The sequence below is a fragment of the Rhipicephalus sanguineus genome, chromosome 10 (genome assembly GCF_013339695.2).
Source record: "Rhipicephalus sanguineus isolate Rsan-2018 chromosome 10, BIME_Rsan_1.4, whole genome shotgun sequence".
NCBI lineage: Eukaryota > Metazoa > Arthropoda > Arachnida > Ixodida > Ixodidae > Rhipicephalus > Rhipicephalus sanguineus.
In genome coordinates, this window is record NC_051185.1 from 46,885,212 (window position 1) to 47,005,772 (window position 120,561).

At 47.7% G+C, this 120,561-nt stretch overlaps 3 protein-coding genes and 1 pseudogene across 6 annotated transcripts; 3 read left to right on the plus strand and 1 right to left on the minus strand.

Moving 5' to 3' along the window:
* The first annotated feature begins 21,302 nt into the window (after positions 1-21,302).
* Positions 21,303-50,867, plus strand: LOC119371814 (uncharacterized). The gene is made up of 4 exons (XM_037642276.2): positions 21,303-21,669; positions 40,099-40,361; positions 45,886-45,974; positions 50,710-50,867. Exons 1-4 carry the CDS (start codon positions 21,361-21,363, stop codon positions 50,865-50,867), a joined length of 819 nt encoding a protein of 272 aa, XP_037498204.1. The 5' UTR covers positions 21,303-21,360.
* Positions 49,523-72,608, minus strand: LOC119371811 (carbonyl reductase family member 4). 4 transcript variants are annotated; one of them, XM_037642273.2, is made up of 5 exons: positions 72,259-72,608; positions 71,110-71,255; positions 66,497-66,745; positions 64,955-65,108; positions 49,523-51,067 (listed from the first exon to the last, which is right to left on the minus strand). In XM_037642273.2, the coding sequence occupies exons 2-5, from the start codon at positions 71,251-71,253 to the stop codon at positions 50,889-50,891; spliced, it is 726 nt and encodes a 241-aa protein (XP_037498201.1). In that variant the 5' UTR covers positions 71,254-71,255; positions 72,259-72,608; the 3' UTR covers positions 49,523-50,888. The 4 variants fall into 4 exon arrangements, with proteins under 4 accessions (XP_037498201.1, XP_037498198.1, XP_037498200.1 ...); XM_037642270.2 differs by lacking the exon at positions 72,259-72,608 and adding an exon at positions 72,060-72,193; XM_037642272.2 differs by lacking the exon at positions 72,259-72,608 and adding an exon at positions 72,055-72,075.
* Positions 72,609-72,618: 10 nt separating this feature from the next.
* Positions 72,619-100,319, plus strand: LOC119371810 (zinc finger protein 579). Its single transcript, XM_037642267.2, has 4 exons — positions 72,619-72,856; positions 84,306-84,563; positions 86,464-86,992; positions 90,402-100,319. The coding sequence occupies exons 1-4, from the start codon at positions 72,794-72,796 to the stop codon at positions 91,205-91,207; spliced, it is 1,656 nt and encodes a 551-aa protein (XP_037498195.1). The 5' UTR covers positions 72,619-72,793; the 3' UTR covers positions 91,208-100,319.
* LOC119372808 (5S ribosomal RNA) lies at positions 80,733-80,851 on the plus strand (annotated as a pseudogene).
* Positions 100,320-120,561: the final 20,242 nt, after the last annotated feature.

Genomic DNA, 120,561 nt, shown 5'->3' on the forward strand with positions numbered 1-120,561 from the left:
GAATTGTTTCGCACTTTTCTTACACGACAAGCGTAGCTGCAGTGAAATAATATAACGACGCAACGCGCATAAGTGCGACGACTATGCTAACCCTGTGACGCTCGGCGATAGCTTTATCGGCGTCTTATCGTCGTCGTTGCGAAGCAGCAAAGTGTTTAGAGAATACGTCGACTCCGTAGTAGGAAGCGTTGTACCATACTGACGCACTAGATAGCCGATACATAAACTCCGGTAAAACATCTACAAAACATCTGCGAATCCCTGGAAAGCTTGACGATGACTATATATCGACGTCCTACCTTCGTCGCTGCAATGCGGCGAGGTGAAGTGCTTATTGAATGCGTCTACTCCGTAGTCGGAGGCATCGGACAGTACTGTCGCTCTAGACAGTCTACACATAGGTCACGGTAAAATATCTACGAATCACTGTGAAGCTTGGCGGTAACTATATCGACGTCCTATCCTCGTGTTTGCGACGCGGCACTGTAAGGTGCTTAGAATGTCTACTCCGTAGCTGGTGACGTCAGGATTCACTGGCACACTAGACAATCCACATATAGGCCACATGAGACATCCACAAAGCACCTGCGAAACCCACGGAAGCTTGGTGATAACTATATCGACGTCCTACCGTCGGTCGTTGCGATGCGGCAAGGTAAAGTGATTATAGAATGCATCCACTCCAGAGTAGGAGGCGTTGCACTACACTAACCATTAGAAGGTACACACATACATCAAGGTAAAACATACATGAAGAGTCGTACAATTACGTCGTAGAAGCCATTGTACGAGTATCGTAGGAATGACGCGCGCATGTCACTCGCTCAGGATAACGAAAGTAACGAAAGAAAGTTATCAAACGATCATTCCGCACTCACTGCTCTCCTCTCGCTTATAATCTAACGTTACATCGAATCCCCTGACACGCACTGCCATCACTGGTTTGTTTCCACTAAGGATTGCTGAGAGTACACGAGCACATGCAACGCAAGGAATAGAACGCCAATGAAGTGTGCCAAGTTGACGCCAGTACGGAAGGAACCGAAGCGCCCGTTAACGAGGCCTCAGAGACTGCGCGTGCGCGCCGTTGGTGTAATATAGGCGGCTACGCCCCGAGTGTAAGCTCCCTAGCCCTAAGATCATCGGTATTTTCTCAGAGAGGAGTCCTACACGTGCGTTTTGCATGGCGACGGGAATAACATTTTACAAAGCGAGGAAATTTTTGCGTCAGGTCATTGTTTATGAATGTGCCTGGTGAAGGCGAACCTCTCCGTCGTGTGTTCAAATGTGCTTTCGCGTACGTAGCTGTGACCTTGAATGGTCACAGGCCCATTCTCAGTATTATGGAAACGGGAATGAATAGGATACGGTATACCTGTTGCTAATGTCTAGAGCAATACAGCAAAGCAGTTGTAAATGACCCATATTCTTGTAATTATTTTGCGTGGCTTCTGACATGCCCTAAACACCGTATTCGGCATCATATATCATGCTTTTCTTCCAGTTCTCGCAAAACCAGTATTGATTCTTTGCTTTTGTCGGTTTGTTTATCTATTCTATTCTTATTGTGTGGGTCAAATACGTAGCCACAGCGATGTACTGCAAACACACAAGTTCCGGAACTCCGCCTCGGCATGGTGTCTCCTCTGCATGGATCTTCAACGCGGACGACGATCGACAGCCAAGGTGAAAACACCACAGAACAAGACGTTTATCCCGGCTCTCTGAACATGGCTTACGTATGCACAGACCCTCCGCATCATCTTCCTGTAGCCCGAGTCGACGTTCCTCAGCGATACTGCCATTCAGCTTTGTGCTAAACAACAAAGAAACAGCCCTTTATTACTTTTTGTTACGCGGTGTCAAGGGCCAAATATGTGTGTGCTTGTTATGTTCGAGGTTTTTTTTAATAAACAGATGGAAATCAGCGAAGAGGGCCTTGCGAGCTCAAATAAGGCTCATCGCTGCAACCTTTCCAGTGGCGCCATCAAAGTGTCTCCATTTTTGTTCTTTTGCACGTGTCACTGCGCGCCTGTAGTCGGTTACAACATAGGAATGAGAACAAGCTCCACCCCCAAAACGACGTCGCTTGTCAATCATTTGTGCGAGAGAGTCGTGCAAGCTGGTTTCCTTTCGAACCGTAAGTAGTTTTTCTGTGCTAATGTAAATACCACGCATGTCGACAACTAAAAGTTCGTCGTTCCTACCTAAAATATGACCTTTGACTAAGAGTGATGTCAGAATCTCTGATCAAACTTGTCAAGACGTTCATGTTTTTTACATAAAACCAGCGACACGAGCATGTGTCTGCATGCGAACACCAACCATCCGAAACACGCGAAGATTGCTTGACGTCACGGAAAACAGCGAATGTGATTGGATGAAACGTCTATGCAAGTTCTCTCTGGGTGGGATGGTGATGGCTGTGGGTGAGGCTTGTATTTATTATTAGGCTGTAAACGCCTATAGCCGCTAGTGACACTCCTTAGTTCTTGCATGCTGGTTTTGAACTCACGCGCGACAGATGACGGCGCCGCAAGCAGCGTTCCGGTGACGTCAGCAAGGGGACCCGCTTCTGTCGTCTGCACTGCGGGCGTACTCGTGCGCTTTTTCGTTCCTTCACTCCGAACTCTCAATGCGTGCGCTTTTGGCACGGTGCGCGCCACTGCTGATGTCAGAGGGCCGTACTGAAAGTCCTAAACGCTAACTCGCGGCAGAAAGAACATATTGTTCAGGAAGGACGGTCGTGATCATGTTGCCAGCCGCCCGGAAAGGTAAGTTCTGCCAAAGTGAGGGGACGCCATGCAAAGAAGACCAATCATATTGATTGGAAGAAGCTCAAGCTATATTTATGGTATAGGAAGCTAATGCAGTAGCTTTAGCTTTAACAAGTTGGTAAACGTGTATAAACAAAGTTAGCATACAGCTGCCAGCCTTTTCCAAATCTATCACCACATTATCGGCCAGCGCACAAGCTGATCTGATTATACTAAAACATTTCGCATCTTTATTGTCTTATCTTGTCCTATACCATTGTCACCGGACCTGCATGCACCTGCTCATTAATTATATAGCGCTGAGCAATTTCCTGTCAGGAACTCACCACGCCGTGGAGTTGTTGGTATCACATGTCAGCAAGAAATGTGGAGCTCACTCAGACTCACTCAAGAAACACATTTTGCGCTTAGGGCTCACTCGGACTCAGACTCACCAAAATTTCTCTCAACCGGACTCATTCGGACTCAGATTCACTCAAATTTTTTTCCACGGAACTCACTCGGACTCGGACACACCAAAATATTACTCATCCATAATCACTCACACTCAGACTCACGGCTCGATCTGAGTCTGAGTGAGTCGACTCATGAGTGAGTTTGCCGACCTATGGTTGGCATGAATGTAGCAAGTGTGGCGTGTTGGAGCGTGGAGCATGTCACGAATATAGTGAGCGCGGGGCAAGTAAACTACACCGTTCTGCTTCGCGGCAATCACTATTTTGCCAGCATCACTACAGCCAGAACCCAGAGGGTACCAGAGTCCAGTGGTTAAGACACTCGGCTTCTGAACGTGGGCTTGTATGTTCCAGGCTTACCGTTGCCAACGCTTTGACAGCGAAGCTATTTAAGCCGGCCGTAAAACTTTGCTGTGCGCGAAATGGTGTGTACAAAATAGCCCTCGGAGCACCTCGCGTCGCCTAGCAGCCGCTAATCTCACAGCTACGCCGCACCTGCTCCGCGAAACCGGCACGCGTCTTCTTCATCTTCACTGTCAAAACACGTGCGCCGATTGCTCCAGCGCGTGATGCAATAACTCTGGTGCGTGAGACAACGAGTACAGAGAGGGATAAACAAAGAACGCAGTGATTATTCTGTGGTCCAGACCACAGAATAGAGTGCAGCTTTATTCTGTGGGCCAGACCACAGAATAGAGTGCAGCTTTATTTTGTGGACCACTCAATAAAGTGAAGCAAAACACTCAATAAACTTGCGCGCTGTGGGCTGTACAGAAATGTTCTGTAGCCCAAGCAGCCCACCTCTTTTGACGAGGGTTTTCTGTCACAAATTGCGAGGGTTCATTCTGTGGTCTGGTCCACAGAACAGGCACTGTTAATGCCCTCAGAAGGAACTGAACCCACCCCATAAAGACTTCGATTTGCCAACGCTCGAGCTCCCTTGACGACAGCTTGTCTCGCGAATCTCAATATGTGCTCGCCGTTTTGTGAATCGCTATTGAAGACGCGTATGCGTGAAAGATCCCAATGTTTTGACATATGCCAGTATGGATATCAGCCACAGATAAACTTGTTAGCAGCAAAACGAAGGCGTATAATGATAACAAATGACAGCGGTTCTAAAATTTCGTGAACCTGATCTATCGCATGCGAAACACTAAAGTCTCTTTCACCACAGTACGTTTGTGTCATGTGAAAAAGTGCACTAACATTTGCATGGGAGACTCGAATTTTGAGCAATCCTTCTGAATGGGCGCGACCATAAATCACCCGTAAAAGAACGCTAACGCCACCGCGAAAAGAAAACAATAATAACAAACGACAGCGTGCATAAAATTTTCTGGCCTTGATCCATCGAGTACGCAACGCTTAAGCCACTTTCGCCGCAGTACACCTGTGTCAAGCAAAAAAAAAAGCGCAATAAGATTGGCGAGAACCTACTAGTTGTCAATGGACACAGCACACTTTGTCACTTAATTAGATACACTTGCACGCGCCGTATAATTACGAGTACTTGTATGATCACCAACGTCTGAAAACTTTACAGAAACAGCTAAAGTAGCCCCTCGCCAATCTCAGTGCTTTTTTTTTTTTGCACGACAATAATGCACTGCGGTGAAAGTGACTGAAGTGTGTCCTGACGCGAGAGATCAGGGCCAGAGTAGTTTAGTAGTGTCGCCCTTTGTCGTTATATGTATGATTCCCTTCTCGCGGTGGAGTTGACTGGAGATCTGTGGCTGTGTTCGCACAATCGGCGGGATCGCTCAAAATTTGAGTCTCCCGTGCAGATCTTAGTGCACATTTTCTTTTTGCATGACACAAATGTACTATAGTGTTCCGCACTTGATAGATCAGGTCCAGAAATTTTTAGAACCGCTGTCATTTGTTATTATACGCCTTCTTTTTGCTGCTTCAATTAACGACAAGTTTACCTGCTTTGGCATGTCAGACCAGCAAGCATGCCAAAGGTGGGCTTCGCCTTCGTATTTTGAACCTTTCACGCATAAGCGTCTTTCATCGCGTTCGCAAAGCTGCGAGCGAATATTGCGATTCGCGAGAGAAGCTGTCGTCAAGAGAGGAGGGTGCAGCATTTATTCTGTGAATTAGACCGCAGAATAAACCCTGCCAATTTGTGAGAGAAACTCGTCGTCAAGAGAGGTTGGCTGTTTGGGCTACAGCGATGTCTGGTGCGCACGGTCCACAGCACAAGTCTCTTTGGTGGTGTGGTCCACAAAATAAAGCTGCACTTTATTTTGTGGTCTAGTTCAGAGAACAAAGCTGCAGTTTACCCTGTGGTCTGGTCCACAGAATAGATTGGGACTCTATTCCGTGGTCTGGTGCGCACAAACCGTCGTCAAGAGAGGTGGGCTACTTGGGCTACAGAACATTTCTGCACAGCACACAGCGTGCAAGTTTATTGTGTGGTCAGTGCCTCCTCTACAAGTTATAGAGGAGGCACTGGTGTGGTCCACAGAATAAAGCTGCACTCTATTCTGTGGTCTGGTCCACAGAATAAAGCTGCACTCTATTCTGTGGTCTGGACCACAGAATAGTCACTGCGAACAAAGAACGAGAGAGAGAGAGAGAGAAATAAAGATAGAGAAAGAAAGAAATTCTAGGGGAAGAAATTCTGCGCGAGGCGAGATTCGAACCCGCCTACCCACAATCCGAAGGCGAGCGTCTTAATCACTCGGCTTTCCAGACACGCTAGCAGAGCATATCATAGCCTTGTATAGTATAGTATAGTATAGTATAGTATAGTATAGTATAGTATAGTATAGTATAGTATAGTATAGTATAGTGTAGTGTAGTGTAGTGTAGTGTAGTGTAGTGTAGTGTAGTGTAGTATAGTATAGTATAGTATAGTATAGCAAGAGTGTAGGAAAGGTTAGTGAGGGTGAGGACGAGGGGAGAGGGTAAATCACAGCATAGGACGAAACAGAAGGAGAAAAAGAGAGAGAACGAAAGACAGAAAGAAAGAAAAGGGAGAGAAAGAGAGAGAAGGAAACGGAAGATAGAGAAACAAAGATAGAAAGACCGAGAAAGAGAAAGAAATGGAGATAGAGAAAAAGAAGGAAACAGAACTAAACAGAGGCAAAAAAAGATATACACAAGGAAAAACAGAGGAAAGAGAGAAAAAACATGGCTGATCTCCCTTGCATAGGAATCGGTATTACACGAAAGTGAAGCGTGTCTTCACATGGGTAGTGGAGCATGTGAAACACGTGAAAGGGAGTGAAAGAAAGAGTTAGAAAGAAAGAAAATAGTGAGCGAGAGAGAGAAAAAAGAGAAAGAAAGAAAGAGAGAGAAATAGATAGAAAAAACAGAGAGCAAGACAGAAATAGAAAGAAATAAATCAAGAGAAACAAAGAAAGAGACCGAACGAAGCAGACAGAGAGAGGAGAAAGAGAATATAGAAAGAACGAGAAAGAGAAAGAAATAGATAGAGAGAGAGAAAGAGAAAGAAAGAACAAAAAAAGAGATACAAGAAACAAAGAGAAGAAAAAAATAAAGGCCAACAAGGAAGGCCACCCATCACCGCTCTTCCTTCAGGTTTGGCACCATTAGTGCGGAGTTGCCATATTTTTAGGGGCGAAGCTCCTTAAGGCGGCACCCGTTCGTCCCTCGTAGTAGTAGTAGTAGTAGTCCGTAACAAGTCTTACGCTTTGACCTCCAAGGTGGTGCCGGTGGGAGATTTTTCCTGTGCGTTGTTGAACAATAAAAAAATCGCAGCGTGCGCGTTAACTAAAAGCCGAATTCTTCTGTGTCTCATTCCCCATTAGCAGCCATTGGCATGTTCCAGTAGGAAACGTTAGTAGAAGTAGAAGTGTAAGTGTTAGCCACAAGCCGACTTCTTCTGTCTCTCATTCCCATTAGCAGCCATTGTTTACCTCCAAGGTAGTGCCTGGTGAGATTTCTCCTGTGCGTGATTAAACAATAAAAATTTTGTTCAAAACGCCGTTGATTGATGAAATAAACCAACGAAAGACGCCAGATGCTTTGTAAAAGCAAAACGAAAGAACGCCAGATGTTTCTAAAGCAAAACGAAAAGACGCCAGCTGCTTAACGAAAGACGCCAGATTTTTCTAAAGCAATGGTTTTCGAAACAATGAAAATTCACAGCGTACATGTAAAATTAAAGTGAGCTGCAAGTCGTCATAACTCATCGAACCTTTAGTATAAACGCGCCCGATCTCACGTCGGTGATGATGTACTGGGCAGAATTCACGGAAGATTCACGGTTTACCGATGAACCTCCGCAGCTTCGCCCACTCATCATCATTCACTCCGTGGATATGCTGTGATTTTTTTTTTCGAGTTTATTTCGTTTTATCCAATAATTTGTCGATGGCAATTCGTCTTACGTCACTGACGAACAGGCGCGCGATCTTTATATTATATTATATATTTATGTATGCTACTGTACAACGCGTACAAGATCGCGCCCCAGTTTTTATCGTTGGGTAGGAGTACAAATGCTTCGGCAATTAATGTGGGAACAATATAGAGTACCTATGCAATCCACTATGGTATAGCGCTAAACTGTCCCAAAAAAGCCATATGGTCCCCCATGCATTCGCCTAAAACGACTCGCAGGCAAAAGCCACCTTCTTGTTGTTTTCCCCGCAGTTTATTGCACCGATGCTCCCACCACCCTCCCCCCTAAGCTTTTTTCACCTCACGTGGTTTTGCACTGCTTCCGGGATCGGCCCACCTTCGACCGATCCACGATGTCGCGCAATGACGCCATCGTGTGTTGGCGATCTTTGACGTCATGACGACGTCTCATTATGACGTCATCTCCGATCACGTGACTTTTTGTAATGCGTGTTGACGCCGACGACGGTCACTTTTCGCGTTCCATAAGGCATATAAGACATTCGCCTTCATAAATAACACCGTGGATGAAGGTGGAAACACACGCCTGAAAACACACGAGAGAAAGTGCAGACTATGTAACCCATATGTGCCCAAACTCTGAAAAAATCACAAAACAAATATTTTTCTCACAAAAAGTGTACTTCTACCCTCAAAAGAAAGCACAAGTTCTTTATTTACTGCCAGGTCAACGCAACACTGTTTTTCAAGCCGTCCTACACATATAGGACACTGTGCATTAGGGGTGTTATGTGCGGGTGTGGTAAGCCTTGAAGCATTTCACGTGCACATCAACATTGCACTTCTTCCTCTCCATGACGTCTTTCATACAAAGCACGCGTTTTCCCGGAGAAAGCGATCAGCATTTCATGTGCACTTCTTTCTCTCCATGACGTGCCCGGAGAAAGCGGTCGGCACGTAGCAGCATGAAAAGCAAGCAATGTTTAGGCTTGCACACGTTGAGAATGAGGCCTGCTTGATGTGCTGTAGGTGGCGCTAGTCATCAGCTAAAGAAATAGCGATGTTAGAGTGCATCAAAGAAGTGTCTGATATGTAAGACACTGGGCATATATGGGGTAAGGCGCTATGTGCTCTACTACGGCCGCTCTGTAACAAAAAAAATTTAAAAGATGCGGCCCGTTGGGCGCCCAGAAAACAGCGAGAGCTGCCTAGTTGAATTTATTGCCGCTGTGGCGCCACAAGACGGGTCGCACCAACTTGGTTTAAAGAACGCTCGAGTGTCTCTGTGTTGCGGGTTTTCTTGAGGAGCCTCGAACTCTCGCTAAATATTTTTTGGTATCATGTCGTCAAAACTCCTCTGGATGCACTATTTTTCTGCGCAAACAACGATATCTTATTTGATCACCAGGAGTTTTGGCGCCATTCAGTGTCACACGGAAATTCGTGGTAGCCGATGTTGACCTCCTTTATTGTCGTTCAAAGACACCATGAAACACAGCGGCTCCTCGGCATGCCCATATATGGCGGGATACAACGTCTCGCGCACGCCACAACCCTGTTTTTTAACGGCGAAGCTGTTCAAGCCGGCCGTAAAAGCTTTGGTGTGCACAAGTGCGTACAAAAAAATCACAGCATATCCACGGGGTGAATGATGATGAGTGGGGCGAAGCTACGGAGGGAATCATCTGTAAACCGTGAAACTCTTCCGTGAAATGCGCCCAGTACGTAATATAAAGAGTGTGAAACATCGTGTATATATTAAACATCAAACTTTTATTGTACTGTTGGTTTACGTGGTCCCTTCATTATCACTTGTGATCGGTGAAATGCAAGAAAGAAGTCCGCTCCCGAGCGAAAGAGCGCCAAGAGCGACCGCATTCCCCGCTCGCCCTGTGCGAAATAAAGGCAAGGCTAGAGGGAAGACAGGACGCGCGTTCCACGACGCGAGGTCGGTAGCATGCCCAACGAAAGCCAACGGAACGCGATCGTGCAAGTGCTCCGGCTTCGCATCGCCTCACGGTTCCATTTAGCGTCCCAAAACCAAACATATTGCTCAAGGTGTGCCTTGCGTTTTTCGTAGAAATAATTTCTTTATCATGTACACTAAGACGAAAAGTTGAAAGCTCACTAGAGTGTATCGCCCGCAAAGTATGTCTTTTAGTGTGATTTAACTCTCGTACGGCAGGGTCCTCGCGCCGTTGCCGGTCCACCTCGCCCGTTGACGATCGGGCGAGGTGGCTACATAGAACTACTACTACTACACTTTAAGAAAAACATCTGGCGTTCTTTCGTTCTGCTTTTACAAAACATCTGGCGTCTTTCGTTGGTTTATTTCATCAATCAACGGCGTTTTGAACAAAATTTTTATTGTTTAATCACGCACAGGAGAAATCTCACCAGGCACTACCTTGGAGGTAAACAATGGCTGCTAATGGCAACGAGAGACAGAAGAAGTCGGCTTTTAGCTAACACTTACACTTCTACTTCTACTAACGTTTCCTACTGGAACATGCCAATGGCTGCTAATGGGGAATGAGAGACAGAAGAATTCGGCTTTTAGTTAACGCGCACGCTGCGAATTTTTTATTGTTCAACAACGCACAGGAGAAATCTCCCACCGGCACCACCTTGGAGGTCAAAGCGTAAGACTTGTTACTCACTACTACGACCACGACGACTACGAGGGACGAACCGGTGCCGCCTTAAGGAGCTTCGCCCCTAAAAATTGCAGTGGCTTAGCTCGGCTATGCCAGGATATACGTAGCGTTAGCAAAGGTTCCGCTCAATATTCTTAGCTTTCCAGATTGTCTAGGATTATTAGCCTTCTTCTGTTCATTCTTCGTACGCTGAACCGCTAATTGCCAGGCAGCTACTTCGCTATCCGATGAGATAAGCTTCTCGGCTCTTCTGCGCCGTCGAGCAGCATTTGCGCTCTCCTTCTCCATGGCGTTACCCACCTGCAAACGCCAGTCAGAGGCGCTATCACGCGGCTCCAGCGCAGTTCAGACGGCGACTGCACAGCGAAGGAGAAAAGCCGCGCGCGCGCCGGCGCCAGCGTGTCTGCCGCGCATACGACGCCACTCCTCGCGAACGCACAGACCAGCAGCGGCGAGCCGCGCGCGGCAGTGTCGGAGAGCGCGTGAGATGCCAGCTCCGGTGACCCAGCTGTGTGACATCACTGATCCTCGCGCATCCGCAGCACGGCTCAGACCATCGTCGCGAAATCGGCTCCGGCTAAGCAAGTGTAGCTAACGCTACAAAAATATCATCACCATGAACATGTTTGTGCCACAGAAATTGGGCACCACCCACTACTCACCGTTGGTCCACTAAAAATGAAGAAGCCAGTAGATGGGCGGCAAACACCAATTAACATTTCTAGACAGACGTAACCAGTAATTGAGAAAAGCTTTAATATACCGTCGGGATTAACCCAGTGACAAACACCGTGGCCGCACGGAGCAGCTTCGCTGAACCATCTGTAAGGAGTACTTCAGCGTTACGTACAACGAGAGAATACTTGCGAATGGGAAAGGCAACGGCGGCTGCGACACGACCCCGAAGCGATGGAAGACCTACGCGAATGACGAAGTACCCGTAGATCTATGACAGGTGCGAACGCTCGGTTTCAGCGTAAGTTTCTGTCTCTGGAGTTTGGACATCCGTGTCGTGTCTGTGACTGTATGTGGTTTAACTCGAACTTCTCCGCGCTGAGAAGCAACCTAGAAACAACGTAGCATCACCTAACTAAAGCCTAGCAACAACCTAGAAGCAACCGAGAAACAACCTAGCATCCTAGCTAAAGCTTAGCAACAACCTAGAAGCAACCAGATTAGACTTCAAAGTCGTCCAGCTTCGCTGTTTGAAGCCTTGCGCGGCTTAGTGCAAACTTCGCCATTTTTTCTCTTCTTATTTTTTTCTAAATGCGCATGGCTATACGTCTAATAGCGCCAACGCGGACGGAGCTGTCAACGCAGCGTTCACGCTTGTGACGCAAAAGCAGCACCTTCTGTTTTTTTTAACACGAAAGTGAATTATGCCGGCGTCCACCAAGATTTCATTGACGTATTTCCGTCACGGAAATGATGTCGACAAAATGCACACAATATGATGGCAAATAAAAACAAAAAAAAAGTTCCGTCAACGGGAGTCCAAACCACGACCTCTCGATCTGCGACAACATATGCCGGGCACGCTGTCCACTGCGCCACGGTCACTCGCTCTGGAGGCTTTACAAACGCGCTTCTTATATCACATACTTTCATCTCATAGTGCTCCTAGTCGGCGGGGTGGTGTCGCCGTCTGGGGGCGGTAAAGTGCAATAATGCATTATGAACAAATAACGAGCCAATATCACAACGGCGAACACGCTGCAATAAAACTATCCGACGGAACCGTCTTCATGACAGCTAGTGTACTTGGCCCCGAATCTCTCCTGAGGCAACGTAGAAAAGTATATCGATCTAGCCATGCGCGATTACGAAACAAAGTACACAAGCACAACCCATTCGTACTTGTCGGAGACTTCAACGCAGACATCACGGACGGACGACTGGCTCGTGCAGTATATGACGTCTCGATACGCTCTACGATGCATTTCGTATAACTGGAAACAACCAACAACAACCAGGGCAACGTGCGCAGAACTTGTCTTTGCCTACTTCAGGCTAGATCCGATCGAAGAAGCATTGGGTCTACATTTCATGGACCACAAAGCAGTAATAATGAAGGCAAAACGAAACGCAGAACTCAACGCGACATATGAGTTATGACCAATAAAACATTGTATATACTGTACACACGCGTTGTCACTCATTTACATGCGCAAGTGAGCAATGTCACGGGTGATTTAAGGTAACACCGAACAACCCCCAGTGCTTCGCCCACTCGTCATGATTCACTTCGTGGAGATGCTTGGATTTTTTTTATTCACATGCACACATATGTTTCGACTATAGCAACGATTTTATATATACCGCGACAGCCGACAGAGAGAGTCGACGACATAGGTCCTAAGGTCCATAATGTGTACGTTGAAGTCGCCGACTAGTATAAAGGGTCTGTGCTTGCAGTGTTTTATATTGTTCTGTCGCAATTATGATTGGTATTAGTCTATTGGTAAACCTGACGTTTCAATTTTACACGATGCTGTGCCGTGAGCACGGACCCCAAACGGACACGGACGCCAAACGTACGGACAGGCCTCGGCCTTAAGGTGCTTCGCCCCTAAAATAGCTCTGCGACGCGCGCCTGCCTTGCCTGCCTGTAACAATGCGTTCCACTCTTGCGCTCGCCCACAGAAAAATCGCGGCCGGGCTGGAGGGTAGACAGGACGCGCGTTGCGTTTCCCTCTAGTCTCGCCGTGGTGTTCAATAACTCTTAACATGCGGCGGGATGGCGACCTTAGCCCACGTTCTGCGTCCAGTCAGCGACGCTCTTCTGGCTGTCACACCGCTTTCTCTGATTGCGCTCTCACCGTGAACTACTACGGCTACCACAAAGGTTTGTTGAATCATTGATCATGGCTGTTAGTCATCGGGAGTGAGACGTGCCAGCAAGGGTCAACGTGGGTACATCCATGTTAAATGGTGCTACAGCTGCCAAACACCAATATACATTGTGCAGGCTCTTTATATCAATGTACAGTAAACATTTAGCTACTTCTGTAAAGACACGTTTTACTTTCATGTTGTACTGATTCCTATGACGGAGGGATCACCCATGTTTCTTTATCGAGCGACCGCGGCTCCACTACGGGAGAGCGCTAAGCTGTCCTTACATGACAACCCGGGACAAAGGTGCACACAGCACAGTTGGAGCCAGCATGCACGCTCTCCAATCTGAAGTATTTCCTTTTTTTTTCAGCCCCCAAGTGGCGCAAGTTTTCTCTAAACTCTTCGTCGGAACCAGTAATCTGCATCAAAACTGCTAGCCGGCCTAGTTGGAACGAATTCATCGTAGTACTTGCGCGAGAACAAACGGGGACGAAGAATGCGTCCTTTCTTCGTCCCCGTTTGTTCTCGCGCAAGTACTACAATGAACAGTAATCTGCACTGGGAGCATATTTATTTTTTTTTTATATCGAGCGTCTACAATACTCAACTAGCAGCGTACCTTTTATTGAGAAAGTCGCTATAACTGGTCATGAGGATTACTTGCCTGGAATTGCGGCGGTGTGCTCGCCTGGCTGTCACACCGCTTTCTCTGATTACGCTCTCGTGCGAAGGGAAGGGCCTGAGAAACACGGCGCGTTGCCCGAGCCAATCTCAAAGGCCACGAGTAATGCATCATGACATTAAAGGCTCTGTTATACTCCGACGTCCGACGCGAGCACCCGCGAGGACGTTGCGTTTCGTCACGCCGAGCCGGCGACGCTACGCCAGGCGCAAATCTGTCTCCGCTACAGTCGAGCCGGCCCGAACGCGCCGATGCGATCGCATCTAGAGGAGCGCATGCGCAGTAAAGCGAAGAACGCCCGCGCCACCTGTCAGGAACCGACGAAACAGCTCGCGAAGCACGTTCCTGTACATGCGAGTTCGGCGCGTCCGGCGCGAAATGCAGCAGGATCTATTCGGAGCCGAGCGACGCCCGAGCGCGCCAGCAGCCGTCGGCCGCGTCGGCCGCGTCGGCGGTCAGCCGACGCCGGACTATAGAGGGCTGTTTTTTGCTGACGTAACGTCGCCGTGACGCGCGCACGCGCGCGTCGAAGTTACGCTGGAGTATATCAGAGCCTTAACGAGTACCAACCGCGAGCGCTTCGGTAGTCTCCGCCAAGGAGGTCCTTGATCTCCGTGCGGCGGAGGCTTTCGCTGCAGTATTGTAGGAAAATCTATGGTCGGCGAAATGAGGCATCCACGGTGATTCGATTCGATGACGACGCAATTACGCAACTCGCCTCTCGCGTCAGCATGTGACGCCTCCTCGCCAGCGTTGGACCGCTTTCAAATGGACTAAAGGCCCGAACACACGTACGCGTTGACGCGCTGCAACGCGTACGTGTGTTCAGGCCTTAACGGTGTTTCTCCGCCGCCTGCTGCTTCGCGTGCACTGGCACCGACTACTAGGGAGCGCACACCTTGATGCTTCTCTCCTCAAATGACGACGCTTTGAAAGAGTGCACGTCGAGTTAGTGCTTATCATGTGAATGTTGAAGCCATCTTTGCCAGAGATTCACCGTACGCTGTGTCCAGCGTTTTTGCCGGCGTCTTCTGACGTTGCGCCCCTCGGTGTCGTCGCATCAACGCCGCCAGAGGGGGCGGCAAACCATATGAGGAGCTTTAACGCCAGCGTCAACACAGCGTCGCACAGTGTGACCAGAGGGAATGAACCTGACACCTCGTAAAGCAGTTTACAATTTCCGTCAATAGACCAACAAGATATATTCCTGATTATAGCCAGGGCTGGGCAAAGATACTTTGACAAAGGTTTAATCATGTTCATGGACCTAAGTCGTCGGGATGGAAATGTACCACCAGGCGTCAACGTGGGCGCGTCCACATCAAGCGGTGCTATAGCTGCCAAACACCAAGAGACATTGACAAGCTCTCGTATATAAACGTATAATAAACATTCAATTACCTGCGAGGACACGCTTCACTTTCGTGGTAAACCGATTCCTATGACGAAGAATAAACCACGTTTCTTTATTATGGGTGGATGCTATGAGCGAGGCTTGGGCTAAAGCCGCCACCTCACGGTGTAAGGCGTTGACAAAATTACACCTCTTTTGGAAACGAGCCGAATGGAAAGGCCGTAGCAGCGGTGCAACGACGCGTTGCCGAAGCTAATCGCGGAGGCCATGCATTACTTCACTCTACCGCTCCCAGACAGCGATAGCACCCCGCGAGCTAAGAGCACCGTGAAATGAAAGTGTGAGAGATAAAAAGCGCGTTCGTGAAGCCTCCTGCATGTGTGACCGTGGTGCAGTGGTTAGAGCGTCCGTTATCTATTGTCGCGGACCGAAAGATCGTAAGTTCAGGCACGTTCACACCGAGCGCGGATCCGGAAAGCGGACATGGATTATCCGCAAAAGCGGAAAACCCGCGGCCCCTTGCCCGGATCGCTCCCGGACCGATTTTCTCCGCGCAGAAAAGTTGGCAGCTTTGGCCGCAGCCAATCAGGGCCTGAGAAGCGCACGCGCAGTATTGCGTAGTGCCGCAAGATGGCGACACGTCCACCGTGGATTGGTGGATCGTTCCATTGCCGCGGCGGAGCGGGCAGAAGGCAACGCGGTCGGTCTGAACAGCCGCGCGGCCTCACTCCTTCTCCGCTTTGAAAACCCGCTTGCCCTCTTGCGCGCCCCGCGTTCGGTGTGAACGTGCCTTTCGATTCCCGTTTACGGAAGTTTTTTTTTTTCTTATTATTTTTTTCTTTGCCATCTGATCGCGTCCATTTTGCCGACATACTTCCGTCACGGAAATACGTCATGAAAGTCTTGGTGGACCCCGGCATAAAACACTTTCGTGTTAAAAGACCTAGGAGTTCTTGTCCTATTGGGAAAATGGGGTCAAACGTAGTTTGGCGTGCGCGTGCCTGACGTACTGCTTTTACAGCGAATACTGTGAAGAGGTCACAGCAGCCGATTTTGGTGCCGTAGTTGTCCGCTGCCGCCACCGCCGCCGGTGTCCGTAACCGCTATCGCGCGAAATAACAAAAAATGAAATGAGAAAAATTCGGCAGATCCCACGCTTTGTGGGAAAGGGTTTCACGCGAAGCAGTCAGCAAGTAGTTCTATGCTGCATTTTTATTCTTTTGCATTCGTCGGGTCAACGGTGCTGATGTCGGTTTTTCTTAAGGCTCTCGCATTTAAATTCCCAGTCTGTTATCGCCGTTCCTGGATAGATATAAACTGTCAGTCACTTGTGGCGCATATCCGTATACCGCGGCCCGTGGTTGCGGGTATGTGCCCCACGTGATGTGTCTGGAGGGAAGGGTTTGACGACGCACACGACAGGATTTTCACGTTATTCATGTCATGACCAGGCAGTCATATTCGTCAAACCCTTTTACCCTCCCAGGCCAATTTTGGTCTACACCAAGTTAAGGAGGCGATCACGAGAGAGCACCCAGACGAAGGCGACTAGATAGATAGATAGATAGATAGATAGATAGATAGATAGATAGATAGATAGATAGATAGATAGATAGATAGATAGATAGATAGATAGATAGATAGATAGATAGATAGACAGACAGACAGACAGACAGACAGACAGACAGACAGACAGACAGATAGATAGATAGATAGATAGATAGATAGATAGATAGATAGATAGATAGATAGATAGATAGATAGATAGATAGATAGATAGATAGATAGATAGATAGATAGATAGATAGATAGATAGATAGATAGATAGATAGATTCCAAGACCGCGCCACGCCGGTGCTTGAAACTCCTTCGCAAAAAGACCCTACACAGGCGTCATTTCGGGCAAGGAATCGTGTTAGCATATAGGATGTAGCGTGGTAAAATAGTAAAATAACAACCAGGCGGTCGCACAATGCGAACTGCGCAGCGAGTGGGTCGTTGAACGCTTTAGGGCTCAGCCGTAATTCTTCATCGTCATCAGCCACAGCACAAAGTGCACATAATGCCTTGCAGATGTGTAGCGGGTACCACGCTTCTCCGACTAATAACGGCATAGTGGGTGCTTCCCTACTTCATAAAAATAACGATGATTTATGGCGTAGTGGGTGCCTTGCATGCAGGGGCGTAGCCACGTTAGGGCACACCGGGCCCGTGCCCCCCCCCCCCCCGAAATTTTTTTTTGCCATAGCATACAGAGCAGAAAATGACACTCGACCACATCTGCCTGCTCGTCCCCACTACAGATCAAGGAGGTGCCCCCCCCCCCCCCCCGAAAAAAAATTTCTGCCTACGCCCCTGCTTGCATGTGTATTTGTATTAGTTGCTCCAAGGGAGTCTACAACAGGCTCTAGAGAGGCCGAATTTCCAGCTTTCGCGGTCACTGTGCTGCGTGTTCCACGCAGGCCTGGCGATTTTCTCTCTTTCTTTCTTTCTTTCCTTCTTTCTTTCTTTCTTTCTTTCTTTCTTTCTTTCTTTCTTTCTTTCTTTCTTTCACATTGCACAATGCTCCCTCCTAACTGTTTCATTCCTCCATTCCGGTAATGAGACCTTCATCCACGTGGTTAGCAGCGCAGCACTTCACTTGCTAGTGGCAACAACGATGGTCATGCGTTCATATCCAGGCAGCAACGGAATGTGGCGACGCGAAATGAAAAGTGGCCTCCATGAAAGATCAGGTTGCCATATCAGAAACGGCTGATTGCCGACAAGCCCAAGGCCGAGAGAGTATCAATTATGGAAAATGGCGCATACGTCAGCGTTTGCAATGGCTGCCTCATAAGGAGCATCACGCGGCCACCGAAATGCGAGTTTGGCATTAAGTATTGGCAATCTTCCTGATGTGTGCAATCCCCCGGCTCTGTACATTTGCCTGCACTGCAGAAAGATTCTATTCCACTACCGCGAAATTCAACGGAGCTATCGTAGAAAGCGTTCTTCTTTTGAATTTGCTTTGCACCGCAGGTGCAACGCATTCGTGTCGTTCCAATACGTTCATATTCAGCAAGCACTGACGTGTAGCCTAGGGGGTGGGGTGGGGGGGGGGGGAATCTAGGAAATCATCAACATCAGGATCTAGGACGTCCTCATCATCAGTGCCAAGTATCCTTCACGATAAAGTGGCGGCGGAAACAACGCGGATACGAAATCTTTGTAAAGACGCAAAGGAACTCATCACCCTAGTGGTATACCCGCCACGGTGATCTAGTGGTTATGGTGCTCGACTGCTGACCGGAAGGTCGCGGGATCAAATCCCGACCACGGCGGCTGCATTTTCTACGTACGCGAAAATGTTTGAGGCCCGTGTACTTATATTTAGGTGCACGTTAAAGAACCCCAAGTGGTAGAAATTTCCGGAGCCCTCAACTACGGCGTCCGTCATAATTATATCGTGGTTTTTGGACGTTAAACCCCGACAATTATTATTACCCTAGTGGTACGTAGGCTAGATATTATAATACGGGTAAAAGAGTTGTTTCGAGCGAGGATTTTTTGATGCCCTCCTTTTTTACAGCGAAAGCTGTTATGAGATCATTTCACCGGCCGTTTTTGGTGCCGTAGTTGTCCGCCGCCGCCGCCGCCGCCGGTGTCCGTAACCAGTATCGCTCGAAATAAGAAAAAAAACTAAATAAGAAAAAAATTCCAGGATGGAACGAGGTTCGAACCTGGGCCCTCTGCGTGGGAGCCCAGTATTCAACCTCTGAGCCATGCCGGTGCTTGAAACTGCTTTGCAAAAAGGTCCTATACAGGCTTCATGTCGGGAAGGAACCACATTAGCATATGCAATATAGCGTGGTAAAAGAGTAGAATAAGCACCAAGCGTCGCACAACGCGAATTCTGTAACCAGGCGTCACACAATGCGAATTGCGCAACGAGTAGGTTGTTGAATGCTTCCAACCCATTACAAAGAGCTCTGCCATAATTCTTCATCGTCATCACGCACAGCATCAACAAAGTGCGCATAATGCCTTACATGCGTTTAGCAGGTACCACGGCTGTCTGTAGAATGACGAAAAATGGCACACTGCCTACTGCCCTACTTCTAAAAAATTACAATGATTTATAGCGTAGTGGGTTCCTCGCAAGTGCACTTCTGTTGGTTGCCAAGGAAGCCCATAAGGCTCCCATGATCCATTTCCTCAGGGTCTCAATAAAGTCAATTCTCTCTCTCTCTCTCTCGCTCTACGTTTCTCCGGTTAAAGTGTGTTATAAAGCGTGGTGGGACAGTTAAATAACGACCGGGCGTCACACAATATGTATTACGTAACTAGTGGGTCGTTTAAAGCTTCCAACCCATTACAAAGGGCGCAACCATAATTCTTTATCGTCATCAACCGCCGCATCAACAAACTGCACATAATCGCTTGCATATGGTACCTCGCTTCTCCGCAGAACATCGAATAATGTCGTGCTGGGTGCTTCCCAACTTCCCAAAAATTACGTTTTGTGGCGTAGTGGGTACGTTGCTAATGTACCTGTATTAGTAGCCACAGGAGAGTTTATAACGGGCTCTAGAAATGCCGCTCTTCCAGCTTTCGCTGTGACTGTGCTGCGCTTTCCGCGCAGGCCTGGCGTTTTTTTTTTGTATTAACTTAACAATTCAGAGGAGTTAATTTCAGTCGACAAAAGCCACTATTATGCCTCTTTGATGCGCGCATGCTGTCACGCGCGAGCTTAGGGATGTGTTAAGGATAAGATCCTGTGGTGGAGCTGATCAGGGAAGCATATCTGTCATTTTCTACCAGCGCCCTCTACAACTGCCCACCAGGCAAGTCACGCAGTTGAAGGCAATACATATACTGACCAATTGACACGTGCAAACACGACAATATATAAGGGGGGGAGCCTCCCCCCACAGGGGCGCAGCAAGAAATTTTTTTCGGGGGGGGGGGGTTCAACCATACGTTATGTATGTTCGTGCGTGCGTTTTTATGTGCGCGTGCATATATACTCAAGCAAAACTGAGAAATTTCGGGGGGGGGGGGGGTTGAACCCCCCAACCCCACCCCTTGGCTACGGCCCTGCTCCTCCCCCCCCCCCTCCTTGCAATGAATTTCTGGCTACACACCTGAATAACGGCTCTGGTCCCTAGAGAATTACACAGTGAACCAATTATTCATCAGCATTACTCTCTCCGCTTTCAAGTGCATGGTCCATTTAACACAAGGAATAGCTTTAACGAAGCTTTCGGCAATTTGCTCATCCTCGTTCACCTATGAACTGTGGCTCAGGCCCACTGTGGGGGACTGGTCAAGAATTAAGTGGTTTTATAGGTTTACATGCAACTTACGAATAGGGTAATTTGTAGAGTAGAAAATTTACGAAACTATAGAGGAAATTTTCGTGCGCGATAAAACTATCACAAAAAACTAAGGTTTTATTACAAATAATGGTAATAAATAATGAAAACTCTGATTTTTGTAGATATGTATATATAGAAAAATGATGACGTTAACGATGGGATGTCTATGGCGCCTACCCATTCAGGGGGATTGGCCAAGAGTCGGGCGGATCATACGGTATTAAATTTTTCAAGTCCTACTAGAGGTTACGGCGTCAATTAGAAAGAAGAGATTCTTTGAGAATGTCAATTTAGGCTACTAAATAAACCATATTGCGTAACCTTTCGAACAGTAACTGTTCGGGTTTTACGTCCCAAAACCACGATATTATCATGATAGACGCCGTAGTGGAGGGCTCCAGAAACTTTGTCGACCTGGGGTTCTTTAACGTGCAATCTAAGCACACGGGCCTCTTGCATTTTGCCTCCACCGAAACGCGGCCGGAATTCGATCCCGCGTGCTTTGGGTCAGCAGTCGAGCACCACAACCAGTAGACTAGCGTGGCACGTCTACCGCAGCAGAACTGGCCAGCATGGCCTCCCACTTTTGCGAGCCTACAGCATCTGGCGTTCTCTGGGAGGAGGGTGTGCCGAGAATCCCAACAAACTACTAAATAAACCATTTCGCGTAACATTTAAAACAAATAAAAAATCACTATGAGAAGAGGCCATAAGCTGAAAATTACTAGTGATTGATGTACCTATTAGATGGAATTTACCCATATATGAATCGGCTTACCGATCCTCGATGTCATCGTCGTCTTCATCGGCGTGGCCAGCGGCATCGGTGACAGGCGAGGCTCGTGGCTGTGGCGACCACCTTGTGCCCCGAACGGCCGCTCGACTGTCGGCTCTCCCCAATGGGCGGAGGAGCGAAGCAGCTCGAAGACGCCGCGGCGAGCAGCCGTCGCCAGCCTTCAGCCGGGCCGCCGACGTCGGCAGCGGCTGACCTGACGGTCGACGCGAGGGGACCAGAGGACGTCGACGACGGCTGCGACGCGCCAGCAGCGGCGAACGGTGACGGCCATCACCCCCTGGTCTGGCTGGCCATCCTCAAGGTGGGCCTCATGGCGGACCCGGCCTGGTGCTCGGGCGCCATCCACGAAAGGGCACGCCGCCTATGGCTCGCCTTTCACCGACTGGAACCGCCGGACGGACATCTCAGACAGGTGAGAGAGGATGTCAGCGGGGTGAGGTACCAGGCTGGTTGGTTTTGCGTAACTGGCTGATACACATTAGCGCAAGAGAAAGATCACAGGGTGGCTCACGCATCCGCCTCAGTCGACTCGAAGGCGAAAGCCATCTTCTTTTTCTTCCCAGTCCATGTATTGGACCTCCCATGCCCCACTCCGATAGCTTTCTGCAACTTAGGTGGTTTCGATGCCTCCAGGATCGGGGGCATTGTAAGCTTCCTGCACCTCACCTGCTTTTGGCACTGCCTCCGTGATCGGCCCACATTTAACCAAGCGACGCCATGTGACGTCGTGATGACGCCACAAATTTTGGCAATCGTCATCACGTGATTACGTCACATATGACGTCATCACGTGATGACGATTTTTCGCGTCACTCGTCGCGGAGCCTAGACGCCGGTCAATCCTCGCCTGTGATGAGGCATCCAAGGCTTAATAAAACGACAAACACGAGAAAGAAGACGAAGACAAGCGCTACTCTCGACTGCTTAGTAGCAGGTCAGGGTTCCATATAAATATTTCGTCACGCTTGCGCATACAGGAATAATGTGACACTTGTACATACAGGCGACTTTGCATAAATTCAAGACCGCGGTCCAGCTTTCCCCGGATCTTTTTTACTCGTATTCGTCGTTATATTCCTTGCGCTAATATGTATCAGGCAGTTATGCACGACCAACTAGCCCAACAATTAGTTCTTTTTGGTTTTGCATGTTCGTTAAACTGCGCTACAGTCGTTCCTAACGTAGTGTGTCTTGTAACTGTAGCGCTGTTTAATTAACATGAGTGCAAAGGACCACGAGCACAGGCGTGCCCACAGGGGGCAGGCAGGGAGCGGGCGGCTGACGATAAAACTCCCCCCCCCCCCCCCCCCCCGTCGCCTCCCCCTCCTAGTGGACGACCCTGCGCACGCCTATGACCGCGAGCTGCATTGCGTGATGGCCGAGCTCCGAAACGTGTGTTTTATACCTGAGCTGTTAAGCTTTTCGTTATGCCGTTAGTTGTCGACAGAAAGCATCATCATGAACCAACGCGCGCTCTCTTTGTCTTCTTCCTCTTCTTTTATCTCCTGCTTGGCGCCCAGAACACGTGCGCCAATCTCTCCGGCATGGGATGCAATAACACTTACGGGCGATAGAACGAGTACACAGAGAGAGAGAGAGAGGGACAGAAGGATTAAAATAACAGAGAGCTGAGCTATAGTTGGTAAGCATTCGCGTTAAAGAGAGAGGGCGTGCAAACACGGACACAAGAGAGAAGTCAGGAGACCACAAACGGCGTTTGTGGTGTCTGGCTTCTCTCTTGTGTCCTTGTTTGCACGCCCTCTCTCTTTAACAGAGAGAAAAAGATAGAAATAAGTAAGAAGAGATAAATAGAGAGAAAGAAAGAGAAAGAGAGAAATTCTTGGCGAAAAAAAGTTTCTCGGCGAGGCGGGATTCCAACCCGCGTACCCGCGATCCGACGGCGAGCGTCGTAACCACTCGGCTATCCAAGCAAGCTATAGCAGAGCACAGCATAGCATTGTTGCAAAATAATATGAATTAAGGGTGAGGAGGAGAAATCTGAGGGGGAAGGGAGGCAAAGGAGCAAGGGAGAGAGTAAAGCACAGCATAGAAAGAAAGAGAAGGAGACAAATAGAGAGAAAGAAAGGGGAGAAAGAGAGAATCAAAGAAAGAGAAATATATATATATATATATATATATATATATATATATATATATATATATATATATATATATATATATATATATTGTCACGTGGTCGTGACGTCGACGAAGACAGCAGACGGCGTTTGCAGATTGAAACTGTTTATTTGGCCGAACTTGTGGCCGGGAAAATGAGAACTAGAACTACAGCAATACACGCTGTACAATGAGAGCGGCGAACAGGGCGTCGTCCGTCGATCAACTGACAAGCAGTCAAGCGCGTCGGCTTCTATACAGGCGCTATCGAACTTTCCAGCGATATCACTGGTGGCGGCGTTATCTCTCGACAAAGCTGGAACATTCTCGTGCGGCGCGCAATCTTAACAGATTGTTCCAAAACAATCGCGAAGCTTCCTACACATCACGGCGAGGCCTGCGCAGCGCGTTGCCCACAGTATTTGTGGGTGAAGCTTACACTCATGAAATATAAGACTCGCGGCAATGCCCCCCTCTGAAAAAGCATCGTCCCGATGCTTAAAAACAGAACATGGATACATGCAATACTAAAGAAAACTAATAAAGAAAGCAAACATTAGAGTCCTCAGGTGCGCTAACGAGCATAGTACGGTTTAAGGCGCACCACATGCACGACCTCGGGTCGAGCTCGGCGCCTCTGGGAGTTCGTGATGCCGTCGGGGACAACCTCGTAGTCGAGTACGCCGAGACGTCGAAGTACCCTATACGGTCCGAAGTATCGTCGAAGAAGCTTCTCGCTCAGTCCGCGTCGTCGTATTGGCGTCCAGACCCAGACACGGTCGCCGGGCTGGTACTCGACGAAGCGTCGTCGAAGATTGTAGCGGCGGCTGTCGGTGTGCTGCTGGGTCTTGATGCGCAGGCGGGCCAGCTGTCGAGCTTCTTCGGCACGTTGTAAGTAAGCGGCGGCGTCGACATTTTCTTCGTCGGTGACGTTGGGTAACATGGCGTCGAGCGTCGTCGCCGGGCTCCTTCCGTAGACCAACTTGTACGGCGTCATCTGCGTCGTTTCTTGGACGGCCGTGTTGTAAGCGAAGGTCACATACGGAAGGACGGCGTCCCACGTCTTGTGCTCAACGTCGACGTACATGGCGAGCATGTCGGCGATGGTCTTATTTAGACGCTCGGTGAGGCCATTGGTCTGCGGGTGGTAGGCGGTGGTGCGGCGGTGGCTCGTCTCGCTGTACTTCAAGATCGCCTGAGTTAAGTCCGCAGTAAAGGCGGTACCTCTGTCTGTGATGAGGACCTCTGGGGCACCATGACGCAAGACGATGTTCTCCACGAAGAACTTGGCTACCTCGGCGGCACTCCTTTTGCGCAAGGCCTTTGTCTCGGCGTAGCGGGTCAGGTAGTCAGTCGCTACGACGATCCACTTGTTGCCGGAAGTCGACGTCGGGAACGGCCCCAGTAGGTCCATCCCGATTTGCTGGAACGGCCGGTGAGGTGGATCGATTGGCTGCAGAAGTCCCGCTGGCCTAGTCGGCGGTGTCTTCCGTCGCTGGCAATCTCGGCAAGTCCTAACGTAGTGGGCGACGTCGGCAGCAAGGCGTGGCCAGTAGTATTTTTCCTGTACTCTGGCGAGCGTTCGGGAAACACCGAGGTGTCCAGCCGTCGGGTCGTCGTGTAGGGCCTGAAGGACTTCTGGTCGCATTGATGAGGGCACGACGAGAAGTAGTCGGTTCGAAGTGGCGAGAAGTTCTTCTTCAGGAGAACGCCGTTCCATAAGAAAAACGACGGCAGTCCTCGCTTGAATACCTTCGGAACCACGGCGGTCTTGCACTCGAGGTACTCAATAAGGCCCCCCAGTTCCGCGTCGGCCCGTTGCCTTTCGGCGAAGTCGTCGGCACTTATAGTTCCGAGGAAGCAGTCATCGTCGTCGTCTTGCGGTGGCGCGTCGACAGGGGCACGAGACAGGCAGTCGGCGTCAGAGTGTTTTCGTCCAGACTTGTACACGACGGTAATATCGAATTCTTGAAGCCTCAGACTCCATCGTGCGAGACGACCTGAAGGGTCCTTCAAGTTAGCTAGCCAACATAAGGCGTGATGATCACTGACAACTTTGAAGGGCCTGCCATAGAGGTAGGGGCGAAACTTTGACGTAGCCCAGAGAATGGCAAGGCATTCCTTTTCTGTTGTGGAATAGTTTGCTTCTGCCTTGGATAGTGACCGGCTAGCATAACTGATAACCCTTTCAAGCCCGTCAGTCTTTTGCACAAGGACGGCACCGAGTCCTACGCTGCTTGCGTCGGTGTGTATTTCCGTATCGGCGCAATCGTCGAAATGCGCAAGTATGGGTGGCGTCTGCAGGCGTCGTTTAAGTTCTTGAAAGGCTTGCACTTGCGCCGTTTCCCACCTGAATTCCACGTTATTCTTCGTGAGAAGCGTCAGTGGTTCGGCGATCCGTGAAAAGTTTTTGACGAAGCGTCGGTAATAGGCACATAAGCCGAGAAATCGGCGCACGGCCTTCTTGTCGGTGGGTGGCGCGAAGTCGGCGATGGCAGCTGTTTTCCGCGGGTCTGGGCGCACTCCAGACTTGCTGATCACATGACCCAGAAACAAGAGCTCGTCATACGCGAATCTGCACTTTTCTGGCTTCAGGGTCAGTCCAGAGGCCTTGATTGCTTGAAGTACTGCCTCAAGCCGCCGGAGATGCTCGTCGAAGGTCGAGGAAAACACGACGACGTCGTCCAAATACACAAGGCACGTCTGCCACTTCAATCCGGCCAGTACGGTGTCCATGACACGCTGGAACGTCGCAGGTGCCGAGCAAAGACCAAAAGGCATGACCTTGAACTCAAAGAGGCCGTCGGGTGTTATAAAGGCAGTCTTTTCTCGGTCTCTTTCGTCGACTTCGATTTGCCAGTAGCCGGTCTTGAGGTCCATCGACGAAAAGTGCGTCGCGTTGTGAAGTCGATCCAGGGTGTCGTCTATTCGTGGGAGGGGGTACACGTCCTTCTTCGTGATTTTGTTCAGGCGCCGGTAATCAACGCAGAAGCGCAGTGTCCCGTCCTTCTTCTTCACTAACACCACGGGTGACGCCCACGGACTCTTGGACGGCTGGATGATGTTGTCGCATAGCATCTCGTCGACTTGTTTCTTTATCGCGTCGCGCTCTCGAGTAGAAACTCTGTAGGGGCTCTGACGGAGTGGTCGAGAATTTTCTTCTGTTATAATGCGGTGCTTCGCAAGGGGCGTTTGTCGGACCCGCGATGACGACGAGAAACAGTCCTTGTATTGCAAGAGCAGGGTTTTGAGCTGATCTTGTTTGGCCTTCGGAAGGCTCGGGTTGACGTCAAAATCCGGTTCGGGACCTCTATTCGTCGAAGCAGGTTCGGCAGCATCGAAGAGGGCGAAAGCATCGCTGGCGGCTACACATTCGTCGATGTAGGCAACCGTCGTACCGAAGTTGAGGTGCCTATATTCGTGGCTGAAGTTTGTCAGCACTACTTTTGCTTTACCGTCACGCAGCTCGGCTATACCTCGTGCGACGCAAATTTGACGGTTCAGGAGTAGGTGCTGATCGCCCTCTATGACGCCTTCAAGGTTCGCAGGTTTTTCGGTGCCGACGGAAATAATGACGCTGGAGCGCGGCGGAATGGTCACCTGCTCTTCTATCACATTCAATGCATGGTTGCCTGGCATCGCGTGGGGCGGGAGCGCTTTGTCTGAGTTCAGTGTTATCGACTGAGACCTCAGGTCGATGACGGCGCCGTGGTCACTTAGGAAGTCCATTCCCAGTATCACATCCCTGGAGCAGTTTTGTAGAATTACAAAGCTCGCAGGATAAGTCCGGTTATTGATGGTGACTCATGCCGTGCAGACACCAATCGGCGTTATCAGGTGGCCTCCAGCGGTCCGGATCTCGGGGCCTTCCCAAGCAGTCTTAACTTTCTTCAACTGTGCTGCGAACGGCCCACTGATGACGGAATAGTCGGCTCCAGTATCGACGAGAGCGGTGACGTTGTGGCCGTCGATCAGAACGTCGAGGTCGCTAGTCCGCCGTCTTGCGTTGCGGTTACGTCGCGGCGTCGGGTCACGGCTGCGTCGGTTTGCACCGCTGCTTCCGCGTTGCGTCGTCAGGTCTGCTTCCGGTCGCAAAGTTTCGTCTTCAGGACGTCGTTCGGCGTGCGGCGGGGGCTCGGAACTTCGTCGCGGCGTCGTCGTCGACGGCGGAGGATCTTCAGCATTTCGTCGTTCAGCAACCGCACCTCCATCGGTTGCTGCCCTTAGTTTTCCGGATACGGGCTAGGCGACCGGCCCCGGTTTGGGCCAGTGTACGGCCGGCGGTGCGGTGACATGTAGCGGCCGGGCGACGGCGAGCGGGAAGGTCGTCGTTCTTGCCACTGTGTTCCGGTGAGGTAGTCGTTGATGTCGCGCGGCCGTTCACCTGGCTGCGGGCGCGGCGCATTGATAGCGAATCCGCGTAGTCCCATCTGTCGGTACTGGCAGCGGCGGTACGTGTGGCCGGCCTCTCCGCAGTGGTAGCAGAGCGGGTGGTTGTCGGGGGCACGCCAGACATCCGTCTTCCTCGGTGTGTTTCGCTGGCCGACAGCTGGTCGGTAGGGCGTCGGTGGCGGCGGCGGCGTCTGGCGACGGTACTGCGGCGGTGTGGCGTCTTGGCGAGGGCGTGGAGGAGGAGCATGACGGCGGGCTGCAGCAGCATAGCTAATAGCTGGCGGCTGCGGCTCTGCTAGCTGAGGCGCGCCGAGTGAATGCTGGATCTCCTGGCGCACGACGTCGGCGATGGACTCTACTTGAGGTTGCGACGGAGGTAGAATTTTTCGCAACTCCTCTTGCACGATTGCTCGAATCGTCTCACGCAGGTCGGCGGGTCCTAGGGCTTGAACGTCGGCGTAGCTTGTAGCCGAGAAGCTGCGGTTGTATTGCCGCGTTCGCATCTCAAGCGTTTTCTCGATCGTGGAAGCCTCCGATGCGAATTCAGCGACCGTCTTCGGCGGGTTCCTTATCAATCCAGCGAAGAGTTCCTGTTTGACACCCCGCATGAGGAACCTCACTTTCTTCTCTTCGGGCATACTTGGGTCGGCGTGTCGAAACAGGCGATTCATCTCTTCCGTGTAGATGGCAATATTTTCATTGGGCAGCTGCACACGGGTCTCCAGCATAGCCGCGGCCCGTTCCTTGCGGACCACGCTCGTGAACGTGCTTAGGAACGTCGTCCGAAAGAGATACCATGTTTGTAGGGCGGATTCTCGGTTCTCGAACCACGTCCTCGCGGCGTCTTCTAGGTAGAAGTATACGTGGCGCAGCTTGTCCTCGCAGTTCCAGTTATTAAATGTTGAGACCCTTTCAAAGGTCTCGAGCCAAGTCTCGGGGTCTTCACATGGCGAACCACGGAACGTCGGCGGCTCCCTGGGTGGCTGCATCACGATCGCCGTAGGGGGCACTGCGTCAGTCATCGTCTCGGCGGTCGATGTGACGGTCTTCGGCTGCCTGGCGTTTTCGGGAAGGAGCCCGTACTCTGGCTGTAGTCCCTTCTGCCGGCGGCTGGTTCGAGGATTCGGGTTGTCCTTAGAGTCGTCTTCTTCGCGGCTTGGGCTTGGGTCTGCGCTCCGCGGTGGTGTCCGGATCATGAAGCAGCACCTCCACCAGATGTCACGTGGTCGTGACGTCGACGAAGACAGCAGACGGCGTTTGCAGATTGAAACTGTTTATTTGGCCGAACTTGTGGCCGGGAAAATGAGAACTAGAACTACAGCAATACACGCTGTACAATGAGAGCGGCGAACAGGGCGTCGTCCGTCGATCAACTGACAAGCAGTCAAGCGCGTCGGCTTTTATACAGGCGCTATCGAACTTTCCAGCGATATCGCTAGTGGCGGCGTTATCTCTCGACAAAGCTGGAACATTCTCGTGCGGCGCGCAATCTTAACAGATTGTTCCAAAACAATCGCGAAGCTTCCTACACATCACGGCGAGGCCTGCGCAGCGCGTTGCCCACAGTATTTGTGGGTGAAGCTTACACTCATGAAATATAAGACTCGCGGCAATATATATATATATATATATATATATATATATATATATATATATATATATATATATATATATATATATATATATATATATATATATATATATTGTAACGGTCATGCGAAAGACAGAGAAGAGAAAGAGAGAAGAAGAGGAGAACGAAGGGTTTTTGCAAGGCCGCAGCGAGCTACCACCATCATCCATCTCCTGTAAATAAAACCCTCTCATCACAACTCGTTGTAACAGTTGTGGTGGAAGGTGCTGGGTACTCGACACCCGAAAACGGAGGCTGAACCGCAAGTTCTTCGACGGAGCCGTCGCCTTGCTGGACTCCCACCGAACTCATCTGGGCTGGACATGTTTCACAACACCGACGGACCACAGCCCCCCTCAACTTCTACGCCGAGCAGTTCTGCTCCACAGCTACGAGATGCCCGTCCCTTCGCCGGAAGGCCGGATGAAGACGTCGAGGCTTGGCTCATCCATTACAAGCGGGTGAGTGCCGCCAACAAGTGGGATGTCGCTTCCCAGCTTTCGAACGTCGTGTTCTTCCTAACAGACACCGCGTTAGTATGGTATGAGAACCACGAGGAAAAGTTAACGACGTGGGACAGATTTGTTTCTGAAATCAAAGAGCGTTTCGGTGACTCCACGACGAAAAAGAAGAGAGCAGAACAGACGCTCATGCAACGCGCACAAGTGCCAGGCGAAACCTGCACGACTTACATTGAGGAAGTCATAAAACTGTGTAGGATGGTGGACTCTGGAATGAGTGAAGAAGACAAAGTTGGACACATTCTAAAAGGAATCGCCGAGGACGTTTACAGTTTCCTCATCGCGAAAGACACCCTGACTTCCGTCGCCGATGTCATTCGGCACTGTCGCACTTTCGAACAACTCAAGACGAGGCGCATCACGCCGAAGTTTGGCAGGCTAGCCAATGTGACGACAGTTGCAAGCATAGAGAGCAACCAGCCGCTCGATCTCGCATCAACGATCCGGCAAATAGTCCGTGAGGAACTCAGCCTGTACGCGCAAGTGGCACAACCAAGTAGTCATCACTCCCACCTGCCACTAGAGTTCGAGCCACACGTGGCGTCCTTCTCCTCGCATCAAGCGGCGAAGGGCATTGAGGAGTACGATCTCACGCCTCGACAACAGCCACGTCTCTACGATAGAGGCCCTTCCTATCAGGCTCGAGCACAACGAGAACAGCCGCGTTTTTATCCTCGAGACCCTGTGCCTGACTACGTCCCGCTGACACAAGGACAGCACCGACCCTATTACCATGATGCGGCTTACGACCGATATGACGGATTCCAGCGAGCTGCAGAGACCCGTTACCCGCACGATAACGAACTTGCTCGTCGTCCGCAGCGGCCTAGGATTCGTTTCGACGAGCACAGCATGAGCCGCGACCCTCCCGTGTGCTACAACTGCGGTTCTACAGGACACATAGCTCGGTATTGTCGTCAACGCCGCCCATCACGAAGGACACCACCCATGTTCTCGCCACCAGGAACCGGTACATCATATGACCTGCGGACGGCCGACTTGTTTCCGAGGGACCGTTTTTCGCACGAGACCAGACGCAGCGATTCCCCCAGCCTCTGAGCGGAGTTTGACACCACCATCTAACCGACCCCGTCGCTCGCCGTCCCCTCGGCGTCGTACGTCCCCTCCGCCGCCGGGAAACTAGCATCCGCGGCCGATGGAGGTGAGGTCGCCGGACGGTCTTTGCAAGATATACCTCTGCCTGTTGTGATGTTAAAAAACAAAGTGAATGTGTTGATTGACGGAATACCGACGATGGCTTTAGTTGATACTGGGGCGACTGTGTCTGTGATGAGCCTCGCCTTCAAAAATCGGCTAGGCCACAAAGTTATGTTTTCTTGGACCGACGCCATTACCTTTCGTGGAGTAGGCGGCGAGTGGCTTCATCCCCTCGGTGTTTGTGCTGTGAGTGTTTTGTTGGCTGGAAAAGTGTTTGCGTCGGAATTCCTGGTTCTTCCTCGTTGTTCGCACGATGTGATTCTTGGTATCGATTTTCTTGAGCAATGCGGCGCTTCCGTCGACTGTGGCAGTGGTGAAATATCGTTAAACCAGTTATTTATACCGGCACTTTCTGAACAAAGTTCACGTGGCGAAGACAGGAACACACTCAGTGTGATCGATGAAGTGATAGCACCATCTTGGTGCCTGACACCCGTTCGTGTCTCTTCAAGTGCCGTTGATGCTGCTTGTGTTGACCTTGTAGTTGGGCCTCTCAGCATAAACTGTGCTAAAAAGAATATACTTGTGCCCTGTTCTGTCGTGTGCATGGCGAAAGGAGTCGCAACATTGTGGGCGCTGAACTGTTCTGCCACGCCGGTTGTGCTTCCTCGCGGTATGAAGATCGCTTTCTTCGATGAAGCCTCATGCAGCTCAATAGCAGCACTAACTGCGGACCCCGCCACAGCTTCCTCTCCTTGCGATAATCGTCATCACGATCTAATGCTCGGTATGATCAGTAAGGCTCTCAGTACAACGGAACGGCAAGCGCTGGTACAGGTCCTTTCCCGGCATATTGCTGCATTCGACTTTGAACATGGAGATGCGCCACTTCAGCTACCGTCATCCCGCACTCGCCATAGAATAGACACCGGCTCAGCACACCCCATCCGCCAGAAGCCCTACCGAGTGTCATCCTCTGAGCGCAAAGTTATTGCCGAACAAGTAAAGGACATGATGAACAAAGGTGTCGTTCAAGAGTCGTCCAGCCCGTGGGCAGCCCCGGTGATCCTTGTCCGGAAAAAAGATGGTTCCTGGCGATTCTGCGTGGATTACAGGCGTCTAAACGCAGTGACAAAGAAGGATGTCTATCCCCTACCACGAATTGACGACGTCATTGATTGCTTGCACGCCGCTTCTTATTTTTCAACACTTGATTTGCGATCGGGTTATTGGCAAATACCTATGGAACCTGAAGACAAGGAGAAGACTGCATTCGTGACTCCAGATGGCCTGTTCGAATTTAATGTTATGCCTTTTGGCCTTTGCAATGCTCCTGCCACTTTTGAAAGATTTATGGACACAGTATTGCGCGGTCTAAAATGGGAGATATGCATGTGTTACCTTGACGACGCTGTAATCTTTGGCCGCACGTTTGAAGAACATAACAACCGTCTCAGCCTTGTCCTCGACTGCATCGAAAAAGCCGGGCTGGTTCTGAATTCCAAGAAATGCCGGTTTGGCGAACGTCAAACACTGGTTCTAGGACACTTAGTGGACAAGAATGGCGTCAGACCCGATCCTCGTAAGATTGAAGCAGTGAGCTCCTTCAAACCACCGCAGTCTGCACGAGAACTTCGTTCATTCATCGGCCTATGTTCGTATTTTCGTCGTTTTGTTCCCCGGTTTGCCGAGATCGTCTACCCACTCACAAGTATCCTGCGACAGGACGCAGCCTTCAACTGGACACCAGACTGCGACGCCTCATTCTCCCAACTTAAGTTTATACTAACGTCAGCACCCCTCTTACGTCACTTCGATCCATCTTGCCCGCCCGAGGTTCACACTGACGCTAGTGGTATCGGCATAGGAGCAGTGCTTGTACAACGTCACAGTGGTGCAGAGCATGTCGTCGCATACGCCAGCCGTTGCCTGAGCAAATCTGAACGCAATTATACGGTTACGGAACAGGAATGCCTGGCAGCTGTTTTCGCCGTCCAGAAGTTCCGCTGTTATCTTTACGGGCGACCATTCAAGATAATTACCGACCACCATTCCTTATGCTGACTGATCGGTTTGCGTGATCCCTCTGGTCGCCTCGCACGTTGGGCGCTGCGCCTTCAGGAATACGACTTTACGGTGTCATACAAGAGTGGCCGTCGTCACGCTGACGCGGACTGCCTCTCTCGAATTCCTCTCGCCACTACCGACTGCGATGCTGATAATTTTGACGACTGTCTCGCTGCAGTTACTAGCACGTTTCCCGACGCGGCCGACTTTCAGCGAGAACAACGCAACGATCTCACCCTCGATCCGCTTTTTGTCGCCGCCCGTACTTCCCACGGCAGCGGTCGCTTTACTGTTCGGGACAAGTTGCTCTACAAGACTAACTATTCTAAGCCTGGAGCGCGTTTTCTGCTAGTTGTCCCCGAGAGCCTCCGCTCCGATGTTTTACGTGCCATGCATGACGATGCCACATCCGGCCATTTCGGCTTCGTGCGAACGCTGCACCGCACGCGGGAACGCTTTTATTGGCCGAAGATGTACGAAACAACCAAGCGCTACGTCGCTAGTTGCGAAACGTGCCAACGTCACAAGCGACCTGCCACCGCAGCGCCAGGCCCCCTTCAGCCATTGACACCACCCAGTACGCCTTTCGAACAAGTAGGAATTGACCTTTTGGGTCCATTTCCTTTATCTAACCATAGGAACCGCTGGATAATCGTCTGCGTGGACCATCTTACACGGTATGCGGAAACAGCAGCCATACCCTCTTCCACTGCTGCTTCCGTGGCGGTCTTCTTGCTGCACTCCGTGGTCCTTCGCCATGGCCCACCGCGTGTCATTATCAGCGACCGTGGCCGCCAGTTCACTGCTGATGCTGTTGAAGAATTACTTCGTATGTGCACTACACAGTTCCGTCATTCAACACCGTACCATCCGCAGACAAATGGTCTCGTTGAACGGACAAACAGAACGCTGACCAACATGCTTGCCATGTACGTTTCCGCCAATCACAAGAACTGGGATGACGTGCTGCCTTTTATCACTTATGCGTACAACACGGCGAAACACGAAACAACGGACTTTAGCCCATTTTATCTCCTGTACGCCAGGTTACCGCGAAGCCCTCTGGACACTTTCTTACCCTTCATTCTGCACAATGACGATTCTGTATCGCAGACCTTGTGCCTCGCGGAAGAAGCGCGTCGAATAGCTCGTCTTCGGACTCTGGCCTCGCAACATCGTTCGAAGGAGCGGTACGACGACCGTCACGAACAAGTATCGTTCGAAAAAGGCGATTTGGTGTTGCTTTGGACACCGCAACGCAAGCGTGGATTGTGCCAAAAGCTTTTGTCACAATATTCGGGCCCATTTGTAGTCGTGGACCGTCTCAGCCAACTCACTTACGTAATAGCTCGTCTCCTGAGCAATGGTCGACGATCAAGCGGAACGCAGCTCACTCATATTGCTCGCCTCAAACGGTTCTACCCTCCTTGACCATCTTGACTCGCCCTACGGGCTTCGTCTGCTTGCGGGGGAATGTAACGGTCATGCGAAAGACAGAGAAGAGAAAGAGAGAAGAAGAGGAGAACGAAGGGTTTTTGCAAGGCCGCAGCGCGCTACCACCATCATCCATCTCCTGTAAATAAAACCCTCTCATCACAACTCGTTGTAACAATATATATATATATATATATATATATATATATATATATATATATAGGGTGATTCCACGTAAGATCGAACAAACGATGGCTGGTCGACCTCTCAAATTTATTTCAAAATTTTATATATTATTGCCTGATGAGTGGAAAGAAGAGATCCGCAATTTGTTTTGTCGCCAAAAATTTTTTCGAACCACAGGAAATCAATAATGACGAAGAGGTGGAGTGGAGCGCTCATCCGCTCTGCTGTTTTGGCCAACTTTCGTTATGAATTGCACAAAATATATTAGAGTGAGGTAGCTGAAATTTATTTACCTAAATATATGCATGTTTTTGCTTCTGCTCAGGTATTTTTAGTTTTTATGTGTAGTGTAGATGTTTTTATAAAAAACCTCAAAAATGGCCCAATCGGCAAAATTTTCTTTACTTTGAAGGTCTTTATCTCAAAAATGCCTTGTAGCAGAGCGACAAAAATTCTGCATTACGTTCTTCGCATGCTTATCTACCAAACTGCCAAATCTTGTATTTATATAACTTTTCAGTAAAGAGATATGATCGGGCTAACTTCAAGAAAACACCGAACAATGAAAACTTCTGACGACAATTAAAAAAAAAACCGCATTTTTTAAATTTCTTAAACTTTGTCCACTTATTCTCCTCCACATCAGCTTTCACAATCATTAAAAACATGTTGCATAATGTCGTTGCAATAATAGTTACGGCCCCTCCAATGAGACCCTTTGGCAAGGATGTGCAATTCCGACTTCTTGCCCAGCAAGTGTATAAAATGCAGGCAGGATTGAATTTCTTTTTATTAAAAGGTCAGCAGGTACCTAAAAGGGTGTCGCCGGCACTGAAGACGTAAAGTTTTAAATTATGTGGTCACTGCAGCGGCCACGAGCGCGGAGCTACCGAGTAGGCGCGCGCGCGCCCGAGATGCTCGTTGTAAGAGACGGCGCAGTGAGAGCTCGTCCTCGCGCCCTCAGACCGATTGAGTTCGAAACAGCAACACCTCTCGGGTGACTTGAACGCACGTGCACTGGAGCTTCGCTATTCTATCCGCCCTCTGTTCGCATCTCAGCTAGGCGCTGATAACACGGCGGAGATGGAAGCAAGATAAAAACTCTATAAAGGAGCTATGTGAGCGCTCACTTCACGCACGCTGCTGCCACAGAAACTGCGCTGCGCCAGTTGCGATCAGTGGAAAGCATGAACGTGGCGCTCCAGTGGCAAAGCAAAATATGAATTGTCAAAGGAAAGAAAAGCAAAACTATCGGTAACCGGATGCGCTTGTCTATATTGGATGTCGGCAGCAGACGGCGTGAACTGGCCGCGCGTTCGGTGCGCTGTTCACACTTCATTCGGCGCGGATAGTTCTTGTGCTTTGCTCTTACTCTACTCCTCCTGTGCGTCTCATGACGAGAAAGTATAGCTCTGAATGGGTCTATTGTGGAGACTACCTTTCGAAGCACAAGAAGCTTAAAGGAGTACTGACACGAATTTAAAAAAAATTCGGATTGTTGCTCTAAATAATAATACTGGTGTCGAGAAACCTAGAACGACTATTGTCGTGCCTGGGGATGCATCCTATATATTTTAATTAGCGCCACCTTAAAAAGACACTTTCGGTTTCGATATCGAGGGGGTGGCTTCTCAGTGTCGTTTCATAGCAGTGTGACGTCACGGAGATACAGAAATTCGCGACGTACTAGCGGGAAATCCGTCATCTGCTCGTGGTGCAATAGACAACGATGAGTGAATTGTCCTCCAGTGACCCTGACAGTGATTTCTACGATTTAGGCTGCATGCAGGACGCAGAACTCGCGAACTCGGAGGAACTGTCTTGACTTGTCGGGATAATGTCCTTGCAGTGTGGCTGGCTTGCATATGCTCAGCGACGAAAACTTCAAAGTCAAATTAAAATATTTTATACGTATTCTCCGACTCCAGTGTGTGGACAGCGTGGACACTGCATACCAACGAAGCAAAAAATGTCCCTTTTGCGATGTCTCAAAATCGTGTCAGTACTGCTTTAATTATTGCAAAGAAGCCAAAATTTCGCAGAGTTACCGACCTAGACATAAATGCTTTGAAGGAACGTTTAACGCCCGAAAGATCAGTGACTGTCAGTGAGACGGACTACTTGTGCTACGCGTGCTTTTGCTACCACTGCAATGAAAGATCTTCACGGAACGCACAGTTTAACGATGACATTCTTATGCCCCCTGAAAATGAAATCGACGCAATTAACCAGATCACTGCGACTACCGGTGCACGTGCGTTCAAGTCACCCAAGAGGTGTTGCTGTTTCGAACTCAATTGGTCTGAGGACGCGAAAACGAGCTCTCACTGCGCCGTCTCTTACAACGAACATCTCGGGTGCGCGCGCGCCTGGTCAATAGCCCCGCGCTCGTGGCCGCTGCAGTGACCAAATATTTTCAAAATTAACGTCTTCAGTGCCGGCGACACCTTTTTAGGTACCTGCTGGCCTTTTAATAAAAAGAAATTCAATCCTTTTTCAAAATTGGCTAGCGCGAAAATCGACAAGGACTAAGAAGGAACACTGACGAACACTAGCGCCTGTCCTGTACATCAGTGTTCCTTCTTAGTCCTTGTCGATTTTCGCGCTAGCCAATTTTGAAGATTATGAACCAAGTAGCCCAACAACGTATACTATTAAAAATTCAATCCTGCCTGCATTTTATACACTTGCTGGGCAAGAAGTCGGAATTGCCAATCCTTGCCAAAGGGTCTCATTGGAGGGGCCGTAACTATTAGTGCAACGACATTATGCAACATGTTTTTAATGATTGTGAAATCTGATGTGGAGGAGATTAAGTGGACAAAGTTTAAGAAATTTAAAAAATTGGGTTTTTTTTTAATTGTCGTCAGAAATTTTCATTGTTCGGTGTTTTCTTGAAGTTAGCCCGATCATATCTCTTTACTGAAAAGTTATATAAGTACAAGATTTGGCAGTTTGGTAGATAAGCATGCGAAGAACGTAATGCAGAATTTTTGTCGCTCTGCTACAAGGTTTTTTTGAGATAAAGACCTTCAAAGTAAAGAAAATTTTGCCGATTGGGCCATTTTTGAGGTTTTTTATAAAAACATCTACACTACACATAAAAACTAAAAATACCTGAGCAGAAGCAAAAACATGCATATATTTAGGTAAGTAAATTTCAGCTACCTAACTTTAATATGTTTTGTGCAATTCATAACGAAAGTTGGCCAAAACAGCAGAGCGGATGAGCGCTCCACTCCACCTCTTCGTCATTATTGATTTCCTGTGGTTCGAAAAAATTTTTGGCGGCAAAACAAATTGCGGATCTCTTCTTTCCACTCATCAGGCAATAATATATAAAATTTTGAAATAAATTTGAGAGGTCGACCAGCCATCGTTTGTTCGATCTTACGTGGAATCACCCTATATATATACCTATATATATATATATATATATATATATATATATATATATATATATATATATATATATATATATATATATATATATATAGGGAGAGAAGGAGATGAAAAGAAAGAAGCGAGAAATAGAGAGAGAAAAAAAAGGAAAGAAAGAGCGAGGGAGAAAGAAATAGAGAAAGAAAGAAAAATAAGGAGAAACAAAGCCGCCCAGCTCCCCACTTCCTTCAGGTTTGGCCCTACTAGTACGAAGCTGCCTTATTATTTTTTGTTTTCAGATTGACAAGCGACTGCTTGAACGGGAATAACCTGCTAAAACGCAACGTGCACCGATATAACAGACGGATGGGCGAGCTTTGTCAGGGGTGCAGTAGGGTTCGCCATTAGTGAGGGTGTAGGGGGGGGGGGCGAGGTAGCTTTACCGTAGCGTCCCGCCCCCGCTTTTCAAGGTACTCCCACTGAGACCCTTATACGATCAGTACCCTGTGCAAAGAGAAGGTATGTGGAAGGGAGGGAGGTGGGGGCACGCGCCCATGGTTGCACGTATGCCGGTTATTCACCTTCAGTCATGTAATCGTGTACCAACTAGCCTAGTTTTTCACATTACTGCGACGGACGGCTTTAGCTGAGCGTTTGCGCCTCACTCCACACCTTACATGAAATGTAAGGTGTGGAGCGAGGCGCAAACATTTCGTCTCCCTAAACGCTGCAGAGAACACATTTCGCAATGCCGCATTGGCGGCGATTCATTCATTGTCAGGGCATTCATTGTGAGGTGTTATTGCCATGCCTACTTGATTCCTAATTACATAGGCGTGTATATACATATATATATATATATATATATATATATATATATATATATATATATATATATATATATATATATATATATATATCTTAACACTGTTCCCAATTCATAAATGTACCCCCCAGAGAGCCGAGCGGTGTGCAGTCAGAATGGAAGCTAAACGATTAAGGCAAGTGGACGGACCCTCCCGCTTTACCGAATCGAGATATATGCCAGGAATTGAGGACGGCGCACTCACGGATAATCACTGTGCGCACATGTGCTTACCTGACCTGAAACTCTCAGCAGCCTGGAGTATACTGTCCGTCCCACTCGAACCTCTGCCAAATATGTACCACAGTAGGTGGACACATAGGCGGTCAGCAGGAAAGGTAACAATTGTCTGCACAACGACCGTGCCAGCAGCAGTAGGCAGAACACTGTCCTTGCACAGCCATTAAGACCTAAGTGTTCACGATACTTTCGCTTCGCATCGTCGCTTTTGCAGCAAAACGCAATCCACGCCTCTGTAGAAACCCGCCGCGCGCGAGCGGCGCATACGCCATTGATAACAGGACAGCACGGCGACGGCACCGGCGGCGCGAACGCGTTTCACGTGTTCGTATGACTGATATCGCAACAGTGTTTAGTGAGGGTGTAGGGGGGGGGGGGCCGAGGTAGCTTTACCGTAGCGTCCCGCCCCCGCTTTTCAAGGTACTCCCACTGAGACCCTTATACGATCAGTACCCTGTGCAAAGAGAAGGTATGTGGAAGGGAGGGAGGTGGGGGCACGCGCCCATGGTTGCACGTATGCCGCAGCTAAAGCGGCGCATACGCCATTGATAACAGGACAGCACGGCGACGGCACCGGCGGCGCGAACGCGTTTCACGTGTTCGTATGACTGATATCGCAACAGTGTTTAATAAAACGTACGGGCTGTCAGCTCTTCTGCGTGACGTCAGGGCTCAACGTGTACGGGCCCTATCTATAGATAAATCTCAAGTACATATAACACTGGAACCCTATCTATCTATCTATCTATCTATCTATCTATCTATCTATCTATCTATCTATCTATCTATCTATCTATCTATCTATCTATCTATCTAAGCGCACATCATCTCCTTGACGCTGTCATGCAGATGGCGCTAGAGACGGCACCTCCATGGGAGCCCCTCGCCGCGACTCTGTGGAAGAGTATCACCTCCGTACGAGACCTGTGGGAGCAGCAGCCGCCGGTAACGACCACGCACACCACGCTGGCGGCTGCCGCGTTGTTTCTCTGGCAGGGCTGCGCCCAATGGCCAGCCCAAGAAGACAACAGCCGGAAGGACACCTGCTGCTGTTCGTGTTGTCCGCACCAGGGGTCCTCCTGTCCCGACTCCACGCTGCTACGAGCAATAACGTAAGGGTTTCGACGGACGTTCGTTGTTAACCTTGCACGGGCGCGGCTGACAGAAAGCGCCTTTACGGCGTCACGTTATCGCCAGTAATAGGATCCCGAGGTACGCAGCAGTGTTGTACACGTTCCTCTAAAACAGGAACGAAGGCTCGTTCCTCGTTCCTTCCCAATCTTGGAACGAGCTCCCGTTACAAGTTCCTTCCATGCGAAAGGAACGCGTTCCAGTTACTTTTCGAAAATTGGAACGTGCCGTTACTTTTACGTTACATTTGAATTTTTAATCAAAATGTAGTGCGGGATAACCCCGAGGCGAAATAAGGGGAGCAATTTAAAGCTAACATCGAGCTATATATATTTTACGAATTTTACATAGCCGGCAGTAGGTTATATGTCGATAAAATGAATCTAAAGAAACGCTCTAGACGAATTTTTTAGAGACCACCGGCCATGATACAGACATGTCTAACTGCACTTTCGTGCTCGTCTATTACAAGTTCAAGACATGGGGCACTATTCACGTCAGTCTTCAAGTGCGCCGTCATAATACTGAGCTTCAGATATTCAAACAGAAATTCCCCCACATGCACCGATATAAATAAGTTTCTTGCACAGGAAACCACATCAAGAAGAGCGCGGTTAATGAGTGCTGATTCAATACCGCAGTGTGGGTAGAAAATAATGTCCAGGATACATATTCGCAACTTAGTAAAGTCCCTTGTTCGCACACAGCAAGAGTCGCATCTCGATGTTGGTATCCGACTGAGGAACCTGTTTTCTCGTCAGCCCTTCGTTGGCAATGTTGAAGAGCCGTTCTATCAAGTGCTTGAGGTTACTGCCGTGTTGTACGCAAACAGGAAGAAAGTCAACCGTGGTCGTAGGGGCGAGGGCAGGCTCAGCGGGGTCAACAAGAATGTAGCGCTGGTTGCAGTGGCGTAGGCAGAAATTTTTTAGGGGCGAAGCTCCTTAAGGCGGCACCCGTTCGTCCCTCGTAGTCGTAGTGCGTAACCAGTCTTACGCTTTGACCTCCAAGGTGGTGCCGGTGGGAGATTTTTCCTGTGCGTTGTTGAACAATAAAAAATTCGCAGCGGTAGCTAAAAGCCGACTTCTTCTGTCTCTCATTCCCATTAGCAGCCATTCTTTACCTCCAAGGTAGTGCCTGGTGAGATTTCTCCTGTGCGTGATTAAACAATAAAAATTTTGTTCAAAACGCCGTTGATTGATGAAATAAACCAACGAAAGACGCCAGATGTTTTGTAAAAGCAAAACGGAAGAACGCCAGATGTTTCTAAAGCAAAACGAAAAGACGCCAGCTGCTTAACGAAAGACGCCAGATGTTTTCTAAAGCAATGGTTTTCTAAACAATGAAAATTCACAGCGTACATGTAAAATTAAAGTGAGCTGCAAGTCGTCATAACTCATCGAACCTTTAGTATAAACGCGCCCGATCTCACGTCGGTGATGATGTACTGGGCAGAATTCACGGAAGATTCACGGTTTACCGATGAACCTCCGCAGCTTCGCCCACTCATCATCATTCACTCCGTGGATATGCTGTGATTTTTTTTCGGGAGGGGGGGGGGGCACCTCCTTAATCTGACATTGTGTCTGGACAGATAAGTCAGATCGAGTGACGTTTTGTGCGCTGTATCCCATGGGGAAAATTTTTTCGAAGGGGGGGGGGGGAGGGGGGCACGGGCCCGGTGTGCTCCCCTTGGCCACGCCACTTGCTGGTTGGATGTACGCGTATCGTTTATTGAATGACAGACATTATCGGTGCGGCGGCTGTCGAACTGAACTATAATAACAGTTGCAGATCGGTGCTTGACTCATTTTCTGCGGCCTCTGGCGTTGTGAATGGCTCCTCTGTCCCATACACGTCAATCACCAGATTCGCGATGATGATTCGCGCCGTTCGAAAACTCCGCGGAACCACGCGTAGGCGCCTCGACTGTGGTAAGTCGGCTCCCCCACTTTTCCCTATGCCGACAAGGCCACGGGGACGCGCAGCCGAACCGCCCGAATACACGCCCCCCCCCCCCCCCCCCCCTTCCCACACACACACACAAGCTACTTTTGAGTTGGTAGAACAAAAAGGTCGCCGAAGTAAAAAAACTGCGTGCCCTTTCCTGGCGGCAGCCTTACAATGAGGTTCGATGATTCTCGTATGTCAAGTAAAAGTTCTCCAAGGTGAGTCTACACTCAAGAACGGCCCGTCATTGCTGTCAAACTGGCTCAGACAAAAAGAAAAAAAAGAATCAGCTGTTCCTCGCGCGCGTGGTCGGCCTTGAGATCGCGCGCTTCCCTGCGCCCCCGGCGGGCGCAGTGAAAACCAGGATGCAGCATTGTCACTTGACAGGCGAGCGGTAGATTCTTGCGCCTCACGCGGTCACCCATCCACCCTGTCCCGCATGATGTGCTGTGTGCGGGCGCTTGTTCAATGTCGAGGAACTTTTACGGAAGGAACGCCGTTCCCTATGCCGTTCCTACGTAAACGTAACGAGTTACCGTTACAGTTCCACCGATCCCCAATAGAACGGTGGCGTTCCTCCGTTCCTCCAAAAAGGAACTAGTTCCTGGAACGTCGTTCCTTGGAACGCCGTTACGTACAACACTGGTACGCAGTGGTCCATTGCTAAAGGCAACATCGGTGGACGTGGCAGCCCCCTCGGCGCCACCGCTGGCTGCGGCTGGAATGAGTTTTGCGCAGGCGCAGTGCCCGCTGTGAGTGGTGCTCGGTCGTCGCGTGAACAGTTCGCATGGACGGTTCGCTTCGCGACGGTTCGAAGACGTTAGTGGATGACGAAAAAGAGCACCACTCACAGTGAGTACTGCGCCTGCGCGAAGCACATTCCAGCCGGCGGTGGCGCCGAGCCACCGCCACGCGCTCCGATGTTCCGCTGAACAAAGGACCGCTGTGTACATGTTAGCGGAGCAGCTCACGGTGTGGAAGGAACAAACGGAAGTTTTGAGGAGCTCCCATATACGAAAGTATTAGCGCTAAGAAGCTTCTTGTCAAATACCTAAGCTTCGTCCCAGCCTCCATACCAACAGAGTAGGCCGGAAAGATGCCGTCACTCACCTGCGATTCAACTGTGCAGGGAGCTGTTTTTTGCAGCCAAATACAACGCGTGCCGCTCGCGTCTCTGGAAATGGCGTGCGCGCCGCGCATGCGTAATCGATGCCGCGACAGCGCCGGCGGTGAAGACCCGCCACTTGTGCAGGGACGGCGCCAGTCGGGGGCGCGGGGGCAGCAGCCCCTTGAATCTTCCGCCTGCCCCCCCCCCCCCCCCCCAAGAGGAAATATATTCAAAACACAACACCTAAGTTATCCGCCTCCCTGTCCTGAAAGAACTCGCTTGTTGTGAGTGCCCCCCCCTCTCACCCCAGTAAAAGATTTGCAGTGGCTTAGCTCGGCTATACCAGGATATACGTAGCGTTAGCAAAGGTTCAGCTGATTATTCTTAGCTTTCCAGATTGTCTAGGATTATTAGCCTTCTTCTGTTCATTCTTCGTACGCTGAACCGGTAATTTCCAGGCAACAACTTCGGGATCCGATGAGATAAGCTTCTCGGCTCTTCTGCGCCGCTGAGCAGCATTTGCGCTCTCTTTCTCCATGGCGTTACCCGCCTGCAAACGCCAGTCAGAGGCGCTATCAAGCGGCTCCAGCGCAGTGTCAGACGGCGACTGCACAGCGAAGGCGAATAGCTGCGCGCGCGCCGGCGCCAGTGTGTCTGCCGCGGCTACGACGCCACTCCTCCCGAACGCGCAGACCAGCAGCGGCGAGCCGCGCGCGGCGGTGGCGGAGAGCGCGTGAGATGCCAGCTCCGGTGAGCCAGCTGTGTGACATCACTGATTCTCGCGCATGCGCACCCTGCACTGCTCTTAAGCGAAGACGCGTTGGTCGATAACTCGCATGTTTTTAGCTTCCTTAGAGAAGCAGGCATTTTAAACAGGCTATAAATTCATACCTTGCGCCGTCTAAATATACAGTGACACCTCGTTGAGTTTCTCACTAGTGAGAAGAAGATCTAGGTCTTTTTAACCTGTTGGTATCCTCGGGGCCCTTGCCTAGACAAGGACTCGGCGAGCTATTCCAACATTTTAGGAGAACAATACCATGCGTTTGGTGCCTGATAGCCTAACTTGCTTATGCACCATTAAAACCAACCAAACCAAACCAAACCAGCAGCACGGCTCATGAGGATCCACGCGAAATCGGCTCCTGCTAGGCAAGTGTAGCTAACGCTACAAAAATCCTGGTGCTGCCCCTGCAAATAGGCCATCCGTAACCGGACGAATGGGCTGCCATGGCACTCCGATAAATGCGCACATTCGACGCTTCCACTTCCCGGCATTCTCGCGCGAAAAACAGTATCTATAGAAGCCTGCACCAATGGGCGCGCACTCCAGACTGACATCATGAACCGCACGGCCGGTGACCCTGCCATGGGACATTGCCGAGTGCATGAGCGGGACTATTTCTTTAGTCGCGGAGGCATTGGCGGTCGCGCTTCGGTGGAGCCAGCCCTTTTCCCGAACTGCGATGCCCAGGCCATGCTGGCTTCGAAGTGCGTCCCCAGTATTTTCACTTTTTTGGACCGCGAAAACTGTGAAAATTTGGTCACGCTACAGCCGCCACTGCCCTGCAACCACCTGTTCAGTAGCTCAAAACTTGCGTCCCGCCATGCTGTTAGTTTTTTCGGCAGAAAAAAAAAGAAACAGTGCTTTTAAACGCTGTTAGTGACAGCGAATTTCTGACAGAGTCAAATGACAAGGACTTAGTACCTCTTCTTTCGAAACAAGTAAATCCAGAGAAAAACAGCGTTAAAAACACGGGAGAAGAAAGGACACGAGACCACGGCGCTTTTTAGCGCTGTTTTTCACTCGTAAGCATGAACCAACCAGCCCACATGCGTACCCTACTAAAGTAAGTCAGGTGTAGATTCCGAGGTGCATGCTGGACAGGGATGAAACACCTGACTCCAACGCTTTCTTCCACTGCCCTTAAATATCTGTCAATGCCGACCAACTCTGCTTTCGCGGAAAGGTTCATTCAGGCGCTGACATTGTGTCCCACAAGCGCCAATATTTCAGTTAAGAAAGTACAAAGCATGCTCGGCCACAACGGCTTCCTTCAGTTTTAATTTAATGCAACCACGTTTGGAGGCTGAAATGTTTAATAAATAAACTGTTGCATGCACCTGATGCCTGCTCGATGTTCACATGTCCTCTAAAAATGCAGCCATCTGCTTAAAATTATATCAAATAAACACTGTATCAGAACAGTCGTGTCTTTCGAGTTTCGATATGCTTCTATCATTTTTTTCCCTTCTTTCCTCCTAAATACTTGAGTATCTCTTCACAGCATCTCGGCTTTTCTATCGCACTCGTTTTCTCATACGTTTTTTATTTCTACGTTTCAATTAGCATATTTAATTTCCTTCGCGCTTCGCTTGGCCTTGTTTTTAGTGTACACGTATCGAGACTAAAGCATGAAATTGTGTTCTTTCTTTCTCGTTCCTTGCAGTGCCAGTGAATGCGAGGTCTCTGCAGACAAGGGTACTCGGTGTCAAATAGACTACGACTGGGGACTGGGACAAGCGAAGTTACTCCACGGTACGACGCGAATGGAGTAGGATTGACAATTGGGCGTGTTCTTTTGCATTCATAATTATGAAACGGCGCCAAGAAATATGACGAAATCACCGAGGAACCCACGAAAGACAAGCACAAGGCACTTGTTCTGCGTGCGTTCCTCGGTGATCTTGTCTCATTTCTTGGCGTCATTTCATAATTACGAATGGCTAGTTAGTAGGGGTGTGCGATTCGAAAGTTTCGAATATTCGTCGGATATTACATTCGAAATATTCGTATTCGATTCGAAAATAATGTATTCGGAAAGTTTCGAATATTCGATAACTTCGAATATTCGAAAAATTCGAATATGCGATTCGATTATCATGCATAAAATAACTCGTCTTCCACATTTCTGCTGCGTTCGTATCGCTAAAAACGTTGCCGAGAGGAGCGATAAATATCCTAAGTACACGTAGGCACGATATCTGCCTGCGATGAGCGCCCCAATGCGTATGATTTATTGCTGGTGCATCTCCGACGTGCAGTGCTGTTGGCGATCATGTAACCGTACATTATCAATATTATGCGGCCGTAACGTGCCGCACTACCACTCGTTCACTATGCGGGACCACTTCTGAAGACAGTGACCCATGTGACTGGTGGCGGACTGTTCAGATACCCCAGTCTGGCAAAGCTTTGCCCCATGTAACTCCCTATACCAGCCACTTCTGTTCAGTGGCAGTGGGGGCGGGGTTGTCTCTGTTACAAGGGAGCGCCTGCTGCCTGATCATGTGGAGCAACTCATATTTCTTCATGATAACATGTATTCATTACTTTCATTGTGCCGTGATATTTGCTTGTGTTGTGATGTGCATTGTGCTAGCCTGGACATTGTGTTCTGGAGATAGCAGTGTATGTTGTGTTGCCAGTCAGGCTGTTAATGTTTTTTTTTTTCAAATAGCTACATGTTAAATAAAATATTGTTACTGTGGAGGCATTTTTCCTTTGATATTCGATATTCGATTCGATATTCGAAGGTGGATATTCGTATTCGATTCGTATTCGAAGAATTTGATATTCGCACACCCCTACTAGTTAGTCGACTGAAGTGACCCCCTGTACAGCGCCTTCGTTTTGACTTTGGAGTACTTTAGGAGTGCCGGTTTACCGTACGGTAAGTACGAAATTATCATACCGTCGTTGTCGGCACGCAGCTTTTTTAGTCTGCAAGACCCACTTTCATCATCACGGGAAGAGTAACTAGCACGTCTCAAAAGTTTATGAGAAGCTTCATGCCAACCACGACGGATATTTCCGTACTTACCGTACGGTAAACCGGTAGTGCTAGAGCACTCTATTTACGAGAAACTGAAACTATACCTCATCAACTTCGACGACACAAATGCGGCAGCGAGATTTATATAAGATGACGTGACGTCACAATGTCGCGCGTGAGTGCAACAAATGGCGCATCCCATATCGAATTTCACGCGCACTGCATGCATGTAAACTGAGGTAACGCGCGGCAGGGAGGCGAATATAGCATCAACGCGACATCGGAGACGCGGTTATAAAGTCGTCTCCACGTGGTGAATATAAACGCTGGCGCATCCCATCACTCGATGCGATCCGCCAGCGGTGAAACACAAGGTGAAACGCATGGCTCGCGCCAGGGGTTTTGCCGGCGGATGCGGGACGCAAATTGCCGGAAACTCGAATCGAATCGGCAAAGTTCTTTTCATTCGAAAGTGTTCAATGTTACCGACCGACCTTTTCCGCTAATTTTGTGTCCAGTACGAATAATAATTCGAATATTTAGAGCGACAGCACAGCCATAGGCGTGCGCAGGGTTCGCCTTCAGGGGGGGGGGGGGCGTTCTTCGCAGCGCCCCCCTTCCCCTAACTATTAAAGGGGTACTGACACAAAAATTTTGGCCTCACGTTTTTTTTTTCTGCTGCAATGTTTGCTGGGGTCCTGTTAGTCATAACAGGGAACATCGTTTGCTGCAGCGCGCGACAGATAATTACAGGCTCCTCATTACCGACCAGTGTCAGTGTCGGTTTCAAAAACGACAAGCCTCCGGGCGCAACTATCACCACCTAGCGGGTGCAGCACTCGATCACGTCAGCACACAGAACCGTGACGCTACTTCCGCGCGGTTCGCGAGCAGCCGCCGAGAAGTAGGCTGCTGGAGCGAACGCGGCAAAAAAATGACGGCTATGACGTCATTATAACTTGTTGCAGTGTGGTCACGTGAGGCAAGTAGGGGGGTCACCGAGGGTCACCTTTGATGGTGTCATTAGCGCGACGGTGTCGATCGCTCACGCAAACTTCAAAATTGATTTAAAATATCTTCCGAGCTATATTCGCTGTTGATATTTTGCAGATGCTATACGCATGTTCAAGGGAATCGATCCCGCAGACTATCTCGGCAGCGAAACTTTGTGTCGGTACCCCTTTAAGTCAATGTATGGGGCAGGCTTTGCGCCCCCGCCCCCTTTTAGGTGACTAAGCCCCCCCCCCCCCTTTGCGCACGCCTATGAGCTCAGCTCTTCCCGGTACAAACCCAGAAAACGACACTTTGTGCATGCATTTGGCATTGAAGCTCAGCCAGTCAATTCCTTCCTCTCCCTCCTCGCACGTGCGTCATCATAGCAACGAAAATGCACTGTGTCGATTAGTTCTCCTCTCCCGCACACCCCTCTCCGTCGATCGGCAAGCCGCAAAGGGCGCACGGCTCGAGACTATCTCCTGTCACGTGACTCCGCCGGAATTACGAAATGTGTATCACAGGCTGGGTCCGAGCTAGTTGGTACATTGAAATTATGAAACTGTTAAGCGCACAAATACGGGTACAAGAAGACGACACACAGAGTGCTACTTCGAACTGATATTTATTTCGACACAAAAACGCCATATATATAGCCTCTGCACTCTTGAAATGGTAACTGCGCATGTTTAAGAACAGGGTTATCAGTTTCTCTCTTATTTCTACGCTCTCCTCTGTCTCCTTTTATCCTTTTTCGCGCTAATGATAACAGGCTTTGTTAGCGCGCGCATGTGAACTGGGCAACACAAAAAGAGCACTTGTGTGTCGTCTTCTTGTTCCAGTCTTTGTGCGTTTAACAGTTTCATAACGAAATGTGGATAGCATGCCGCTGCTTGCCGCGTGGGGGCGCCAACGTGACACCAGCGCGGCATGCTTTCTGCGGGTAGTTGCTGCTACGTTAAACAAGCTTGGTTTAACCGTGTTCAACCACGGCCTTTTATTATTTCACCTGCCTTCAAAGAGATCACACCAAAGTCTGGAGAGTGGAGCTCCGATACCAGCGAACGAAGTTCGCGAATGCTGTGTTTCGTGCGTTACTGCACATAAAGGTGCCTTTATTATGTGCTTGCACGACTACCGTCCATCTCCTTGCCATCTTGTATAGCACACGGTGAACATACATTACGAACATCTGAACACCCTGCGTCTCCATGGTGACCCTCAGACAGCAGACGATGGCTGCTGCGCAATATTACCAAAGTCAACATGTATCGCTTGACCAGGGCCACAGGACAAGGCAGAATCAAAAACACAAATAAACTATTTAAACATTCATTGCTCCCAAACACATACAACATTTCAATAAAATTCCCCACTTTGCAATATATTAAATCTCTCCGAAAAGTCATTTAACCATTCTACAAGAACCTACATCCTTGTAGCATTGTGTTGCACTGTCTTCCCAACACACTTTATCATTTTCTTTCCATGCAGTGTACATGTAGACCTTTAGATCTTCCTTGTGCTCACTTCTCTGTCGTGTATTCAATGGAATGATAGGAACTGCTTCTGCCACGGTGTTTTCCGAGTATGTGACCATAAACAACTAATATGTCATAACTACAACTACCACATTTAGGTTGCACATACACAGTACATTTCTCTATCTCATTGTTTCTTCACTTAAGTACTACAAACAACCCCGTCTACTCAGCCCTTGGGGGTCCGGCGATGTACCTGTATGATACGAGACAGGAGTCACATAACACTTCTCCATCTATACACTGCTGCGTATGCTGTTCTTCCTAGAGAGTTGGGTGTGTTTTCTGAGTATGTGACCACAAAAAAACTATGTCATAACTATAGCTACTACATTTAGGTTGCTCATACATAGCACATACCTCTATCACATAATTTCTTCACGTAAATACTACAAACACCCCGTCCCCTCAACCCTTGGGGTCCAACAATGTACCTGAACGATATGTGATACTGCTCCATCTATAGAGTGCTGTGTATTCGGTTTCTGGAAAGGAGGGTGTGTTTTCCAAGAACGTGAACATAAACAACTACTAATAGTGAGTTTTAGTACTGCGTACGTAGCATCCGTAACAGCGTTGCATACGTAACAGCACCACATTTTGCATAAAGCGTGGGCGCAGAACTTCTGCTCATGCGTACTATGCGAAACGCAGTGTTCTTACGTGCGCAACGCCATTATGGATACTATGCACGCAGCACTAAAACTCGCTAACATGTCATACCACATCTACTACATTTAGGTTGCTCATACATATTGCATTTCCCCATAACACTTTTCTTAGTGTAAATACTGCAAACCCTAGTCTACTCAAGCCTCAGGGTCTGACAATGTACCTGAATATGAGACAGGAATCACATAATACTGCTCCATCTATAAGCTGCTCCGTATGCTGTTCTTTCTGGAAAGTTGTGTGTGTGTGTCTGTGACTCCAAGGAGCATTGTTGCCTCGCGTGTTTTCGCAGCCGTGTGGGCAACCGGGCCATGCCAGGCGACGCGCTGCTGCCCGAACCTTGGCAAGCCCTGGCCCTGGGAAGGGGCCGAACTCCTGCTCCCCCTGGTGCTGTCCCAAGGCCTGTCCTGGGCGGCCCTGGTGCGCACTGACACCGCCCCGTGTGCCTGAGCGTTCTTGTGCTCGGGCTCTTCACATGGCCAACCTGAGGCCACCGTCGACGGGCAGCACCTGCCCCGTCACGTAGCTGCTGCTTGCCAAAAAATGCACCGCACGCGCCACTTCCTCGGCACGGCCTGGCCGCTGCATGGGGATGCGGCCCACCACTGCTTGCAAGTGTTCCGCGCGTGTCATGCCAGTGTCTATGAAACCTGTGAAACCAGAGAAAAAAAAAAAGATTGTCACAAGTGTTTTGTTGGTTGCAAGTGCATAACAAATGTGAAAAAAATATAAATGTGTAGCAGCGAAAGCCACTGAATCTTCTGTGTTGCGTTTCCATTCATTTACGGTTGAGGTCCGATTTCTTTTCGGACTCCCAATGGCTCGCTAAGACGTCCAAAACTCGAGCAGTTGGAAAGAAATGAGTGCACGCCTTATTGTAAAGCACCCCTTTGGGTTGGTTGGTACATGTTGAGCAAAGGTTGGGTCACTTTTGCACTGCATCGACACTACAAAAAAACGCTTGCAGAATGCACAAAAAATGCAACACGAACAGGAGAGCACAAACTAACAACTGCTTAAGGGGGGAGGTGGCATTGAAAAAAAACTTTTTTGTTTGTTGACCTAGAGCAATGAAATTTGGCATGCATACTAATAAGTGTCTCGTATAGGGAAATATGCAGTTTCATCATGATACTTTGAGTAGTTCTCAAGTTACATCATGCTACATGGTCCAATTATATGGTCTGCTCGTGGAAAGCCTAGCGCTGTAACAAAACATGCCAGGAAGCTGCAAATGGTGTTGATCTTTACTCAAAAGAAGACTACAAGGTATGACACTCTCAGAATTGTTTAGTAAATTCTATTTTTTTTTTTTAGATATCATCATGGCTGCTGACACACATTGTCAGAAACAGTGTCATGGACAAATCATCATCTAGAAAAAAAACTGGGCCATAAACAAGAAATTGAAGAATGTCATACCCACAAGCAGTGTTCAGGGATTCAGGAAAAAGAAACAGAATCAAAATCGGTCCAGTCATTCCCGTGCTACTCTTTCCACGAGCAATGCACAATGTCCAAAACACACTTGTGAGAAAAAGCCTATCAAAGTTTTCGAAGTTGTTTGCATTTGTTAGAACGCACCAGCACTGTAGTCCTTGGTGTCCTTGTGTAGAGGCAACCTTTTGTGTCTCTGCCCCTTCACTTTACGCATGTGCAATGACTTCCTTGCTCGCTGAGCGTCTTTTTAGCAGCCCTGTGGAGGGTAAGGGCCCCAGGTTGCACACCCATTGCAGCACAAATCTTGGTGTAAGCTTGAAAGTTGCCTGCATTGTACCTTGCAACTGCCTCATGGACTGCTACTTCCACAGTGAAGTGGGAGGCATGCTGCTGCTTAGAAATTAGTGACCAAATCACCGAGTGAAGGCTTTCAGCGGCATTTTGTGTCTTGTTGCCACTGCAACGAGCCTGCAGTTGAGGGTCAGACAGGCGTTGGTACACTGGCCGCAATGCTTCAACAACTTTGTTGGGCAGGTTATACGTGTGTGGAGGTTGTGGCTTCCCCTCTGCCTCTGCTGCACGGTGCCTGCACCAGCTGCGGGCACCGGAAGGACAGAGCTCGTGATAAGGTTCTGCATCTGTCGATGAAACATTATGAAAGGTGGCCATCACTGCTTTCTTCATGTCTTTGATGTCCGTGGTGCTTCGCAGTGCTAGGCCATAATAGCTGGTGAGCCTTTTGGTCAAGTCCTGCGTCAGGCCAATGTTGTCACGGATAGCCATGCCATAACAACCAGTCAGTCTTTTAATCAGGTCTTGAGTCAGGCTGCCCCATCCTCCTAGTCGATCCTTCTTGCTTCTTGACATGTGTTGGAGAGCTGTACCCATCCTCTCTTTGACATGATTTATACAGTCTTCTTTAGCCAGTGGAATAAATCTGTACGTTCTTTCTTCAGAAAGAGTGAGGAAAGTATCACTGTCTCCATCACAAACAATGAATGCGTACCGGAAATCATTCTTTCCAGTGGCCTTATAAATAAAATTAAGGTGGGGGACGTGGCATTCAGTGCCAACTTTCTTATTCCTTCGTAGGTTTTGATGAAAATTGACACAGTTATTGCAAACATTTCTGGGATCAAATATCTGAGCAGTTTATTCAATAACGCGAGTTGGTCAGATATAAATTCAACTCCCTGCTTCACACACGCCACGCTCATTTGCAAACCTCGCCTGTGATGCGTTTCATCATCCACTCTGTCGCGGAAACGGTAATTTGCGAGGCATTCGTTATTTTAGAAGATTCATCAGAGCTAGCGGCGATACCAAGCACGAATCCAAGCGTGCCTAAATTGCGTCACCAGCGCTTTCTTTCAAGCCGATGTACTCGGCCGCGGGGTCCGGGAAGTCGGCGCACGATATGCTGGCTGGTGGCATTCGGCGACAATACGCAGTGCTCAGCCGCGGCGACGAAAAATCGGCGCATAACGTACTTGGTCTCTCATTTTGCGGCGCCGACGCGCGAAATTGCTAGCCGCTGCTCGGAGCGGTCAATGCGCGACGAGCTTGACCGGGAGTCCGCTGCCGATGCGTAAAGTGCCCATCCGCACTTTCGAGTAGCCAGCGGACGATGCGATTTGTTGCTTGCGACGAAGCACAGTGCGGCTTGTCCGCTAGTGCGATGTCCGTGCCCGCAAAGTTCGGATTTGTCTCGTAAACCAGCGCCGTAAGCGGAGTTAGGCCTAGCCACGACTCCGAGCAGTAAGCTCGGTCGCGGTGTGCGTGGCCGCGGTGCCCGATGTTTCAAAGCACGTCATGTTCGATCGCGAGTACAAAGAGTAGTCCCGCGAAGTTCTTCGTCACGGAGGACGAAGTGCTGACAAGCTGAACTACCCGAGACGCGCATCTGCGATGTTCGCGACGAGCGCGGCACGCTACCGTCTCTCGTACACTGATGACGGCGCTTCCGCTTGCAGCTGTCAAACTACAGGGTAATCATATTCTAAATTATCGTCGACCCGTGCATACAGAACGAGTGAACGCGTCACTAAGTAGCGCGATTTTCGACAGTCGTAACATCAGGTAACATCGCGACGCGTAAGCAGCAGACGGCTGTCCTCTCGGAGCGAGCATCGGACCAATGACGAGGCGTGCTGGAGCAACATGGCGGACGCGGCCAATCGGAGGCCTCGAAACGACCTTCAGAGATGTGCTTTTTGTGCGCTTGTTTTTAAAGCGAGGAGCCAGCTGAGGCGGGGAATTTGAAAACGAAGAAATGCTCTTTACGGCGAGCTCAAAATGGCGGCGCCCGGTTGTACCGTTGCGGAGCAAGAATTTTTTGAAAAGCACTGTTTTTTTGCGATCTCCACAATAATTTCCGACACCTCAGCCCGCGCAACTAATTTTTTAAAGCGCTTCTAGGTGGTTTTCGGTGAAGATATTTTGGAATCAGATAGAAAAAGGGCTACAGAAACTGAAAATGTGATTTTCAAAAAATCGATTTTTTTGCCGTTTTGCGCGATACGAAAGCCGCGTCCCCCCTTAATCTTATGTGAGGCGCCACCTGAGGCCGCGCTAAAAAAAGCAGGGGGAACAATGGAAGAAGTGAAAATATGAGCAGGAAAAAATATCAAAACAGAAGGATAAAACTTGGACGACGCTTGAGCTTCACCTTCAAGAGTAGAATGCAACAGCGTAATCGGGGCCCCGTGTGCATTGCCTTCTCAATTGCTAGCCTGGCTTTGGTTCTCGGTGCATGCCTCAACTGTGCCATGAGGAAACGAACAACTGTGTGCTTAACATTGGCCATTTCAAACTATCCTAGAATGCCTACTGCAAGTACAGTTGTTAAGTGCCCACTACGCCATAATTCTTCGTTTCGCGCATCAGCGAAGGGACCACTACGTGTCCGTAAGGCAACAACAAACCTACGCAGCTGCTCACTTCATTCATGCTTTCGCAGCTCATGATGATTAAATATGTCTGAGCACTTTGTAATGGGTGGGCCTTTAAAACACCCACTCATTGCACAACTCGCATGTTTTGCTGCCTGGTGTGATTCTACGCTTCTGCCACGCAACATTACATGCGTTAAGGAGACTCTTTTCACTACATGACATTCATATAGTGTTTTTTTCTGAAGCAGTTTCAAGCAGTAGCGTAGCTCTGTGGTAGAACACCTGCTTGGCACGCAGATGGCCTGAATTCGATTCTCACTTGATCCGAAGCGTTTATTATTTATTTTATTTGCATCTTTTTCGGTTTTTCAGTCACGGACAAGATGACGATTTTTCGCTCACAACAAACGACACCGATGCTGACACCGGAGTTTCTGTGAAACGAGCTCTTTAATGCTATCGCGTTAAAACTGCTTATCAAAGAATAGCATAAAAATGTGGTGCAGTGTTATCCGGAGAATTCAGCGCATGCATAAGCACTTTTAACTTTATCGCTAAGCAAGAATTTTTGAATGGCACGTTCCGGCCCTCGAGCAGACGCGTGCACTGAGGAACTCTACGAAATGCTGGCGTAAGGGACATACGGCCGCTCCAGAACCGAATCGGTTTTCATGGTGTTTGTCCCTCAATGCGAAGTAAACAGTGAGAGCACAGCACGTACACGGTGGTCCACTGTTAAAGGGAACATCGGAGAGCGTGGCGGCCGCTCGGCACCACCGCGAGCCGGCGGCTGCTACGAGTTTCACGCAGGCACGTTGAGCACCATGTGCGGCTCTCTTTCGTTGCATCATCGTCGTGTAAACGGTTCGCTTCACGATGGCTCAAAGTGTGGCAGCAGATGATAGTGGACGATGACAGAGCACCACTAGCAGCGCGCACTGCGCCTGCATGAAATCGTTGCAGCCGCCGGCTGGAGGTGGCGACAAGCGGCTGCCACACGCTCCAACGTTCCCTTTAACAGTGGGGCGCTTTGATCAAACCCCCTCCGGCACCCCTCCACGCGCCTTTCACGCGACGGAGACGGCCGCCGCGTTTCATCTCTGCTTGAGCCGTGTTTGTTGGCAGCATTTGTGCACTTTCACTTGCACAAGCATACAACGCACCGGGCAATTTAATTTATTTGGACTTTATACGGTACATGACGATGACGGCAACAATGCGCATGCAGTGTCCATATAATTCTATCGCAACAAAAATGTTGGTGGCTCTTTCTGCAGAGCACGCAGTCGACGCTTTCCATTGCTCAAAGACAGCTTCCCTGCAAGATACCTTCTACTGTGGAGAAGTCCCCTTAGGGTACACACTATGCCATCAATCCTGAAATGAAGCACTTCCTGACATGCAGTTGTACTGTGGAGAAGCCAGTTTCAGGAAACGCTTTTAATGAACCGACCATGCGGCAAAAAAACTCGAAAATGCATTAAATGTAAATATATAGGCAGTCACCTGTGTTACTAGGTTTTCTGCCCACGTCTGGCATATTTTTACAACAAGCTTTCAAAGTGCTTTTCAATTTATACTTACGTGATAAATGTTTCAGTTCAGCAAATAGCACTTATTTTTTAAAAATTTTTACATGCTTACGAACTGCCAATTTAGTTGTTGCACGATGTCGATGACACACAAGGAACTTTCCTACCATTACTTTCATCACTTCGCACTACTGATTGAAATGCAGCATGACTTGTACCTGAAACAAAGGTGCTGCATGTTTGTAATTTTACTTTGGTGTGACTGTGAATTACACTCATTTCATGTTCAGAATCGGTGCTTCTTGTTTTGCCACGAAAGCATGCATAATGTATGTAGTACTTTAGGTATATCAAGGGCAGTAGAGGCTCAAGCAGCAATGAGACTATGCAGTGATTAAATTACGAATCATGCTCTATACAGAGCTCAAGACCGCCATGAGCTGCGACATATCTTGTGCCAAGGTGCCAAACGTGCAGGGACTAATGTGAAATTTGGTAGATGCAGTCACAAAGAATGAGCACATGCCTTGCCCTCAATCTTGTAACCTCTTGTCACCACAAGATAGAAACAATCGTGAACATGTCACAAATGTAAAACCTTTATAGGGTGAATAATGACCACACGTGGAGGAAAATATTTCAAAGTGATGGCAGCCATTATGGGAGGTTCAACTTCATGTCCCCCCATGAACCTTCGTAATCCAACACTACATATTATTATGCATATTTAGTTGCACTTTCAAAGGTACCTAGATTAGAGCCTGAGGAAATAATGTTAACATTCTGGCAACACTGACTAGTGTCTTAGCTTGCATTGAAAAACAGCACTTGAGCAACCTAACAAATATTAGGAACATGAAATTCTCCTAAAAGTCAGCAATTCCATGTGCCATTGAAAATGTTACAGTGCCAGCCAAACCAGCAGCAAGTAAATATTAAGTATTACTCTGTTCTTTGTCAAAAATATACTTTAACCCTTACACTAGTTCACTTAAGGACGAAAAATGCCCTTATATGCACGTTGGATAAGCATGTGTTACTGAAAGAGATATCTAAGAGAACTAACAGACAGTGATGCCAAGAAAAGTATAGGGCATGTTATTAGTAGTAATTGTAATGTAAATGCGAAGAAAGAAAAGTGGATGAAAAGATAACTTGCCGCCGGCAGGGACTGAACCTGTGACCTTCGAATAACGTGTCTGATGCTCTACCAAATGAGCTACAGCGGTGGTCACCCCCACGTTGGCTTTATGGGGTATATATGTGCATTTAAACGTGGGAGTGTCAGTTATCACCGCTACTAGCTATGATGGCGATTGTGGAACATTCTTTTTCTGCCAGTTGGTGTCACGTAGCACATGATCTTATTACGAGCTGGCAGCTGACCAATAATCCCTCACATACTACCTGAAGGCATCAAGTCTGCCAGAACGAGACCCTTGCTGTGAGTGAAGGTCGAGCCCTTAAATGTCCACTTCTTTCCTTCATTCATAGCGAAGGTCTCATTCTGGCAAACTTGATGCCTTCACTTGATGGCGAGGGTCTCGTTCTGGCAGACTTGACACCAACTGGCAGAAAAAGAGTGTTCATAGCGAGGGTCTCGTTCTGGCAGACTTGACGCCAACTGGCAGAGAAAGAGTGTTCCACACTCGCCATCATGGCTACTAGCGACACTGACTGACGCTCCCACGTTCAAATGCACATATATACCCCATAAAGTGGACGGGAGGATGACCGCCGCCGTAGTTCAGTGGTACAGCATCGGACGCGTTATTCGAAGGTCGCAGGTTCGGTCCCTGCCAGTGGCAAGTTATCTTTTTGTCCACTTTTCTTTCATCCCATTTGCATTACAATTACTACTAATAACATCCCCCATACTTTCCTTGGCATCATTGTCTGTCAGTTCTCATCAATATTGTGCCTAATGAAGAGAAACGAGCCCGTAAATTTCCACTTCTTTCCTTCAATGAGAGAGATATCTGAAACACCAAAAAACGCCTGACAGTAACAACCATCAATCACTGTATTTATACAGGTAACATGAAAACCAGTGACACAAAAGCACTTCTGGTGTTTTTAAGGACAACACACGTGAATGAAACATTATGAATGACTCATTTCGTGTATATATGTGAATTTGTGTGTGACTGTATGTGTTATGTGTGTGCACATGTGGTCACTGTACACACCACACTCCTCACCCATCACCCAGCATAGCAAGGCAGGTGATAAATCACGTTAACATCCCCGTGGTTACTACGAAAAATATTTTATCTATCTTTTGGAAATCATCACAAATGAGATGCATATGCTGCTTAATCACTTTTATAACAGCTCGTCATAATCACGAGTTGGCGGGCATCAAAATAGTGAATGCTATTTACTGAAGCTTTACGTGGACACAGCTGCAATAGTTTGGTGTAATGGTGGACACAGCTGCAAAAATAGTTTGGTGCACTAGTTTGGTGTAAGCATATTCAATCAGAGGGGCCTCTGAACCACCTCTGTTAACTGAAACAATTCTTAGCTTCTCTTTAGGCTTTTCCAGTCTTCTATTCACAGGTCGTGATGTCAACAGGGCCATGCAAATGATGCCACCAGGGTAGAAGCTGACAACTGCTCCCCGTATTGCAGACATCACTTTTGATACCTCTGCAAGCATGCCCTTGCTGTGAAGTTCCAAGCAAACTCTTCCAAGTTTTCTTCAATGACTGTAAAGCTCAATCAACTGATTTCACAGTGTGTAATGAGGTTATCACTGCAAGTGTGGCAGTAACACCAAGAAGATGGAAAGTGTGGGATCCTTGAAAGTTGACGGCAATTTTGAATAAGAAAAAAAAGGTCTTACATGAATTTCAGCACGAATGTAGTGCCAACAGGCATTCATAAAAGATACACAGCAAGGAAAAAGGAGTGCCTCTGGAAGATACTTTAGAAGATACCTTCGAACGCAGAATGGTTTACAGGATTTTCAAATGACATCTTGCCTGCTTGAGAAAAGTCTCTCACAATGGCAGGGAACAGTGATGTAAACTCATTTATCTACCGGTGTATTATGCTGTGCTGCACAAATTGTGAATGCCACGGTCGAACGTGTTTTCGCAGGCACCTCCACTTTTTGGACAAGCCTGATGACTTGAACGCAATCACAGACCACCACAAAGACAATGTCCGAAACCACAAGTTTCGGGGCGTCTGAAATTTCAGATGTAGAAGCCCTTCGCCATCCAATTTTTTTGCATTTTCCAAATGATTGCAGGTCTTAAACGGCATTAATGCAAGCCATCGCAGCCACTACATAGACTATCTCACAGTCTAGAAGGAGCAAGTCTTATAAGACATTGCACTTGCAGCTGTGGCAGTTCTCAAAGGTCAGCATTGCCGTATTGCATACATGTTACGCAGTGAAGCGTACACATTTTATTGAGGTGAAGCATACGGAAACTAGAAAAGCGCAAGTGCCACGGGACGTACAGTACGTGCGCCTTAATGGTATACATGCATGCATCCATAGTCTCCCGTCTCAGGAGAAGCCAGAACCCCAATAAGTTCACTGGTAGGCTTTCAAGCTTGCAAATGACGTAGCTGCTGCAACTTCGGCTTGAACGAAGTAAAAAGACATGCGTTCGGTAAATCACCTGATTTACCTGATGATATTTCAGTCCCAAGAGAGTCAGAGAAACTAGGTGTTCATTGTGCACAGCTGGCACGATGCTTGCTAAATAAGAATATAAGTATTGCAGTTGTACTTCAGTCGCACTTTATTACATTAAAAAATCTGTTACGTCTTCGTTCATTATGTTTGTGGTTTAACGGTTCCAGAAAAAGAAATGAGCGAAAAAAGATGGCTGATCCCTCCGTCATAGGAATCGAAATAACACGAAAGTAAAGCGGGCCCATACAGAAGTAACTGAATGTTTACTGTACATCGATATAAGAGGGTTTGCACAATGTATATTGATGTCTGGCAGCTATAGCACCGTTTAACGTGGATCCAGCCACTTTGATGAATGGTGGTACATCTCCATCCCCACGACTAACGTCCATGCTAAATGATTACACAAAACCTTGTGGTAGCTGTAGTAGTTAACGGTGAAAGCGTAATTAGAGAAAGAGGCGTGATAGCCAGAAGAGCGTCGCATATTGGACGCAGAACTTGGTCACTATCCCGCGGCATGTTAAAATGTGATTGAACACCATGGCCGCAATAGAGGAAAACGCAAAGCGCGTCGTGCCGCCCCGGCAGCCCGGCCGCGATTTTTCTCAGGGCGAGTGCGCGAGCGTGGAACGCGGTGTAACAGCCAGGTGAGGCAGGCGCGCGTCGCAGAGCTATTTTTGGTTTGGATTAGCATGATGCTATGAGCGAGGCCGACGCTTTTATGATGCTTGGGCTAAGATCGCCACCTCGCGGTGTGTTAAGGCACTGACAAAATTGAACTTCTATTGAAAACGCGCCGAATGGGACGGACGTGTAACGCGTTGCAGGTGCTAATCGCGGAGGCCACAGTAATGACGAATTACTTTGCTTTTCCGCTCCCAGAGGCCAACACCATCCCTCCGACCGGGAGTGTGGTAAATATGAAAGGCGCGTTTGTAAAGCCTCTAGGGTCTGTGAACGTGGTGCAGTGGATAGCGTGCTCGGCATGTGTTGTTGCGGACCGAGCGGTCGTGGATTCAATGCCCGTTGACGGAACTTTTTTTTCTTTGCCATCTGATCGTGTAAATTTTTTCTACGTCATTTCCGTGACGGAAATACGTCACTGAAGTATTGGTGGACCTCGGCATAAAACACACTTTCGTGTTAAAAATTTCTGATTTCGTTTTGCTAAACATGTGAACCCACCAGCTGTATAAAAAGAAAAAGGGCTAATAAACAAAACTACAAGGACAAAACGCTGTCTCTTTTTTGCGATAATATGCTTTACTGTGATGCAATCACATGCTGAATCCTGCAACGACAGTGCACAGGAGAGCATTATGACCTTCTTCATGACAGGCAATGTGATCAGTGTCAAAAATGTGGAGTATGTCATTAGAGCGTTTCACAAACAACATTTCTGTAGCATTGTGGTCAGAGAGTGGCACTAGACTATGTAGACTTTAGGGAAAGGAAAAGTCAGATCACAAAGTCAGTACAGTCGACGTCTGATTTCCCGGACGCCCGAAATTCCGGACATGACTGATTTCCCGGACTCATCTGTGGCACCGTCAAGTTCCCCGTAGAGTCAATGTATTAAAAAGTCCGAAATTCCGGACGCTTATAGCCTTCGCCATCCGATTTCCCGGACTTTTTACTGTTAACCGCCGACCCAAAGTCACCACCGACGCCGCCATTTTGGTTGTTTTCATTTTCATATCCTTGAACCCACCATACTCGCATCAGCAGCAACGCCGCACCGCGCCGCGGCTGCCGTAACCTCAAAACCGCACGTGTCAATCCGTTGCCAGCCGTAGCTTAGCCAAGCCAAACCTCACTGTGTTCGTTCACGTGTTGTTTTGTCAGCTGTGCCAGCTCTGCGGTCGTGTCTGCGGTTGATCGTTTGCTGCTGCGCGCTACCTTCAGTGATCACGTTTCCCGACCTTCAGCATCCACCGAGTTCCTAGCTGTTTCGTGCTGCGCTTTTCGTCGAGCGGATTCGCCGTTTACAGCAATGGCACCGACTGCTCCTTCGTCTTCGTCCGCGCCTTCGAAGCGCACAAAGCCACCCCGTAGGCTCACGATGACGAACTGCCATCCGCGGACGTTGCCTTCGACGACCTGCGCGGTGGCGGCGTGTTGATTCCAGCCGAGATAACCCTTGAGGGCTTCGCCGATGCTGACAAAGACCTCGAGCTATGTGCGGAGTTGACCGATGACGAAATCATTCATCAAGTTACGGAGGATTCCGATGACTCCGACACCGAGAACGAAGAGCCAGCTCCTACACAGCCAACGAACACGGAGTTGACGCGAGCACTGATGACACTGTCATTGGTGTACAGCGGCAACATGACGTTGACTGAAATTGAGGCAGACATAATCGCGGGCAAGCGGACCGTGCAAAAGAAAATAAGCGACTTCTTTGCGCCCAAGTGCTGACCTATGAGGTAGTGCCGGCCACGTCGTATTTTTTTTTATAAACGGCTCTTTTCAGAGCCACCTAAACAATGCATTGGCTGAATTGCTATGGGAATCATGTACTCCGGCTGTGACCCTCTCCGTCAGCGAAAAATACCTACCAAAAATGTGCGTTTTCACGTGCATTCGTTTTTCCGGACTGCCCGATTTTCCGGACGTTTTCGCGGTCCCTTGAGGGTCCGGGAAATCGGACGTCGACTGTATTAGTGGGAAGGACGGAACAGCTGCCACAAGGGCGTGTCGAGATACGTCTGAGAATGATACCCGGTGTCATTTTCTCAACAGTTACATTCTGCAGGTCAAAGGAACACCAGAGATAAACAGTAATGAAATGAAATGAATGTATTTTATTGTGAAAGCATCTGGATCCTTAGTCAGGTAGGCTAGTAACGGATCCATTACATAAAACATTATGTAATGAAGTGAAAGCAAAAGACAGAAGAAAAAGCACGCACATAATAAAGGTCTAAAACGAGCAAACATAAAGCAACATTTATGTTATATATATAACGAAGATAAATACTTACATGTGGTGCTTATCGAAAATACAGAAGACAGAATAATTTTCAAATACACATATATACGCACACATATAAGCATACATACACAAATCTATGTACGTAGAATAGTTTATCAAGACAAAATATTGCATGCACCCTTTGAATTAACGATCATCACATAATAAATTTCGTTATTATATGTTTTTTTTAAAGCGGCTGTGAAATTCCGGGACAGATTAACTGTGAAATACCAGGGCCCACAAAAGTCATCACACGATGGCTGTATGCATTACAGTTGAACCCCTCAATAACGAAAGTCCTCAAGAACGAAATTCCCGCGGCAACGAAGAAATCTGGCGTCCCTGGCGAACCTCCATAGAGTTCAATGCACTTGCTCCCTTTCGAGAGCGAAGATATTTTAAAAAGCCCTCCCGCAAGAACGAAAGTTTCTGGTAATGAACCGCAACATTTTTTTCAACCTATGAGCTAGTTGGGAACCCAGAAGTTCAAAAATTTCGGAGATGGAACCGGGTGTTTCTTCTGCAAGCAGCGATGACCTGCAGCCACTGGCTGAAGCACGGGACACGCTTCGCCATTTCGATGGTGCGATACCAGACACTGTTGAACTGCAGGACTTTTTTTGTGCCGACACCGACCTGATCGTGAACGAACACTACAGCGACAACGCCTTCATCGAAAGTATGCGCAAAGAATATGAGAGTGACGACGAGAGTGAGGAAAGCAGCAAAGCGCAAGAAAGGCAAGTTCGTGCGAAGTTCTTGCTGCTTTTGGCATCATTCGCACTTTTCTCAGCACCCACGACGACGACGGCGAAGCTATGCAAAGCTTACTAAGCTGCTAGGCTCGAGCCATCAAGCTCTTTCAAAACAACGTGAAACAGAGCAAGATCAGTGGCTCCTTTAAATAAATTTCGGTTGTACGGAGTAACTGGTGTGAATTTTTCCATTTTCGTGACAACAAAATTCTCACGAGAACGAACAAAAATCACTTGCCCGGCGATTTATTTATCGAGGGGTTCGACTGTATTCACTTTCGATTACTAGTACGTCGGTTTAGACCAACAGCTTTTGTAAATTCTTTTTTCGGTAAGTTTAAGAGAAACGAAGGACTGTTTAAAGGTAAAATGAAGGCAAAAGTCCCTTTATCTGAACTGCGCACTCAAACTGTGACCCCACTGCATTAGAGTAACCATCTGAATTGCAGAATGCCTTTTTTTTTACCTTTGGGCCGAGCTGGCACAGTGAAAATTTACGATACTTGCTGTATTCAATCTTTGGCTCCATTAGAACACAATGGGCCAATTTTTATTCAAAACCAATTAATCAAGTTCTTGTTGGAACAATAAAGATCATTAACATCACAGTGAATAGGTGCGGAAAATTTGAGGCAGCATTTCAGCTGTATTCCTCACTGTTCCCTTTAACGGTTTACAAAGCATCTTCTTGCAGTAAAAGTGGCATTCCTGGAATTGTAGAATAGTACTACTTTACCCATAAAACAGAATCATTTTTCTTTTTAGTATCCCTCTAGGTATGGGCAACGTGCTTCAGTTTCGTGGTATGGAAACTCAATCTGTCCCTTATACACAACTTTACTTTGCACCCATAATCCACAAGGCATCCCTGCCAGCTATGAAGCTGCTGGGATTTGATGAGGATTTTGAAAGTATGACATGGTAACTAGCGTAAAAGAAGACAAGGACGAGCAGAAGAAACACGGGACGACGAATCTTCTCCTTCTCATCCCCGTCTCCTTTTACGCTAGCACCGTATTTACTTGAATGTAACGCGACTTTTTTTTCCAGATTTATGCTATCTGAAGTCGACCCTCGCGTTACAATCGAATACCAAAACTACTTTTTTTCTTCCTGGATGCGATGAAAAGTCACCCCTCCCATTACAGCCGTGGTCACATCACAATAGAGTAAATACAGAAGCCATGTCATGCTGTTCTCGACATCAACTAGCCCAACTGTCTGCCTTAAACTGATTTTGAAAGCTTTCCCACTTCAGTCAGGAGAGGATATACGCACCGGGCTGAATCATGTTGACCCTGATGTTCCGAGAGGCGACTTCTTTGGCCAACGAGCGGGTCAGGCCCACCAGAGCAGCCTTGCTGGAAGAGTAGACAGTCTGGCCAACGTTGCCTCGTTCACCAACCACACTGCCCACGTTGACAATGGAACCCTGGAGATCCATGATCGTCATTGAAGCGTCTTATTTCATTTGTCAATATCCTAACTAGAGGTCTTACTGTGCAAAGCACGCCTGGAGAATGCATGTCTGCATCAGAAGTTGCTAGGAGGGTCTAATTTCAGATCACTCACTGAATATGTTTAGCAGTGTAGTAAAGAAAATGAATAATGCTCGCATTTACTGATCACTCTTATCTTTAAAGGAGGGTACAGAGATTTAATAGGCAATAGCCAGTTTCATGTTCTGGAAAACAAACCCCAACAGTAACTGGTCTACCAGAGCAAACTACGTGTGGTCGGCCGCATTCAAGCTTCTAAACTGAATGAACAAATTTACGCAAAGGTCATAGTTAAGAAATGGGCTGTATTTCGCGTGCAGTGCAGTAAGAAAGGTACAGGACCATGCTAGGCAATCAGCAAGAAAAACTGGCAGCCAGTTTCAGAGTGATTTCTGGGGTCACAAGAATGGCGGTACTGGGAAGACAACTGTGAAAGGCAACTACTGGCATAATACAGAGAGATACCTTCTTTTTTTTTTTTTTAGAGTTGTGTGTCAGCTCAGATTCCGTGACCAATGACTGCATTGTGATTTGAGTTTCGTTTATTATTCAAGAAACGAGACAGCCCGATAACAAGCTTCATTACAGCTTTTAGCACAGGCAAGCCATCAGGACTGTTTCTCGCGAAATAAAGTGAACTTGAAATTACTATTCGTTTTTTTTTTCTCTTGACAGCAAGCATAGAAGGGTCTGTGTGACATTCTTCCAGGCAACATACACCTGGAATTCGACACACCAGCCTGGAGGGGAGCTGTTTGCACAAATCTTACATAGCAATTTGCGTATGGCCATACGCGTGCGCAGGTTGCCTCATTAGAGGGCGGAGAGGGCGAAGCTTCATAACCCCCCCTCCCTCCCCCTTCCTCCTGTTGGTCGAGTCCGAAAGACAACATGCTTCACAATGGATGTACAAATGAAAATGACGCGATGACGTGTTTCTCGCAATGGCCTGCCTTCGGCCCCTGGCTTTATGGGAATAAAGATGGGAAGTAAACAGTTCTTGGACTGCAACATCAGGGGCCTTCGGCCAACATTAGCGTAGAAAACCTGCATGGTCGTAACCCTGCTCTTTAAGCAGTGATGGCGCAGCAGCTGAGTAAAAGCATTGGGAACACTTTGCACCCCCGCCTGCCCTTCCATGCGCACGCCTGTGTGTACCATGGCGGGAACACTGTTAGGCGGGCAGAACACATAATGTGCATAATGACACAACCACAACCATGCTGGCCATCACACTACCCACTGGGCCAAAGTTGCAGTTACCACTTAATCACTATGCTTGGACGAGAAGTCAGAGCAGGCTAACGGAGGTTGTTCTCACCTGTCGGCGGCGCAGCATGCCAGCCTTTAGGGCAGCTTTGGTGCAGAACAGCGTGCCAATGACGTTGGTGTCAAATAGGTTCCGCATCTCGGCCTCGCTCGTCTGGGCGAGCAGCCGGTCGAGGCCAACGCCAGCTGCAGTCACGAGGTAGTGTACGGGACCGACCTGATCTTCGGCCCAAGCCAGGGCCTCTCGCACGCTCGCTTCGTTGCGGACATCACATTTACGTCCGTGCACAACACCAGGTTCCTGAAAGAGTGTGTGAAAATGGTGTGGTTTTGTAGCAGCTTAGTTTGGAGAAACCATGAAGACACTGGCATAGCCTGGGAGGGGGGTTAACCCCACTTCCAATTTTTCAGTTTTGCATGTGTATACATACACACACACATACACACATGGAAAAATATACATAAAGGGTGGTTAAACCACACTGAAAAAAATTTATGGCTATGCCCCTGCATGAAGGAATGAGATGATTGAGTCCGTGGAAACAGGCAGACAGATGTCGACGCTGTGAGACCACAAATTGTGTATTTCGTCTGGAACCATTTACACAGACGCGAACAAGAACACGCGAGACCGTCTCGTGCTGCTTGCTTCGTCATCATCGTCTTATTCTGGTAGGATTCTTGTAGCCTGCGTAAGTGCGCTACATGTCCTTATCTAGTTTTATTTTGTTTTCACGGTTTAGTAGAATGAACAGGTAGGTCATCTCATCAGCCAGTAAGCCGACAAAAGAACAAGGCCAGCTGAAAAGGAAGGTTGCAGAAGAAAAGGCGCAGTGAGGCTGCCAAAATCGTTCAAGCAAGTTCGGTTAAGGACGGCACAAGTCGAGGTAACAGAGAGCGTGGTGGCATGCGAATGCGACATTGTGCATGCTTTCTCTTTCGGAAAAAGTAGAGATTGTAAGAAAAAAAGCTTCTTACAATGTATCCCCTCCATTTCCGAAAACCTATCTACAATTTCAGAAAAACCAATAATCGTCTCTTGTCAACAACACAGTTTGTAACCTAATTCCTGCTGGTGCCCTATGTGAAAGAGTAAGAGAAAAGAAAAACTAAAAAAAAAAAAAGATCTGTTTATCTACAGAACAAATTGGGGTTGGCAAAATTATATAACAGCTGTGACAACAGAGCATCTTTGTTGTTATAAAAAAATTAGCGCAGCTTGCATGACTGTGCTTGCTCCTTTTTTTTCTACCCTTTTTTTGTGCCTGTTTCTTTCTATCTCTATTTATTTTGCTGTCTTTCTATCTTTTTCTCTCTTTCTCTTCCCTTCTGCGTCTATGATTCATAATGATTACAATTTTATATCTACGACACACAGCCGACCTCGAGCACAACATCTCTGCTGTAAAATTACTTCCCAGTCGCGAAAGTGAATTAATTTTGCGTGCCTCTCACGTAGACTGTATGTGTTATTCAGACAGCAACAATGTGTAACAGTTGGCTATTTGCAATGATGAGGGTGCAATGTATTTTTTTTCTTGACCTTGTACATGCACTAACATAGCTGACAAGCACAAACACAGTGAAAACACTATCGCATATGTTAGCTTTTAAGTAGCACACAGATTCCCCACATTACTGAGAGGTATAAAAACGTCCATAGCAGAACATTCCGTACAAAATGGGAATAACCTTCAATCAGCACTTGAAACGGCAGCTGTGTAACGGGGCCACACTTGCGTCTATTGACATACCAGCTTACATCAAATTGTAAATAATGCCAGCTGTTCACAGCGCAGGTTTTTTTTAGGTAATTTAGCAGTTCAGCAAGGCAGAGTGGCTTTCAAAAATCTGTTCATCTTCAAATGGCTTATTACAGTTGAGAAAATACGAGTCCTTCTAAATTGCACTCTCATTCCAAAACTTCGTTACATCTCTAGAAAACATCACGTAACATGGCCTTGATACTCTCATGCGTCTTTCTCGTGCTATACGACAGGCTTTCACAATTTGCCAAACCAGAGCAGATACATTATTATTGTCAAACATCAAACACAAATAAATGCTTCCTACGAGTGTTCTTACTTTCGATTAAGGCACCCAGCACCTCCACCAGATGTCGTACGACGATTTATTATGAGACAGCAACGTCTTAAACAGTCGAGGTAGCACTCGCAGAACACGAAGGTAGATCGCGCGCACAGCAACAACAGAAGCGGAAGCTCTTCTTTCTCTTCCTCACTACAAATGCAACAATCACTAATGCCCTCATAGCCATAATTCAGCCTCAATTACTGAGTGATTATGTACAGTCCGGTCCACTGTTAAAGGGAACACTTGGATTAGCACCTTTCACATTGTTGGCCCCCTAACGGTAAGTTGATGTGGAAATATTTGTACGTGACACTAGTCTGTCAAAATGAGTCAGAACAGTCAACCACCAGTAGTATTATGAAAATCGAAGCCACTATGCTTTTGCGAGAGAACGGAATCCGGATACGTCCGGCATGCAAGTGTTCCCTTTAACACTGGACCCGTCTGTATTTCCACCACCATTTAACTATACCTGCCACAGTGCTCCCAGACACTCACTTGCGTTTTCTTTCATCTCGTGTTCTCTTTGCGACTCTTGCCCTTCTATGGGTACAACGTAAACCCTTTCTTTCTCTCTTCGATACTTCATGCAGTGATGGAAGTGACTTCTTACTTTTTGAAGCAGATTTTGGAGCAGAAATATGACCGTCTTGGAGCAGCCATAAGCATTTTCGGAGCGGGAAAATGTTAGTTTTGAGCAGCTATTGGCGTTTTTTAAAGCAGATGGCAAAATATGCCATACAAGTCCTAGCATTCAAAGCATTGCCGAAGCATCTATTAATATTTATCACGAAAAATATTTCATGGACAACTATCAATGTAAATTACAAGAAAGGAACAAGTAAAAAGATGTTTATCGAATGTGCCGTGATGTGAGCTATGTAGTTAAAATACCAGTATCTGTGACAGAAATGAGGCCAAACTGGTAAAACTGGTAAGCACAGTCACATATAACTGTTGCCAAAGCAGCAGTTGATAAAACGGTGTGAGATCAAAGCAATCTCTCATTTTCACATTTCACCAAAATAGCCTGCATGTCAATTTGAAAAAAAGAAAAAAACGGACAGCTAAATGAGCTATATGCTTGATACGCCAGTTCTTGTTGCATAAATGAGATCAGAGCCAATAGAGCTGCATACTAGTAGCATACTAAGATAATAGTATACAGACTGTTATCGGTTTCTTTAGAGCTTCAAAGTTGGTCACATGGTTAGAGTTTCTCGTCTAAATTTTTGCAGTGCCATTTCGGAGCAGTTACTCACAAAAATCACAGTATGGACCAGCACGTAGCAGCATTTCTCATTTGGAGCAGTTTAGAGCAATTGGAGCAGCACTTCCATCACTGTTCATGGGTTAAAAAGATCTCTCTCAGTCACTTTTGACTGGTTAATTTCTGATCGTATCTAACCATCACTTAATCATGACTGCAGCAAGCTTCAAGCGTATAGTGCGAGCCTCAACGTGCTTAATAGGTTCACACTTCACATCAGTTTCCATGCACTGTTTTCCATTCACATCCATACTTATGCATCTCAAGTTATCAGTTTCCATATGGAAGTTGAAAAACACCTGGCAGCACAGACTAACGTGTCCAGCAATTTATCACAACAATTTTCTGAAAACGGAAAACAAAAGGTGTTAGAAGTAATGTGCCTGGTCTTTTCTTTTCTGCTCAAGCTTCACACACAATAGAGGGATGTTGCACGATGGAATGTTGAATGCTGGAGTGTTTTAGTGACAGAATGAGCTCACAAAGTTACTAAGTCATGTCCCTAACTTATGATCTCCTTTGCAAACAGTGCAAGTATGTGTTTTTAGGCCCGTGAAGGCTAACAAAATTACCTGCTGTTTACACAAATCATATGTGATTGTGTGTGGTCCATTGTGGCAACATATGCTGAGCTGTCTAAGCACTTATATACAACATATGCTGAGGTGTCTAAGCACTGGTAACATATCTAAAGGTTGAATTTGGAAATATGAGCTTCGCGGTACTTTCTCAAGACTGAGAGCTTCAGTGATGACATAAATGGTTTTACGCTCTACGCCGTATGGATTGAGCTGTACTGGACACGTAGCGTTATCCGTGACCAACAGCGTGAAGCGTGTAGTTTTGAACTAGACGATTCTGCATCTTGAAGTCGAATGAGCTTGAAAAGATGCAATACAAGCAACGAGACAAATCAACTAGAGTGTTGAAGTGGGCTTGTTGGTGCATCTTGAATGGCTGGTTTTCTGGGCGTGAGAAACGAAAAGGACACAAGACAGACACACAGGACACACCCGGGCGCGTGTTTCTATCTTGTGTACTCGTCGTTCCTTGCGCTCAGAAAGCCAGCCATTCGAGACAAATCAGCCCTCGTTTCACATCCCGTTTCGTTTACGCAGGGTCTATATCTAAATATGACTCCGCAGGTGTTGGTACGTTGACAAGAACCGTTTAGTGAAGACTCGAGTCAACGTCAGAGACAGTTCAGGCATGACGATTCGTTAATGTCTGCAACTGACAAGAAGTGTCGAATGACAAACAACGTGTACAGCGTGCATGCCACCGTTGCAAGTACGGCGTACCGATGCTAGTTCTTTGAGGGCCTCCTGCACGTTCTTCTGGTCTCGAGAGAACACGGCCACAGGGCTGCCCGCTCTCAGGAAGCGTTGTGCCACGGCCAGCCCAATTCCGCGAGTGCCGCCGAAGACGCATGCAACCTGCGCCATGGCTGCATGCACAACGCGCGCGCTATAAAAGCACATAAAGGACGAAAGGGGGGGGGGGGGGGTGGAGGGGGGGGCGCACTGCAGGTTGTGGGCCGCTCTTTTCACGGTATCGTGACTCGAGACGCGCCCGAGCGAATAAGCGACAGGCGCGCGAGTGCGCAGTACTGCGATTTATGGGCAGCGCAGCTGTGGACGTCGTAAATTACAATGAGCGCTAGTCATTGCAAGAGCCGCGTGTTGCACGCCGCAGGCACCACCGAGCACAACGTTCCGCTGCTCCTCGCGCGCCCACCGCTTCTCGTCGCAATTACCGCCCGTCGGCACTGCTTTTTTTCAGGTGAGAACGGCGCACGTCATCAGATAAGGTTTCACAGTGTCACAGGGAGTGGAGGCGGCGGGCGCGAGAGTTGTGCAAACTGTGTCAAATCTGCGTTGCGCAATCGATGGCTAAGCGATCGCAATTTCCGAGTCTTGCATGCACTACTTGTTTGGCAACCGCTGCGGCGGCTTGTGGATTCTCTCCAGCTCGAACTACGCTTAAGCATGTCATGTATGCGATACTGACGCCTCCTAATACTGGCGGTGCAACTTTTCTCACTTCCTGCACAGCGAGCACAATCTGAGCGCTACATAACAGCTGGTATAAAGCGCATAAACACGATAGCTACGTAACACGCAGCGCAGGGCATGACGTCCCTCGACGTGCAGTCTAGTTATCCCGTACGCGACATTCAGGTTTGAGGTCATCTGTAGATGCAAGAAGCAAGGTCGGTGGTTGTACTGACAGATAAGCATTGAGACCTTACGCTTGACTTTGCTTACGCGTACTTCGCGTACAGCAGAGCGAGCGCAGAGCGCAGACGCAACAGTTGCCATGACGCTGGAAATCGGCAGCCGCCGAAGTCTCGCATTCACAACGCTTGCCAAGGAAAGCAGTCGCACGAACGCGCCGCTCGCTCTGTTGTCTCGTTAAATACACGGACGCTTCGCGTGAATTTTACCTACCCGCAACGACCTGCCGGCCTGGGTAACCGGGCACAGCAACCTCGGACACGGCAGTTACTTATTTTCGTAGTTTCACGTAGCCATGCCTGCGGGCAACAACGTGCACGAGCGTATCGCAGGCATCAGCGGCCAACAAACCCGACGAGGTGTTGCGAAACCCCGCGTTGTTTTTGAGGGTCCTTGCTTGCCTGGTAGTAGCGTGACAAGTCCGTGCGATGACGTGCCACGATTTGCAACCACGTTTTTGGTTAACCGGCGAGCAAATAATAACGTTGTACACTGTATCTAGCACTCGTGCGAATGTATGCCAGTGAGGCAGTTCACTGTGGCTGTAAATCACGCGGGGGCCAAGGCGCGGCTACGAAACTGGCGTGACACCGAGTGACCGAGTCGTGTGAGAGAAATGCCTCTTGCGAAATAAATGGCGTTGTTCTGAATCGTAGGGCGTCATTTTCGCGCAGCTCGATTGGGAAAATGTGTTGGCGCGGCGTAGTCACGTGGAACGCGCGTAACCGCGCCACATAACGTAAACCGTATGCTTGGTGAACACTCCGAGAGGCTGCTGGAACCGGGAGATGCCATGGAAAGACTCGACAAGGTAGTGTTTACGTTTCGATTGTTTAGGCTTACGTCGCGCTGCGCTGATCGCGCTTGGCATGGCGTTCCCTGGGTCACAGGGAAGCGCCAACTCCCTTGGCTTGGCCACGCACTGGCCAAAATACGAGCACCAAATTGGTCCCCACCGAAGCGCGTGGCGGGTGTGACGAGCGAGATGCTAGTGCGTAGGCCTTGCGTCTACTACGGCCACCCGGAATCGCCTGAGGGCGCCTCCTGACCCACTTGTGCGACGATCAAAACAAAGCGCGTGTTTTCCCACGGCAATACCTGCGTCACAGGGCGAAGGCCAGTGTTACGCCACAGTCTTCGCATCTGCGCACTGCACTGTGCGTAGTGTTTACAGCGCGACCGCGATTTCTTCTGCCTCGCGGGCAAGACCAGCCGTGATGTCGATCTGGCCTGTTTTGCTTCTTCGGGAAGGGTGGCGATAGGCAAGGGTGACTTGATTTTCTGTATTTCTCTTCTCTTCCCGTTCGGGTAGCGCAAAACAGTGCGCAGTGCAGTGAACGCGCAGTAGTGAGAGAAGCTATGCGGGGAAGCCCGCTGTTTTCGCTCACTGCGAATCGTGTAGCGCGCGTGCATTGCTGCGTCGTCTCCCCTCCCAACCCGTGCGCGCATTCCGCACTTAATTAATTGCACGCGCTGTCGCAATGGTCACTGGTTCGTTTAGTGTAATGCTTTGTTACATGTTGCGTTAAGTTTTTACGCTTGTTCTGTAGTCTTTGCCGCGGTTCTGTGTCAAACGAAGAATGTATGAAGCGTGTTCATTGAAACGTATGTTTCGAGCTCCAGTCGGAGTAAAAAAAGAAAAAAAAAAAGGACGCGTAAGCGGAGTATGACGCGCCTGTTTTTCTCGTTGAATGTATGAGCAGCCCACCTTTGTCGCAGGTATTCTAACATGGATCACTAAATGCGATTCGAAACCAGGTTTGGTTATTCATGAGGAGCGGGCACTAATCTACGGTTCCGTTTTGTGCGCAGTGTGTGTTATTGTGAAGGCGGCATGTCGTGGCTAATTTAGCTGTTATTTAAAACCCGTTTTGCACTTGTTCGTGCTTTGCGCTTATGCGGAAAATTGCATTGTCGGAGAACACCTGGATGCAAGAGTTTGATTTGGAGTGCGGTTTGATGACTTCATGTGTCCGTTGCGTCAGTGAAGTGTAATACATTTCATCGTTTGGAAGAGGTTACTCGACTTTTTTTGTGCCAAAAAGCTGGACCGTGTGTTTGTCGCCGAAAGTCGACTGTTTATAATATGCTTGCTATGCAGGGAAGTTTCTGAACCCTATATTTTTGAACATTGTGAAGCTTTCTTCTACATGCTATTGGCAAGATGAAGTTCTCTACATGACTTAAAGCTCAGTGAAGTTTCACACCGCAAAATATATGTACATGTTAAGCATGTTTTGTAATGTAAACACATTACTTTCTGATCCTAATGAAAGATTGCATGGGAAACTTCAGCTTGTATAGTATATGTTGAAATATTCGTGGTGTGTGTGTGTTTTCTGCAAGGGCCATGGGATTAATAGAAGAAATGTAGACCAAAACAATAATTTCTGCATTTTCATGTTCAAATTATGAGCATGTAACTTCAATCTAAGAAGATGGGTTTCATGGTATTCTCCCAATTTGCAAATTCAGAAAGAACTATGAAATTTTACCGCATTTCTTTTTAATACTGCGTAATATTGGTAGTTGTGATTGGCATGTGTTCTAGCGCGAGCAGACATTAGCGAAGTTTAGGGTGTCATGGTGTGCAGGTATGCTAATTTTTGGTGCAGCTGTTTTTGGTCCATCTGTATTTAAGTTTTCTGATTTGCTGAAGGCTGGTGGTATTGGTGGTATGACTGGTGTACTCGCAATTAAAAAAAAACGTAAAAGTATCAGTGTGCCTATGAGAACAGGGTTTTCTTTATCACCTTACCACCTGCCACAGTAGCTTAGCGAGTGAGAGGTTGCTCTGCTAAGCTCCAGGATGCGGGTTCAATTCCCACGACGGTGGCTGCATTTCAATGGAGGCAAAATGCAGGGGGCACTCTTGTAGCTATGTTTAGGTGCACGTCAAAGAACTCAAAATTAATAAGGAGTTTCTCTTTACGGCTTGTCTCATAATCAATAAATCAATCAAGTCTCTTATTTCAATTCGTACATACAAACAAACTGGGGATGGCGAGAAAAAAGCAGCAAATTTTTTGTCGCTTGACGGGCCTCACCATTCTTTACAGTTCTTATAATCAAGTCCTTGAATAAAGAATGTTGTTGCAGCCAGTGTTTCGACAAGACGACTTGTTTTCGTCAGGGCCCTGATGAACATCACTCCTCTTGTTGAAATGTTTGCTTTAGGGTTGCCACCTTACCTTTGGAAAAAAACTGACTCATTGGAAGAAGGGGGGGGGGGGGCACTTATACAGATGGTTTAATTTAAGCTGAAAAAAAAAAAGACTCCATGTTCAGTCTTTGACACACAATGTCATGTATTGTAACATTGTTTGCCATGTATACATATGTGCCGTCCTTTTGGGACGTAAAGCCCCAGCAGTTATTATCAGTACATGTCGTTCACGGCCAGGAGCCAGCTCTTGTTCTCAGGTTTAGATCTCCAGTATTTCGTAACAGACATTGACGTAATTTTCGCAGCTTTGAAGGTGCAGAATTTAGGCTCATGGTGCGAGCATGTAACCACTGATGTTATTTTTTCGTTTTAGTTAAACGATCGGTATAACAGGAGGGATCGATTACTTCGCGTTTTTATGGGCGCAAGATAGAAATTGGTTGAAAATTGCATGAGAGTTGTGGTGACTGACAAAAAATATGTAGTATCTTTGAAGTTGCTGAATAAAAAATAAAAAAAAATGAAATTATAAATAAATAATTGCAGATGCAATAGCCAGAAAACCGGCCAATGATGGCTGGTCTCGGGTGCGGACCAGCAACCGGCCCACTGTCTAAAAAACCGGCCAGGCCGTTCTAAAACCGGGCAGGTGGCAACCCTAGTTTGCTGCAGCGACATTTCCTGTTCAATGAGTACATATTATTGCAAGCCTTCGTCTTCCTTTGAACTTCTACCTTGTTTCGATTCATAATCATATCATAGTTATGATGCATGAAACCCCAGGATTTAAAAAAAAAAGTTTATCGCATTTTTCGCAGCTGGCACCTTGCATCCAAAGAAGCAGCAAAGTGTTTTTGAGCTGCTTCTCTTATTCGCATCTGCATTCCTTTGTGCTCACCGTGTGTATCGACAGCGTCGTACCTTTTTCACAACACGTCAGAATCGCCGCCTCCGTAGAAGATATCGTGTAACATTGTATAGAGCAGTGGCAGTCGGTGCGTGACGCTCTGCTTTCGCTTTCTCTTCGCTGCGCGGCTTTTGTCGTTTACGTAGTTGCGCGCCTTTATCACCTGATAGCAATTTTTGTTTGGCTCCGCACGGTGAATCTTATAACGCATGCTGAAGATTGCCACATCTCCTTTGGCTAGGTGCCACACTCGAAACGAGCAATGGAAAAAACGTCTGATGACTGAGTAGCTTATCTTGCCGGCGGTCTTTTCTCCATGTCCGGTTAATCTGGCACGGCACGGGATGGGATAAGGGGGCAAACAAGTGTCCGCTGCCCCATTAGTTGTTTCCTCGTGGTTGCGCAAGCTTCGCGGAGAAATGAAATGTTTTGAGGTAAGCAGGCAGGAATGCTCTGTGTCTGCTTTCGCAGCTGTGCCTTTGCACGTTCAGGGTGTGCTTGCACGTTCGTTCACTCGTTTCCTTGCTTTTGCACGTTTGTGGTAGCAGAAACGGTAGCTGCTCATTGATTCGCTTCAGTATTACGAGTGCGTGCAAACGGCATGACTGATAAGGACTTTTGTGTTAAGTAATTCATTTAGAAGGCTATCCATTTGAACTTGTGGATGAATGAGTGACCTCTCTTCTAAGATCAACCAGTTTTATATGTTTTGCGTGTTTCGGATTTCAGCTCAGTGATTCACTTTGGTATTGAGTGCTTGCAAACGGCAAGATTAATAAGAAAAGCTTTTGTGTCAAGTAATTTAGAAAGGTATTCGATTCAACTTGTTGATGAATGAGTGACCTCTCCTCTATCACTCAGTTTTATGTGTTTGATGGAACTGGGGCCTCTGTTAAGCATGCAAGAGTGACTTTCCAATGTTTTATTTAATGTATTTAGGATCTGTGTATTGTGTTTTGGCTGCCATCAGACGGGTTGTTGGAATGGCAGGCAGCATCTGCAAGATAGAGCTTTGAGGGGAAGAGGCATGTGCGGTGTGTCAAATGTATGTTTACTTGGTTTTCTGAAATTTCCGATGAAAGTTAGAATATGGAAAGTTGTGACACGTACAGACATGTTTGCCAAAGTGCAAACTCAATTTCTTTATAGGTAGCACATTAGCAGGCTTTCAGTTTCAATGCTGTTTATTGGCAGTACGTTTAAGAACATTATAAGAATTTTTTTTTACAGTATGAACAAGAAACAGTCATGCCAATTAACAATTTAGTTAAAATATTTAGTTTTCTTCAGCAACATGGTATTTTTTCCCACTATAATTTTTCCTCAGGGACACCTCGTAATCAACATTGACTTTCTCTGAATCAGGGTTCAGAAGTTCTTGAATTCCTACATTTGGGGGGGGGGGGGGGGGGGGGGGCTGAAAAAGTGTGGCGGTTTTTTGCGCTTGTTTGACATGTCAAAAGATTAAAGATGCACAACACCAAGAGTTAGCTAGCTTTGTCGCCCCATGCTGTATATTTACATAAATGTTAGTTTCACCAACTTAAGTGGTAAAGCCAGCCTAAATGTTTTTTGCTGTAAAATATCTCATTTGCTTCTGGGTGCATGCATTGTTGTTACACATGTAAAACAGATGAGGCACTTAATTTGATTAATGTCTACATGTAGATGCTTACATAGTTCAAGCATATTACTGTGTATATATCTGTGCACACTGTTCATTTCCACATCAAATCCTTTCACCAGTCCACTCGCATAATTTTGGGGCCCATAATTTTGAAAATAGGTCAGATACACCCATTTATGTAAAACTACTAACACAGTTTAGAATTCACTAGTGTCTTAATGTTATTGCACCAAAGATCTTCAACAATGAATATCAAATAGGCTGAGTTCACATCTTAAGAAAATTATGAGCCGTGTAGGGGGAAAAAAATGTGCTAATGATGTTGGAATTACAAGAAAGAAACGTCAGAAGCGGAGCTCTTTGAGCTCGCCTTTGGTCCGCTATGGGTGAACAGAAATAATCATCATCATGAACCGGCGCGTGCTCTTTTCGACCTCTTCTTCATTTTCTGCTTCGCTCCCAGAACATGTGCGCCAATTTTTCTGGCGTGGGATTCAATAACTCTGATGAGCGAGAGCACGAGTACAGAGAGAGAGAGAGAAAGAAGGAAACAAAGAAAGAAATAGAAAAACTCTTGGCAAAAAAGATTTCTTGGCATGGCGGGATTCGAACCCGTGTACCCACGATCCAGAGGCGAGCATCGTAACCACTCGGCTATATAGGCAGTAGGGCATAGCATAGCCTTGTATGGTATAGCATAGCAAGGAGGTGGAAAAGGGAAGTGGGGTGAGGAGAAGAGCAAAGCATAGCATTGAAAGAATGAGAGAATCAAAGAAAGAGAGAGAGAAAGAAATAGAAAGAGGAAGCATGTGAGAAAGAGAGAGAGGGAAGAAAGATAGAAAGAGCAAGAAGAGAAAGAAATAAATAGACATAAAAAAGGAAAAAAAAGACAGAAAAAACAAAAAGAGGGAAAAAGAAAGGAACAGAGGAAGAAAGAAAAGAGAAAAGTAAAGAGAAACAAGGCAGGCTGCCCAGCTCCGCACTTCCTTCAGGCTTGGCACCAAGCTGCCTTAATTGTTTATTATGCGGCTTTGTGTTTCTACATTTATGGCAAGCTACTTGGACAGATGCTTGCAAAAGGCTTATCTGTGTTGTACAAAACACTGCTGAAGATCTCATATTGGGAAACTAGTACATATACCAACATTTCATTGTAGCATACAGACTGTCAAGGGCAGATACTGCAAATAGTTCCATGAAAATCTTTTTTTTTTCTTTCCTGAAGCACTGATAAGATGTGGAGTTCGGTTTAATATGCTAATTATTTCTGTACTATTGCTTCAAATCCTCACAACCTTTATTTTCTTTTTTTCTCATGACAGCTACTCCCTGCTAAATTCAGTTATCAATGGCTGATAGAAAAAAAAAACATGAAAGGATAGCTAAGGATGTACAGGTGTCTGGTTTGCTACCCTACAGCGCAGAGGGTGTCTTGAACGGTCGAACAACGCAAAATCCACATCAGTCTAGCATCAATTTAATGATATGTTTCTGATTCCCCGACACATTTACAGACTTAAAGTTTAATGTGCTGAAGAGGTTTGAGTCAGAATTAACATTCTATTTTGATGAAAGAAGCTTTGGAGAGGTGTCCTTAGTTCAGGATGCCTCGAGCTCAGTATGAGTCCTGGGTCCTTGCGACAAGCCGTAGACGATCCTCAGGTCGGATCTGGCCATGGCTCTCCCTTAAGCTCGCTGCAACCAAGTGATTTTAATGTCCTGCCATGTTTAATACATTTCCTTTTTTTTTTTTCATTAGATGTTAGAAGTAAAATATGGGAAAATTTGGGTTTTCTGGGCTTTCATTTAGATGTGACGCCGTTCACCTGTTACAATTCCTTGCTTACCATCGTTAGCAGTTGCTTGTGTGAGCAAAAAATTTTGCTCTAAAAGAAATGTCATTTGCATTAGTGTTTACACTTTTTCACTTTAATAAAGCTATTGGGTCCCGTAGACTTAGTTAAATTGATGTTCAATTGACCTATAGTTACCCATGTCGTAGCCTTTGTCCTTACTGTTATGTAATTCGTCAAAAAAAATGAAAAGAAAACAAGATATACATCCGCATAAGGGCTGTAAGGGTTCAATCAGCTAAGCCTAAAATTTTGACCAATCGCGCATCGCAGGCAGTGTGTCTTTAATTAATGCATGTTGTCTCATACAATCAAGGGGGATGGGGGCATTTATCATAAGCATAACAATGCAGTAGGATGGAGAAGTGTTTTACAAACAAACGTTCTACAGTCCGAAGACTGTAGGGTGTCCCATTATGAAGTGTAGGCATCTTGTTTGCAGTGATACAGTCAAGATAATACAAAACAGCAGAGCCACACAAAGAGCCATGTACTAGGGGTAAATGTGTAAATGTTATACAAATCATAAAATCAGATGAGATAGGGCTAATAGGACAGAGCAAAAATAAACTTATGATAATTAATAGTTTCAAGGTTTTTAAAAAAAATAGATATAGCTATCTATAGATAGATATAGATATAGTCACGTAATAGACGTAAAAAATAGATATAGTCACGTAATAGACGTATCTAATTGAAGAAGACAAACGTGTGATATACAGCACGAGAAATTTTGGAACTTTACTAATCTAACCATGTTGGCAAGTGGTCTGAGGCAGGCTCATCTGCCTGATAATTTGGTTTTTACTTGATTTATTTTCGTATATATTTTATTTATTTATTTACTTATACCTTACAGGTCTCTAGTAGTGCATTGAGTAAAGAGGTATTTATAGTTGCATCACCATAATCAGTATTCAGAAATGCAAAAAGAAAAAATGTAATGGCTGCTAAGTGGTGAACCTACTGATATGGCAACGACGGCTGTGACGATTTGCTCTGCGTCTTCACTAGTTGAAGCTTGCTATTTTTCTATTCTATGTAGTTAGTTGGGCTTGTTCTCAGGTTGTGTGAGTCGGGTTACCAGTTAGCATTTCCTCTATAAAAACTGTGCATTGTTATTCCTTTGAAGTTGCCATCGGCCATACCATGCTGAATACATTGGTTCTCGTCTGATCGCCAAAGCTAAGCAGCGTTGGGGTCGGCCAGTACTTGGAAGGAAGACCACCTGGGAACACCGTGTGCTGATCGCACCTTTCTTTCTTTAACCCGCTGTGGTGGTCTAGCGGTTATGGTGCTCGACTGCTCACCCGAAGGTCGTGGGATTGAATCCCAGCCACGGCGGCCATGTTTCCATGGAGGCGAAATGCTAGAGGTCCTTGTAATTAGACTTAGGTGCACGTTAAAGAACCACAGGTAGTCGAAATTTCCAGAGCCCTCCACTGCGTTGTCCCTCATAATCATATTGGGGTTCTTTTAAACAGTTATTATCCTGTCAAGTTGGTTTGTCAGGTTTTTGTAGGGTTGGGGAGAGGAAAGGACCGGCCAGCTTGGGCTTGAAACAGCAAAGTGCTACCCATCGTGCAACGATAGTGATTTTTCTTTCCAATTTCTTTTTTGCCAGATTTGTAAACTAAGTGTTCACGTTCTTTTTTTCGTTTCCATCTGTTGCATCTCACCTGCTTACTCTAGCAATTCTTCTCTGACTTTACTAAATAAAAGGATTGTGGTGCCTTCCGTTTGACACAAGGTTCTTATATTTGTGTGGCTATGGAGTTGTCGTTCTTGGCATATAGTTAGCTGACATTGAAGGACATGCATCTTCTGAGGACATGCTAACATTAGCATTAAGGCTATAAACTGCCTTTGTTCATACAAGGTGGTTTCTCAATGGTGAACAGCTTTGCACCATTGAAAGGTTAAGCCATCTGGCAAAGCTTGTGTCAATATATTAAATGTAAGTCTTTAACTTTTTAAGAATTGCTTTCTAAAAAAAAAAAATTTGCCTTGGTCAAGCATGCAGCTCCTTTCGGACTATTTTTAGAGGGACCGTGACACGGTCACCTTACAGTTAGCAGTTTTCAGCGAAAAATAGAAGTAGAGGATGTATTGTGCGCATAAATACATGAAAAATGTAGTGTAATTGAATATTTCAGTGTAAAATAAGCCCTGGAAGGCATCCGATGTGGTGTTGCAGCGGTTACGGTGCTTGGCTGCTGACCCAAAGGTTGCAGGTACGATTTCGGCCGCAGCGGTCTCATTGCGATGGAGTCAAAACGCTAGAGGCCCGTGTACTATGTGATATAAGGGCATGTTAAAGAATGCCAGATGTTCAAAATTTCCAGAGCCCTCCACGATGGCATCCATCATAATCATGATTTTGGCATGTCAAACCGCAGATATTATTATTATAGTCCTAGACGTCGCCGGCTATAAACCCTGCGAGCGGCAGGTGGCCACCATTTTGCCATGGCGTGTGAGACGTCATGTGCTGCATCGAGTGCAGCCGTTGTCTTCTAGAAAAGTTTCAGCCGCTGCAAAGCATTCAACTTCAGTGCCAAGCTGAAGAAAGCTTAAATAGCTCAATTGCACGTGCAGCATATCACGGAACAAAATCATTCGCCAGAATGCAGACGCTCGCTCAGCAAGCAGCTTGCTACGTCGCGACTCGCTAGTGTGCCAGTGTTGCCCGACTGTCAGGCCACACTCGCATTTATAAAAACACTTTATAAACACATTTTATAAATTAAATGCTCGACCAAATGCGCTAAAATTTCACCAGCTTGCTTGTGAATGCTCAATGTTCCTGGGTCTTCGGGCTTGTTTTGAAACAGCTGTGCTGCTGTTGAAGTGAACTCGCACTGCTGTTGTCTTATCACTGTTCATTTCTCTTATCATCCATCTATCTTATCACCAGCACCCTGACATTCATTTATAATGACGCATGTTAATGAATATTTTGATCTTTCATTAAGGCCTATGGGATTGGAAAATAGATAGTTGAAAATTGTCATCCTGGAACTTTCATTTTTACCACTTTCGCAGAGCACCGGCAGCCATATAATATATAAAATTGAAGGTCTGTTTATGGCTCAAGTAAATGCAGTATGCTATACCTTACCATTAGCAGAGTAAGAAGTACTTTGCAAATGTTAGTGCAGAGGTTTTTCAGAATTTCCTGTCATTTTTATCGTCGCTTTATTTTATTGTTAATGTATTCGTTCTTCTGATTTTTTATATTGAAGATGCATAATCTTGCATCTATTTCTAGCATTTGTGTCAAATTCATGTGCAGAAGCACAGGCACATGCAAGCTTCGTCACTGTAACATTTTTTCTGGCCTCTCCTTTGCTCCTTTTCAATTGGGGAATGAAGGTTTCATTTTTTTCCTTCATTCATTCATTCTGATAATGTACCTACATTCAGAAAGTGACTACTTTCCTTATCTGGTGTTTGTCGATAAGTAGGATTATTTCACCAGTTGCCCTTGAATGTGTGCAAGGGCACTTATTGATATTGTTTGCGCACCAGTGCGGCTTCCTGGAGGTTGACAAATTTGGAACAGGTGGCGTGGTTATGTTTTACAAAAAGAGTTAGAATGCCTGACTATCATGGTGGACCATGCCAATTGCACATTTATGCTATCCGTGGTAGCTGAGTGATGTGTCCAGCAAACTGCCATGATAAGTCTATGGCTGTGTTGTTCTAGTGATAAGTCTGGCGATAAGTCTTGTCGCTGCGATGTGGGCCTGCATCGTGGCAACAGCCACCACATGCATGCGTCACCTGCTTCGCTGCTGTTTGAAGGCTGCTTATTCAAATACTTCCCTATTACCAGCCTTGTGGCCTTGCCAAGATTGCTCTGGTAATATATATTGCTTGTTCATAATGAACTTAGCCAAAGTGATTGATATATTGTTGAAAAAGAAATGGACATGTCTAGGGCATGTAATGAAAAGGAAAGATAACCGATGGTCATTAACGGTAATGAACTAGATTCGAGAAGAAGGTGAGGTTTGTAGGGGCGGCAGAAAGGTGGGCAGATGAGGTTAAGAAGTTTGTGGGGTTAACGTGACAGCAGCTAGCTCAGGCCAGGGATAATTGGAGAAACTTGCAAGAAGCCTTTGCTCTGCAGTGGTTAGTGGTCAGGGTGAGGATGATGATGATGATATTTTGTTGCATTTGGCCTTTAATCTGTTCTGTAGAACATAGATTAAAACATGGACTTGGAAAGAAGAAGATGAGACAAGGTTGTTTTAGGTGCATTTTGGAGTACATCGATAATTTGTCAAAAGTTCACAAGACAAAGTGAAATTTCACAAAATTAGAACCAGTTGTAGGTTTACTCACTGACAATAATTCCAGAGTACTCATCTCAGACAGTGAAGACTTCTTTGTTGTGATGCCAAGGAGCATTTTTATGGAAAAAGAAAGGGAGGTGGAACACAACTCGCTTCTAAGTACGTGTCTTAACTGGTGCGCTGCACCATGAACCAGTGCCAGATTGACCAGTTTACTATCCCTTAATCTATGTTATAGTTTTGCATTCCTGCATAGGTCGATGACTAAGTGTTACCATTATCATGTATCCGTCCAGGAGCTGAGTGCCTAGGTCGATGACTAAGTGATACCATTGTCATCTATCTGTCCAGGAGCCGAGTGCATAGGTCGATGACTAAGTGTTACCATTATCATGTATCTGTCCAGGAGCCGAGTGCAGGGAGCGAGCTGGCCACCAGCGGAGGAGCAGGCGTGTCCGCGGTGGTGGCGGCAGGGGGCGCGGGGCCCCCCCAGCCGCCTCCGCCGCTGGCCCTCAAGGATGTGCAGTGTCCCATCTGCCTCAAGGTGTTCAGCCGCAAGTTCTCCCTCGAGATGCACTTCCTCATCCACCAGGGACTCAAGCCCTACAAGTGCCAGTTCTGCGGGCGCTGCTTCCGCCAGAAGGGCACTCTCATGCGCCACAAGGTTCGTTCATCCGTGTGTGTGCCTGTCTGTCTCGTTAGGGTTGGGACTACCGTCCACGTTTAAAAGATGACAGACTCTATGTATGTTTGATGCCATCATTAGCAGTCACAGATGTCCCTTCTAAGGGTTCAGGGTGCCGCCAGGGTGCTCTGTAGCACAGTCAATGCCTGAGACTGACAGATCTTGAAAGGAATATCTGGCTTCTTGTTTGTTTTCGTCTGTTCACGATTCCCTTATCATGTAATGCAACTCTTCTCATGCAAACATATATGCGTTTGTTATCAAGAACATTGGCCAGCAACGCCTTTAGCCACAGTAACGACACAAACCAGACAGGCAATGACGCCAGAGAACATGTGGGACAAATGAATGGCCCTGTTCAGCAGAAAAGCGTGTGATAAATTAAAAGTGGCTGTGAATGTCATTGATATGTGTGTGCTGTACCGGGCTATATTTTGACATGAGATTTCCTAGGGGATTTTACAACAGTTACAATTCAATTTTAGCGATAATTTTATATACCTGTCTTGATGTACAGTGAAACCTAGATTATTACGCCTTTGAGGGGACCACGCAAAACCGTCGTATAATCCGGGCGCCGTATAATCGAAAAACTAAGAATATAAGCTGTGACACTCAGCCTTCCCCATAAATGGATACAGACCATCAGAATAAGCCCACAGCACGGCCCTGCACTTCTCCAAGGAAGGTAGACTAAGTTATTTTTCAAAATGGCAGCTAAACATTCAATTGAAAGAGGTGTGAGCGAATCTTTATTCTCAACTTTAAAAAAATTGAATCCAATGTGCATCTTCTTTCCGATAAATCGAGTCTGAAAATTCCCCGTGTGTAAAAATGAAAGCAAAACCGCGCTGGCAGTAGCTTCCAGTCAGAAGAGTCAGATAGAGTGTCATCGCCATCACATAATGGCGACGGAGCACATTTTGTTTGAAGTTTAGGTATGATGATTTCGTGCGCGACTGAGTTCGCTTGTGAAGTGCAATTGGTGATGTGCCGCTGTTATTATGAACGCTTGCATCAAAGGAAAGTTATTTTGTGTGCTGAAGATAGCTGCGTTGCGATTTTTTTTTCGCGTGCTCGAGTCCTGTGACTGCGAGTGCCGCAAACAAAGGGAAAAGGGAGATCTTCAGCTGCATGCTGACCAGGAGAGGTTTCCACAGGTCGTAGGTGGGCAAATGATCTACTCCGTGTAGACTGAGCTTGTCTAGGTAACGGCCCTGGGATACGCACGTGATCAAGGCGTATCCAGAAGCGATCTTAAAGCCAGCAAAACTGGATCACACAAGCACATGAACTGCAAGGAGAATAAATTTTGTATTCTAAGAAGGTCTACTGTACCTATCTCACTGTTGTTTTTTTCTAATCGTCAACCTAGGGGCACGTATGCTTTTATTTTGCACATGCGAGTACTATTTGGTCGGCATTAGATTAGAGTAAAAAAGTTTTTTTTTTTTTTTTTTCGGGTAGTATTCGAGAGTTGGCGCAAAATGCGGGGTTGGCGTAAAATTGCATTGTATAACCAAGGTTTGTAATACATTATTTCTTTGGGGGTTTTGCCGAGACCATGCCGTTTTGTCGTAAAATGCGGGTTGTCGCAAAACTGGGGGATGTATAATCGAGGTTCCACTGTACTTTTGTATGTGTACTAACTCAAATGTTGTCCCAGGATTGTTACCCAGTGCCACTCATAGCCTTTATTGAATGTGGAACAACCTTTGTGATTACAGTGTCACGAAGTGCGTGAACTTTTTTAAAAACAGATAACTCGACAGTGCAGCGCCTTGGTTCTTATTCTTTTTGTTCTAGGGTTATGCTAATGTAACGTAAATTGATTAACCTTTGGCTGACGAGCTTCACCTATTCCTCGTGCTGCCCACAGGCCATCCACAGTCAGACACCGTCGTACCGCTGCGGCCTGTGTGACAAGAGCTACCGCCAGAAGAATGTGTTCCTGCACCACCTCCGCAACCGGCACAAGGTGTCCACGGACGTGCTCGACCGGCGGCGCTGCCACATCAAGAACAACGCCGGCGGCGGAGTCATGGAGGCTGTCCCCGCAGCGCCGCTGCCGCCGCCCTCGTTGAGCTCGGTGTGCCTGCCCCCACTGAGTCCACCCGAGCCTCCGCCGGGAGAGGCCGCGCCGCCTGTGATGTTGCGCATCTCGGAGCGCCAGCAGGCCCTTCCGCCGTCCTCTGCCGTGTCGTCCATGTGGCAATGTCCCTTCTGTGCCTTCGAGAGCGCCCATGATCCTGAGGTCTGCCGCTCGCACCTGCTCCAGCACGTGGGAGAGCCGGCGGACTGCCCGCTGTGTCCGCGGCAGCTCGCCTCGCCCCAGGAGCTGGCGGCGCACCTGCGCGACTTCCACGAGAGCGCGGGATTGGCTCCTATTCTGACCAACCCGGCTGTCGGTGCGTAGTTCGTGCTGCGCTGCGGCCAGCATGCTCTTGTTTGGGCTTGCGCGCTACTCTTGGCAAGAATCTGAAAACTCAATTACGGTAGGCTCTCGTTAAACAGAACCTGAAGGAATGACGAAAATATGTTCCGTCTAACAGCAGTGCAGTTTACTGAGAGATGAACGGAGTGCAGAATTTAAGTATGGAACCAATCATATTAGACGAAGTAGTTACATTTCAGCAACAATACCATTAAAAAAAAAGATTTCTATTTACCGTATAATGCGGAATATAGGTCGAGGCGGAATATAGGTCGACCCCCTTACCATGACCGGCAAAAAAAAAAGAAAACACGGAACTGTTGACTGAAGCACTTTATTCAGTCCTCCGAACTGTCGGAGCTCTCCTCCGAGGACGACTGCCTCTCGCTAGCCGCCTCCCACAGCATGTCGTCCTCGGTGCCGTCGAGAGCGTTGCTTATGCAGCACTTCTTGAATGCGCGCACCACCATTTCCTCAGGCAGAGACCTCCATGCCTCGGAGACCCAACCGGAAACTGTCGCGAGAGGTGGCCTGCGCAGCCGGCCTGTCGGGGTCCGCGGGTTGTCGCCAGCCATCCATTCACTGTACAACGCACGCACACGGTCCTTAAAGGGCTTGTTGAGGACGACGTCCAGCGGTTGCAGCGTTGACGTCATCCCTCCCGGAATGACGACGAGATCAGTCTTCCCGTCGCGAAGTGCCTCCTTCACCGATGCCGTCAAATGCCCGCGAAATGCATCCAACACGAGCATGTTCCGGTGCTGCAGGAGGGCTCCGGGCCGCCGGTTCCACACTGTGCGGATCCACTCGCGCATTAGGGCCTCGTCCATGTACCCCTTCTCGTTCACGCGGACGACGACATCCCGCGGGAAGGCCTCCTTCGGCAGCGTCTTCCGCTTAAAGATGATGAACGGGGGCAACTTTCTGCCGTCGGCCGTGCAGGAAAGCATCACGGTGAAGCGCGAATGCTCGCTTCCGGTCGACAGCAGCTTCACCTCCTTTGCCCCGCGTTCACAGACGGTTGTGGACGACGGCATGTCGAACCACACCGGCGTTTCGTCGGCGTTGCCGATCTGGCCTAACATGTAGCCATGCTGCCGCCGGAGGCTATTCACGTAGAGTTGAAACTCTATCAACTTGTCCTCGTACTCCTCCGGCAGCTTCTGGCAGATTGACGTGCGCCGTCGAAGGGCAAACCCTTTGCGTCGCATGAAGCGGCGGACCCAATAAATGGACCCCTTGAAGTCTTCTCTCGACAGACCGGCTTCACGGGCGAGCTCGACGGCTTTTGTGCGAATGAGCTCCGCACTCACTGGCAGGGACCTGGCACGGTACTCGCGGACGAAATCCGCCACTTTGTCCTCGAGTTCCGGGTGCACAGCTCGGCGACCGCGAAACGACGTCTTCCGCGCGTTACACACCGACAGTTTGGATTTCTGGTTGCGCCAGTACCTGACGCTTTTCTCAGATACTCCAACTGCCGCTGCGCCGACATGTTGCCATTCGCTTCCGCGAATTCAATTACTTTTCTTTTAAACGCGGCGGTGAACTGGCGCCGCGTCCCGGTATTCATAGCTGGCCGCAGAGGAAGGTCGCCACTCGCTAGGAACACCAGATGAACAAGAAAAGAAAAATGGCGTCGGGCGTCGGCTCATCGGCTCATGGAGGCGATGTCGATGCTGATGCCCAAGAAGCATGCGACGCTCCCTGTTGCCAGACGATCACTCGGTTTGTGCCAAGGGCCGGTATATAGGTCGAGGGGCGACTTTTTAGTGACATTTTTTGGAAAAAATCTCGACCTATATTCCGCACTATATGGTACTTAGAGAGCCTACTGTAGTAGTTTTGGCCAAAACCTGCACTCCTCATGTTCCTGTTTGCTTTGGAATATATTTCTCAGCAGATGCACTTTCAAGAGTAGCTAACTTCCACTGTTATGTCATGAGAATTAGCAAGTATAATTTGGTGATGCACCTGCCTGAATTATCTCAAGATACACAGCAGTCTATTGGCTATGCATTCTTGGATGGTTGCCTACTATAGATGATTTGGTTTTTCAGGTCCACATTAGAAGCCTCAATATCTATTTACATTTCTACAGTATAAAAATGTCACAGCTTCACCGCAAGGATGATGCAATTAATGCAATAGCAACAAATTGTAATGTTATACGAAGTGAGGCTGGCAGCTAACTCTTTTGGATCCAATCACACGAAACTCTACAAAACGTTGTTGTGAGAGAATACGGCCACTGCAGGAAGAGATGCTCTTACCGCACAGTCTCTTCGCGTTGAGAGCGCAGCGCGTAGAAGGGTATACGAGCTGCCTGCTGATTGCTGCCGAGATAGTGCGTGAGCCAGCGATTGTCACCGTGCCCTTAGAATCAAAGTTCAGAGTTGCTGCTCGCGCGACCCCCCCCCCCCCCTCGCGTCTTTTCATGTTCATTCAAGACGGGTGGGGCGTTTCCTCTCTGTTTTGACGGCAGGCCTCCCAAGCAGGGTGATGTTATCGCATGCACCCTCTGAGTGACGGAGATGGGCCGGCTCGTTTGATCTCTGCTTCGGCCACGTTCGTCGCCCCCGCTCACGCACTTTTACCCACAGTAGAACATACAATGCGCGTGGGGATGTTATCAATTTGGACTTCATGCGAGACATGGCGGTGACGGCAAAAACTTGTCGAGTGTCCATATAATCACTATCGCAATAAAAAGGGAGTAAACCCTCATTCGGCTGCCCACATTACTTGTTCTTGTCCCAGATGTAGGACTTGCAAACACCTTCATAATAACGTTATAGTTAAAAGCACCTGAAGCAGTTACGTCCATCATATATAATCTAGTTTTACCGCACTAGTTGAAACATTATCTACATGCTCAAATGTTCACTTTGTCACAAACAGTATATTTGCGAAACAGGACAGCTTGTTAATGTTAGATTAAACGGGCATCGCGCAGACACGATAAAAGAATGACCAAAAGCAGTGACACATCATGGTAATGTGGCAGGTCACAACTTCGATGAGCTCAAACTTTATATACTTCGGTCAAACTTCCGGCCCCTGAGAGACAGAAAATGTAGAGAAATATCTTATTCACAAGTTTAATCTGCTCCAGCTATTAGGCATAAACCTTTCAAAGGGTGCTCTTGAATCAATCCAATATGGTAGGCACACAACGAAAACCACTGAGACGTTAGCCTTTTATCTAAGAACTTCTAACCATTCTGATCACCATGAAATTATCAGTTCTAGTTACTGCACACTTGTGACATCCATGACTCAGCGGAATACCTCCCCCATTTTCAACCCTCTTCACACAGAAAAAAAATTACACAAGGCAGACTGATAGGTCCTTTTTTTTCTTTGTTTTGTTCCCCACGCAGCCACAGCAGGCCGTCCTCCAGATGTGACCTTCACCTGCATTCCGTGCCAGATGGAGTTCAGCAATGAAGAGGACTTTGAGTGGCACGTGCGCACGCACGTGCAGAGCGTTCTTTCCGAGCCACCCGTCGCAGCACCGAGGGCCGCGCTGCCGCCTACCACCTCCACGAGCGAGGGACCCCTCGATTTGACCGAGGCCCGACCAGCAGCAGCACCGCCTCCTTCCACACCGCTGCCCATCAAGTCGGAGGCCGAGACTTCCCGTGGCTTGTCGTCCCCGCCACGGTTGCCACACAAGCTGCAGCTGTTGCAGCAACCGCAGCATTCACAGCTGCCACCGCAGCAACAGCGCCGTCAGCTCCTCTGCGTCGAGTGTGGGAAGCTGTTCGGTTCCAAGGCACTGTACCGGTACCATGCGCAGCTGCACCTGGATGTTCAGGGGGTGACATTCAGGTGCCCGCAGTGCCGGCGGCGGTTCTCCCGCAAGGGCGAACTGCTGGCGCACACGCGACAGCGCCACCTGCGGCGTCTGCCGTGCCCCCGGTGCGGCCGCCAGTTCAGTTACCGGTGCTTGCAGCGGGCGCACGCAGCCCGGTGCCAGGGTCCGCCGCCACTCTGTCTGCCCGTCGTCGACGTGCAGGCCGCACGCGGAGCCCTTGGTGCCAGCCTTCTCGGGGTCATCCCTCTAGTTGCGCCCGATGGGCAGGAGGCCAGCCCGCTGCTGGGAGTTCCCGTGCTCGCGCCGGACTGCCTGCCGCTCAAGAGCCGGCTCAACGGGCTGCACATCTCGGCACGCATCGGGCTCTAGTCTTCCGCCAGCTCCCCCCCACTGCTGGAGTACAAAAAAAAAAAAAGGGCCTCCACCAGGGAGAAAGAACAGACTGAAACGGGGTGACACGAAACTCCTCTTTGCGGGTGTACACGCGTGCAGGCAACCAGATAACGTCACAAAAAAAAATGTGGAAGGCATGGGGCAGAAGAACATGGACTGATGGCATCTGAGGATGTCGCAGAACTAAAACTGTGTGTATCACGACTAGGTCACTATGCGCTGGCGCCACCTGGTGGTACAGACATGCATCCGTCACTCAGAACGTCACTGCACATAGTGTGAACAGAAGGCACAGCAGAAAGGGGAAGCGTATGTTGGTGGCATTGGACTCAAGCTGCCGGCCTTTCTGACATAACTCACCACCCCCGTCACACCACCAGGTGGCGCCACCGTGTGACAGGCATTGAGAGCATTTGCAGCGGTTATCTGGTCATGCTTGAAAGTGGGAGTTTCTTATAACCTCGGTCTGTTCTTGCTTCGTGGTCTCCGCCAAAGACTCCCGATGGGGGCCCCGTGCCAAAGGCGTCTTCCATCTGCCCCCACCACAGCGCCCGTCCAGAGAAATGAGAGAGCAATAACCGCGGTGCGCTCGGGAATGCCACTCATTCCGGTGAAAGAGAGTTTGCTGGTTCCCTCCCCCGCTCTACCTCATTGTCTTGTCGCTATAGGCTGCTGCGACGCGGAAGAGACGGAACGCAGCAGGCTACGTGAAAGCAGGGTCGGGAACCTCTCGTACGGATCAGCTTGCCGGGTCTTTCCATCATCGCCTGCTCGTAATGGTACCGCTTTCAAGGGCAGTGTGGGGCACTGTTATACCAGACTGTAAAAGATAGTGGAAGTAATGTAATGCACGAGCTGCGACCAAACAATGGCCGAATAAGACCAGCAGGTGCTTGCAAGTCTTACACACACAAGAAACAGTTAGCGCACTTAGGGGAGTAGTTTTGTGCCTCGGCAATCATTGATCTGGCTTGCTTGCATTTCCTATTCCCAGAAAGTCTAGGTGCTCGCCACTTCCTTATGAAGAATTCTACATTACATTGATAGCGTGCACGTAGTTCATGGCCAGGAAGTATTGAGCGTACAGCAGCAATACAAGAAAACAGATGTGAGATAATTGGCGAATATTGTTCCAGGACAGAGAGACATTTTTTCTCTTTAGAGTGTAGCTGTATGACTGGCTCCTTCGCACTGAATTTTCATACACAGGTTACATGGAACAGTGGGTTCAGTTCAGCATCACATTTATATAAAAATGTAGGTATCTTCCATGATCAATCTAGACTACGCACAGTGTTCATTGAACTTCAGCAAGACAAAGGTGCCGTCTGATACTTCTGCCACTAATGTTGGCAATTGCACATCAATTAGCCCAACGTTGCTAAACTTTAAGTTAATCACTGGAAGACCATACTACTGTCATGGCACAGGATATGGAGCATGAAGTGAACAACATCTAATGAGCCATTATAATTATAACATTATCTTGAGTTCATTCGTCATCATCGTTATCAGCTTATTTATGTCCACCGCATTTTACAAGTTTCCTTCTCAAGACAAGTTCATTCGTACCTAGGTGTGAAAGGAACAGTCTCATGAGAAGAGTAGGTTGAACGCCATTGCCAATCGTTTGGTATCTCGTGGACGCATCGTTGTTTCCTGGAATCGTAGCTGTGCTCTGTTATAGTCAAAGAATGACTTCAAGCTCCACCCACAAGTATTGCTGTCCCACGCAAAACGAATTTGCATGGATGCTCCAACCAATGACATTCGCTCATTTTTATGACTTTGTGCACCCACGCATGTTCAAGACAGTTGAATCTTTCCACGCAGAGACGCGTTCATGTTGCTGCATTTAGATGCAGAACATGAACGTCCCAACAAACGTTATCAGAGATTCTGACATCAGTACTTAGAGCCAAAGACATCTTAGTCAGAAAAGACGAACTTTCATTTTCCGGTATGCTTAGTGTTTACATTAGCAGAGAGAAAGCACTTGGACTTTGAACAAAAACCAACTGGTACAACCCTCACACAAATGACGAACAAGCACACCCTGATTTTCTGGTGGGAGATTTATTCTTGGGCTGTGATCGACCGTAGTGTAGTTCAGTTGGACTTTGTAGCCAAGTTGTTTCATGTCTTTTGCAGTAAAGTGTGAAGGAGGCAAACAGCCATACCTACCGAGAAATATCTAACGAAGAGTTACTGGAAAACAATTGCCATTTAACTCTCATCTCACTATATTATATGTAATCATTTGCTTCAAGATAAACCTAACATAAAAAAGAAGATCAACACAAGAATTGTGAACTACGCAAGTTAGAACAGTGTTCTCGAAGTTAGAGTGAAACATGAAACCTTAGGCTGAAAAACAATAATCGGGAGCGTCCTACTTCGTATGTGAGTGCTTTCAGATCGTAACGCCGCGAACGCGTGCAACTCTGCAGGCCAAGCTCACATGCCTCGCCAGTCTCTCTCGTTCACGCGCTGCCAGGAACGCTCACGTTCCGCGACGAGATCGCGTGTGGAAAGTGCGACTAGCAATCGCACAATGCCCCCCACTGCCCACACCAACTTGCACCGAACCCGAGTGGCGTCCCAGCGCGCCGCGGACGACGATTTTTCTTTCGCGACTGCTTTCTTAAGTTGCACGAACTGGAGAATCTCCTCAGAGAACAAATTATATAGTTTCTTTTTGTTTATTTGTTTGTCTTCTTTTGCTGCTTGTGTGCCTATGCTCGCGTGGCATGTCAAAAGGAAGATAAAGAAAAATTTTTTGGAGGGGCATTATTTATTGCGCACACTCCTCAAGTGTCTTTATGTCGCACAGGCTTGAACATCCTGTGGACAAAAAATATATATATATATATGTATATGTATTTAAAGGGGGAAAAAAAAAGAAGCCATCCCATCTTCCCCTCATTGGATTGGCAACATTTGCTTTTCCCATTTGGCCTACCAGGGAGGTCACATACATCATCGCCAGGCCCGAAAAATAAGTGCTCATATCACTTTTCACGCTGTTGGTTTTTATTTTGTTGTTGAAACAGTGCCGCCGCCCGCTGCACTTTAAGTGCTGTCCAGTTATGGGCCTGCACCATGGGGGGAGCACTTGCACAAACCGGGCCAGTGTGTGGTAATGGACTTGTCTTTGACTATTCCGGTTAACAAAGTTTTCGTGGCGCAACGAAACAGACTCGGCCCTACCGGGGCTCGTTTGGTTATGCATACTTGTTTTGTTTGGCTTGTGTTTTCTTTGTCCTTTTTTTTTTCTTACTGTAAGCACAGGCCAAGTATAACAAGCTGTTTTTTGGTCGCAATGAGCTTTTTTTGGACATCTTTGCACAGCGTTATGTCACTTTACATTGTGCTGCGCATCGCGCTGTTGACGCGGTTTGGCAGTGCGCGAACGGTGCTGGCTGGGATGGGGACCCACACCCCCCCCAGCCGTGGTCGCTTGTTGCAAGCAGTTTGGGCTGTACAGAGCGTGACTTTGTCGTCTGCGAGGTTGTGTGTTGTCGCCGGTACTTGCTTGGGTGTTTTGGCTCTGATCGTTGTGAGGGAGTGTTTTCAGCGAAAGCGCCTGAATAGGAGTTACAACCCGAACGTGACTTGTGTGAGACTGCAGTTTGCAGGCATTGTAGATGTTGTCTTTTGAAAGGGGGGCGGCGTAGGCTGAACCCAGTTCGTGAAGCCTTTCATTTGCAAGAACCGTTGCTCATTGACTGGTGCCTTCAATGGCGCAGAATTGATTGCGGCGATTGGCTAGGTCTCAGAAGTATTCACTAACTGCTGTTCGTGAAGCTCTCGACTCATATTAGAGGTGTTCTTCGTCGACTGACACCTCCGCAGGTTCAGAATTCACCCCAACGATTGGTCCATTCTCTGCGTTGTGAGCTGTTCTTACCAGTCATTGTTGACTGCGAAAGGCCTTCACGAATCTGGGCTGCCCTGCGTCGCCGATGAAGAAGGCAGATTGACGTGGCACAATGTATAAGCTTGCATTAACATGCTTTTATAATTGCTTGCAAATTAACCGATCAAGTGATTCTGTGATGCACACGCGACGAGTTGTTATTGGCCCAATATTTAGTATAGTTCCTGCAGAGGCCTCCTTGATTAAGGGGAGGCAATTTGGAAGCACTGATGCAGAAAAGCTGCAAAAATGTGTGATGTTTTTTTTCTTCAGTTTTTTTTTTCAGAGCTCAGGTATCTTGAAAGGCTTGGTGCCTACCATTCCACCCCTTTTTTTTTTCTTATTTTTTTCCCTTATACGTCAGCTTGATTTGGCAAGGGTCAAAAGACGTTTTTTTTTTTAGAGTGTGCAGGTTGCCTGCACGTTATGTGCATCACATCGTCACCGCTTCAGAGAGCTGCCTGCCCGTCCTATAAAAGGGGTCAGGCAGCTCATTGTGGGCAGAGACATCACGATTTTACCGTGCTCCATTTTTCTGAAGTATTACCCACGCAATCATTAACTAAAGGGTGGTTCAATTTAACCCTGTAACACGGTCATTCTGAGAAGTGGTCTTGAGTTCACAAAATGTCTAGCATAACGTAACGGTAGCAGACCGTAAAGTGTCACTGGATGAAGCACATAGCCGACAACGCGCACATAATGTATAATAGTTAATTCACAGAACTCTCAGTAGTGCGCTTGCATGTTTACTGTCTGTCATATGCACAGACATTTAATAGCTGAAGTAAAGTGGTATACTGGGCGAACTAGTATAGATTCATGGCGAGGCTTTAGCGCATGGTAAACTGGACACAGAAAAGAAGACACTGGACAGGTGCTGTCCCATGTCTTCTTCCCTGTGTCCAGTCTTCCATGTGCTAAGCCTCGCCATGACATCTTATTGTATGAACGCAATATGTGCTCATGTCCATGTGAACACACTTATCTACGCATGAGTAAACGTGTGTGCTGATGTGTACATGTTTGAGCATGTGCGCGTCCACACATGCATGCTTGTGTACGTGTACATGTGTACATTTGTCGCACATATGTGCAGATACGTCTACAATGTGTGTAAAATGTGTGCACTGTCGGTGGCACAAGCTTATTGGGTACAGTGTGCAAGGAAGCCCAATCTCTGCAGAGTTCAAGAATACAGCTATTACTGGCGTGAAACACTTGCGGTGGTCACAAATGAACTGCTGCAGACTGCAACATGGAAATCTCACCCATATTTTCAGGCTTCACAAGTACTTGTTTCCTTTGTGAAGCCTGCTCTTCATAAACTTTTGCTGACAACAGCGCGAAATCCTCGAGACTGGAGGAAGGGGCAAAGTGAGACGTCGCCACTTTTGTGTTGGTGTATAACTTGCCGCAGAGCGAGCATCAACGTCATTGTCGAAAGAAGCAGAATGATCGCAAGGAGCGCTTGTCATCAATTACGGAACCCAAAACCACTTGGCAGAAGCATCGTGACAAAAATTAACTCGCCCCAAATCCTGGTTAAGAATCTGGTATCATAACCAACCTTTGCTGGTCCTTCTTTGCATTATTCCCAGCAAAATAGTATAGGAGTTGAAATCCTGATGTCTCTGCCCCATCAAGTGTGCTTTGCAAGGTACAAACAAAAGGGGGCCTCAACACGTTTTGTAGGCTAAGAGAATGCCTTCCGATGTCGGGGCGGCACGTGGGCCGTCTTTTTTTCATTTTCACACCCGACATGCAAAGGGCAGTTAGCTGAAGGGTAGTAGCACAAGCCCAGACAAGGCAAGCGAGTCACTTATACCCTGGAATTCAGAGCATTAGTTTTTATTTCTCATCATCACTAAGCAACCAAACTTGCAAACTTGATGATAATGCAACCAAACTTGCATTATCATCACCATGAACTGCATGTCATCATGCCACTCTGTATGGTATTGTGTTTCGTGAAAAATACAATGATGTCGTTCTCGTTCTTCTCTATTATTTTAGTGTCTGAGACATCTGTATGCGTGACTGACTTCATTTTTATCATTCAGCTTTTAGTTAATGCAACACCCAGAATAATGGCTTATTGCAGTGAGTGAGTGGAACCTATCAACAGTGCTGCATTTCGCATTACACCAGATGTACTGGGGGAGTGGGTTGGTTGGTTTACATGGTTTAACATCCCAAAACAACCTAAGCTATGAGACGCCGCAGTGGGGGGCTCCGGATAATTTCGACCAGCTGGGGTTCTTTAACATGCACCAACGTCGCACAGTACGTGGGCCTCTAGCATTTCTTCTCCACTGAAATGTAACAGCCGCGGCTGGGATTTAATCCACGGCTTTCAGGTCAGCAGCAGATGCATCGTAACCACCGAGCCACTGAGGCGGCTCACTTAACAATCAGGCAGACCTTTATTCAAAGAAGGCTGACTCTGCATTGAAATTGAGGAAAACGAGTAGGAGGTATTGGCTAGTCAAGATGCGCTGGAAATCAGTGTTTGCAAATGTTGAAATTCTAGATGGCAGCTCTTGCTTTTCTCATTTGAATGGTAGATCTAGAGAAAGCTTCTTTTTTTTTTTTGCTCTCCACGGAGAGCTTGTTTTCCACTTGCCGATTTAGAGTTTGTTTGTGAGGTCCACTCTATTGGTCGTTTCAGGTTAATTCATTCCTCCTTCTTTTGATACACCCCGAAGAATTGTATTTTAACCAGAAGTTAGAAGTGTGGGGTGAGAGGCGGAGCTCATCACGATTTAGCACTTGCTGACATGTTGAGGTACGAGGTACCTTCGTTTTATTCGCGAAGTGGCTGCGTTTGCTGCCACTTAAACCTAAATCTTTGCTTAGCTTTTTGTTTACGATTCAGGTAGCGACTCTTGACGGTGGTTGGAGTTAACCACTTGACCTTCTTTTCTCATAAATCTTTGTAAACTTTAGTGATTAAACTGCAATCTGGTGTTGTCTCTTGCTGTGCCTCCGTTAGCTTGGTAAAGCTGAGAAAATTTAGCAGTACATTAGATTTCTGCATTTATTTGCAGAGAGGGAGACCATTAATGTGAATGGTTGGAATATTTAAATCAGCTTGCAGGACCTTGCAAGGAGCCTGTGCTGCTGTGTAGATGATGTGTGCTGGTTCAGGATTGCATTCTTTACATGCCCAGCAGTCTGAGGCAAGAATTTGCAGTTTAATGAGGCTGCGATAACACAGCGTTGTCTAGTAGATTTTCTTTTCATATACCTGCTTTAGGCATTGCATATCCCTTAGGCATAAATGTGAAAACGGCTGGCCAAAGAATTACACTGAAAGAAAAGTTATACTTTATCACTTGCGCTTAGCTGCTTGGCACACTTAGCATGTGTCGAATGTTTTTATTCAAATGTTTTTATTAGCAGAGCGATGCAACATCCGCCGTACCTTTGGCATAAGCTTTTGCCCAGTTTTCTATGGACCAGGTTCGCTCAGCTTATATTGATCTGTGCCTCTGTTAGATACGACAGAATGACCACAGAATTAAAGATGTCTAATTTTATCGCTTCAGTGCACTTATATTGCTAAGCATCATGTGCGACATGACGGAAAACAAGCGACGTGCTCTTGGAGGAAATGCTGAAAAAAAACGTTCCTCGTTTCCATTCCAAGACTTAGTCGGCCACACTATGCTTTACACCTTGTACCTGCAGTTGTTTATGGATATTTTATCGAATCATAGTTACAGATTTCTTATATTTGGAGCATTTTATAGTGAGGTTTATTAGTTGATAGATTATTTAAGCAAAGCCCGTCACAAATCGCTGTTTGTCTGTGCTTCTTGCTTTAGTGCCAGAAGGTTTACAGTTGTATTCGGCACGACTTGAAGGGCACAGCCGATCCGTACCACGAACAAAATTGCTCTGAAATAGAAGTGGGTTCGGCAAATGACAGTCGCAGTCAGTGAAACTGCAGCCGGTCGGGACTCGCTGCCTTGTCTGGATACGAGTGCGCTCTTCATCGTCAACCAAGGGTAGGGGTTTTATTCCGTGCCCTAAAACACCATCTGCGCTTTCTAGTCTAACAAGAGTGTTCAGCCACAAAGGAGGCATCGCACACAGACACACACAACATTGCATGTGCACGCACCCACACATGCTACACATACACACACACACACATGCATGAACCAAAACTGACCAAGTACCTGAGAGATTGGCGCCCGGGCAGTGTCCGGTCAAGCGTTCCGGTGAAACGAAGCCTGTTGTCTTGTTGTCTGTTTTCATATGTCCTGCTGCTACTCGCTGTTGTGAAGGGGAGGCAATCTTATCGTGCGAGTTGGGGGGGTGGGGGTGTGCGGAGTTTACAAGTGTGTCATGTTTGGTGGGGCCGAAGAGCCAAAATCATGCCTTGTTCTGTAATACTCCTCTTCTGATGAAGCTGTTTGTTCACTCGATGTGTCTGGTGGTGTTAGGAGAGATGTTCTCAGGGTCATAACAATTTGCTTGTTTCTCGCGCACCCACGCGGTCGTGCGAAGCAGAGGCATTTTTTTTAACTTGTCACGTATGACGACGACGACGACGATGCCCACTTTGTTGTACATAGGAGGATTGGTATATATTTATTGTTGCCACACACGTATACTGTGTTTTTATCTTCTATCCTTCTGTCTTTTCTTTCCTCTTAATGTTTCACATTCTTTCATAAACACACACATGATAGCTTTGCTTTGTTTAAGGACGTTTTCTTCACTCGAACAACTCATTCCTAAGAATACTTTTTTTTGTTGCTCGTGCTTTTTACATTTCCTCCACCCTCCCCTCCCCTCATGAAAAAAAAAAAGAAATAGTTATTTTTTACCATACTCGTGTTTTTGCATACTTGTTTCGTAAGGAAAAAAAAATATGAGATATATTGTATACTTGAAGTTATATATATATATTATATACATGCTATTATACACACACGTTTTACCACAATCGTGTTTGATACCATGGTATAGATTTACATGAAAATGATGTGCATTTTTGGAGTGTGTGTGTATGTACACATATATTTTTTGTATGGCAACATCAGTCCACAGCTGTGTGGGAAAGCTTTTTAACAAGTGTTGTACAAGGAGGCATGTGGCGAAGCGCCGAGAGAACAAATAACAGGAATAAAGCATTCGCTCAACAGCATCATTATCTACTCTTGTTGTGCTTACTTTGGCTGATATTGTCACGAGGTCGTGACGTCGACACATGACTTCACACCTATGCCGTTCTTTGTGTTGGTGATGTTCACTTGCACATGTCATAGTCATTATGGCAAATGACACATTTGTCAATATGTATTCAAGACATGTCAGACCCTCTTGAAGTGATGGCGAAAAAGGATTGCCAAATCATTTTATGCTCACAGACTATCCCTTCAAAGCTTTCAGAGTTGCTACCTTGACAAAGACTAGTCTGCTTGTTGAAACATTGGCTCCAGTGACGCCCCTTGTTCAAGAATTTTTCATCCTTCCAATAGTTTGTAATTTGTTGGCCGGGAGAAGGTCACTTACAAGAGAACAAAATATAGGCGAAGATTGCCTAGTGCCATAGGCATTTGTAATACACCGCATATTTTTATGTATTTTTGTATTTCACAGGTCCTTATCACATGCTTAAACGTGCACCTAGAAGCCACGACTTGGGCTTGGTCATATCGAGCTCAAGATGACACCTGACACGAACATGCCAAAAATGTCAATTTGCGAAGTGAAACGATGCGCTGCATAGGTGAACTGAGACAAATGACACAAGAACACGAAACGGACAAGGACCTTGCGTTCGTGTTCTTGTGTCATTCGTCTCAGTTCATCTATGCAGCGCATCGTTTCACTTTGCAATGCCATACCAACTAGCCCCAGTGGAAGCACTACTAAGAGAATGTCAACTGCAACCCCTACCTGCCAGGAAAGGATCGGTGGATTCGCCACTGCCCTATGCAAAGTTAATTTGGTTTGGCACATGATCATAATGCACTTTTGGCATGCAAATCACCATAAAAATGTTAACATTTAAGAACTGAAATGGGGTACAGGGGGAGACAAGCCCAAAATGCTGCCATTGGTAAAAAAAAGTCAGTTTTGCCGCAATGGCGAAGCACTGATTACGATAGCAATTATTTGGAATGTTATACAAAGCAAGGCTAGCAGCTTACTCCTTTAGCACGAGACCTGGCGTGACCCAAAGAAAAAAACGTGTAAGGAAACGCGGCGGCTGCAGCGAGCGAAGCGACCTTCGTGCTGTCTGTGGCTTCAACACAAACTTTTCGATGTGAATACGAACACATTCAAAGGTATGAGCCGTAGGGTGATCCCCTGTAAAGGTACGCTGCGGGCGACCACTCCCGGCTGGTCAAAGTACGCATTTGCTGCTGGAGTCAAGCAGCGCCCCTCCTCCTACGGCACCAATCCATGAGCCTTTCGCGCGACACGGCCGGCTCGTTTCATCTCTGCTTGAGCCGCATTCTTCGGCAGCGTTCGTGCGCTTTCACTCGCACATAGAATATACGACGCGCCGAGTCGTGTGGCCTTTATACGGAACATGACGGCGACGCCGACGGCAATAATGCGACCGAAGTGTCCATATAATTGCTGTCGCAATAGAGAAAAAAAAAATTAAGGCAGCTTGGCACTAGTGGTGCCAAGCCTGAAGGAAGTGCGGAGCTGGGCGGCCTTCCTTGTCTCTCTTTAGTTTTCTTTCTTTTTCTGTCTTTTCTCTATTTCTGTTTAATTCTGTCTCGCTCTCTATTCCTTTCTCTTTCTTGCTTTTTCTATTTTGCTCCCATTTCTCTCGCTTGCTTCTTTCTACCTTTTCTCTCTTTCTTTCACTCTTTCTGTCTCTACATTTGTTTCTATTTCTCGTTTGCTCATTCTGTCTATGCTTTGCTTTTATTCTATCCCGTCCTCCTTTTCCTCCTCCACCCTCACATCCCTTTCTCACTCTCATCTTTGTTTGTAACCATCAGTTTCTCTTGCTCTTTCTCGTTTTTCTCGCTTGCTTCCTCCTTATGTTTTTATGTTTCTTTGATTTTTTCGTTTTCTGACTCTCTTTCTCTCTCATTGTTTCTTTGTTATGCTTTACTCTCTTCCCTCCGTCTTTCCCTCCTCTTCACCCTCATATCTCTCCTTCTCACACTAACTTCCCTTTACCACCCCCTTACTATATACTATCATATGCTAGGCTCTACTAGCGTGCCTGGATAGCCGAGTGGTTATGATGCTCGCCTTTGGAACCTAAGAACATGGGTCCTCGCCAAGAAATCTTTTTCGCCAAGAATTTTTCTATCTTTCTCTCTCTCTGTCTCTCACTGTCTCTTGCTTTCTCTCTGTACTCGTTCTTACGTCCATCAAATCGCCGCACGTGTTCTGGGAGCGATGCAGATGAAAAAGAGGACGAAGAGAACGCGTGCCGGTTTATGATGGTGATCATTTCTGTTTCCGACAGACAAATTACGGCGAGCTTAAACAGCTTTGCTGTTAAAAAGTCACAGTTTCGCCACAAGGGCGAAGCAATAAATGCGATAGCAACTAATTGGAATGTGATATGCAGAATGGCTAGCAGCTCGACACTTGCAGCGCGCTGCTCATACGCAAAGAAGGACGCACGAAAAGAGCGCATGTATACACAGGACAAGCGCAAACTAACTGTGGCAGGTGTTCGCAATCGTCCTGTGTATACTTGTGCGTTCTTGTCGTGTGTCCTTTGTGTATGAGCAGCGCGCTGTAAGGGTCGACTATGCACAACCAGCTAGCCCGTACTTTGGCTTTTTTAGCTAGCAGCTCACTCATTTCGCAAACATGGCCGCTGCAGCGAGCGAAGTGACCTTCGTGTAATAGCTTCAACGCGAACTTTGCGGTGAAAGCACAACACGGCTGTTGCATATGTGGTGGCCGTGGCACAACACGTACAAACCTCCCATCTCTAGAGATAAGCGCGCATCCGCGAGCGACCACGCCCTGCAGCTCAGTGCAGGGCGGAGGCGAGCATCCTAACTCCGGCGAAAGACGAGCGGGGCGACGACCTTTAAAGTGCGCCCTTTTTGCCATCTCGCGGGTCAGTGAACAACAAACTAGCCTACCACGCTGAAGCGCCTCAGAGCTCTGCGTACCGCCGCGGTAATTGGGGTATATAAATAGCTGGGCGTTGGTGAGGGAGAACGTATGCTGCGCGGCGGTGTTGTTTAACGCATCGCACTGCGCAGCGATGGGTCACAGGTTTGAATCCTCAAGCGCGCGCTTTAAAAAAGTTACTTTTCTTTGTGAGTTTTATATACAGAACGGCACGGCGACGCCGACGGCAGAGACCCGCCGAGAGTGTCCATGTAACTGTTAGGGCAAGAAAAATCTATTTTCTCTCCATGGCGTCGAGAAGGCTCTGCATTGAATGCGTGGGAAATGAAATCTTCATTAAGGTGGATGGCATTTTAAAATTTGCCCGCATCTTCATGCGACAAATATGCTGTTATAATTTGGCCCAAGAAAGCACGCGTCTTTCACCGCAAAGAGCCTAAGGAAGTGGGAAGCTCGTAAGAAAGCATTTGCAAATTATGAAAAAGTAGTGCCCATTACAATGATACGTAATAAAAAAATTCGTGAGCCACGCATTTCCACTCTGTGAAGGTGGACATAGGCCTGCGCAGCGTTCCCCTTCACGGGGGGCGAGGGTTCATCACGGCGCCCCCCCCCCCCTCCCTATTAAGTCAATGTATTGGGGCAGAATTTGCGCCCCCCTCTTCTTAGGTGACTGGGGGGGGGGACGCCCCTGCCCCCCCCCCTCCCCTCTGCGCACGCCTATGAAGGTGGATGACCGGCGAAGTTGTGTAGCACACGGCACAAAGGTGACAGAGGGAAAGAAACTTTTATTCGTTCAGGTGATTGATGTCTCCGCGTCCATAGGTCGGCAAAAATATTGGAGCTCACTCAAACTCACTCAGGAAATATGTTTTGCTCTGAGGGCTCACTCGGAATCAGACTCGTCAAACTTTTTCTCAACCGGACTCACTCGGACTGAAACTCATCAACATATTGCTCAGCCGGACTTACTCGGACTCAAAACTCACGGCTTGACCTGAGTCTCAGTGAGCCTGAGTGAGTTAACTTATGAGTCTGTCAGCGTAAAATGAGCTTTTTCGATCAAGTTGTCAATGCTGTTTAACGCCAGCATTTCACATAATCAGTGCTATACGAATAATACGTACGATACGCCTTTTGATTTTGTGCCTTTAAAAACGAGTGATCAGTTGTTTCATTCCATTAAGGACACTTTTATTATGTACGCGACACGTGCTATTTTTATCAAGAACTGCCCGAGAAGAGAGAGAAAGAGCAGAGGAAGGCAGGGAGGTTAACCAGAAGTTTGTATGCGGTATGCTCCTGCACTGGGGTTGGGAAATATAGGGGGTCGAGAGCGAGAGAGAGAAAATAATTAAAAAATTACACCATTTCCCGCTAAAAGGGGACCATGAGGCGATGCGAAGCCGGAGCACTTGCACGATCCCGTTCCGTTGGCGCTCTTTGGGCATGCTACCGACCTCGCGTCGTGGAATGCGAAGAGCAACGCTACGCGCGTCTTGTCTTCCCTCTAGCCTGGCCAATTCTCACAGGGCGAGCGGGGAACGCGGTCGGCAGGCGTGCGAGAGGGGGGGAAGCGTAGGAGAGGAGAGAGAGGGGGAGGGGACGCGCATGCGCTGGTGCTCATCGCGGCGTTGCGCAGGAGAGAATTTCGGCTTGTCTAGCCCGCGTGTCAGAGGAAGATTGGAGAAGGGAAGTGGAAAAGGGGACGGGAGAGGGAAAGTAGAGAGGGAGAAAGGGAGAGGGGGAAAGGGCGAGGCGGAAAGGGCGAGGGGAAGTGGAGGGGGTATGCGCATGCACAGTAAAGGCTCTGTTATACGGTTATACTCCGACGTGCGTTCGCGTCAGCCCGCGGCTACCGCGGCTGCGGGAGTTGGCGACGTCAGGGTCGTCACGTTACGTTGACGCGAAAACAGAGCACTCTATACTCCCACTTGCGCGACGCAGTACGTCGCCTTGACGCATGCGCATTTGAGCGCACTCGGCGTCCCTTCTTCACGAAGAGACGCAGACGGAGTGCAGTCTGGGTAACGTCGCCGGCGCGGAATGCAGCATGTCGCATCTCGCGCCGGCTGCAGCCGGGGCGCGCTGACGGACGCCGGATTCGTCGGTCGCGCCGCGCGTCGGACTATAGAGTGCTGCGCGTTTGTTAGCGTAGCGTCGCTGTGCCGAGCGTGCGCGCGCGTCGACGTTATGCTGGAGTATATCAGCCCCTTAAGGGTGGTCACGCCGCACACCACCACCACCGGATTGAACTCCGCCATAAGATACTTCGCATCTAATAAGGAAAAAGGAAACAATCACAACCACACACACACGAGACCGTTCCGCTCAGAGACGTTCTGACAGGCCAGTAGATCGCAGGTAAGGCTAGTAGTGCTTGTAAAGCCTTCTTCTGCGACGTTATATATGTCCGGACGATGGCGTACGTATAGTATTTCTTCTGATAGAGGCTGGTCGTCTAACTTGTTGAAAGCATGGCAAAGAGATTGTCTCTGTGTGCTATACTCCGGACAGTCACACAGAACACGTCGAATTGTTTGTTCGTCGCCGCAGTGTTCACAGGCGATGGTATTGGCCATACCTATGCGGAATGCATACGCATGGGTAAACGCGACGCTCAGCCATATACGCCAGCGTCACCTCGGCGAAGTCTTTGGTGGGAGTCGAAGGCTTAACGTGGGATCAAAGGAGTGTAGTCGCGAATGCATGAAATGTGGCTCATTTCAATTTGACATGGTGCATTGGCGAGCGAGCATGCGGAGCGTCCGAGCAGCGTCTGTCCTAGAAAGAGGTATCGACAGGTCGCGGTCCTCTGTATGGGCTGAACGGGCAGCTTGATTGCCGGGCAGTTCATTGCCGATAATCCCACAGTGACTTGCTAGCCATTAATATGTATTGCGGTGTCCTTTCTCGGTTAGGTGGTGGAACATCTCGGCAGTCTCAAATACCAACTGTTCGTGCGGACCGCGGCGTAAAAAGTCGACAGTAGAGACTGCAGTGCCGCCTTGGAGTCGCGGAAAATTGTCCACCTTTTTCTCATTTGGTCGTTAATGAAAAGCAGCGCGGCGCGAAGTGCTGTGAGCTTTGCTGTCGTCGGTGTTGTTGGGTGAGCCGTCCTGAACTTGATAGTTGTGGCGATCGTTGGAATCACGACCGCCGCTCTTGAACTGCTCGGATAGGACGGAGCCGTCGATGTAGACGTGAGTCGAGTCTTGATACTTCTCGTACAATAGAAGTAAAGCGGGCTGTTTAAGAGCTGGTGCTGACAGATCTTGTTTTTTCTGGACGCCTGGTATTGTCAGGTTGATGATTGGTTGTTCATGGCAAGGGCGTTCCATGACCATATTATAAATTTTTAAAATGGATATTCATGTCAACATGGCTGCACAACAGAAATGAACGAAAAGAGAGGACATAACGCATGCGCTGTGTTGTGTCCTCTCTTCTGTCTTCGTTCAGTTTATGCTATGCAGCCATATTGATATTCAATCACCAACTCACCCAAGCTACAAGCTCTATCAACTATATTCATGACTGGGGCAGTTTCATCATGACTGCATGCTTCTCTGTCTTGTGCATTAGCACGTGCACTGGCACATTGGGCACTAGCATACTTTTCATAGAGATACAGCACAATCAGTTTTCGGTGGATATATATGTGTATAAAGGCATCATGTTCCAGGACAGAAAATACTAGTAAATAAAAATGTAGTACTACAGAATTGTGTCTCATTACTCAAGGCATACTTCTGTTGTCACAGTTGGATGCATGCTTAAACAACAAATTTCTGTTGTACCACGAAACGTTTGCGTAGTACTACAAATTTTTGTTGCATTAGTTGAGGATGACTTCTGTTGTCACAATTGAAGACACACTAAGACAACTAGTTTCTGTTGTAGCACAACACATTTCTGTACTACTACAAAATTTTGTCGCATACTGCAGGGACATTCCTGTAGTAACAGCCGGGTGCCTATTGTGACAACACATTTTTATTGAGTACTATAAATATTTGTCGTAGTACTACAGCTTTCTTTTGTACCACTACACATTCGACACAACACACTTCTGTTGAGACGACAAAAATATACGCTGCACAACACGGAAGTCTGTCCCCACAATTGGAATGTGTAGTGACTACAGAAAAATCTTGTTGTGACAACAGAAATTTCTGTTGCCTCAAGGCAAGTTCTGTTGTCATTTTCAACTGGGCATGGAGGAAGCGACGAAGGTCTCGCCGCCGGTGTGAAGCCAGTTGGTAGAGATTCGCCGTGTGTGGTTACTACAATTGACAATTATTATAGCGCAAAAGCAAGACGAAGACAAAAGGTACACGAAGACGAACGCTCGTCTTCGTGTACCTTTTGTCTTCGTCTTGCTTTTGCGCTATAATAATTGTCATGACCTACCAACTAACCCAAGCCGCTACCCTTCTAAGTGTGGTTACTGTTTTGGCAAAAGGAGGTGCGTGGTCTGTCCGCTGATAGAGAGGCTAGGTGGTGGTGTGGAGTCCGGGCAAGATGCCTTATGTGGGTCCTCAGCGCTTCAACCTCAATATGAGTCTTTATGGGGTGGTCCTTGGCCATGGCTATGGTCGCCGCTGTTGAAGCACTCTGAGGCAGGCCTAAATAAATCCGGAGGGTCTGGGCCTGAACACTTGTCTTGTTTGCGTTAGTTAATGCAGGCAAACTGTATCGCAGGAAACCGAGAAACAACACCCTGTACAGTTGTAACATAGCACTGGGAGACATTCCCCAAGTCTTTCCAGCGAAAAACTTGAAGAGGTGACAAATGCCTGTCAACCACTTTTTCAGGTACGAGACGTGAGGACGCCATGATATTTCTCTGTCTATTATGACGCCCAGGAACTTGTGTGATCGACAATACGGTATACTTTGACCATTGATTGAGACACTGTAGTTAGTCATGGGTTTGCGCGTATATGCCAGAAGAGCACACTTTCCGGTAGAAATTTCCAGACCTCGATCACGGAGGTACAGAGCAATTTGAGTGGCAGCTCTCTGGATTCTCGCTCGCAGTTGCAGGCGAGTTACCGCAGATGTCCAGACGCAGATATCATCTGCCTATGTTGACAGACAAATAGTGATTGACACATGTGCATGGAGAGCAATCAGCGTAAGATTGAACAGCACAGGGCTCAGCACACCGCCTTGGGGAACAGCACGATAACTGTAGTGTAGGGAGGTGTCCCCGTCCTCCGTGATCACAAAAAAAGGATCGCATGCAGAGGTAGCTGCGTATCCATTTAAACATTCGACCGCCCACTCCCGCGTCTTCTAGCGCGGCAAGGACGGCTTCATGAGTAACGTTGTCATAGGCCCCTTTGACGTCGAGGAACAAAGAAGCGCAAAGACGCTTGCGGCCTTTCTCGTGCTCCACGAAGGTGATTTGGTCGATGACGCTATCAATTTATGATCGACCACGGCGAAAGCCGGCCATGGTATCTGGGTAAATGTTAATTATTGTATTCCATGTACCACTCCAGGCGTCCGAGGATCATCCTCTCCATCACTTTGCCGACGCAACTAGACAATGCGATCGGACGATATGATGCCAGTTCCAGCGGTGACTTGCCAGGCTTCAACAGTGGTACCAAACGGCTGGTTTTCCAACATAAGGGGAGTGTGCCCTGCTGCCAAGATTCGTTATATAGCTCAAGCAGAGCAATTCTCGCGCGCTCACCCAGATGACACAGATGCAGGAGATTCCGTCAGGTCCTGGTGCTGACGAACGTACGCACGAAGCGAGTGCTGCCTTGGGTTCTTGGATGGAGAAGGGGAGGTCCATGCTGGGGTCACGTGGTGGTGGACAACTGTTCGAAAGTGGTAAACTGTCGGGCGCTGTAAGTTGTCCAGATAATCTGGCGCAGAATTCTTCTGCTACGTCAATATCTGGTCGCTTTTGGTGTAGGCCTAAAGTCTTGAATGGCGACCTCTGAACGGGGGATGACCGAGAAATCTTGCGGGTAAATCGAGGTCATGGCTCAACCCCCCCCCCCCCCTTCAAACCACGCCTCTGATCAATAAATATTGAGGTGGCACGAGAACGCTAGTGCGTTAAGATATGTGTGAATAGACTTGACTATAAACGTAAGCCGATATAAGGCTGATAGTAATGCTGAAGATGAGTAGGTGAATAGGTTGGGAATAAAAGGTGGAACTCACTCATACTTAAGGTTAACAGCGCGAATATAACACACGGCGGACAGAAAAAAGACGGGACAAGCGCTGCTCTTGTCCCGTCTTTTTCCTGTCCGCCGTGTGTTATTTTCGCGCTGTTAACCTTAAGTATGCACAACCAGCTAGCCCAGTCAGCCACTCTATTAAGGAACTCACTCAGGCTCACTCACGAAAAATATTTTGCGTTTAGGACTCACTCGAACTCGGACTCACCAACATTTTCCTCAACCGGACTCACTCGGACTCAGGCTCACTACAATTTTCTTCAACCGGACTCACTCGGGCTCAAACTCACCGATATTACTCAGCCTGACTCATTCAGACTCACGGCCCGATCTCAGCATGAGTGAGTCTGAGTGAGTCGACTCATGAGTGAGTTTGCCGAACTGTGATCGCGTCTGATTCTGTTTCAGTTTAGTGATGTCTGATTCCGTTCAGGTGAATGATATATGTCTCGCGAACGGAGGTGCCTTGAGCGAATGGAAAGGCGTCTGTTCCGCACCCTCCCATCGCGGTGATCCCAAGCTGGGGCGGCTATAAATGAAATTTTTAATAGCCATGTCCAGCAATCTGGGACATAGAGTACTGCGGCAAAGTCGACCCTAAGGGGAAGCGCTCGGCGTAACGCTATGGAGAGCGTTCTTTAAAAATTGATTACTGAAGAATGCCTTAATTTTCGCAAATTGCACTTAAGAGACTTAACGCTGACAACGGTCTTATGCTGTACATCGCGATTAGTTTGAATTCGCCGGCTGGATGTTTTTCCCGAGACACTTTCGTGGATCCGCTGAAAATGCATGGAGTGATTTTTCAAAAGTTAATTGTAGCGCAACGATCATCTATTCGCTAATTGCACTCTAGTGGCATGTACAGTACGACAACCCTTCCATGTGCTTGCAGTTTGGTATGATTGCGCTGGCTGGATTTTTTTCCCGAAGAATTTTTCTAAATTCTACTGCGGAAAAGCAGCCCTACAGGGGTAAAAAAATGTCTGTCGCTAAATTGATGAGAAAGTGCATGTTGATCACGTTAAAACTCAGAAAAATCTGCAGATGCGATGCACATTATCACGCTGACGTATAGGAAATTGGTAATAGTAATAAATAATAATAAAGAATCTAACAATTTATTTGAAATTTATGGGCGCAAGCTCATAGTGTAGAAGCACATGTATTGTATAGATGGTATTTCAAGGTATATAGTTACGATCAGACGATAGATCATAATTTCATATAATGGATTTCTACTGCTCATTTTTATCCTTGATTAGTAATCAAGATTAATTACTATCTATTAATTATATGCAACCTAGTGTTCAGTGCTGTCAAACGAAAAGTATCCGAAATGGCGTTGTAGCGTTTTAATAATAGCACTGACATCTATATTTATTTAGTAATCATGGTCATCCTCATAATGGTATCTATCTATCTATCTATCTATCTATCTATCTATCTATCTATCTATCTATCTATCTATCTATCTATCTATCTATCTATCTATCTATCTATCTATCTATCTATCTATCTATCTATCTATCTATCTATCTATCTATCTATCTATCTATCTATCTATCTATCTATCTATCTATCTATCTATCTATCTATCTATCTATCTATCTATCTATCTATCTATCTATCTATCTATCAAGCCGCCTACGACTTTGTGCTCTCTTGACCGTTTCGTTTACGGGATGTGCACCAAAATTGGTGTGGCATCACGTGACTGCATGACGAACATAAATGACAGGTCATAAGGCCAAAATCTTGACATGCATATTATGAGCGGTATCATTTACATGCCACGGTCTTGTCCTCTCCCTGCCGTTTCGTTAATTAAATTTATACCAAAATTGGTAAGGCGTGAAAAGAGTGTATGACGAACATAATTGACTGGTCGTAACGCGCAAGTCATGATATCCATGTCATGTACATCATGATTTACAAGACACGGCGTTGGGGCGCTCGCGGCCGTGTCATTAAATGAATATGTGCCAAAATTCGTATGGCGTGACATTTCTGCATGATGAACATAAATGACAGGTGGTAATATCAAAATCATAAAATGCATGTCATGTACGGCATGACTAACATTCCACGCTCAGGGTGCGCTCACAGCCGTTTCGCTAGTTTGATAGATACCAAAACTTGTATGGTGCGACGTGACTATATGCCGAACATAAATTAGAAGTAATAACATTAAAATCATGACATGTATGCCATGTACGGCATGATTTACATGCCACGCTCATGGTGCGTTCGCGGCCGTTTCATTCATTGGATATATACCAATATTGATATGGCATGACATGATTGTATAAAGAACATGAACGACAGGTCCTAACATGAAAATTGGGACATGCATATCATGTACGACATGACTTTCATGCCGCGCTTATGATGCACCTGACGAATACACCGCCCATGGAAACATCAGCCAACTGGTATGAGGCCCTTACTAAGGCGAAAGCCTTAGGTGTCTCATCAAACGCGAAAAATTGACTGCCGGCGTCTTCGAGATTTGGCGACATGTGACGATACTTCGCGAGACCGGCGACGGCGTCGAATGATGCAAAAAAAGTACTAATTGAGGGTCTAGAGTCAATATGCGCGTGCCTGTGTGCGTGCGTGTACGTGCAGTCAGCGTACCAAAAGTCACATTACCTCAGTGTAACATGACGTCATTAATGACGTCATTCTGTGACGTCATGATGACGTCACAGATCGCCAGATTTTGAGACATCGTAGTGGCGACCAAGGTCAATCTAAATAGGTCGCGAAAGTCGGAACGAAAAGTGGTCGGAAACCTATTGCGACAAACATCAACACCCGCGTGACGATTATAGCGCTACTAGGTGAGGGGGGGACAAATAATGAAAACAAACAATTAATTAAGCGTTTATTTTCATTACTTTTAATTTTATTTGTTACGAATTAAATTAGTAGATTATTTTAATCAAAGTTTAGTCTTGGGTATGTGGTTGAGTGGCCAATTTGTTTCGTTTATTTTCAGAAACAGCGGGCACATGCAGGCAGTCTGGTTACATGGGCCAACGGTTTTGCGCATTTTCAGATGCAAATGGCGTCGCTCGTTTTTGCGCAGTAGGTTTGTGCCTGTCGTCCGTAGGTGATTTCCTCGCATAAGCGTTGTTTTCTCGTCGTGGTACTTGGCAGAAGGTAATATAGCCCGTCGCAGCCATCGGGAACCGTTTCAGTGACTGTTTTGCCAGGCACGGCCGGCGTGCTGTCGCCCTTCGGGACGATGAGTCCGCCACGCTACGCGAAGAAACGCTGCTCTGTCTACGATGCAAGAGCAACACGTGTGCAAGGTTTGTGTGCACGTTGAATTGTTATGCTACTTCTGATTTCTGTGTTATATATTTTGGGGTAATATCCTGTTCAACTGCAATATTTCGCCAATAAAATACACCTTATTTATCAAATCTGTCTTTTTCGTCTTCCCGTTATCTTGCAGGCTTCCATTCTGGAGCCGTCATAGTGATAAGAAAAAGAACGTGCAGCTATAAAAAAAAAGTAAGAAGCGGCGCCCTGCCAAAAAAAATCCATAAATTCGCGCCCATCGCGTTAAAACGTGACGTCATTTCCGCTTCCGGTTGTGACGTCATCTTTTTTTTAAAATTCTGTTTGTCCCCTCCTCACATAGATGGCGACTGTTGCAACAACTAGCCACCGGCTTGACACGTGGGCTTCTACGGAAGTTACGCTACCAGTTTACATATACCTTGGTGGCGACATCGAAGGACATCGTTGCTTGGTCAAGGCGGGCCAATCACGGAGGCTCTGCAAAACCTTGTGAGGAGCAGAAAGCTTGCAATGCCTCCGATCCTGGAGGCATGTTCAAAACCACCTTTAAGGGAAGCTGTAGAGCTTTTAGAATTCGGTAAAACATTGTTGTTAAGAAGGACCAACATTATTGTCGACGATGGCGTAATTTTTTCCGCTGTTTTGGCAGCAGGAGCTTTAAAATACGCAAAAGAAAAGTACGTCTTGCTCCGCCCACGCGAACGCGCCGAAACTAACCGGAACTACGTCATCGTCGGTAGCTTTGGCGGAGCCGCGCAGCACAGTCGTATCTTCAACCGTGGCCTCCGTGACTAGTTCCGGCTGCGCGTGTTTGTGGAACTGATCGCAAAGCCATGCTTTCTTTAACTGCTTCGTAAAATAACGCTATAAGAATGTCATCTATTGGGAGGGGTCGCCTTAAAACATATAGGGTAAGGCGGTGCAAAATGCGACAAAAATGTGAAAATAGTGAATATTATTTTTTATTTCACTTGTTACGCATCATAAAACATCAACGCCCGAACTTTCTTTTGGGTACGAGGTATGTGCTACATAAATAATAATAATATCTGGGGTTTAACGTCCCAAAACCACCATATGATTATGAGAGACGCCGTAGTGGAGGGCTCCGGAAATTTCGACCACCTGGGGTTCTTTAACGTGCACCTACATCTAAGTACACGGGCCTCAAACATTTTCGCCTCCACCGAAAATGCAGCCGCTGCGGCCGGGATTCGATCCCACGACCTTCGGGTCAGCAGTCGAGTGCCATAACCACTAGACCACCGTGGCGGGGCGTGCTACATAAATATGGCGATGTTGGGACTGTTGAAGTTTGAAGTTTATTCTAACATCACGAAAATACACGTGACATGGTTCATAAGTATTACAGAAGGAGGTCCCGAAGTAAACACTGTCAGGAGGACCTCCTAGAGATATTGTATTGATAGCATAATGAAAGCATATTAGAAACACGAAAAAAAAAAAACAAGAACACAAAAAAAGAAAACAAAAGGTTATTTAAAAAGAAAAAAGTTTATTTTAAAATGAAACAAAAATGCACCAGATGTCTCACTTTACCCCAATCTGCGGAGCAAAGCGAGACGCTGCGTGGGGCGAAACGAGACGGTGTGAAAAAATTTCATCCCTTCAGTTCTTACACTACAGCACATGAAATTCACTCCGTGGGCCCTCACGCAGTCTTCATGAACACAGTCTTTGCACTCCACGCATTGAATCAATACAGAACCCGGCGCTGTGGTACTCCAAAACTCTCGAACAACATTCAGTTCATTTTTCAAGTCGTTTTCTACCCAGGAAGCTCTAGATGATATCCTGGTGCACGTCCGCACCATCCTAAACAAAAGAATATTATACATAATGAGCGTAAATAAATGGTTCACTCAATAAGACACTCTCTAAGGCAATTCAATGTCTTTTTGTCGCGTTTTGCCCCTTTCACATTCCCGAATTCAAAAAATATTTCCCCTTTGGCCCATGGCACCGAATGAACTAAACTTTTGGGGGCATGTACCTAACAACGTAAATATTTGCGTTGTTGGACTGACGCCGGAGTAGCTTCATGCACGCATCAGAATGACGCCCCTTTTCGGCGGGTCACGAACACACTGACACTGCTGACATCAGCCGCGCAATTTTTCCCGCGTGAACGCTGTGAGCGATCGTCAACTTTTACACAAAAACGTCGAAAACTACCGGCACCTATCGCTGAAATAGAGAAACGAAGAAAAGGTACTTTTTGTATTAGCTGTAGAGGGCGGCAAAGTCAAAATGTCGCGTTTTGCCCCGCGTCTCATTTTGCCCCGCCTTACCCTAATATTGCGTGGCAGAATTTTAGAATCGCGCCAGGCGTCAAATTATCTGAATTGAGCAAAGAGAGGGTGGTTTAAATGGGCACTAAAGGCAAATAAAAATTTACGTCAGAGTGAAAGGTCAATGTTTGAGAACGCCTAAAACGTAAATATTATAAATAGCAGTGCTCTAGTAATGAAGAAATTAAAGGGAGTGTCTACCGCTCGGAAAAACTTTTCTGATTGTGGTGAAAATGAGAAGATCGTTCGTCACATCGGCGGCAACGAGCATGCTTTTGCCCCACAAAAAAGTAAATATATTATTAATTCGATGTTGAAAATCGTGAAAGAATGACCGCTAGCGTCACCCGACGGCGATGTGGTTCAATCCACTGGTATGAGAAGAAATCCTCGAAAGTAGACTCATTTTGCTTAAAAAACAAACATGTATAACGTGAAATTGTATTTTACGCACTTGAGGCACCTTTCGGTTGCGTCAGAGAGTAATTTTATGCCTTTTTTTTTCCTCACGCATCCAAAAAGGCGCCCGGTGGCGCTGCTTGCGGCGCCGTCTTCGATTTTTTCTGCTTCAACTCATGCGCTATGCCATGCGGCTCTCCGCGCTGGTCGCACTGCGCCGCTGTATTGTTGATAGGATGTCTCACATGTCCTGCGCTGTGAAGGCGCGCATATATTGTCTCTTTTTGACGAATCGTCTTGGCTTGGATTGCGGCAGCAGAGCTAAAATTACAGAAAAACAAGTGTTCTGTAATCGCATAATAAGGCATTATTTAACCGCTAGCGCGCTGAAAACGACTGTTACATTCATAGTGTTCAGCGAAAATTAAGTAATCCTACAGAAATCAGATGTGCTTTCGGTTTTAATTTTTACCGGCACAACAATCGTCATCGCGTCCACCAACCAGTGTTGTGGGCATGTTTTACGCCAATGGAAGAAGACCGAACGCAGATGGAAAAATTCTGTTTTAAAAATTTCTACGCACTGTCCAGAGAAACCGCTGCAAGGTTGGACACTTCAGACGGTACGCTTTCTATTGCGGTACAAAACAGAAAAGCGATGAAGGACGGTAGACAGTCCCTTTAAGGTAAATGTAGGACAGTGTATGCGCCAGCAGTGGGACGTTTTGGAACGAGTCCGATGGCTTCAAGAATTCCGAGTACAAATTATCACTAGTAGTCAAGCTACTCATTATAAAAAAGAACATTCCGAGATTTGCAAGGCGTTGTGCAACACGGGTTGTGCAAAAGTTTCGTTTTCGGCGGGCTGCGCTCCGCTCGCGCGGTCGCGTCTCAGTGGTAGTTTCGTTATCGCGTACTGCTGTGTGTGCCTTGCACGCTCATGAAAGTCGCTCTAGCGGAAACTCCGACAAAAGGCCGTGGCCATGCGATGTTGTGTAATGTGCCCTTGAGAGCAGAAACCACGACGTCCGCTGCCGGGCAGTAAAGGCGGGCAATGTTGCGCAAGGCAAATGCTACGTTAGGCCTTCTCAGGTGCATGATTTGAAATGCGCTAACGCTGTGCGGACCACCTAAACCTGATTTTTTCATTAATAATAAGCATTTCCTTGGCACGAAACAAGCACTGCGAGGTTTCTGACACGCTATTTCAACAATCAACGTCGACTTAACATTTGCCTTTAGTGTCCCTTTAAAGCTGCCCAACCATTAGGGCTCGTTCACACAGCCGTCAAACGCTCCGTCACGTCACCGTCACGGCACCGATTTCCGTCAGGGGAGAGGATTTCCGAGACGTTTTCTCCGGAAAAACCGGTTGACGGCGACGTAGAGCAGTGCTCTACGTTTCCGTCGCCGGCACGGGGACGGAGCCCCGCCCCTAGAAAACGGACCAATCAGAAGTTTACGTTTTGGAGTTCCGATTTCTGAGAAGAGCCACGCGTCTAGCATACGGCCCCCAGGTCCGTGGCCTTGGAACACTGAACGCGCGCCTGACTGAATGGGACATAAAACGGGGGGACAAGTGGTTTTTTTGTGTGTGTGTGTTTGTGGTGCGAGGAGGAGAGCCCAGCGGAGTCGGGAGAGCGCCAGCGAATCATTTGAGCTGCGTGGACAATTCCTATTTTGGTGCGTCAGTCGGTCAACACTGCACAAAAACGTGCTGCTGTCGACGCTGCAACCGCCGTCGTCTGTTCGTACACTGCTACGTCGCGTCTGCTGTACGTTTTTTTTTACGTGACGGTGACGCGACGGGTGTTTTGACGGCTGTGTGAACGAGCACTTACAAAGTGCACAGATGCGCGTGGCACCTAACTGACGCGTAGTGAGTACTTCGGAAATTAGCAAATGGAAGAATAATGGCGTAGTGGGCGCTTCGCAACTGCACTTGCAGTAGACATTCTAGGATAGTTCGAAACAGCCAATGTTACGCGCACGAACGTTCCTTTCCGCGCGGCACGGTTGAAAACGATGTGCACGGGGCCCGATTATGCTGTCGCGTTCTACTCTTGAAGGCGAAGTAAGGCTCGCTTCACTATGTCTATTGTTTTGTACAACGTAACTAGAAGCATTGGGGCGTCATTTTATCTATGCAGAAACATATTTTCGTGTTTCTGTGGGTGTAATGAGTTTGAAGGGCATGATTTTCGCAGCACCCTACGAGCAAGAAGCATATCGTGTACAAAGACAGCTTACAACTAGAAGCCACTGCATTTGCAGCACAGAAATCAAGTAATGAAATGGGAAATTTTTATGGTTAATTTTAATCTGAATACTAACAACTGTGTCTTTCAAAATCGTTGAATGTCTTCCCATACCTCTTTACAAGTACCCTACTTTGCTGAATTTCTGTAGTTCCCTTTCTCATCTTGACAGCTTGGTAGAAAAGAGTAGACTCAGGTAAATTTACAAGTAAACAATCAGAAAACAGTTCTCGCAGAGTGTGCCGAGAAATGCCCTTGAGTTCTGGGGCCGTTGCCTCACTGCAAAGGGAGAGCGATGGGAGTTGAAACATTGAAGGACCCTAAAAGCGGTCAAACCAGCTCAAGAAAACTGGCGGGTGACTTCCCGCTGAATTGATAAAAAACGCAGGCCTGTCGTTGTGATGGCGATGACAACCTCACTACTGTGGGAGAGGGACAAAAGAGAGACGGACGGTCGCTAGAAAGCTCATCTGGATCAGAGCCACACGAAAGCCAGGGACTCAGTCTGTCAGTTATAAAATGAAAATACACCAGTTAAAGAAGTTTTGGCCCCTATTCGCGACCAACCTGAACGTCATACTGTAAAGCGCCCTTTTAAATAAGAAAGTAGAAAAAATCACAACAAGAAACTCCCGGAAAACGTCCACATGTACACATTCATTGTTATCATGCGAGCGCGACAAATCACTATAACTCCGCTTCTACCGGACCGATTCCAAAAATTTTTGCAGCAGTCGATTCGTGAGGCCGTAGCGACGCACATTCTACACGCGGTTTGCTGTGCGCGCAGGGCTATTCTGTCATTTCCTCCCCGCAGGCAGAGTCGGCCAAGCGCCAGCAAACGAAGTTGCTGTGCGCGCAGGGCTATTCTGTCATTTCCTCCCCGCAGGCAGAGTCGGCCAAGCGCCAGCTGCTGTGCGCGCAGGGCTATTCTGTCATTTCCTCCCCGCCAGAGTCGGCCAAGCGCCAGCTTGCTGTGCGCGCAGGGCTATTCTGTCATTTCCTCCCCGCAGGCAGAGTCGGCCAAGCGCCAGCTTGCTGTGCGCGCAGGGCTATTCTGTCATTTCCTCCCCGCAGGCAGAGTCGGCCAAGCGCCAGCTTGCTGTGCGCGCAGGGCTATTCTGTCATTTCTCCCCGCAGGCAGAGTCGGCCAAGCGCCCAAACGAAGTTTGCTGTGCGCGCAGGGCTATTCTGTCATTTCCTCCCCGCAGGCAGAGTCGGCCAAGCGCCAGCAAACGAAGTTTGCTGTGCGCGCAGGGCTATTCTGTCATTTCCTCCCCGCAGGCAGAGTCGGCCAAGCGCCAGCAAACGAAGTTTGCTGTGCGCGCAGGGCTATTCTGTCATTTCCTCCCCGCAGGCAGAGTCGGCCAAGCGCCAGCAAACGAAGTTTGCTGTGGCGCAGGGCTATTCTGTCATTTCCTCCCCGCAGGCAGAGTCGGCCAAGCGCCAGCAAACGAAGTTTGCTGTGCGCGCAGGGCTAGTCTGTCATTTCCTCCCCGCAGGGCAGAGTCGTCCAGAGCGCCAAGCAAACCGAGTTTGCTGTGCGCGCAGCGGTCTATTCTGTCATTTCCTCCCCGGCAGCGGCAGAGTCCGGCCAAGAGGCCAGCAAACGACAGTTTGCTGTGCGCGCAGGGCTACTTCTGTCATTTCGCTCCCCGCAGGCAGAAGTCGGCCAAGCGCCAGCAAACGAAGTTTGCTGTGGCGCGCAGGGCTATTCTGTCATTCCTCACCCGCAGCAGAAGTCGGCCAAGCCGTCGCCAGCCAAACGAAGTTTGCTGGGGCGCGCAGGCTATTCTGTCATTCTCCCCGCAGGCAGATCGGCCAAGCGCCAGCAAACGAAGTTTGCTGCGCGCGCAGGGCCACTTCTGTCTTCCTCCCGCGGGCGCCGGCGACAGTGGGGGGTGGCGTTGTGGGCCCAGCGAGTCGGCAAGCGCCAGCAAACGAAGTTTGCTGTGCGCGCAGGGCTATTCTGTCATTTCCTCCCCGCAGGCAGAGCGGCCAAGCGCCAGCCAACGAAGTTTGCTGTGCGCGCAGGGCTATTCTGTCATTTCCTCCCCGCAGGCAGAGTCGGCCACGCGCCAGCAAACGAAGTTTGCTGTGCGCGCAGGGCTATTCTGTCATTTCCTCCCCGCAGGCAGAGTCGGCCAGCGCCAGCAAACGAAGTTTGCTGTGCGCGCAGGCTATTCTGTCATTTCCTCCCCAGCAGGCAGAGTCGGCCAAGCGCCAGCAAACGAAGTTTGCTGTGCGCGCAGGGCTATTCTGTCAGTTCCTCCCCGCAGGCAGAGTCGGCCAAGCGCCAGCAAACGAAGTTTGCTTGTGGCGCGCAGGCTATTCTGTCATTTCCTCCCGCAGGCAGAGTCGGCCCCAGCGCCAGCAAACGAAGTTTGCTGTGCCCGCAGGGCTATGTCTGTCATTTCCTCCCCGCAGGCAGAGTCGGCCAAGCGCCAGCAAACGAAGTTTGCTGTGCGCGCAGGGCTATTCTGTCATTTCCTCCCCGCAGGCGAGTCGCCAAGCGCCAGCAAACGAAGTTTGCTTGCGCGCAGGGCTATTCTGTCATTTCCTCCCCGCAGGCAGAGTCGGCCAAGCGCCAGCAACACGAAGTTTGCTGTGCGCGCAGGCCTATTCTGTCATTTCCTCCCCGCAGGCAGAGTCGGCCAAGCGCCAGCAAACGAAGTTTGCTGTGCGCGCAGGGCTATTCTGTCATTTCCTCCCCGCAGGCAGAGTCGGCCAAGCGCCAGCAAACGAAGTTTGCTGTGCGCGCAGGCTATTCTGTCATTTCCTCCCCGCAGGCAGAGTCGGCCAAGCGCCAAAACGAAGTTTGCTGTGCGCGCAG

Coding starts and splice junctions, on each gene's coding strand:
- LOC119371810 (XM_037642267.2), top strand. CDS start 72,794: ATGCTTGGTGAACACTCCGAGAGGCTGCTGGAACCGGGAGATGCCATG. Junction 72,857..84,305: donor CCATGGAAAGACTCGACAAG/GTAGTGTTTACG, acceptor GTATCTGTCCAG/GAGCCGAGTGCAGGGAGCGA. Junction 86,993..90,401: donor TCTGACCAACCCGGCTGTCG/GTGCGTAGTTCG, acceptor TTCCCCACGCAG/CCACAGCAGGCCGTCCTCCA.
- LOC119371814 (XM_037642276.2), top strand. CDS start 21,361: ATGGGCGGAGGAGCGAAGCAGCTCGAAGACGCCGCGGCGAGCAGCCGT. Junction 21,670..40,098: donor CGGACGGACATCTCAGACAG/GTGAGAGAGGAT, acceptor GCTGTCATGCAG/ATGGCGCTAGAGACGGCACC. Junction 45,975..50,709: donor ACAAGCGAAGTTACTCCACG/GTACGACGCGAA, acceptor GTGTTTTCGCAG/CCGTGTGGGCAACCGGGCCA.
- LOC119371811 (XM_037642270.2), bottom strand. CDS start 72,129: ATGGCAACTGTTGCGTCTGCGCTCTGCGCTCGCTCTGCTGTACGCGAA. Junction 71,256..72,059: donor ACGCGTAAGCAAAGTCAAGC/GTAAGGTCTCAA, acceptor TTGTGCATGCAG/CCATGGCGCAGGTTGCATGC. Junction 65,109..66,496: donor GCATGCTGCGCCGCCGACAG/GTGAGAACAACC, acceptor ATGGATCTCCAG/GGTTCCATTGTCAACGTGGG.